Here is a 144,179-nt window from a genome sequence, read left to right as displayed (position 1 = left end):
AGGTCTGTGCGCCATGTGGGGCCCTCGCCCAGCGGCCAGGGATCAAACCAGCGCTGTAGAGGCTGCGGGCAGCTTCGCAACCCAGCGCTCAACCGCTGCGCCACCGGGGAGACCCATCATAATCATTCTTAATGCTCATCAAACTACCCTTTACACGAAAAGTAATAAATGCAGAGTTTAGTAGATTTTGTTTCCTCAGGTAGATTAGTAAATGTTCTGAATATAGAGCTCTTGTCCTCTCCTCTTTCCCCTCTGTGTAAAAGGGCTGGTCAAGGACAGCATCTTACTCTTTGAAATTCCCAGAATAACTTAGTGCTTTTATGTTGCTAAAAGCTTAACAAATATCAAATTAAATGTTATACTTAATCATGTTCCTGCAAAGCTAGAGGTCAACAAATTGTTAACTATCTGGTTATGAATATTGGCTGACCTCTCAGGGTAGATGGCACTGAAGGGAAGCCTCACTCAAACTATTCTTAGAATGTCAGACTTGGAAACATTTTGACAATCATCTACTCCATTTCTTTCATTTTATGGTGGAGGAAATTGACCCAGATTGCTTGAGTGCGGTGTGCACAGTGACAACTGCAGAGTCAAGGCTAGATTGTTAGTCCAATGTTTTATATTTCATGAAATAATTTCTCTTTGAAGCAGTAGTGATTGGGTTAAGTTTCAGGTGTAGGTTTTCTGCTTAAGTGCAAGGAGCTGAATCTCTGCAGAATCAAAATCAGCTTGATTTTTATAATCAAGACATCTGTGTTTACTTCTTGAGCTATATTATTAGGAGATAGAAGATCTTTGCCAACAATATCCTTAACTAAAGATAGGTGGATATGAGATGTAAAACTCACTTGGTATACAGTTTGTTGTTTTTTTTAGTAGAACTTTGCTTCTCTGTCTTGACATTTCCATGATTCTATTTATAGCAGTGATCTCTGTGGAATTTGCCTTCTGATTCTGTTTGTTCTTTTATGTTGCTTCATATTAGCTGATATTCTCAGTTCATTTTTTTAAAAAATGTATTTGAAAGGACAGCGAAAAGAATTAAATATTTTCAAAACATCTGAAATTACTATTTTCTGATGACTTACAGCCGTTGTAACAGGTTATCTAATTGTACCTAATGATCCAAATACTAATTTTCCAAGACAGAATTGAACTTTATGTCTTAAATTTAAAAGCATATGAAACCTACAATAAATTCCTTATATTTGGAATACTTTTAGATTCTTATCAAATTTGCTCTTTGACTCTGTACTTTGTTATAAGTGAAGATGAGAGTTTTTAGTTAAAGCCTTTAAAGGATAAACTGCTTATGGGCAGGAACTATCTTATTTTCCTTTGAGATTAACATAATATCTGATATCTAGTAGATATTTATTAATCTATACCTTTATTCATTAAATTCAGTAAAATTGTGGGACATTGTTCCAAGTGCTGTGCATAGAGTAAATAAAAGACAAATATCCCTTCCCTCAAGGAGCTTATTCTTGTCTGTGAAATGTGGAATGAAACGAATCACTTTGTGAAGATTCCGTATTTTCAGGCTGTTACTTGCATCACTCTGAAAAAGAAGAATCTCAAGTTCATTAGCAATGAAGAGTTAGAATGGGGAGAACTTGATGATCAGATCATTCATTCATTCACTCAACATTTATTTCCTTGTCTGAACTAGTCATATAAAAGCTAGTCATTGCTATTCTGATTGTCATTCCATTTTTGTGTTCTGTTTATAGCCCTGAGTATAGGTCTCAGCTGACAGCCAGGCCACAACCAGGAATTTCATCTCAAGACAGATACCACTGAGTACTTGACTGCTTGTTCAGAACTCCATACACGCCAAAGTTCTAGTTGTTTACTCATTCATTGTCTATTTACACCAGCATCTGTGCTCCACAGGGCACCTTGTCTGTTTTAGTCACTATTCTAACCCAAGTACATAAAATAATATGTCCCACATAATTTCAATAACTCAATCCTTGACCACTCAAAATGCAGTTTTCTGCCTACTTAGTGCCACAGTTTACATCTCATTTTAATCCAGAACACTCAAAATGTTTAATGTTCTTTAAAGAGAGTATTGAACTTAGCGCTTGAACTCATCACTTAAACTTATTTACTGATGTACCCCATTTTTTCTCTTGGTACTTTTTCTCAAGCCTATTTCTCAAGTCTGTTTATCTTTCAGTTGTGTCTACTCTTTAAATTCACAACTCTGATCACTTCAAATAGACTTTGGAGCTTGATGAGGTTCAATTCATTTGCTACCTAAGTGCCAATTTAACCTTGACCAAGTTTAACTTTTTAAAAAAAATTTATGCATATAAGAACTGGGGTACAGGCCACCATGTGGGGGTGAGAAGATTCACTAGAGACAGAATCGGGAACAGAACAGGCAGACTGACTGAAATACACTGCTGAGGGGAGCAGCGGGCGCGACAGGAGAGGTCTGCTTTGCCATGTGGATTTGTCTCTGGCCGGCCGGGAATCGAACTCATGCTTCAGAGGCTGCGGATTGCTTCATGGTGTGGTGCTTAACCCCTTGTGCCACTAGGGAGGCCCTGGTCATAGATATTTGATAAGTGATATACTAAAGATATTGGGGGAAATGTGGGAATGCAAGGTCAGGGGACACTCATCTGAACTGGGAGTCGTATTTACCCAACTGGGGACTATCTCCAAGCAGTAGTAAGCTAAGTGTGGAGTAAGGCAGAGGGGAATACACATATAACATACCACTTGCTTTGTACTAAGAAATACTCCAAGATGATTACTTTGGGTTCCTGCATACTTATTAATGTTACTATTGCTCAAAAATAATTTTAACTGATTATTGATAATTCTGAGATCAGTGCTTTCCCAATTAACTGTAGACGTGCAGAGAGCAGAAAAAAAAATGAGTCCAACTTCCCAGCTAAGGCTCACGGAAGTAGTACTTAGTCTTATTTCAGCTCTATTGTAAACAAATCTACTTATTTACTTATGGTCTGATTAGTGGATTTTTTATTTTTGTACATTTTGTTGGTGATTTCACTTTTTTTTTAAAGATTTATTTATGCATATGAGAACTGGGGTACAGGCCAGAGGTGTGGGAAGTGAGAGGATTTACCGGAGACAGAGTGGGGAGCAGAACAGGTAGACTGACTGAAATACACTACTGAGGGGAGCAGTGGGCGAGTCAGGAGAGGTCTGCTGCACCATGTGGGTAGCTCCCAGGCCAGCTGGGGATTGAACTCGTGCTGCAGAGGCTGCAGATAGCTTCACAGTGCTGTGCTTAACCCTTTGCCCCACCAGGGAGGCCCAGATTTTACTCTTTAAAGATATCTTTTAGCACAGTGCTAACGTGCTCTAGAGTTTCTAATCACAAGAAGGCAATGTTACATCTTACAGAGAAAATACATGTATTTGATAAGCTTCATTCAGGCATGAGTTCTAGTGCTATTGATCATGAGTTCAGTGTCTTTAATGAAAAACATAAAACAAGGTTATGTAGTGATGAGATGATTTAACTGCAGTTCCCTTACTGTCAGTGATTCAGTACTTGCTAATTCAGCATCCGTGGCAACTTCATGGAATGTAACAGTGGCAAATGATGAGAGTCAACTAATTTCAGAGTAAATTGATTTGGGGAAACAGCCAAAGTCATTTATGGCTAAGAGTGCTGAAGATGGTCAAACAAGATGATCTAGAGGTCAATTATTAAAGTCTTTTCTCAATCTTTTAAAACACATGGCAGCCTTTAGTTTATCACCTTAAATTTTCTAATACAGTCCTCTTAGTTATTCCCAGAATGAGAATCAGGATACTAGTTTTATTACTATCAGCTGGATAGATGTTTCATTGTGAAAAAACAGTGTTTTTAGTGAAAACTTTTTTTTAAAGCTTACTGGATATAACAAAACTTTATTATATCTGAAAACATTTTCTGTTACAGGCCAGACTAACTAGGCTTTGTGGGCCTACAGTTTCTTAAGTGGTCTACTGTATGGCAAAAGCAGCATTAGATAATAGGTATTTTTTTTTCTTTTTTTTGTTTTTAAAGATTTATTTATTTATTTATACAAGCACTGGGTACAGTCAGAAGCACGGGAGGGTGAGAGAATTCACCAGAGCCAGAGCCGGGAACAGAACAGGCAGACGGACGAAGTACACTGCTGAGGGGAGCAGTGGGCGGCAGGAGAGGTCCACATACCATGTGGGACCCTCGCCCAGAGGCCAGGGATCGAACCAGCGCTGCAGAGGCTGCAGGCAGCTTCGCAACCCAGTGCTCAACCGCTGCGCCACCAGGGAGGCCCAATAGGTATTTTTTTTTAAGATTTATTTATTTATACAAGCACTGGGTACAGTCAGAAGCACGGGAGGGTGAGAGAATTCACCAGAGCTAGAGTGGGGAACAGAACAGGCAGACTGACGAAATACACTGCTGAGGGGAGCAGCGGGCGTGACAGGAGAGGTCTGTTGCACCATGTGGAACCCTTGCTGGTGGCCGGGGATCGAACCGTCGCTGCAGAGGCTGTGGGCAGCTTCACAGCCCAGCTCTCAACCACTGCACCACCAGGGGAGTTCCAGGTATTCTTTTATATATCTGTATTATAAACTCCTTGAGGGCAGGAATCATGCTTTATATTTTATCCAAAGTAGGGTCTTAATAACTCTTGCCTTGACTTGCTGTTTTATCCTAAATAATTAAAAAAAAACAAACCAGGGCTTGCCCGGTGGCGCAGTGGTTGGGCACTGGGTTGCGAAGCTGCCCACAGCCTCTGCAGCGCTGGTTCGATATCTGGCGGCAAGGGTCCCACATGGTGCGCAGACCTCTCCTGCCACCCACTGCTCCCCTCAGCAGTGTACTTCATCTGCCTGCTCTGCTCCCCGCTCTGGCTCTGGTGAATTCTCTCACCCTCCCACACTTCTGACTGTACCCAGTGCTTGTGTAAATAAATAAATAAATCTTTAATAAAAAAACACCTGTATCTTAAAATACTGAAAACCTAATCATAAACCCATCTAAAATTAAATTATCCTAGAAATGTTTTTTTTTTTTTTTTTTTGAATGTCCTTTAAGAAATTACAGTAGTTTAGGTTCTTTGGATTTGGAATTATAGTCAGTGTCTTAAGTGATAAATACTACCTATATGTTGGCTTATTTTAAATGCAAAAAAATCATTTTAGAATTTAAACAGTTGGAAAGCTAAATACACTTGCTAAATACTTGCTAGATATGGCAGTTTTGGCTAAGAACCCAAGTTTCAGTAAAATAACTTTTCCTATTTCCTGCCTAGCCTCTTAAGCTCAGACATTTTTTTTTTTCCTGTGTACTACTTTGTTTCCTCTGAAGGGATATAAGCCAGAGGTGGGTGAGAGCTTGCGAGGAAGGGGAAGAGAGAGAAGATTCATCATAGAGAGCGGGGAGCACAAAAGGCAGATCTACTGAAATACACTGCTGAGGGGAGCAGCGGGCGAGACAGGAGAGGTCTGCTGTGACATGTGGGTTGCTCCCTGGTTGCCCGACTTATATCGAACTCATGCTGCAGTGGCTGGCAATAGCTTGATAGCAATGTCTTTAAAACCCTATGCCATCAGGGAGGCTCCCATTACTTTATACATGTATCATCACAAAAAATCCTCATAAGTATCTTTTTTGGTAGATAAAACAATAGAATACTGTTTTATTTTTCAAATTGGTTGCGGTATAATTGAAAAGTAAAATTGTAAGGTATTAACAGATTGTAAGATCATAACAGTGTTATGATTTAATTCAAATAAGCATTGTGAAAGATCCTTCCCCTCAATTAACACATTCATCACCTCACATATTTATCTTTTTTAAAAATGTGGAATACTTTATGAATTTGCATGTTATCCTTTCACAGGAGCTATACAAATTTTATTCCACTTGTAGTGTGCTCACTGCTGAAGTGAACACAGGAATACTACTTTATAAGTAAAAATAAGTTTTTTTTTAAATTTTATCTGTTATGATTTATTTCTTCTAGATGTGTAAGTTCATAGGTTGAGGTTTCTGAAAAATTTTAGCACTGATGATTAGAACAAACCTGTAGCTCTATACCGTCTACTGCAATCCCCACTAGCTACATGAAGTTGTCAAGTATCTGAATGTGACTATCTGAATTGAGGTACTGTTTAAGTGTAAAATTCACATTGGATTCTGAAGGCTTAATACAAGAAAAGAAAGTAAAGTATCTTATTGATAATTTTTATATTGATTGCATATTAAGTTGATAATATCTTGGGCTTACTGGGTTAAATAAAGTACATTAGTAAAATTAATTTCATGTGTTTTTCTTTTTTAAAAATTGTAAATTCTAGAAATGTTTAAATTAAATGTTACTGGGCCTCCCCGGTGGTGCAGCTGTTGAGAGCTGGGTTGTGAAGTTGCCCACAGCCTGTGCAGCATTGGTTTGATCCGCGGCCGCCAGGCGAGGGTCCCACATGTCACACAGACCTCTGCTGCCGCCCGCTGCTCCCCTCAGCAGTGTACTTCGTCAGTCTGCCAGCTCTGCTCTCCCCTCTGGCTCTGGTGAATTCTCTCACCCTGCCGCGCTTCTGACTGTACCCAGTGCTTGTATGTATGTATGTATGTATGTATGTATGTATGTATAAATAAATAAATAAATAAATAAATAATTGCATGTTACTTGCATTTGTAGCTCACTTTATATTTCTCTTGAACAATGTTGCTCTAGATTAAGTGATCTTGCAATATGTTTAGTGTTATAATCATACATCAATTTATTTAAAATTGTCAAATTCTGTAGTTTCTTTTGGCTGATCCAGTATTCTTAAAGTAGTGTAGAAAACTGATTCCCAAATGCGAAAATAGAGATTAGCTCACTATACAGTTACTATTCCTCTAGTAAACCTGCAGTGACTTCTTACAAAAGAGGGTAAGGGCAAACTGTTCTGGGCTATTTTATTAGGATATATTTAAATCTCACCACAGAATAAATCAGTTCTATACTCAAAAAAGAAAATGATTTTTTAAAAATCTAAAGTATTTTTGATCCCTGGGTGACCCCTGGTAACTTTAGTAAATATTTTATAAACTGCTTAAAGCTATTTTATTTTTTAAAGGCATGTACTTTAAATTTTTTAAATTTCATTTTAATCTCTTGTGAAGACCACTAAACCAATAAAATTTATATTCTATTATTTTGCTTTGTGCAGAGAAAGTATTATAAAATTAAGCACAGACACAGTATCAAAACTTGAAAACTGTGGGGATTACTAGTATAACTAAGTAATAAAGTACTAGAAAATTTAGATGGTATGAAAATAGTTAAAGGAGAAATGTCCAATGAAATTCTTCCTATCTACCTTTTTAGGTTAGTGTGATATCTTAGTGGTGCTCTGGGAAGTTTAAAAAAAAAAATAAGGGCCTCCCCTGGTGGCGCTGGGGTTGAGCACTGGGTTGCGAAGCTGCCCGCAGCCTCTGCAGCACCAGTTCGATCCCCGGCCACAGGCGAGGGTCCCACATGGCATGTAGACCTCTCCTGCCACGCCTGCTGCTTCCCTCAGCAGTGTATTTTGTCAGTCTGGCTGTTCTGTTCCCTGCTCTGGCTCTGGTGAATTCTCTCACCCTCCTGCGCTTCTGACTGTACCCAGTGCTCGTATAAATAAATAAATTAAAAAAAAAAGATTTATGCATACAAGAACTGGGGTGTAGGCCAGAAATGCGTGGAGTGGGGGCAGTGAGGATTCACCAGAGACAGAATGGGGAGCAGAATAGGCAGATCTACTGAGATACCCTGTTGAGGGGAGCAGCGGTTGTGGCTGGCTGGTGCTCAAACTCAGGCCTCAGTGATGGGGATCAAACTCATGCCACAGTGGCTGGTGATAGCTTGATAGTGCTGAGATGTTAGCCCCTGTGCCACCAGGGAGGTCTGAAGTTTAAAACATTAATGAAACTTTGTTAAGGATGTTTTATCAGGGCCTCCCTGGTGGCTCAGGCAGTTGAGTGCCGCACTGTGGCGCTGTCTGCAGCCTCTGCGGTGCAGGTTCTATCCTGGCCAGCCAAGGAGAAACCCACATGGCATGGCAGACCTCTCCTGTCTCGCCCACTGCTCCCTTCAGCAGTGTTTCGTCAGTCTGTCTGTTCTGTTCCCCGTTCTGTCTCTGGTGAGTCCCTCACCCTCCCGCGCATCTGGCCTGTACCCCGGTTCTTGTATAAATAAATCTTAAAAAAAAAAAAAAAAGCAGTTTGAGGAACTGCCAAAATGTTAAAAGAAAAAATGTTTTACCAGGGAGATGGTGAAGTGAGAACAATAGGGGAAGAGGACCCAATGGTCTATGGTAAAGGGATCAGGGTGCTTTGGTGGTGGATGTGGTATGGCAGTGTACATCTGAGGAGGTGTGAACCTATTCTCCTAAATACACATTCTTGTAAACAAATGTTACCTCAGTTAAAAAATTGCTTTATTGTATAATAGAACCAGAAAAAGTAACTTCACTAGCTTTAAAATAAATCAACATTTCAGAAATGAGGCAAGTTTTATAAAGCTTGTTCCAAAGACAACTATTTAATTAGCACTTTTTAAAGTCCATGAAGGAGCAGTCATTAAGTAAAACAAGACATTCAAATCTTTGAACAATCTGACCATAACTCTTCGTTGTCATCTTCCTCAGGTGAGCCTCCATAAATCCTACACTTTTAGTCTGACCAGTCTTTGCTGTATCAAATACATTTTACATTCTTTTGCTTCTGAACTTTATACTCAGTCCAAATCATAAACATCCCCCTTCCTCTCTAATTTCTGTATTTCATGCCCCCTTCTCACATTTTCCTTTTAAAAAGCCTTTCCCATTCCCATCACTCCAGCCCAAGATGAATATATATATGTCTAAGAACAGATGTATAACATATACATAATTTTATATAGTAGTTTACGTCTTTGGAATGCCCTTTCATATGTCTTTATGTCAATCTATCAAGGTACATGATGTCATCCATTTTATAGAAAAAACAATTGAGTCTTAGAGAAATAGGATTTTTGCAGAATCTATATAGACACTAAGTTGCAAAGGTAAGAATACAGGAAACAAATTCTCTAATTCAAGGTTTTATGTTCTTTCTGTTATACCATGATGATCCCTTAATTTCTAGTCTAGTTGTATAACTCTTATTTGTCCAAAGTTATTTACTGTCTACATCAAACTACTTAATTTCTAACACATTTGTTCATGAGGAAAGAAAATAAATAGAAAAGGTAAAGAGATCTGACTATATTTCTTCTTGACAATAGAATCAAAGAGGTCTTTTTCATACTTTTTAAAAAGCATGATATCTGGGCCTCCCCGGTGGCACAGCGGTTGAGCGCTGGGTTGTGCAGCTGCCCGCAGCCTCTGCAGCACCGGTTCGATCCCCGGATGCTGGCGAAGGGTCCCATATGGAGTGCAGACCTCTCCTGCCGCCCGCTGCTCCCCTGAGCAGTGTATTTCGTCAGTCTGTCTGCTCTGCTCCCTGCTCTGGCTCTGGTGAATTCTCTCACCCTCCGGTGCTTCTGACTGTACCCAGTGCTTGTATAAATAAATAAATCTTAAAAAAGAAAATACAGATGAAACGTGATCAAGAGAATATGAAAAAAAAAAAAAAGCATGATATCTGGACTCTCCCCACTCTCTGATGAATCTTTTTCCTTTAGCCAAATGACTACCTCCTTTAAAAGGTGCCGAATTTAGAGCATTTTTTTTATTATTTTTTAAAGATATATTTATGCATACAAGAGCTGGGGGTACAGGCCAGAGGTGCAGGGGAGTGAGAGGATTCACCAGAGACAGAGTGGGGAACAGAACAGGCAGACTGACTGGAAGACACTGCCGGGGGGAGCAGCGGGACTAGACAGAAGTCTGCTGCGCCATGTGAGTAGCTCCCTATCTGGCCAGGGATTGAAGTCTTGCTGCAGAGGCAGGGGATTGGGTTGTAGTGCTGTGCTTAACCCCTTGCACCACCAGGGAGACCCTTTAGAGCATAATTTTAAAAGCAGAGTTAAACAGAGACATTCCCTTTATCTTCCCTAGCTTCAGTAGCTTCTCTCTATGGATCTCTATCTTACATTTAAAAATGTTCTCTAAAATACTTTAATAAATTTTCTGAAATTATATAATTTATTAATGTGTTTATTGGTTGTTTTCTCACCAGAATTGGATTTGAAGGAGGGTAAGGATAGTATCTATCTAGTTTACAGCATGTTTTAAATATTTGCTGAGTGATTGAGACACTTTTAATAGAGAATGTTCACTATGATAATAGCCATCTTTTAATTCAAGTTTTGTAGTACCATCAAATAATTTATATGGGCACTCAAATGCTGTTGACTGCCTATTCCAAATACAATCCAAATTACTTGTAATTACCTAAAGCTGGACACTTATTGTTAAGAAAAACAGAATTTCTAGAACAATTTAATCTTAAATAGGTGGGGTTTTAGTTTGTTAAGGACACTTGCCTAAAATAGAGTAAGAATCTCTTCATTTTTTTCACCAAGCGATAAAGAGGCATGACAAAATTTTTAAGTGTTGTAACTTATGCTTAAAGTCTAAATCCTTTCCATGGGAATGAGAATTTAGTCTAAGTTCCAGACTTAAAACCAAGCAATTCCTGTAAGGAATATATGAAAAGGATGACTCTTAGTGCTTGAAGGCATTTTAGGGAAGTATAACATGGAGCGCTAAGATTTATCTTATTATTGATGGTCAACAGTTTGATTTTACATTTTACATTTTTAGATGTTATCTAAAAAGCAGGTCAAATATTAGACAGTCTGGTACACCTTTATATTAATGTTGTAACAATGTCTAGTGTTAAGACTATCTTAACTGGGCCTCCCCGGTGGCGCAGCGGTTGAGCGCTGGGTTGCGAAACTGCACGCGGCCTCTGCGGCGCCGGTTCGATCCCCGGCTGCTCCCCGGCCACCAGAGGAGGGTCCCACATGGCGTGCAGACCTCTCCTGCCGCCCGCTGCTCCCCTCAGCAGTGTACTTCGGTCCTTCTGCCTGCTCTGCTCCCCGCTCTGGCTCTGGTGAATTCTCTCACCCTCCCGCGCTTCTGACTGTACCCAGTGCATGTATAAACAAAACAAACAAACAAATAAAGCATGCCTCTATAAAAAAAAAAAAAAAAAGACTATCTTAACTCTTTGATTGCAAGTTATCATAAAGCTCTTTGAAGTCTTATCACTAGTTTCAGTATGTGCATGCCTATACAGGGATTACATAGGGAAAAGCATGTGATGTGTTTGATAAACTGTACAGAACAATGATCTTTTAACACTAAGTCTAAATTCAGAGATAAAGTTCTGAAATGGTAACGAGGCAAGAGACATGATTTTGGAAGACACCTTGAGTTCTTTAAAGTGATTCTGGACTTATTTGAAGTAAAATTCCCCAATTAAAGAGATGACTGACAATAGACCTCCAGCTAGTGGCAAAAGAGTTTGTATAGCTAAGAATGATGAAAATGATTTATATGTACATGTCAGTATATAAATTTTAGCCCTTTCATGTATAATATCTGATTCTTATGATAATCTTTGTGAGTTAGGGGTTCTCAGAAATGATTTACCTAAATGATTTACCTAAATTACTCACCTATTAAGTAAAAATTGAGATTAGAAATCAAGCATTCAAAATCTTAGGTCTTTATTTTTTCTTTAGATATCTGTAGACCCTTTATGCTAGCCCAGTAGTAGGAATTGAATATTCAGGGATTAAATAATAGTTTCCCCTTAGGGGCCTCCCTGGTGGCGCAAGGGATTTATTCGCTACAACCTATGAAGCTGTCTACAGCTTCTGCAGCGCGAGTTTGATCCCCCAGCCGTCCAGGGAGCAACCCACATGGCGCAGCAGACCTCTCCTAACTTGCCCACTGCTCCCCTCAGCGGTGCACTTTGATCAGTCAGCCTGTCATGTTCCCCATTCTGTCTCAGGTGAATCCTCTCACCACCCCACACCTCTGACCTGTACCCCAGCTCTTGTATGCATAAATAAATAAAAATCTTTAAAAAAAAGTAAAGCAAGAGGGTTTAAAAAAAAAGTTTGCCCTAAGCTACTTTAAATTAATTTAGTATGCTTGAGCTATATAAAATAGCAACAGAAATTAAGGCTAAAAGAACTTCTGACTCCAAAATCAAGCATATATTTTAAGAATATAATATTGTGCTTTTTCCATTCATTTTAAATTTTTAAATAGACAATTTTAAGAGAAATTTTAGGTTCACAGCGAAATGAATGGAAGATATTTTCCATATACCTCTTTCTCTCCCACTTGCATAGCTCCCTCCATTATCAATATCTACAACCAGATGAAACATTTTTTTATAATTGATGAACCTATATTAATGTAACATTATCATCCAGAGTCCTTCATTTACATTAGGGTTCACTCAGAGTTGTACATTCTATAGGTTTGGACATGTGTACTGATATATAAAGAGTAGTTGCAGTGGGGGCCTCCCCGGTGGCGCAGCGGTTGAGCGCTGGGTTGCGAAGCTGCCCGCAGCCTCTGCTGCACCAGTTCGATCCCCGGCTGCTCCCCGGCCACCGGAGGAGGGTCCCACATGGCGCGGAGACCTCTCCTGCCGCCCGCTGCTCCCCTCAGCAGTGTACTTCATCAGTCTGCCTGTTCTGCTCCCCGCTCTGGCTCTGGTGAATTCTCTCACCCTCCCGCGCTTCTGACTGTACCCAGTGCATGTATAAACAAAAAGCAAACAAACAAACAAACAAACAAATAAATAAATAAAACATGCCTCTATATAAAAACAAAACAAAAAAAAAAAGAGTAGTTGCAGTGTCTAAAAATCCTCTATATTTCACCTATTTATCCTTTCCTTCCCACTAACCCCTGAAAACAACCGAACATTTTTACTGTTTGCATAGTCTTGCCTTTTCAGAATGTCGTATAATTGTAATCATACATTATGTAGCCTGTCAGACTGGCTTCTTTCACAGTACATTTAAGTTTCCTTACTTTCTTTTTTGTGGTTTGATAGCTCATTTCTTTTTTTGTGTGTGTTAAATAATGTCCTTTTGAATGCACCACAGTTTATCCATTCACCTACCATTTCTTTGAATAATGTCTCTATCATACCTCTATCACACCTCTCTCCCTTCCCCTTCTGGAATACCCATTATCCTTGTTTTGTCTTTCCGTATGGAGTCTGATCATTCCTGAAGTGCCGCTTCAGCTTCATTTCTTTCAGCTCTTATTTCTCTAGTATTTCACCTGGGCCCTTTGTGTATTACTACCTTTGAGGTTGCTTACTCAATCTTTCATTTGGTCTATTCTGCTTCATAGCTTTCTGTGCAATTCTTGATCTCCTTTATTGAGTGCCTTACATCTTGAATCTCTGTTATTTTATTTAAATCTTTAATTTCTACTTTCTGCACTTTTATTTTTGAGCTCATTAGTGTTTTTCTCAATTTTGTTGCTTTTCTTTGATTAACTTTTCTTCATTGCCTTATGTCACCTTGACTTGCCTTTCTGTATTGTCATCCATCTCTTTGAGTTTCTTTATTATAGCAACTTTGACCTCCAATAGGGTTTTACTATCTTCCATGTTTTTGTATTTGTATTCTGGAGAATTTTCTTCTCTTTCTCATTTTTTTTACTTCCTTGAGATGTCATATTCTCTTGAGGTCTCAAGTTGTCATGTGTTACATTTTTTTTTTTGTCTGCCCATTATGCTACTGGAAATTTATGCCAATTTTGTATTTTTAATGTCTATAGCAGTATCATACAGGGCAGTCACTTTTCTCACAGGTTGTGTTATTTTGCTTGAGTAGATATTTTTGACCTTTGCTCGCTCATGCATATACTCAGAACTGGTTTGCAGTATTATGAGTCAGGAGGCATCCATCTATCCTTATGAATACTGGGCGGGGGGGCAAAGGGGGTGGCTCATGTTTGTCACACTACTAATGTCCCTCCTTTCTAGCATTAAGGATCAGAGACTCATTAGTTAGTGTACTCTCAGTGTGCCTTATGAAGTAAGCAGAAGTGCCATGGGATGGGGGAAGGGAAATAAGATCAGAGTGCCTGTTCTGCTCTTATCTTTACTGAGGACCCAGACTGTTTGGAGCACCCCAGTCTTCTGTGTGATTTTCCCAATGTTCTAGAGTATGGACCTCCACATTGCCTTCACGCCCTCTTCCCTAGGGCCCCTTTCTGAGTCAAGAACCCTGTTATTTCTGTCTCTTGCCCCAGACAATAACTTCCAAAAGAGGCTTCTCTCTCCATCCATTTCCTCTTTGATGAAGTGTGAATCTCTTTAGTGTCACCTCTGTTGAAATCTCACCATTCTCTCATGCACAAAGGGTGCTTGAGTCCCAGTGCACTCTTGGTGCAGTGTCCCTATGATTAAGTGTTAGATGTTACTCTTGGCAGTGAATTCAGGAATCTCCTATTGCCATCCTGGTGACTTTCAGTTCTCTTTACTGCTCTGAGAACCACTGTCTCTGGCATTACTGCTGCAGCTTGTGACAGCTATCTCTTTAGACTACTCTATAGTTATTTTTTCTTTCCTTTTAGCCTTTATGCAGTAGTTAATAGTTTAATATACTATTCTTTTTTTAAAAAAAATATTTATTTATGCATACAAGAGTTGGGGTACAGGCCAGCGGTGTGTGGGGGGGTGAGAGGATTCACCAGAGACAGAGCGGGAAACAGAACAGGCAGATTGACTAAGTCAGGTCAATGCTGAGGGGAGCAGCAGGTGAGTCAGGAGAGATCTGCTGCACCATGTGGGTAGCTCCCTGGCTGGCTGGGAATCGAACTCGCACTTCAGTGAATGCGGATTGTTTCATAGGTTGTGTCTTAACCCTTTGTGCCACCAGGGAGACCCCTTAACATACCATTCTTAAAAAGATTAGCATTCTAATCCTATCACCTTAAATCAGTGTTTTGTGTACTGTTGACCTCTCATTTCAACTTGAATAACTCCTTTCAACTTCTTAGGTTTGGTGGTAGTGAACTCCCACAGCTTTTACTCATCTGGAGACACTTATTTCTCCTTCCTACATGAAGGATAACTTTGCCAGTTAAAGTATTCAGAACTGGAAGTTTTTGTCTATCAATACTTTGACTGTCATTCTACTCTCTTCTAGCCTGTAAAGCTTATGCTGAGATATCTGCTGATAACCTAATTTTGGGAGGTAAGTAAGTTACCATCCTTTTTTCACCTTGATGCTTGACATTCTAAGAGAAAGTGTCTTAGTGAAGGTCTTTTTTGTATTGCAATAATAAGTTCAATTAGCTCTGTGGACTTGTATATCTAGTTTTTCCCCTGGGTTTGGGAACTTCTCCATTATTTTTTTTCAATGCATTTTCTGCTTTCTCCATTATTCTTATGATGGATTTCCTAATGAGTCAGATAATTTTCCTAAGATTTCTTCCCTTTTTCATAATCTTATTTCTCTGTCCTCTTCTACCTGAATCATTTCTTAAGCTTGCTAATTCTCTGTTCCATATGATCTACCCTATTTCCAATACATTTTTCATCTCATTCGTTCAGTTCTTCATTCCATCATTTTTTTGCTTCTTTTAAGATTTATTTATGCATACAAGAACTGGGGTACGGGCCAGAGGTGTGGGGGGTGAGAGGATTCACCAGAGACAGAGTGGGGAACAAAACAGGCAGACTTGTTACAGGGCAGGGAGAGGGGCACCCCAAACCCCGCAAACCTGCCTATTCTAAATGGGTTTTGCCATCCGCCGCATCAACACAAAACATATGAGACTTTAACTTTAATACAATTAGGAAACAATACAGGAAAGGCAAAGAATATAGTTTCTAAATCAAGCACCCGAAGTTACCCGTCCCCTCGTGGGTAGAACTCCATCCAAATGGGATTGGCCCAGAGCAAGTCCCCAAAGCCTGCCAAAAGTCCAAAGCATCTTCCAGTGGGGACCCACAGAAAAAGGTCAGAAACAACCAGACAAGCCTGGAAGAAAAAGAGCAAAATCAAAATCAAGATAAAAGCTGCTATTGTCACCTCCCCACGGGTCTCACCCACATCTATGTCACCCAGTCCACAACCAAAAGACAAGCACAGTTTCTTCACGTGTCTCTAGGCTCCATGTGCCTCCTCCAGGTCTCCTTCTGGCACCATCCTGCTTCCTTCCTCAGTCTCCTCTGCAGCTTCTTCTCTTCCTGCTCAGCTCCACCCTCCATTTGGGTGGGGCAGGGAACCTGGCCTCTCCTCTCCTCTCCTCTCCCCTCCTCTCCTCTCCTCTCCTCTCCTCTCCTCTCCTCTCCTCTCCTCTCCTCTCCTCTCCTCTCCTCTCCCCTCCCCTCCCCTCCCCTCCCCTCCCCTCCCCTCCCCTCCCCTCCCCTCCCCTCTCCTCTCCTCTCCTCTCCTCCTCCCTGTTACAGACTGACTGAAATACACTGCTGAGGGGAGCAGGGGGCGAGCCAGGAGAGGCCTGCTGCACCATGTAGGTAGCTCCCTGCCCAGGGATTGAACTTGTGGTGCAGTGGCTGCAGATAGCTTCATATGTTGCATCTTAACCCCTTGTGCCACCAGGGAGGCCCTGTGTCTTTATTTAAAAGATTTATTTATGTAGGCATACAAGCACTGGGGTACAGGCCAGAGGTGTGGGGGGTGAGAGGATTCACCAGAGACAGAGTGGGGAGCAGAACAGGCAGGTGTATTGAAATATAAGGCTGAGGGGAACAGTGGGTGAGACAGGAGAGGTCCATTGTGCCATGTGGGTTAGCTCCTTGGCTGGGGATCGAACTCATGTTACAGTGACTGGTGATAGCTTGATAGTGCTGAGACTTAACCCCTGCGCCACCAGGGAGGCCCTGTTTGTTTCTTTTTTAGAATTTCTATCTCTTTGGTAAAGTACTGCTGTAGTTCATTGATTTTATTCTTGAGATCACTGTGATGCTTTTCTGAGTGTTCTTGTAACTCATTGAATTCTTCATATCAGCACGTTTAAGTTCTTTATCAGGTAGATCACAGTATCGTCATGTTTCTAGCTTTGGTTTCTTTTTTTTTTTTTTCAATTTTTCTAGAGGCATGTCTTATTTATTTATTTATTTATTATTTGTTTGTTTGGTTGGTTTATACATGCACTGGGTACAGTCAGAAGCGTGGGAGGGTGAGAGAATTCACCAGAGCCAGAGCGGGGAGCAGAGCAGGCAGAAGGACCGAAGTACACTGCTGAGGGGAGCAGCGGGTGGCAGGAGAGGTCTGCGTGCCATGTGGTACCCTCCTCCGGTGGCCGGGGAGCAGCCGGGGATCGAACCGGCTGCAGAGGCTGCAGGCAGCTTCGCAACCCAGCGCTCAACCGCTGCGCCACCGGGGAGGCCCTTTGGTTTCTTTTTGTGATAGCTTTTTTCATGGTGTTTGTTGAAACGTGCATCTGCTGTTGCATTTGAAGTAGTGAACATCTTTCTTGGCAAGGTTTTGTTTCCTTTGTTGTTTCTAGTGGTTCAACAGGTTTGTGTATTAGGAATCTTCCTTCAGTTTTCCATAAGGTGGCACTATAGGGCAAGTTTTTGTTTCTCTTAACCAGTAAATGCTTTGGGTGTGCCCACTGGGGCATCCTCAAGACGAGGTGCCAGAGGTCCATGGGTGGCCTACTACCTCTGGGACATACAGCAATAGAAACTTTCCTTTAGTTCTCTGTGTCTTTCAACTTCCTTTTCATTCCCTTCTCCAGTCATTGTGGTCTCTCATCTGAGAGAACAGCTGGTCCCTCCAGCAGCAGTACATGTGACTGGGCGGGTCTTCTGCCTTCACCTTCCACATTTTCTGCCAGAAAACTCAGTCCTGACTGACTGCCAAACTGATCACCGTCTTTTCTATGATCACTGCCTCTGCCACATTGGCACCATTTCCTTACTCTTCTGTCTCCTCCTCACTGCAGTTCATCCATTTTGGTGTGCATGGATGAATAGATTGACTGTCCTGGTATGCTGTGCAGAAGTCCTTTTTGTCTTCCAGTGATGGCTGTCCAGTTAGTTGTAAATCAGAGGGTAAAGAAAGAAGTAGATTCATGCCACCATGATGGTGTTGTTACTCCTTTAACGATTTTGAGTAATAGTTTCTCGTTAGGTATGTCTTTTGAAATATTTTCTCCAAATTTGTAGCTTGTCATTTCATTCTTTTGACAGTGTCTTTCCCAGAAGAAAAATTTAATGAAGTCCCAAATTATCAATTCCTTCATAAATTGTATCTTCAATATTGCTTTTAAAATATTGCACTGGGTTTGGAATAAATGAGTGAGTGACTGAATGAATGAATGAGTAAAAAAATAAATGTCATTTCCAAACCCAAGATTATGTAGATTTTTTCCCGTTGCTATCTTGTAGGTTTATGATAGTTTTGCATTGTATATTTTGGTCTGTGATCCACTTTGAGTTAATTGTTATGAAGGGTGTAAGGTTTGTGTCTAGATTCATAGTTTGTATGTGGATGTCCAGTTGTTCAAGCACTATTTGCTGAAAAGACTTTTTTTTCTATGATCTATTATTTTTGCTCATTTCGCAAATAACGGTTGACTATATATGTGGGTCTATTTTTGGGCTCCTAATTTTGTTTCATTGATTTCTCTGACCTTTTAAAATAGTATATTATTATTTTTTTAGATTTATTTATTTACACAAGCACTGCGTACAGTCAGAAGCGTGGGAGGGTGAGAGAATTCACCAGAGCCAGAGCGGGGTGCAGAACAGGCAGACTGGTGAAATACACTGCTGAGGGGAGCAGTGGGCGGGCAGGAGAGGTCTGCGCACCATGTGGGACCCTCGTCCAGTGGCTGGAGATTGAACCGGTGCTGCAGAGGCTGCGGGCATCTTCGCAGCCCAGCGCTCAACCGCTGCGCCACCAGGGGAGGCCCATATATTATCTTGATTGCTATAATTGAATAATATAGTACATTTGAAATTTATTGCATGTAAATGATTTTAAAACGTAGCAGATAGAATAAGTAAGTAGCAAATATTCACTAGAATATTTGGAAAAAGCCATTTATTCTTAGTTAGACAATGTGTGTGTGTGCTTGTATGAAGACATTTTGTCGTATATATGTTATAATTTTTTTCCTGGAAAGAATTTCTTCTAGTTCATATGATGAGATCATTATCATTATAATAGTAGCTAATATTTCCAAAGTCTTCATATTTGAAGTGCATCACTTCTCTATTTCATTTAATCCTTTCATTTAATCCCTATGAAGTTTGTATTACTGTTAATCTTGTTTGACAGATGAGGAAACTGAGGCATAGAGAAGCTCAAGACCACACAGCTAGTAAGTAGTCTTACTTCATTCTGACTCAGGCAGCCTAACTCCAAAATTTGTGAGACACTATCAGTATCCATGTTGCCAGATTAGGAATTTTGAAACTACTGTTACATATATTTGAGATTATATAGCTAACTATCTGAAGCACTGTTAATGTAGTATGAAAGAGCCTCAATTTGCTTATTCTTGGATAAAAAGTATTAGGGAATAAAAGTTATATTTCACAAATATAATTAACTACATGAGAAACTTTAGGACTAAGTGTTTCCATTTAATAAATTAAATATTAGGCCTCCCTGGTGGTGCAAGAGGTTAAGACACAACCTATGAAGCTGTCCGCAGCCTCTGCAGCAGGAGTTTGATCCCCCAGCTGGCCAGGGAGCAACACACATGGTGCAGCAGACCTCTCCTGACTCTACCGCTTCTCCCCTCAGCAGCGTTATTTCAGTCAATCTGCCTGTTCTGTTCCCCACTCTGTCTCTGGTGAATCCTCTCACCCTCCCCCACACCTCTAGCCTGTACCCCAGCTCTTGTATGCATAAATAAATAAATCTTAAAAAAAATAAATAAAATATTGACAAAGTTTTTAATAGGTGCATTGGTAAACTAGAAATCATTTGTCTTCAAAAATTGAAGTGATTTCAATTTTAATAGTAATTTCTAAGGCTCTAGAAGGTAGGCTATCTTTCTCTGCTAACTTATTATAAACTGAGATGATTTATGAACTGGAGAAAGAAAGCTTTTATTGTCTATGAGTAAAGTCAAAGTATAAGGTAAAGATGACATCAGTTGAATGACTAGTTATATATTTTAAGGTTTTTTTGTGGCCAAAATGCTATCTTTAGCTCCCAATTTTAAATGTTTGGAACTGTGATTCTAAAATAAAAAAGAACTCATAATTCTGTAAAATTATTTCTCTATTATTAAAGCATAATATCCTAAATAGAAAAAACTTTATTAACGTTACTGGAAATGAAATGTAATGTCATTAATTTTTACCTAATTCTGATTCTTGATTCCATAAAATAGTGACACATTTCCCTCAAATATATAATTAAGCACAAAAACGTTGTTGCTATTATTTTTTAAAAAGATTTATTTTTTATTTATGCATACAAGAGCTGGGGTACAGGCCAGAGGTGGGGGGTGAGAGGATTCACCAGAGACAGAGTGGGGAGCAGAACACGCAGATCTACTGAAATACACTGCTGAGGGGGGCAGCGGCAGAGACAGGAGAGGTCTGCTGCACCATGTGGGTAGCTCCCTGGCCAGCTGGGAGATGGAACTCTGTGCTGCAGAGGCTAGGAGCAACTCCATGGGTTGTGTCTTAACCAGGGAGGACCTGTTGCTATTATTTTTGACAAAATAATAAACATATTTACAAGTTTTCTGATTTGGTTGAAAAAATTAAAATCATTTCCTTAAAATACATTGACATTTATCTTTATTTAGAGTTGAGCCTCTCCTAGGCTCCTATAGGTTGAGAACTTGATCTTGTAAACTGTACATTTTTTTTTTTTTAAAGATTTATTTATTTATTTATACAAGCGCTGGGTACAGTCAGAAGCTGTACCCAGCTGCCTGAGGGTGAAAGAATTCACCAGAGCCAGAGCGGTAAACAGAACAGGCAGACTGATGATACACGGCTGAGGGGAGCAGGGGGCGGCAGGGGAGGTCTGCGCACCATGTGGGACCCTCTCCTGGCAGCCAGGGATCTAACCGGCGCTGCAGAGGCTAAGGGCAGCTTCGCAACCCAGCGCTCAACCGCTGCGCCACCCGGGAGGCCCGTAAACTGTACATTTTAAGAATAATAACCTGACTCTTTAGAATAATCTCAGCAAGGTTTGAGACGCAAAGTAAAAATTATGGGCCTCCCCTGGTGGCACAGTGGTTGAGTGCTGGGCTGTGAAGCTGCCCGCAGCCTCTGCAGCGCCGGTTCCATCCCGGCAGCCAGGCGAGGGTCCCACATGGCGCACAGACCTCTCCTGCCCCCCTCGGCTCCCCTCAGCAGTGTATTTCCCCAGTCTGCCTGTTCTGCTCCCTGCTCTGGTTCTGGTGAATTCTCTCACCCTCCCCCCCCCCCTTCAGACTGTACCCAGTGCTTAAATAAATAAATAAATCTTAAAAAAAAACCACACATACAAAGTAAAAATTAATAAATATAAACACTAATTTAATATTTTTGTTAAAAATGTAGCAGCAGCCTTAGGAAATTTAAGAAAATGTTACCTAAAGCTAGCTTTTGTTCTCTTCAAAGATTCTTCCACATACACCTACCTATAACATCAGATAAACAGAAATTCATGTTGTTTCTAACAGTGTTTCAAAAGGACTTACATCGTTTTTGTTTTGTTTTTATTTTCACTTTTTTTTTTTCATTTTAAAAGGGCAAGTTTATTAGGAAAAAGGATAAAGGAGGTTAAAAGAGACACCTGTATGGACACATATGCTTCCTGTTTTTGTCATGATATTTATTTACAGGGATGAGAATTGGTAGCCTTCTATTTCCCCCCCTCAAAAAAAAACAAAAAAACAAAAATAAAACACCCACACTCATACAAGCTTGGAAAAAGAAAATTTAATGTAAAATGTTTGGGTAATATATTTTTAATTCCTAAGTGGTAGAGGAGACAGCTCTTCTGAAAAAGTAAATGTAAGAGTAACATTTCTCTAAAATAGTATATAAAATTTAACAATGAGCATATTGATCCAGCACCCAACTGCATGTAATTGCAATGAATACATTCACTTATGTAATTATTTCTTCTTGGAATTATTTTCTAAGGACAAATTTCCGGTATAGTTTTTACAGGGTTTTTAACTATTTTAAATAACTTCCCAAATATTTGAAAAGAATTCTTTACAAAGCCATAATATGAAAGTATCTACTTTACCAAAACCTAGCTAGCTTGTTTTATTATTTAAAGATAAAGTTTTATTTGTTCCCCTATTAACTTGAAATTTCCCAGTTGAGATGAATTTTTGTTTTCAGCTTAACCATTGTGATTCCTTTTTTGGGTGTATATTTGAAGAGATTTGAAAATCCTTTATCATCCTTTTCTATGTGCTCTAGATTTCTTTCCATCTGTTAATATGTAATGCATTTTTCGGAAATGTGAAAGACTTAGTTTTTGGATTCTAAAATAATTTGTCACATCCTGATCATATTTCTAGCGCTCTGAAAATGACTGAATCAGATAACTGTCTATTCTTTACCCTCTTAGCATTATCCACCAGAACAATTCAGATTTTTCATTGATGGTAATGTCAGTCTTCCTTTGGTAATGAATATTTTAAGAACTCATTTGGAAATTAATTCTAGAATAGGTTGATTTTTAATATACTTTTACTCTAGATGCAGTTCCTTTTACTAGAGTCCAAATTACAATGATTCTTTTAAACATAGGAGTCTTAAGGTGAGTTTGGCTATTAGCATCTTTCCCTAAGCTTTTTTTGAATTTGAAAATTTCTCTTTCGACATTAAGTATTCCTTGGTGGAACTGATAAATTTGCTGAATAGCTTGCAATTCTCTGTAACCTACAGTAGACTAGATGTTACAAATAACTAATAGCAAATGTTTTTAAAGAGTTTTGAGAAATAGGAAAGTCTGTCAATAAGCACAAAGATGAACATCTGAAAGAATTGTTGAATCATTAATGTAAAGCTGTTAGTCATATATTATGTGTTCATCACCTTTTCATTATAAGTATATAGACAAGGCCCTCCCCGGTGGCGCAGCGGTTGAGCGCTGGGTTGCGAAGCTGCCCGCAGCCTCCACGGCGCCGGTTCGATCCCCGGCTGCTCCCCGGCCACCGGAGGAGGGTTCCACATGGCGCGCAGACCTCTCCTGCTGCCCGCTGCTCCCCTCAGCAGTGTACTTCGGTCCTTCTGCCTGCTCTGCTCCCCGCTCTGGCTCTGGTGAATTCTCTCACCCTCCCGCGCTTCTGATTGTACCCGATGCTTCTATAAATAATAAATAATTAAATAATTAAAAAAAAAGTATATAGACATTGTAAGTATATAGACAAGTAGATAGATAAGTTTTTTCTTTTAAGGCTACAGATTTAAGATATTTAAAGCATAGGGCTCTGTGCAATTCTTTAACATTTTCTTACTAATCCATCTTTGCAATAAAATAAATTTTTGAAAAGATGAGCAAATTATAATAGGAAATAAAATATGAATTATACATTGAAAATGTCTCATAAATACCTACATGTAAACAGGCATCAAAATGATATGTAAATAATATGATATAAACTTTGTTAATTAAAAAATTCAAAACTATAGCAAATAATTATAAATATAGAAAAAGTATTAGAAAGAAAGTCACTAACATTTAGCAGAGATTGTCTGAAGTGGCATGGTAAGGAGGTTTTTATTCTTTTTCCTTTCTGTATTTTCTATAATCTTTGACATGAGTATTTTATATTTATAATTAGGGAAAATGTAGTTTTAAAGAAAAAAATTTCTCTTATTTACTGATCCTTAAATAGCATATCAAGATGTTAAGCTGATCTACTTAAGGTCTTTTAAGGAATCTGTAACTTGATCCTTTCTCCTCTTTTTTCCCTGCTGCACAAAAATTCTTTAGTAACTCTAAGAATAGGAGGAGGGCTTAGGGGGTGGGTATCTCATCGTGTTTTTGATTGAAGTAACTACAGTCAGATACAAAGTTTTTGCAACTGTTGATATCTTAGAACTATTAACTCCTGTATTCTAAATAAAAACAACAAAACTAGTTAAAATCATTAGTAGAAAATATATGTAAGTCCTTTATTTATTGCTTTTGAAGTTTATGAGACAATGTGTATTTATACAATGTGAAATTGGTATGTTGACTTCCTGGCATTTCTGATTGCTAGGTCACAGGAATTCTGAAACTCACAAATTATTTGAAAATTTTAATTTAGACTATATTTTAGTATTGTGGCTCTCACAATGAATAACTTGAAATTGAAATTAAAACATTCAAAATAAGTTCAAGGGTACTTATTTTTGCATAATAACTAGCATTTTAACACAGGCTTCTTAATGGCTGTAATTATGTTACTTTTTCACCTACATGGAGTAAATAAATATGTAGTCATGGCATTCTGTGCTGAAACATTGGTTTTTTCATACTCTTGACCTCTTAAAAGCAAATGAAAAATGAAAGGGCCAGAAGGAAAATGAATAGTTAATCGTGGAGGAGGAGAAAACCTAGCTCAGTACTTTGACTAGTGGCAGCTGGGGAAGTGACGTCCTGTAGCATTTGCTGTTCTAGAAAGTACAGAGACACGTAGTGAAAATGGGAGGATCTAGAAGGAGGCCGTCTCCTGTGTAGTGTATATTTATCTGTAAGTGAGCTGTTGGGGAAGGAATTAAATACGACAGTGCCTCTACACTGTTTGCTTGCTGCCTTAAGACAGCTGAGCTGCACTGCTGATTTGCTTTAACTTTTAAAATACCCAGCTGGATTTATTTTTCCTCAGAATCGTTGTATTGCTAAGACTGGGGACGCTGTTTTCTTTCACAAAGGGAAATCTAAGTTCATTTCAAGGCATTCGAAATGGGGAAAGACTATTATTACATTTTGGGAATTGAAAAAGGAGCTTCAGATGAAGATATTAAAAAGGCTTACCGAAAACAAGCCCTCAAATTTCATCCGGACAAGAACAAATCTCCTCAGGCAGAGGAAAAATTTAAGGAGGTCGCAGAAGCTTATGAAGTATTGAGTGATCCTAAAAAAAGAGAAATATATGATCAGTTTGGGGAGGAAGGTACGTATTCTGTGTATATCTTTCTGTCTCTCCAGCTCTTTCTCTTTTTTCCCTCAGCTTTTTGGTTACTATTAAATTTAATTCTTAAACATATCAAAAAGTAAAAAGACAAATAGTGAATAAAAACAAGATTTTATCCTTAATCTTATGAATGAATATTACATAGCTGTGAATGAAATGTAATTGTCTTTTTTTTTTTTGGCAATTTGTAATGTATATGTTCTACCATTAGATTTTTAATACTTTGATGTTAATCTGTATTTTAATAGAAACTAAATTCCCATGCCCATTAATGAATTGTGTCAAAAGTCTTATGCAACCTATTTTGTTTCCTAATGAATTTTCTGTGAAAACCAATAAAGATCCTTCAATCATTAAAAATCTTTTGGCAGTTCAAATTCTGGGTGGTTTATATTTTATTCACAAAAGCAAAAGAAGTTTTTTTTTTTTGCCTTACAGCGAAGCTAGTTTAGACTGAACAAGACAGTCATCACTCTGAGAAGCAGAAGGCCTAGGCATTTAGCTCTAGTTGTTTTTGGCATTCTGCCTGGAGAGGAAAGAATTTTCCTGATGTCATAAAATACCAGAACAAGTTTTTAGCTTAATTGTAAACAGTAATTGTATGCCAAGACATGAGATCTCAGAAATACAATTTTTGACCTAAAATGGCCACCTCGTTAGAACAATTATTGATTTACTTTTAGGTGACATTATTTCTTTGGACATTTTACTCTCTAGTATAGAGGAAAGAATGACAACTCTCTCCTCTCCTCACATACTTTTGTTTCTTGCATTGTGAAATCAGAAACTAGTTGAATATAGCAAAGGACATAATTTAAATTATCCTTTTATCATTCTGGATTTTAAATTGCCCATCATATCCATATAAATGTAACTGTAAAGTAGGAGTACTTTAAATTGCTAATTAGCACCAACTAAAACATTTTAATTCCTGAAGGTTCTGTTATTTTAAACTTTATTTTGTCATTGAAACGTTGGTTTGTAACATTTTGTATGTTTCAGATATATAGACTTACATATCAGCATCTATATATGCTACATTATTCTCATCACCAAGTCAAGTTTCCCTTGGTCACCAAAAGGTTGATCCCTTTTACCCAATTTACCCACCCTGTTTTTCCTGTCAACTTTTTTCAGGACGAAGTTATCATTTTCTCCTCCAATATTCTCTGTTAAGTCGTTGCAGTTATTAAAACATCTTTACTGCTTTTTGGCTTTACTGCCTTTAATGCTAAATTTTCTCAGTAGAGATATATCCAAAAATAGAATGAAATGATCACTTATGTTCATATGGAGCTAAAGATTGTATTTTAGAAAAGTGGGGTGATTATAGAGGGCTTTTTCTTGTTTTGTTTGGTTTTGATCTGATTTACCAAAAATTGTAGTTTTTGCTGCTGGTTTTGGTGTGGTGAGGACCTGCAGTGTCAGGTTGTTAACAAAGTAAATACTGAAAAAGGCATATAGTGGGCAATTCAATCCTGCTTGTTTCTGTGATAATGATTTTGTTCATCGCAAAAGCTATGCCGGATTCTGAGATACCACTAATAATATATCATATCTTTCTGAACAAGTTACTTTATGACTTTGTAAAGAATTCCATAAACATGGAGTAACACTCTTAAGTTCCCATGAAAAGGAGGATATCCCCAGCTTTAATTGACAACTTAAGTTTATGACTAAGCCTATGGGATTCAATGCTTATTAACGGTATTTGTCTTCAGAACTTTGTTGGCAAATGATACATTTTTCTTGGTTTAACATTATCTCTTAATGGTATTTTTCTCGAATGATATTTCTCCACTTTGATTTTTATTGGTCATTATAATCTGTGTACCCTGAATCTTTTTCCCATTACTCAGATAATTGATAAATGATGGAGGTAATAATAGGAAGGGGGAGAATAAGTTAGGTAAAGCACTGAAATAACATTATTCTGAAATATTTTCTAGTTACTTAAAAATATAGTTGAATTAGTTATTTGGTTTTGTTAATAAATTTTTCTTCCTTTACAGAAATGTATTGTATTTATTTGCCCTTTATTCAGAACATTTCAATTCCTTATAAAGTCTTCTATAGGTGTCTTGTGAAAATGTGGGAAAACATTTTTTATCTTTAACTTTTCACTGATCTGTTTGTGCTTTCAGGTCTGGTGATGTAGACCTATGGGTTTCTCTAGTAGCAGCAAAACACTGAAATTTTGGACTGTGGAGCCACTACTAATTTACCTAACTTTTTCCCCCTCAATTATTACAGATTCTAGACCTGGGAGAGTGGGAATAATGAATCATGAATTGAGAAGGATATGAGTTAAACATACTAAATTGATATATTTAGAAACTGAGAGAATCAGTGATCTAATTTATTCGTGTTTTGAGTATCTCTAATATCCACAATTTTAAATGCTGAGTTTTTAAAAGTTGGATTAAAAGTAGAGAGGCTTTAAATTCACCTTATGACCCAGCAATCCCACTTCCAGGAATTTATAAAAGAGAAACAGAAACACAAGTCCACACCAAGACATGTCCGTGAATGTTCATAGCAGCATTATTTGTAATGGTTCCAAACTAGAACAATCCAGAGTACCATCATTTGGTGAATGGATAAGCAAAATGTGGTATATATGTTCACAGTACCCACCCCCCCACACACACACATGAATACTACTTAGCAATTAAAAGGATTGATTTAATGAAGCATGCCATAGAACATGTTTGAACCTCAGAAACTATGCTAAATAAGTCGGATGTCAAAGACCACATATTCTATGATCCCATTTATGTGAAATACATGGGAAAAGCAAATTTGTAGAGAAGGATCAGATCAGTTGTTTCCTAGGGTGAGAGGTGGGAGTGGGATTAGCTACAAATAGAAACTAGAGAACTCTTTGGGTTAATGAAATGTTCAATAATTGTGTAGGTGGTGGTTATAGCACTTCACCAAAATTATTTAATTTGGTATATTTATAGTAGGTTAATTTAATGATACATATATTTAAAGTTATTTTAAGAAGTAGAAAAATTTTTTCCATAGTTGAGCAGAAATAAATTTAAAATTGGATTTTGAACTTATCACTTCTAAAAGTTTTAGGTTCTGAATTATTCAGTGGAAGTCATAGTTTATATTAGAAGACTAAACAAAAATTTTAATGACATAACCTTACACTATTATAATTCTCTACTGCTTCTTTTTCCTTATTTTTTTGTTTATTGTTTATAGTTTCTCAATAATTTGCTTTAAGTACTGAAAGGTAGTATTTATGTGAACAAACTTATATTTAGTATATTAATCCTTATCTAGTTCATTATTTCTGTTCTTTATATATTTAATCACTTGGATATCTTTTTTACTATGTATTCCTAAAAATAAGTAAATTGTATTTTTGTGAATTTAAATTGTTTAAAGAATCTCACTATGCTAGTACCTATAAATCTTGCTATAAGTCTAGCTTTTCATATTAGATCTCCTTAAAATAAGTTATTAAAGTTGTAATTTTTTTCTTTGAAACTCTATCTCTTTTTCAATGCTGCTGCTTTTGATGAAGTTTTAGTCAACTCATTAGTGGAAGTTAAATTATAGATAGTATCCTAACCACATGTTTTCAGGTAGCAAATTGGTTGGTTGGTTCATCATTTTTAAATAGCAGCTTTGCTAAAGTGTAGATAAATATTGATTCTAGTGTACACTCCTTGATCACAGGAGGTAATAATAGTGTCAAGAAAACATTTTGGTAGAGAAAATCTAGCTGAATATTAAAAATTTTCATGAGCAGTCAAATAGTTAATAGTGTAGTAGTTCATTAACTGCATAGTTGATGACATGCCTGTTATAATTTAAATGATAGACAATACATAATAATTTTATATTGTGTGCATTTTGGTAGGATTTTCTCACTTATTATAGTATCCTTGTTCTTTGTCTGAGCTTTGTAGTTGACTCTACTATCAAAGAAAACCTCAGATTCCATTGGAGGCTTTTTGCCACCTTGATAAATGTTACTTCAGATAGTGTGTGAATTTTCTCAGGGATTCTGAGTTCCTTATTGAGTTATCATTTTTGGCAGAGGAGGGAAGAGGTTTTAGGGAAAAGCCAAATACATGATGTAATAACTTAAAATGTTGTTCTTTCTTTTCATGAATTCATTATGGATCCAAACCATTTAGATAATGCCTTATAGAGTTGGATTGTGCAAACTAATGTATTCAATTTACTTTATTAACTCTGTTAAATTGCACTCTTATTTCTGGAATGAAAAATGAAATGTTTGAAATAATTTAAGCATTGCTTTAGCCACATTGCTCATGACCTTGAGTAATATACATGTTTTGTCATTAAAAACTATCACTAATTTTTTTTAACATTTGTAGTTATAACTTTACCAATGAAATTTATATAAAAGAAAGTTTTAGATGAGCTATATGTTAAAAGTTTTTGTCCTCTTTATACTTGTCATTCTGTTTCTACAAGGAATATCTCTAACTGCTGTAAGATATATCACTCAATACATATTTTGACAATTTAAATTTCTCTTGGTCTCTCCAGATTCCTATTCATGGATGAAGGTAAACATTTAAACATCAGCTGAGACTGGCTGTTGGATGAAATAGAGTACATTTATACCCTTTTTTGGGAAGAAGCTAAATAGATTAAGACATGCAAAACTAAGTCCCTTTGAAAGCCTGTCGAGCGATTTCAACAGAATTTTTTTATTATTGAAATTTCCTATGTGTGTATGTGAGGTTATACTGTAAATTGCTTTGATTTCTGTCTTCTCTGTGTCCTGATAGTTATGGCATCTTTTAAAGTTTTTATTTAGGAGACTTAAGAATTAAATTCATTCCCTTTATTCAAAACACATAAGTGCCTGTAATTTTTAATCCTGTATGCATGAGCAATGCAAAGATGAATAAAATGTACTTCCAGCCCTCAAGTTAGTCACTGTTTGGTATCTCTTAATTTAATCTCTTGAATTTTTCAGTTTTATAGTTTTTAAATTCCATTCCTGCTCTTTTTTCATTGGTCAGGGATGTCCATAGGATTCACTCAGAAATTCTGCTAATATTGTAATTATGCAAATCCTTGTCAGTATTGATCTCTTAAAAGATCACTTTACTCTGTTTTGTCGATTTTAGTAGGCTCTTTATTTGGTATATAGTGGACTGTGCTGTTTTGAACATGTAATCTCTTGTGAACTACGTATTTTTTAGTTGAGTCTCAGAGCAAAGGGTCGAAGGGGTCACTATCTTGTGTCTGAATAGACAGAAATAACCATTCCAAAGGTTTTGCATGTCAAGGGAGTGTACAACTTTTGATTTCAGTCATCTTTACAAGCAGCTGAAATGAATGCTACCACATGGTATACCTAAGTAAACAATTTCATTATTGAAGATAGGGATGATAGTTTTAGTGTTTAAAAAAACATTTTTTAAAAGGGTGTCCTTATTATTAGAGTTTTTTCTGATAATTTTTTCCAATAATATTTTTTCTAATAATTTTTTCTGCCACAAATTGAGTTAGATTCTTTTTTTTTAATTAATTAATTAATTTATATAAGCACCGGGTACAGTCAGAAGTGTAGGAGAGTGAGAGAATTCACCAGAGCCAGAGGGGAGAACAGAGCAGGCAGACTGAAGAAGTACACTGCTGAGAGGAGCAGCGGGGCGGCAGGACAGGTCTGCGCGCCATGTGGGACCCTCGCCGGGTGGTCAGGGATTGAACCAGCGCTGCAGAGACTGCAGGCAGCTTCGCAACCCAGCGCTCAACCGCTGTGCCACCTGGGGAGGCCCCACAAATTAAGTTAGATTCTTAAACAATACAAGATGATCTAAAGTAAAACTAGTCAGTATAAATGTATTTTATATTATTGTTTATAGCGGTACTTAAAAATATAGATTATGCTTTTGCATTGATTAATGAGGAACTTTCAATAGCCATCTTTTAAAAACTTAAATTTATATACTTCAGAATGTCAAATCAAGAGATTATGCAACAAGAGTATACTGATTTTTATTTATCGTATTTACTTGTAAAACAAAGATTCAGGAATAATTCAAAAGCTAAAAATTTAACTTAGGGTGGAATGATCAGAAATAACATAGCCATTATATATAGTTATTATGGCATTTTAGACCAATATTAATAAAATTGCAACCTAAGTTGGCCAAGGTTTATTAGTAATACAATTTTTGTAATTTTAACTTTCATCAGTTGAAAGCTTTTTTCTAATCATGCTTATCTCTTCATTTAGGGTTGAAAGGAGGAGCAGGAGGTACTGATGGGCAAGGAGGTACTTTCCGGTACACCTTTCATGGAGATCCTCACGCTACCTTTGCAGCATTTTTTGGAGGTTCCAACCCCTTTGAAATTTTCTTTGGAAGAAGGATGGCTGGCGGAAGAGATACTGAAGAAATGGAAGTAGATGGAGACCCTTTCAGTGCCTTTGGATTCAGCATGAATGGATACCCAAGAGACAGGAATTCTGTGGGACCATCCCGTCTCAAGCAAGATCCCCCAGTTATTCATGAACTTAGAGTATCACTTGAAGAAGTATACAATGGTTGTACCAAAAGGATGAAGATTTCTCGAAAAAAGTTAAACCCTGATGGAAGGAGTTACAGATCTGAGGACAAAATTCTCACAATTGACATTAAAAAAGGATGGAAAGAAGGCACCAAAATTACTTTTCCGAGGGAAGGAGATGAAACACCTACCAGTATTCCAGCAGACATTGTTTTTATCATTAAAGATAAAGAGCACCCAAAATTTAAAAGGGATGGATCAAATATAATTTATACTGCTAAAATTAGTTTGCGAGAGGTAAGTTAGTATGACTAGGATTCTGGGACCAGGCAATTGTATAGCTAATGTTAGGGAATTTAAGTAATAGCTAACATTTATTATTTAACATTATTATTTAATGCTTACTACACATTATTTTTTTCAAATTTTCATAAGACCCCTTTGACATGGATAAGATTGTATACTGTAAGTTTAGTTACCTATACAATTTAAAGGCCAATTTTAGTTGCTAACTGGATTATATACAGAGAGTCCTAGTACTGGGTTAACTCTACCTATTTTTACAATTAGGGATTATGAGTTTGGCATTATATAATATTATATAGTCCATATATAAGATTTTCTCCAAAACTGTCAATTTGGAGTAATAATTATATAACGAAAAAGATATTAAACATCAACATTTATAAGGGTACTGCTTTAATATATGAGTTGTTTATTTGTTCTATTTTAGGCACTTTCTCAAATTAGATTGTAATCCTGCAGATGTGACCATGTCAGTTCCCTGATTAAAATTCTTAAATGGCTCCACACAGCATCTACTATAAAGTCCAAACTCTTTAGCTCAAAATGAAAGGTCGTTTTAATCTGATTTCTACCCATGACTATATATGTATTTCCCCAAGTTTGCTCTGTTACTATCTTGTATACTTAAGTGTCATTGTCCGGGCTCTCCTCCATGCAAAATGCTTGTTCCTCATTCTGCTTCATTGCCTGCTTCTGGTCCAAACTTAACTCAAGCATTCTGTACTCTAAAGAGGTACAGAATGTGCCGGTATTATACTGTATTATAATTATTAGTTTGCTCGAGTTCCTTGTGCATTCCCTGAAATTGCATCCATATTTATGGTCCTAGGTACTCAGGACCTAGCAGGAAAGTGAATAAGGAGTAAGGAGGTGCTCAGTAACAAACATTTTTGACTACAGCAATAAATCTGTTTCTTCTTCTAATGTTTTCCCTCCTGAGAACTGGATAGTTGCTCCTATCCTATTCTTTCTAGTCCTGAATTTCTCCCTCTTTTCTGCTCCCTGCCCATCCCTACATCTTGGGTGCTGATGTAGCTGCCTTTCTAGGGCAATGGGAGGGATCTCTTTCCCTTCTCTTTTCTTTTTCCCTTTCCCTTTCCTTCCTCTTCTCCTTTCCTTCTTTTGTAACACATCTGATACATATTCTGAAGGGATTTTCTAATGGCGAAAAGTCTTACAATTATTGATATTCTTTGGCAGTTAAAATTTTACCTTAGTCATACCATCCTTTATACTTGGTAGTCTTTTTGTTTAGAATTTGACGTTATGAAATTTGTTAATTTTATATGGTCCATTTCAGGCGTTGTGTGGCTGCTCAATTAATATACCAACAATGGATGGAAGAACCATACCTATGTCAATAAATGATATTGTGAAACCTGGAATGAGGAGAAGAATTATTGGATATGGGCTGCCATATCCAAAAAATCCTGACCAACGTGGTGACCTTCTAATAGAATTTGAGGTGTCCTTTCCAGATACGATACCCTCATCATCCAAAGAAGTTCTTAGGAAACATCTTCCTGCCTCATAGAATGAAAAACTTTGTTACTCATATTTTGATAAGGCACTGAAAATATACAAGGACTGACAGTTTACTGATGTAGATGTGAATTCTGTATAAAGATGTATAAATTATTTTGAGGGTTCATTAATTTGCATGAAGAGAAACGGGTCAAATAAATAGGCAAAAAGGATTTTTACAGTTAGAGATGAAGAGAAAACCATTCGCTGTATTTTATTTCATTTCTCCCAAGTAAGAAATTTTTAGTATTTTTGCCTATGTGTAAAATTTGTTTTTGTGGAGTTAGTAGATAAATTTCTAACAAGTATTAAACTACCCAAGTACTTTTTCTCCTTATATTTTCACGTTATCAGTATGACTGGTTCTCATTTATAATGGAAATTTAAACTCTCAACTAATATATATGTGATATGTATTTCTAGAAGAGAGTAAAAACCCATGTCATTTGGAAATGTGGTTAACTGTATTTAAATCACCAACTGAAATGCTGCTATCGGGCTGGTACCCATAAAGTAATATCCTAATACATTTGTTTCACTATTTTAATTTTTAAAGTATGCGGTTATGTTTCTTAATAATGTAATTGTAATGTTCTTAAGGCAAATCTTTTCTTCATCAAAAGGAAATTAATGACAGTATATCTCCTGTGGAAATCCAATTGCCTGAATTACTGATATTTTAGAAATAGACTGTTTTTAAAATGCCATGTGTAATTTTATGAAAGTTACTACACATCTTGGACTTAATAAATTAGAGACACATTTTATTGTCCCCTAGTTTAAAATAATTTGTTTAATAATAAATATGTTTTTAGAGGAAATATCATTACTTAGAATTAATTTTCCAGTTACACAGTCTTCTATAACTTACTCATAATATGCTACATGTACCTTATGCAATTTCCCTAAAAAGAATAAACTACCACTGTGGTGTTAAACCAAAATATGGGGAAAATAAACACTAACTGCTACTTACGAATGATGTTGCTACTACTTGTTATGCATATAAATATTTTACTTTTTCATATGTATGGTTTGCATTTCTTAGGTGTTTTAATTTTTTAAATATATTTACATTTAAAAGTTTGTTTTGTTTTCTGTTTTATAACTAGTGAGAATGATGTTTTGAAATGTTCATTCAAAAGTAATTTTCATGGCGTAAGGATCCTGTCACCTTTTAGCGTATGAAAACTTCACTCAGAAACTAATAGGTCATAGTCACCATATACTTTCCACCTTTATTGAGAGATAATTTGCATGCAATGAAGTTTACGCTCTTTAAAGTGTTTCAGTGATTTTAGTATATTCAGATTGTACAACCATCACCACTGTGTAATACCAGAACATTTCATCATCCCCAAAGAAACCCTATATCCATTAGCTGTCACTTCCCGTTTCTCCTGCCAATGCTAATCTTCCTGCATTTATCTGTTCTCTATAATTCATGTGAATGGGATCAAACTATATGTAGCTTTTTTTTTTGTTTTGCTGCTTCTACTTAGCATATAGTTTTCAAGGTTCATCCACATTGCGTCTTGTATTCGTACTTCCTTCCTTTTTTATAATATACCATTGTATGGATACACCACATTTTCTTTATCCATTCATTACTTGATATGGGCATTTAGGTTATTTCCACTTTCTGGCTATTCTGAAAATGTTGCTGTGAATTTTTTTACACTTTTTTTTTTTTTTTTTTTTTTTGTGTATGTAACTCCAATGCTCTTGGATATATACCTATGAATGGAGTTGCTGGGACTAACCACTTCAAAGGAGTAACCATTCCATTTAGTTGGAAAATACTTGCAATGCCAGAGAATTCGACTAGTCACACTTATTATTGCTTATCATTCATAAATGATTTCTTTTTAAACTTTTTTTGTTTCTCCAAGTGACAGTTCAAACTCTTTAGGGAAGTATGAACATTATTATGGAAATTTTCTCAAAGATCTAAAGAGCTGAAAAACATCAGAGTAGTGGGTGTGGTTTCTATTTTAAATCCTCTGTCATTTATTGTAATTTTCTTGATTAAGCATTTTTCCCAGGTTAAGTAAAGGATTTATACATTAGGTAGATGTTTAATCTTTGTATTTGAATTATTTTTGAAAGTATGTAATTCTTCAAGTAGAAAAATTAATTTGCTTTTCTATATAAAAACAGCATACCAATCTTTTTTCTTAAAGGATACTGATTATGCTTTTAGCATGTAGTAAATGCCAGGGGTTATTTTTGGTTAAATATTGAATCAATGTAAAAGTAGAATCTTAAAGTTTTCTTATTTAAATTATGAAAGTACTTTGGATTTAAAATTTTTTTTAATTCAACCAGGTTGTTGAATACCTTGAATAGTATTGAAGTACTACAGATTCCAGTAAATGAACTGATAAAAAGATTATCTTTCCTACAAGAAAAAGTACAAGTTGCTAGGAGGTTTTAAGGCAAGGTGTACCATCTTCTGTTGTCACTGACTTAACCATTCTTGAGTTACATTAAGGCCCTTCATACCTTCATTTGCCTCATTGCTTCTGAAAGTATCTGAGTTTGTGACTCTTTTTTTTTTTAATAAATTTTATTTTTATATTCCCCATATAATTGCAACCCCCTTATTTTGACCCCAATCCCTCCCCTTCCCGCCCCGCACTCCCCTGTGACTCTGTTTTTTTTTAGCCCATCACTCCTGCCTGTTAGCCTTTCCTGGTAGTAAGAAGTTGAAAATTTCTTGTTTAAGGAAAACTTCATTTGCCTAATGATGATAGATAAAATAAAATATGTAGTTAGACTCCATAAATGGCTTAGAAGTGACTATCCTCATCTTTTTAGAACTATTTAACCTCACAGAGTTAGGGCTCTTAGTCTGATCGCAATGATTATCTAATATTGCGTAGTGTCCTACTATATATATGTATGTTTCCCCATTATAAAGTATAGAAAGGAAAAATGTCATTTTTTTACTTTTAAATAATAACTTACTTAAATAGCTATGTTTTGTAGTTTATATATTTTAATTTTTTACACATTTATGTGATATTTTTAGTTCATCCAATTCATAAAACTTCTGGGACTGGAAAGAATTTTTGAGATTACATTTTCAAGATAAGGAAGTAAATTCAGAGAAGACAAGTGACTTACGTGTGGCTAAAAAGCAAGTTTGTAAGGGAATTCTGAGACTGGCTTCTGTTATTCTCTGTAGTATTTTCCAGTATTCTCCTGTTGCTAAATTTCCTTCCCTTATTTTTTTTTATGGAGTCACTGTAATTTAGCAAATTTTAAATATTTTGAGTCATTAATATGTGGAATATAAACTCATAATATGATGGTGTTAATAGAAAAATTTTGAAACAGTTACAAAAACTCTTATTTTTTAAAAGGTGAATTAACAGCTCAGACTTTAGAATGTATCCTTCATTAATAAAAAAAATACTCAATGTTATTCTCAAAGTACTGTAAGGCCAAAATGAGCTTTTATAAATATTTTATTTATATATTCATACAGATTTTTATATATTTGAAGTTATGACTCAGATTTATATATCTTTGTTGATAATCCAACTTATAGACATATATTTTATAATTATAAAATCTATAAATTAAGATATATAGTCTACATAAAGATATATAAATTAAATTAAGATTTTTTTTCCCAAGTAAAAACATTACCATCCAAAATATGTGAAATTAAAACACTGTAAAACAGAAAGAGGGAGATCAAAGGAAGGAGAGAAGGATGAAAGAGGACAGGAAGAAAAACACCCTGCAGCTATTACTGAGGAGAAAAATTTATAATGAGTTAGTTGTAATAACATATGGAAGCTCTGCAATCATTTGCAAATACAGCAACCACTCCTAAACTAAAAATGGAAGGGTCCATCAATGTTTTGGATCCATGATAGATTTGTGATAAGAATTTTAAGTTATTATATAATGGGTTTGATATTGAGAAAAATAGTATTCTCAGTAGGGAAAAGTAAATTTTACCATGACTTTTATAAATTACACTCTCTTACTGATTGAAGTTGAAGTTAGAAGTGCCAACTTCAGAGTAGTAATTACACAGTTGAAATAGTTACACATTTAAGCCTTTTCCCCACAGTATTTGATGCATAAATTTCAGAAGAAATTGTTCAGAAGTTAAAATTGGAAACCTGAACTGATAATGAGATCTTAGTACTAAAAAATTAATTTCTGGGTTACATAAGTTTATTCACAATAAGTTAGAAGAGTATACCTGATAACCAAGGGTGGTGTATTCTAGGTATGCAAAGCTGGTTTAGAATACTTTATTTCTCCAATACAGCATTGTTCCTTCTCATCTCTATGCTGTTACTGACAATACAGTGCTTCTAAATGTATGCAAAAACATTACATGAATACTGTTTTATACAATTGCTTTTTAAATCAGTGAAGAAAGGAGAATAGGCTTCCCCAGTGGTGCAGTGAGTTGAGCGCAGCACTGTGAAGCTGGCCGCAGCCTCTGCAGCACAGGTTCAATTCTCGGTCAGCCCAGGGAGATACCCACATGGTGCTGCAGACCTCTCCTGTCGTGCCTGCTGCTCCCCTCAGCAGTGTCTTTGGTCCATTTGCCTGATCTGCTCCCTGCTCTGTCTCTGATGAATTCTCTCACTCTCCCGTGCATCTGGCCTGTACCCCAGCTATTGTATAAATAAAAAATAAATCTTTGAAAAAAAAAAAAAAGACTGCCATTCAGCCTCCTGCTTGTTGTATTCCTGATTTATCACCTTAAAAAAAATGAGAATAAATATGCATTTATACTGTCCTAATATTACATAATTATCAGTACTCTTTCTTGTGGATTTGAAGTACTTGTAATACTTCTTAGTTGTTCAAATATGTGAAATCATTAAAATGCCTAAGACAGTAAAAATGTTTAAACAAATGTCATTGGAGAAAGAGGATCGATGTATCTTTTTTCCTTTTTTGGCCTTCATTATTTTTTTTGTTGTTGAGGTGCAATCACATAATAAGTTTATCATCAGCCATTTTTTCCCCAAAATTGTTTATTGAGGTAAAGTAAGTTTACATCTTTGTATCTCCTCTAGGGGCTATAAAGCCTCTACAGATGCATTTTTTTTTTAAGATTTTTTTTAATTTTATGCATATAAGAATTGGGGTACAGGCCAGAGAGGAGGGGGGAAGGGGTGAGAGGATTCACCAGAGACAGAGTGGGGAACAGAACAGGCAGATTGAAATACACTGCTGAGGGGAGCAGCGGGTGAAACAGGAGAGGTCTGCTGCGCCATGTGAGTCAGCTCCCTGGCGGGGGATCGAACTCCTGCTGCAGAGGCTGCGGACAGCTTCACAGTGCTGTGCTTTACTCCTTGGACCACCAGGGAGGCCCAACAGATGTATATTTTTAATCCCTGCCCATCACGAATGCCCCCAACAATCCTCTACCATGTTCCATTGGGCCCCTCTGCTCACATTTGAAGTATAAGATAGATGGAATAATTAAAGTATACAATAATCCATGACAAAAGGGTGATATGTTTAAACTATGACCCACTTAAGAAGTAAAGAAAAGTAATAATGGAAAGATTACCACTAAGCATCAGGCTTTACCAATAACTGTATTTATAATCTTGGGTAGGTGGTAAAATTTCTCTGCCTTAGGTTTTTTTTTTTTTTTAAAGATTTATTTATTTATACAAGCACTGGGTACAGTCAGAAGCGCGGGAGGGTGAGAGAATTCACCAGAGCCAGAGCCGGAGCAGAGCAGGCAGAAGGACCAAAGCACACTGCTGAGGGAGAGGTCTGGGGGCCAAGTGGGACCCTCCTACGGTGGCCGGGGAGCAGCCGGGGATCGAACCGGCGCTGCAGAGGCTGCGGGCAGCTTCGCAACCCAGCGCTGAATGGCTGCGCCACCGGGGAGGCCCTGCCTTAGGTTTTCTTCATTGGTAAGATAAAATTATAAGGTGATCCCTAAGTCTTAGATAGCTTGAAAATGTTTTCCTAACAAGGAATATTATAGAATGATGACTTAAATTTTATTTTATTTTTAATTTATTAATATAGTTTATAAAATTAAGATGAAATATTATCCATAATGAATCTAGAGGGAAAAAAAACTGGAAGAAAACAAACCACAACATTTAACAGTGATGATTTCAAGATGGTGGGGTTAATTAAGAGTGACTTGCTTTAATTTATAATTCTGATTATATAAAATTTTTCTCCAAGGAGTACAGGTTGCATTGATAGTCATAAAATTGTTTTATAATCACACCTGCTTAAAGTAATATTGCACTAAGCAAGAGAGGGAAGCAAGATCTACAGAGGTTTATTTGCTTGTTTGAAATCATAAAATCAATATTCATTCCACAGATGTCAGGTGCGGTTGTGCACATGGGGTGGGTGGCCTGGTGGAAGTGGGGAACGCAGTGGAGGACATACACAGTTGGAGTACACTTCCCAGTCTCCTTTGCAGTTAGGTGGCCACAAGAGTGAGTCTTATCCTTGGAAAAAGAGCAGTGTGCTATCTCCAAGGGCACACAGAATCTTGCTAGTTTTTCTTCTCAAGTCAAGGATTAGAACATTGTTAGGACCCAGAAGCACCCTGTGTGTTTGTAATACACAATAATATCTTTTCTAATCTTAAACTCTTTCCTCCCTCCTTTACAGTCACAGATCTCATTTTGCAGTACATTTTTTTCTGGCTTCTTTTCATACTTTCCTCTGCACTCCTAAGCAATGTAACTGATTTGTCTTTTTGGTTTTCTTTTTTTTTTACAGTTACATGATTAGAGTCATACTTTTTTTTGTATTGCTATTGTTCAGTACATCTATGAGGTTTCTCCATATTTTTGTCTGGAATTGGGGATTATTTTTATTGAGGGATCCTTTTCCATTGGATGACACACACAATGTCCATTCTACTGATGATGCATGTTTGGGTTTTCTTATTTACCGTAAACAATTCTGAGAAGATTGTTGTCTACCCGCGCTGCACACATGCACAAATTTCTCTCGGGTAGAAACTGAGAGGAGAATGTCTGTGTCTCAGGATGTGTCCAGGTTTACATGGTAATAATATCTTTTCTCCAAAACAGTTATACTAATATTTTTAGAAATACACTGAGAATAAACAAGATATCTCATTGTGCTCTTATTTTGCATTTCCTTGTGACAAAGGAAAGTGAGCAACTTTTTGCATGCGTATTATTTCTGTTCTCTCTCATGAAATAATTTCCTGTCTTTTACATTTTTTATGGGGTTATTTTTTACTATGCTTCTTTATATATCCTGGACATTAATTCCATGTTGGTTAAGTATGTTGCACCATGTCCTTCAGGTTGTGACTTGTCCTCAATTTCATGGCATTTTTTTGACAATAGAAATGCTTAAATACACATTTTTTAAAAGATTTATTTATTTATGCATACAAGAGCGGGGGTAAAGGCCAGAGATGAGGGGGTGAGAGGATTCACCAGAGACAGAGTGGGGAACAGAACAGACAGACAGACTGAAACACACTGCTGAGGGGAGCAGCAGGCAAGACAGGAGAGGTCTGCTGCACCATGTGGGTAGCTCTCTGGCCGGCCGGGGATCGAACTCGTGCTGCAGAGGCTGCGGATTGCTTTATAGTGCTGCCTTAACCCCTTGCACCACCAGGGAGGCCCCAGAAATGTTTTAATTTTAAATGTAGTCTAGTTTCTTTTTTTTTTTCTTTTTTTTTTTTTAAAGATTTATTTAATTATTTATACAGGAACTGGGGTACAGGCCAGATTCGTGGGAGGGTAAGAGGATTCACCAGAGACAGAGCGGGAAATAGAACAGGCAGACTGACTGAAATACACTGCTGAGAGGAGCAGCAGGAGAGACAGGAGAGGTCTACCACGCCATGTGGGACCCTCACCAGCCAGCCAGGATCGAATAGGCGCTGTAGAGGCTGTGGACAGCTTCACAGCGCTTCGCCCAACCGCCTGCGCCACCAGGGGAGGCCCTGTAGTCTAGTTTCTTAATCTATTCTTTTATGTTTTGGACTTACAGGCCTTCAGAAATCTTTTCCTACCCTCAAAAATTTATTATTTTTGGGCCTCCCCTGGTGGCGCAGCGGTTGAGCGCTGGGCTGCGAAGCTGCCCGCAGCCTCTGCAGCGCCGGTTCAATCCCTGGCCACCGGTGAGGGTCCCATATGGTGCGCAGACCTCTCCTGTCTCACCCGCTGCTCCCCTCAGCAGTGTATTTCGTCGGACTGTCTGTTCTGTTCCCCGCTCTGGCTCTGGTGAATTCTCTCACCCTTTCGTGCTTCTGACTGTGCCCAGTGCTTGTATACATTAAAAAAAAAAAATTATATTTTCTAAAAATTTTCAAGGTTTTAAAAAAAATCACATTTAAATCTTTTATCCATCAAGAAATGCTCTTTCTATGTGGTGAGGAAGGACTTTAGTTGCATTGTTTCCATATGGATAATCTGTTTCAGTACCATTTATTCAACAGCCTGAGCCTATACCTGGTTTGATTGATCAGCAACATCACTCATGTATTTCATTTTCTGGAAATTCAGGAGTCTGGGAGAGAACATTGCAGCCATTCCACCAGATTTCAGCTCCTGGCTCAGACAACTAAACATTTGGAAAAATGGAGACAAGGAAGGTAAAAGATGTGGGGTCCTAGGAACAGCAGGGCAGAGGGAGGTGGCAGGATTTTCCAGTGAGTATTGGTGCCTAGAACCTCAGCCCAGCCTGAGCTGGAAGTCATGGTGACTCTTTTAAGAAATAAAAAAATTAGGAGGTTTCCCTGGTGGCGCAAAGGGTTAAGGCAGCACTATAAAGCTATCCACAGCGGCTGCAGCTTGAGTTCAATATGGCGCAGCTGACTTCTGTCTTTGCCCACTGCTCCTCTCAGCAGTGTATTTCAGTACATCTGCCTGTCCTCTCAACCCTCCCCCCCACACACCTCTGGCCTGTACCCCAGTTATTGCACGAATGCATAAATATTGTTTAAAAAAAGAAATTAAAAAAATTAGAGCCCTTCCTGGTGGCATAGGGGTTAAGTCTCAGCACCATCACCTCCATAACCTGAATTCTGTTCCCAGTCAGGGAGCTAACTCACGTATGGCGCAGCAGACCTCTCCTGTCTTGCCTGCTGCTCCCCTCAGCAGTGTATTTCAGCAGATCTGCCTGTTCTGATCCCCACTCTGTCTCTGGTGAATCCGCAATAACCCCCATCCAACCCAACCTCTAGCCTATATCCCAGTCATCTACGCAAAAAAAAAAAAAAAAAAAAAAAAAGAAAGAAAATTACTATTCATAGTATCTGATGAAGATTAAAATTTTTTTTATTAAAATGAAGTTCTAGAAATCAAAATAAAATTTAATTTATCAAATCACCTTTATTGAGTTACAAAACAAGTATTTACTGAGCATATGCTGTACAACACTATTGTAGGTCCTAAGGATACAGTCCTTATGTTTTAATCATGGAAGACTGTTACCACAATTAAAAGATTAAAATAAATAAATAGCTTAATTCTGATTTGTTGCTTTACTGATTGAAGAGAAGATAACTTTTAAATGAAGCACTTTTTATTTTAAAATTAAAAAATTACTTTAAAATAAAAATAAAAATTTAAATCTTAAAGTAAATTTTAAACTTACTTAAAAAATTCTGTTTTATTTGCCAGCATCACAATCATTTCTCTGAGGGTCAAAATTGAGAAAACAAAATACAATTAAAAGTGCCTGGTTAAATTTTCACATTCTTAATTTTATGGTGATTATCAGTGATCACAAAAATAATGTAGAGAAAAGTATATTCTCCAAGTTGTTATATTCAATGGTTTTCATTTGTAGCATTAAGTGTCATCTTGATGTTTTAGGAGATGGCACAAAGCCTTTATGCATAGCTTGTCAGAATACATAGAATTTGGGGTTAAGTGTTCTCTTTATTACTGCTATTCCTGTCCCAGATGTACCTTGGGATATAAATAAATGTGGTACATACATCTATCTATAAGGTAGGATGCAAGAAATTGCCTAATATTCTTATAAAAAATTAGAAATTATTAGAAAATTAATTTGCATTGTATATGTGTCTTCATAGTCATAAAAATATTTTCAGGAAAATGAAAGCATCTTATTTCCAGAAAGAAACCAGAATTTCTTTCATTTGGTTAACTAAATGTTTTTGGAAGACATTAACTCTATTAGGTAAATCATTATTCATAGTGTATTAGATAAGGGTCCTCAGAGAAACAGAACCAATAGAGTGTGTGTATATATGTATATATACACACACATATACATACATATATATTAATATATGCATATATAAGAAGATTTATTATAGCAATTGCCTCATATGATTTTGGAAGTTGTAAAGTCTCACAATCTGCTTTAAGCACACTGGAGAATCAAGAAAGACAGTGGTATAATTTAGTCCAAGTTTGAAGGCCTGAGAAGTAGTTGGGAAGGGAGGGGGAGATGAGGAAAGGGTGCTGATCTAAATCCCAGAATTTGAAGGCCATAGAACCAAGAGCTCTGATGTCCCAGGGCAAAAAAGATGTCCATCCAGCTTAAGAAGAAAGAGGGTGAATTTTCTCTTCTTGTTTGTTACATTGTTGCCCTCAGTGAATTGGATGATGCCCCGGCACATTGGTGAGGGTTAGATCTCTTTACATCGCCAACTGAATCAATTTCTTCCAGAAACTCCCTCACAAACACACCCAGAATTAATGTGTTAACAGCAACCTAGCATCCCTTAGCTAAGTTAAGTTGACACAAAATTAACCATCACACAGAGTGAACACTTAAATTACATATTACTGTAAAAAGTGTGTTGCATTTTCCCCACTGAGAACACAATAGCAAGTCAAAGCTGATTCATTAATTACATGTATTCCTCACTTAAAAAAATAAGCCCCTATGATAGTGTCTGACTCAATAAATATCAGTTATTATTAGCTTTAGCATTTTTTTTTTTTGAAAGTGGACTTAGAATTCTAGTATCAGGCCTCAGTGCCAGGATTTATTCATTCAAGATTAGTTAAAACATTAAAGAGCAAACTGTATGTCAGGCATTAAAGTCATGAGATTTTGAGAGTTTCTGGTTCCTGGCCAAGATAGGAAAGCACTGGCAAGAACTACAAACTTCCTTTTTAATAATTAGCTTTAGAGAAACTAGAGAGTTAGAGGGAAACCCATAGAGGTTTAGGCTGTCTTGAACTAGTTTGTCAAGGTTGATGGGTGGCAGGCTGGTGAGGTAACAGTGAAGGGACAAGTTGCAAGAAAGCTGCTTAGCCTACTTATCTTTCTCCAGCTTGCCTTCTAAGAGACATTTTCTGAAGTTTCACTTTTGAAATTGCATGCAACAGCCCATGTTGCAGATGCTGATAACTGAAGACTATTATCAAGGCAACGCAAAACTTGGGTGTCAAGAAGTGTTGATAAAAACTAGTGTAAACTTATTTGTAGTCTTTGAAAATTCACGCCTCCTCTTTCCTCTCTTCCTAGCTCTTGTGCTGGTAAGTTACTTCTCCTAATATGTATCTCACTAGGGATTCCTTTTTATTTATTTATTTATTTATTTATTTATTTATTTATTTATTTATTTATGGAAGAACTGGGGTCTAGGCCAGAGGTGGGGTGTGTGTGAGAGGATTCACCAGAGACAGAGTGAGGAGCAGAACAGGCAGATCTACTGCAGTACACTGCTGAGGGGAGCAGCAGATGAGACAGGAGAGGTCTGCTGCTCCATATGTGGGTTACCTCCCTGACCAGGGATCGCACTCAGGCTGCCGCGTTGATATCGTCGTAATAGCATTGAGACTTAACTGCTAGGCTACCACGGAGACCCCTCACTAAGGACTTGAAGGTAAAACTTAGAGAAGAGTTGCCTAATGGATAAGCAGCAAACCAGATAGATCAATTATTTCACCAGTAACTGGTCTTCTGTGTCCTGGGAGTCCTTCCAACACCTTAAACTCAGTGAATAAACAAGAGCCCTGGGTGTAAGCCTATGTCAATTGACATTACCAGCTGGACTATCTAGGGAAATGTGGCAAAAGTAAATTGGTTCCAGACCATCAAGAAGATAACCAAGGGCCTCCCCGGTGGCGCAGCGGTTGAACGCTGGGTTGCAAAGCTGCCCGCGGCCTCTGCGGCGACGGTTCGATCCCCGGCTGCTCCCCGGCCACCGGAGGAGGGTCCCACATGGTGCGCAGACCTCTCCTGCCGCCCGCTGCTCCCCTCAGCAGTGTACTTCGTGGGTCTGCCTGCTCTGCTCACCGCTCTGGCTCTGGTGAATTCTCTCACCCTCCCGCGCTTCTGACTGTACCCAATGATTGTATAAATAAATAAATAAAATAAATAAATCTTTAAAAAAAAAAAAAGAAGATAACCAAGTGAACTGCTTAATGCTTTGCTTGCTGGGGGTTTCCCTTCACGAAATCTTTCAGGGCCACCCATGGTGGAATGAAATGCAGTAGCTTCCCATTTCTGACTGGTGTCAGCATTCTATGCAGATTCAGCCCTGTACTTTTTTCTTCTTTCTTAATTAATCTTTCCTTGGTCCCAGTCTTGCCATATGTTTTCTATTTAGTAACAGAATGCATTGTATTAATTTCAGTTGTAATGGAGTGCCTGTATCAACTTTATGATGTGCCTGACCAAGTAACATTCAATGCACAAGGAGCATTTCAGGTTGCACAATTACTTGGTGTCCCAGCATCGGATCATCAATCTCTAGCCCGTTAGCTAGTTGAGAGCTACTTTTCAAAAGGAAAACAGTTGATAGCATTGGAGGACATGCCCTTACTCCAAAATTCTAGAACCCTGAATTCTGATTCTCCACTGGGACTTGTCAGAGGCGCCCATGTATCTGCTATAATAACTTCAGATATTTTGAAAAGTGAGCTGTGGGCTATCAGGCTACCAGGATGAGAAATTACTTCTCAGGAATATGGTATAAGCAAAGGGCAGTAGTAGTTAGAGAACTGCTAGCACCTTAACATGGCAAAAATAAAGTTTTTTTTAAAAAAGATTTATTTATTTATGCATACAAGAACTGGGGTGTAAGCCAGAGGTGCAGGGGGTAAGAGGATTCACCAGAGAGAGTGGGAAGCAGAACAGGTGGATCTATTGAAATACACAGCTGAGGGGAGCAGTGGGCAAGACAGGAGAGGTCTGCTGCGCCATGTGGGTTGCTCCCTGGCCTGCTGGGTATCAAACTTGTGCTGCAGTGGCTGTCGTCAGCTTGATAGTGCTGTCTTTAACCCCTGCGCCACCAGGGAAGCCCAAAAATAAAGGTTTAGGAAGCTTTCTGCCTGCCTGTGACTATGCAGTTGCGCTTTTCTTCTTTTCCTATTAAAACTATTAAGATATGAAAAACAAATAAAGGTTTGACTTGGGGGAGAGACAGAAGAACAGGTTGGAAAATGAATGTATGCTAGCTATTATACTAAAGTGTTTGTATTTTATCCGATAAGCTAGGGGTTCCCAAACTTATGGTGCATCAATGTATCATGAAGATAAATTCCCTTTTTGTTTAGTCTATAGCTGAAAATACTCTTTTGTTAAGTAAATGTACTTTAGGGTGTGATTTAATGAGCAGACAAAAATGTATTTACCATAATCACATTGTTGAAATTTCTTATTATACTTCAAAACAATTACATTGCAAGTTCTTTTAATATTTCTCTTATTTTATATTACTTAAACAACTTTTCTCAGTCCAAAATTTTTGATATAGAACATTCAGATTTATTATTTTGAAAAATTAAATATGTACTATGCTCAGATAATCTACCTCCAACGTTTAAGAGTATACTGATATAAAAAAAATGTACAAAGAAAATGCCAAATGAAAGCAGAAGGAGTACTTGATTCAGAAGATATTATAAGATCTTACAGGATGTCATTCATTTTCATTATAAACATCTATTCTTTAGTAATAATTAATATTTCTTAATCACTGTATGGTAACATGCTGATACACAAATGGTATCCATGTAATGCTCATATTAACCATAAAAAGTTATATCTTTAAATTTGAAAAATTAGCCAAGAAAGAAAAAAGTTTTACCCCAACTCACAGCAACTATTATGTAATAGAGTGATGACTTGAATTAGGTGTCTTAATCAAAAGCTCATGTACTTAATCGGTATCCAGAACAGCTTCCCTGGGTTGTGGAAAGTACAGAAAATGATTCTATCTCTGCATAATATTCCTTTATTGTTGTGTTTTCCCCATATAAAATCACTATTTCATTTCAGTGTACTTGCCTTTTGAACTGAAAGTAGTAAGCAGTATGCCCATTTAAAAATTCCATTTGGATTTTCAGGTTTTATCCATGTAGTATAGATAAAATAAAACTTTTTTTTAAAGATTTATTTATTTATACAAGCACTGGGTATAGTCAGAAGCATGGGAGGGTGAGAGAATTCACCAGAGCCAGAGCAGGGAGCAGAAGAGACAGACCGACGAAATACACTGCTGAGGGGAGCAGTGGGCAGCAGGAGAGGTCTGCGGCCATGTGGGACCCTTGCCGGTGGCCGGGGATCGAACCAGCGCTGCAGAGGCTGCGGGCAGCTTCGCAGCCCAGCGCTCAACCGCTGCACCACCAGGGAGGCCCCCAAAACTATTTTTTATAGATTAAAAAAACCTACATAGATAAAACCTGATAAAAACTAAATAAACCACATTCTCTGCATTCTGCTTGGTGGATAAAAATGTAGAGGGCCTCCCTAGTGGTCTCTCTCCAGGCGTTATCACCTCTCCAGACCAGGGAGCTGACCCACATGGCACAGCAGACCTCTCCTGTCTAGCCCGCTGCTTCCCTTCAGCAGTGTATTTCAATCAGTCTGCCTGTTCCATTCCCCAGTCTGTCTCTGGTGAACCCTCTCACCCCCCGCACCTGGGGCCTACACCCTAGTTATTCTATACATAAACAAATAAATCAATCTTTAAAAATCTGTAAAACTCTGTCTCTATTGAAATTACAACAAAACCTGAATTATGCTATTTCAATTACAGAGGCTATATTTTAGTGGTTAGTTTTCAGGTCAAAGTCTTAATTTAAAAAAAAAAACTTACTGGGGAAGCAGTGTTCTAATTAATCACCAAATATGACGAAATATTGTTGGATAACACTGCTAGCATAATTTTCCCAATAAGACAAAGAAACAAATGAAAACTATCTGGCCATGTTTAAGATCCCAACTTTTGCAGGTATTTCAAGTTTAAAATGAAACAATTGGAGACAATTATTTCCTTAATAGCTAATGATTCTCAGGTGCTATCATTCACCTTCCTTCCCTATCTCTCCTCCCCAAGCAAATGGAAGTAGATTTTGTATTTTTGTATTTTTGATCTCTATTACAGATACTCCAGAATCCTCTCTCATGAAAGGTACTTTTCCTTGGGAAATTTTATTTCTTCTTGTCATTGACATATCTTGATTTTAAATGATGATACATGATGATGTATCCTCAAAGTTATTTAGGTTAATTAAATTTTCATTGAAAATATTTGTTTTACTCTACTACTTAGGATTGCATAGAAAGGAACATTTTTACCCATCTCTGAAAGATTGACAATCTGGAGAGAATATGAAACATGGTTTCAGGCAGACAATCTACCATATGTGAGAACAATAAGAATATATGCAAACAAAAAACTTTGTTGTAATGAACCAATTTTAGTACAATAGGTGTTGTAGTGTCAGGAAGGGCTCGCTGGCATTCTCCGCTGCTCTCCACTGCACTCTGCTGTACCATCCTCTGCCGCACCCAGATATGCTCAGTCTCTTGGCTCAGGTGTGCCCACTTACGCATGCCCACACCAACTCCAGGTGTCCACCATCAGGCACATATGCCAAGCGCCCATGCTCCCAAGCGCCTCCTGCATTCAAGGCTGCAGGTGATAGCCACGGAGGCCAACAGTGCAAAGACTAAGCAATTTTCATTTACCCTACAGGTATGCATTAAGAAAATGGGGGATAGGGCCTCCCCGGTGGCGCAGCGGTTGAGCGCTGGGTGCGGCGCCGGTTAGATTCCCGGCTGCTCCCGGGCCACCAGAGGAGGGTCCCACATGGCGCACAGACCTCTCCTGCCGCCCGCTGCTCCCCTCAGCAGTGTACTTAGGTCCTTCTGCCTGCTCTGCTCCCCGCTCTGGCTCTGGTGAATTCTCTCACCCTCCCGTGCTTCTGACTGTACCCAGTGCATGTATAAAACAAGCAAACAAACAAACAAACAAATAAATAAATAAAACATGCCTTAATAAAAAAAAAATTAAAAAAAAAGGAAAATGGGGGATAATGGGGGGTGTGTGCCTGCTAGCTTACGTTTACTGCTTTAGAGCTAAACTTCACCTTTGCCAGTTTTCTTTTCTGCTTGGGACATATCAACAGTCTCTCTTCCTTCTGGATCTAGTTTAGTTCAATGTAGATGGGTAGGTGACCTGAGGGAGGGAGGGAGGGAGGGAGGAAAATGAGGTCAGGGTTGCACTTTTGTGGGAATCCGGGAGGAGGAAAGGGCACACATGAAGGTCCAAATGCCATATCCTATGGGAAACTAATTGCTTAAAATCAAACTCAAATAATATACTTTATATTCTCCTATTTTGGCCAATATTTCTTCATAATGATCTGAAAGGCCAAGTTCAAAATTAGAATTTCCCAGTCATTAGAATTCCACACTGGAGTGTAGGAACATGTGGAGAGATAGGTGTGTGTCTGCAGCCCAACCCATGCTTTTTACTCAGATTTGTTCAACACCCTAACACCCACTCTCCTCACAGAGTCATTCCTTGGTAACTCTGTTGGCACAGGGATGTGCACACCAGTGCTGCTGGCTGCCTGGAGCTTGGAAAGGCCTGTGAACCTTCTGGAAGCAGAAGTAGGGCTACTTGGGCAGGGAATTCCAGGATGCTGGTTATCCAGAGCATGGTCTACAGGACAGAGTTTTAGTTCTGGGTGACCTCCCTTAACCCAGTGGACTCCATACTTGCAGCTGAAAGGGAGTCAGAGCAGGGGGTTCTTTTGCCTGAGTCTAAGAGTAATGTTGGGTCAGGCTATTCATTTTCCCAACTGCTTTCCTTCTAGATTGACTCTAGGTGACAATGCTTCAAGCAAGTGTCACAGGGCCTTTTAAGGTGATTCTTTCTACAGAAACTTCTAATTTCTTTTTCTTTTCTTTTTTTAAAGATTTATTTATGCTTACAAGAGCTGGGGTACAGGCCAGAGATGAGGGGGGCTGAGAGGATTCACCAGATACAGAGTGGGGAGCAGAACAGGCAGACTGACTGAAACACACTGCTGAGGGGAGCAGCGGGCGGGACAGGAGAGGTCTGCTTCGCCGTGTGGGTTTCTCCCTCGCAGCCGGGGATTGAACTCATGCTGCAGTGGCTGCGGATTCCTTCATAGTGTGGTGCTTAACCCCTTGTGCCACCAGGGAGGCCCAGAAACTTCTAATTTCTTATCTCTTTGGACTTTAGGAAAGAAATAACCCTGGGGTACTACATTATATGTTATGAGTATAACCTCACCACAAATTGCTGAGTCTCTATTAAACCATCACCAAATAGTCTTAATTTGAGTGTACCACATGTTTCTTGCTATGACTATGACTGATACAACTGGTTTATTCAGTGAGCTTTTATAGCAAAGGTGAATTTGATGTATGTAGGTCTTGAGGGAAATTCACACTTATTAGGCAAAAAATAGAGCACTTAGAAATTAAAGGGAGGGCCTTCCCTGGTGGCGCAGCGGTTAAGCGCCGGGCTGTGAAGCTGCCTGCAGCCTCTGCAGCGCCAGTTCTATCCCCGGCCACAGGCGAGGGTCCAACATAGTGCTACAGACCTCTCCTGCGGTGCCTGCTGCTCCCCTCAGCAGTGTATTTCGTCAGTCTGCCTGTTCTGTTCCCTGCTCTGGCTATGGTGAATTCTCCCGCACTTCTGACTGTACCCAGTGCTTGTATCAAATAGATAAATAATTCTAAAAAAAAAAGATGGTTAAAAAAAAAATTAAAGGGATTTGAATGGATATGAATCCAACGTTACCATCCTGTGCTAATATTTTTGTCCTGTTTGACATTTTGACACAATCAGATGATATTTGAAGTTTTTCTTAATTTTACTTCCTCTAGTATTCCCTCCTGTTGTTTAGATATTGATAATGTTATATGTATTTGCCATATAGCCTGTAATGACTCACATCCTTCTTTAAACAAATTTCAGTGAGCTTATTATTCATATAATGCATTGTGAAGTCATTTGGCATTCCCCCAATGGGAATATATCATTTACTTTAACTAGAGTTAAAGATTTAATGTAGTTTTAGACAAAGAGTTTATTAGAAAATCAGAGTGAGGATTTGAAGGCCCAGAGTCTGGCAGATTTTACTCTATAAGAACCATTCCAGCAATCACAATTTTGAATGTTATTTATATAGATAGGAACAGTGTGTCATTGACATTAAAATTATAGTTATTCTCGACAGGGTGGGCTTCTCCTTTTAAGTTGTCTTGACCTAAAGGTATGTTGAGGGGCCTCCCCGGTGGAGCAGCGGTTGAGCGCTGGGTTGCGAAGCTGCCCGCGGCCTCTGCAGCGCCGGTTCGATCCCCGGCTACTCCCCAGCCACCGGAGGAGGGTCCCACATGGCATGCAGACCTCTCCTGCCTCCCGCTGCTCTCCTCAGCAGTGTACTTCGGTCCTTCTTCCTGCTCTGCTCCCTGCTCTGGCTCTGGTGAATTCTCTCACCCTCCCGTGCTTCTGACTGTACCCAGTGCATGTATAAACAAAACAAACAAATAAATTAAAAAAAAACATGCCTCTATAAAAAAAAAATAAAGGTATGTTGATGATATCTGTATGTAGAGAGAGGAAATGTTGGGGTTTAATCTCATTGTTTAAATCTTCTTGGGGTTGAAAAGACGGGCTTTACCTGCAGGCAGCAGATTTTGCACAGGCGGCTTTGTTCTTGGGTCTGTTAGATTAAGGAGGGATTGTTCCCAGAATATTTTACAGTATATTCACAACTTATTAGGTTTACCTACTCTTTTCTCATCAGCTCAAAATAATTAAAGTGATACTGTTTTGTACTACAGCAATTATAAACACAAAGGTAAATTTGAGCTCTGAGATCTTGCAGTATTCCATTTTCAGGGATTCATCTATATGAATCATACCCATATAAATATATATATATATTAATTTTATAAGTGACAGAAACATAAAACAAAAATTAAAAAGTTATCCTAAAGAATTATTAGACTACCCATCCCTCTTCTACCCCAGTACATCTGCTTAATTTGAGAAACTTGAATTTTCATGACTGCATTGATGTGAAGTAAGGGAAAAAGAAAACAGGATAAACACTCCACGATGTCTGGGTCAATGAGCACATGATCCTATTTACTGAAACTAGAAAAAAAAAAGATGCTTTCGGGAGAAATGATGAGTTCAGTTTGTACAACCTTACTTTGGGTTTCTGTCAGTACATTCCTTTTTCGGTAGACTGACCTGAAGATGTTAATTTGGAGGTGGACAACATCTACTGAAAACAAAAATAGATGTGATCAATCAGGTAGAACGTACAGAATAAGAACAGAAGGTAGCCAAGGAAAAGTAGCCTTGAAGAATGCAGTTCCTGCACAGAGGCAGTTTAGTGAAGACTGGGGAGAGCTAAGGAAATCAAAAGAAGGGGGTGATCTTGTTACAGGGCAGGGTGAGGGGCACACCAGAACCCCCAAACCTACCTGCTCTAGATAGGTTCTGCCATCTGTCCCATCAAGACAAAATATACTCTAGTGCATAAGACCTTTAATGGAAAGGAACTTTAATATAATTAGTATGCAACAAAGACAAAGAGTGTTGTCCCAAAGCGGGGCCACTGAGACCTGAAAACCTGCCACAGGTCTAAGGTACCTCTTGGCGGGGATTCATAGGAAAGGGACAGAAGGGGCCCAGCATGTCTGAGACAGAAGCAAAATGAAAATCAAGATAATAGCTCCCTGTGGGTCTCTCATCCACATCTGTTTCAACCAGTACAAGACAAGAAGCAAGCACAATTTCTTCACATATCTCTCTGTCCCAGTGACTCCTCCAGGTTTCCTTCTTGTTCCCCATCTTTCTTACTTCCTGCACGTCTCCACTCTACCTCTTCTCTTTCTGCTCAGCTGCACCCTCCCTTGGGTGGGGCAGGGAACCTGCTATCTCCCCTTTTCCTGGGGACCACCCTGTTACAATCTAGGAATCAAAGTCAACACAGCCAGGTGTTCTCAAGACTGAAAAGAGTTAATCATATCTGGTGATTACGAAGTGCTGACTATGGTAAGCAATTTCAGTGGAGTGTGGGGGCAAAGTCTAATCACAGCCTCTAAGAGCAAAGAGGAACATGAGGAAATGTAGGTAGTAACTCAAGATGTTTTACTTTGTTGTGAAAATGTAACTAGAGACAACTGCAGGGATACAGGCCTTGAAAGCAATGGAAGAGATCTGTGAGCAGCAGCACCAGGAGACGAGGACAGAATCAACACCAGCTTATAAATAAAGATCCTAGAGGAGTGGATATCATCAGATTAAGCAAATGAGAAGATTTCTTGGAGTTTGGAGAAGAAACACAGGTGGAGTTGTAAAGGGGGAGGGAATTGAGAGGCACTTTGCATTGTACCAAAAAGCCTCAGTTTTCTCTCTAGAATAAGAGGCAGGTTCTTCTGCCTGATCAAGAAGCGAAAAGATGGGGCAAATGATCTGGTAGTGGGGGGTTGGGGTGGTGCTGAATGTTTGGTAGAGAAAATTGCCCAGGAAGAAGTAAATAGGTTTAATGAGAAGTGCTGAGGCTAATTCGCTATGGATTTAAGGAGGCACTAGTCTCAAAACTTTCTCTTCTAACTCTGACCTGCAAGGATGTATTGATAGATCAGACACTTAGAAGACAAATGAAGGTTGACCTCTACTTAAATCTCTGTCCCCAGTGGCCCAAATGCATGGACACCACGGCATGTGTGAGTGCCACTTGCGCCACTCATTTGCGTACAAAGCAGCCAGAGGGTCCGTGTCATTCTCACTGGTGTGAGATGGTATCTCATCGTAGTTTTGATTTGCATTTTCCTGATTACAAGTGATGAACATTTTTTATATGCCTGTTGGCCATTTGCATTCCTCTTTGGAGAAGTTTCTTTTTAGCTCTTCTGCCCATTTTTTGACTGGGTTGTTTACTTTGTTTTTATTGATTCTGGTCAGATCTTTGTAGACTTTTGTAAACTCATGCAATTTGCAGCAACGTGGATGGAGCTGGACGGGATCATGCTCAGCGAAATAAGCCAGAAAGAAAAAGAAAAACACCGGATGGTCTCACTCATAGTAGGAATTTAGAAAAACTAAATAAGGCACGGGGCCTCCCCAGTGGCGCAGCGTGAGCGCTGGGTTGCGAAGCTGCCCGCAGCCTCTGCAGCGCCGGTTCAATCCCCGGCTGCTCCCCGGCCACCAGAGGACGGTCCCACATGGCGCGCAGACCTCTCCTGCCGCCCGCTGCTCCCCTCAGCAGTGTACTTCGGTCCTTCTGCCTGCTCTGCTCCCCGCTCTGGCTCTGGTGAATTCTCTCACCCTCCCGCGCTTCGGACTGTACCCAGTGCATGTATAAATAAATAATCTTAAAAAAACCCCACAAATAAGGCACGGGGGGAAAAGACTAATTATAATAAAGAAAAAATAAAAATCAACAAGCAACTATAAACCAGAGACAAGGGGGGGAGGAGAGGAGGGAATAGGATCAAAACAAGGGGGGAGGGTGGGAATTGTATGGGGATTATAACCAAGATGAAAATGCAAACATTGTGCAAAAATGAAAAAAGATGTAAAAAATATAGGGCCTCCCCGGTGGCGCAGCAGTTGGCGCAGCAGTTGAGCATTGGGTTTCGAAGCCGACTGCAGCCTCTGCAGCGCCGGTTCAAACCCCAGCTGCTCCCCGGCCACGGGAGGAGGGTCCCACATGGCGCGCAGACCTCTCCTGCCGCCCGCTGCTCCCCTCAGCAGTGTACTTTGGTCCTTCTACCTGCTCTGCTCCCCGCTCTGGCTCTGGTGAATTCTCTCACCCTCCTGCGCTTCTGACTGTACCCAGTGCTTGTATAAATAAATAAATAAACAAACAAATAAATCTTAAAAAAAAAAAGATGTAAAAAATATATAAATAAAAAAATTAAAATGAGGAAAAAAAGGGCGGGTGTCATTGTATTCTAAAATCTGCTGTAATGTAGTTTCAACTACATTTCAAGGACCTTACAGAAGTCGAGTCATTTTTAAAAGGAGCGGGTAAGAGAAGCATGCATAACAGACACTATGTGATGGAAGGGGTAGAAATGAGAACAGGACAGGGGAGAGAAGAGCACAAGGGATTATGGTGATGGTTCACAGGGGAACTGGTGGTGGGGATTTTACGGGGAATACACAATAATGCAAAAGATATAAATAAAAAAATAAGTGTATTTTAAAAAAAGGAGGCGGTAAGAAGCCGGGAGCTGAGATGAAGCAAGTTGCCCAACCTTTCTTCAGATTCATCAGGAGGAAAAGGCGGGTGGCAGCTCAGGGTCCAGGGCCTGCTTCCAGCGCTGGAGGAGGCCGGACCGCTGCGGCCAGGCGGAAGCGCCTCTGCCATTGGCCCGGCGGCGTCTTTACCTGCGCGGGGCCCCCCGGAGCGCAAAGTCCGCTACGACTCGGCGCGGCGGAGCAAGCGGCGGTCCTCCGCGCAGGTGGGCCACCGCCCCGGGCCAGGCAAGATGCCCCTGGGGCTGCGGGGAAAGAAGAAAGCCTCGTCCAAGGAGACTGCCCGTCTGGTGCAGGACGAGCCGGCGGGCGCGGGCAGCGATGGCGGCGGCGCTGGCACCAACAGCCTCCGGTACCCCCCGATCCCTCCACGGCGGCTGGTTTTCCACACGCAGCTGGCGCACGGCAGCGCGACGGGGAGAGTGGAGGATTTCTCCAGCAACAGGGAGCTTTACGACAAGATCGCGGACGTGTTTGCGATTGCGCCGTCCGAGGTAACACAGGTGCCCAGCCTCCCTGCCGCTCGCCCCGGCTGCCTGAAGCTGGCTGCAGGCTGGTGGATCCGCGCTCCCCGGAGCCCCGTGCGCGCGGCGGAGTGGGGTGCGCCCGCGGTGGGGAGGGGTCCGCCCCAGGGGAAGTGAGCGGGCGCTATTTGGAGGAGAACAGGTAAGTACCGGGTTCGGACGGTCACTTTCCCTGTACTAGGAGATCCAGTTTCTAGGAAACTGGGGGCGACCTTTCTTCTTCATGCAAATCAGCGGATATGCTGTTCCAGGCGTGAGCGCCTTCCCAGGGTGGAGAACTGACTAGGCATGTTACTATCCTCTCTACCCCACTTCGTTTGGACTTGAGTCTACTTTATCCTCCGCAGGGCTGGGGGTCACGCTGAGCATCTCCCAGATTAAGAAAAAAATTAAGCGGGGTTGGAGGGGCGAGGGGGATGGGGGATGGCGGAATGCCTATTGGGTGATAAACTGAGGCCTGAACTTTGCCCTGAGTTTATCCTGTGTCACAATCAGCAACTCCTTTTGTGGTGTTTCCGAGAAATTTATTCCCAGGGAATTTTACTTAACGCCTGAAACTAGTTAATAAAGGTTTCAGAGAGGGGAATGAACTCTACGTTTTACACCTCCTCCTTGAAAAGGGGTTGAATTTTGCTTCAATTAGGCTGACTGCTTGCGTTTAGGGAACTGGAGTTCCATATAGGCATCATCTCGAGAGCACTAGTTTGGACCGATGTTTATGTGGCTAATTTCTGCTTAGCCAAACGAATTGCAAATGGAGGTGTGTGTTTAAGAAAATCTTTCCTATCCGTGCTAAACAAAGACACAACATTTTGTTGCCCTGGACTCCTGGGAGTGCCTTGAATTGCCTTTGAATAGCACAGAGAGACATTTATGTATTTGTTCTTTAATGTTTACCAGGTTTGCTCAAGCGCAAGTGAGGTCAAGGCAGAGTTCCAAGAAGAGTTGATAGAGCTTGAAGTATAACCTGTTCTTTTAGGGTACTCAGGTGCTGAGGGGCAATCATAAACTCATTTGTGAATTATTTATATTGATAGGGAGTAGTAGCAATAATAATACTCGTATGTATAGGACTTTTCCATTTAAAAAGCACTTTCACAGGACCAAGTGATGTTTTCTAGGAGAGTCAGGTGGCAGGTGGTTCATTAGGTAGCTAAGGACATGGGTTGGAGACAGGTAAACCTAGATGTGGAAGCAGGTTCTACAGCTTCTAGCTGTTTGGCCTAAAATAAGTTCATACAATTTCAGCCATCTCTATAAAACTGAGATAAAAATATCTCCTTTCAAAGGTTGTTGTAAGGACTGGTGTTCATCTATAATCATAACTCATATGTGCTCAGTGCTTAACATACTCAACTTATATAATAAATACCTAATAGTTTATTGAGAGCGCTGAGATGTCAAGTGTTTGGACTTTGCCTAAAGTCACAGAACAAGCAAGAAAAAAAGCTGGGCTATTAAAACTTGGATCTCTTGGGGCCTCCCCGGTTGCACAGCGGTTGAGCGCTGGGTTGCAAAGCTGCCCGCAGCCTCTGCAGCGCCGGTTCAATCCCCGGCTGCTCCCCAGCCACCAGCAAGGTTCCCACATGGCACGCAGACCTCTCCTGCCCCCCACTGCTCTCCTCAGCAGTGTACTTCGGTCCTTCTGCCTGCTGTGCTCCCCGCTCTGGCTCTGGTGAATTCTCTCACCCTCCCGCACTTCTGACTGTACCCAGTTCTTGTATAAATAAATAAATAAATAAAAATAAATCTTAAAAAAAAATAAAAAAAACTTGGATCTTTTGGCTTTTAAGCTAGTGAGCTTTGTTAGCACAATAAATTAACAATGTTAAATGTCTCTCTATAACTAGGGACTCTAGATTTCATTTCTTTGCATCTTCCTCATAATAGTGCATTCTAAACTCAAGATGCATGATTACATTCAATCTGCTTCATCCCTGAGAAGAAGTGTTAATATATCTGCTTCATAGAGAGGAAACAAAGGGTTTGAAGTTCAGTACTTTCTCAAAACTATACTCAGGAAGTGGCAGAGCCTGGGTTTAATCCCAAAGTTTTGTTTTGTTTTTTTTAAATCCAGATTCAATGAAATCATATTACTGTATTGCTTCCCATGTTTTCCAGGCTGTCTCAGCAATAGCTTGGCAGTCATGTTCAACATTTTCAGTTTCTAATGCACTGACTTGCAAGATAAAATTCCAATATAAAAAGGTGTTTTAATGTGTTATATCAAAGTTCATAAAGAATGCCAAAGATAGGCCTCCCTGGTTTAGCACAGCGCTGTGAAGTTGTCCGCAGCCTCTGCAGCGCGTGTTCGATTCCCGGCCAGCCAGGGAGATACCCACATGGCGCAGCAGACCTCTCCTGTCTTGCCTGCTGCTCCCCTCAGCAGTGCTTTCAGTCTGTCTGCCTGTTCTGCTCCCTGCTCTATCTCTGGTGAATCCTTTCACCCTCCCACGCATCTGGCCTGTACCCCAGTTCTTGTATAAATAAATCTTTAAAAAAAAAGAATGCCAAATATATGTATATTAGTGTGTTTATGTATATAACCAACATTAATGCCAGTTTTCCGTTTGGATTAAAAAGGGTAAGTATATTTAAGATAAAAGCATTTGTCATCATAGTATAGTATATCATGAGTATCTTAGTAGTTAATTTTGAAAAGAAATAGCTTATTAAAATAAAATATGCACAGTGAGATACCATTTCCCATCCTATGCCCTCAGCAATAGGGATAGTGGTATAAATTTTTGAGATGTCAGTGGGGACAAAACAAAGAATTTCCCACTTTGCTAGGTTGAATAGATGTTTCACTTGGAAGTCATGCCTTTTTTTCTAAAGAGATGGTTATGAGGATATAAATAGCACTATATAAAGTGCTTTACCTTCTTTACTGAGTGGGTTGGGAGGAGGGAAGAACTTAATTTGACCTGATAATCAAATGGAGCATATTTAGCTAAACGTACTGGGAGTTCATAATGGGCCCAGGACTGTGGTATCATGTAAGTCTATAATGCATCCTTACCATAGCACAGGATTCAGTTGAAATAAGTAAGGATTTGAGAAGTTCAGCAGCTTGCTCAGAGTCTCTGGGCTGGTATGTGTTGGAGCCAGGATTTGAATTCAGGTTTTCTGGTTCCAAATTCATTACTAAGCAGTATGTCATTCTTGGTAACTGTATTCAGATATGGAAAAACTTCTTTTAAACAGTTATCTTTTAAATTAAAGTTGTAGATTCAACACAAAAATATTTAGTTGCCTCAAAAAAGATGCTGTTTTGTAACTGTTGTGGATTTCATCTATTTCATGGTGCCTGAAGTATGCCATGTATGAATCACTTAAAATTTGTTAGCAATTCTGGGCTCAGTCTGTGATCATTACCTTGAACAGATGGCCAATTATGCAAAATCCCTCATAGCTGATAACAACTAAATGAGCAATTCAGTAAAAAAAGCAAGCAAATTAATCTTGTCTAGAAGAACAGTTAACTCATAATAAATGCAGGGATAAATTTATAAAATGTTTATTGCCATTTTTAAAAATATCCAGGTTATATAAATGAGTTGTTCATTAAACTCCTGAACTGTAGTCATGAACTTTGTTGAAGGATATTTTGAATATTTGACCACTGTAATTGTTTGGAAAGTAGTTTGTGCCATGACATGTTTTAATTCTCTTACTATGTGAAAAGATTTTAGAAGAGAAAATGAATTTGAAAAAACTTTTAGAGAAATCAGCTTTGTAGTTAGCTGATTTACATGTCTAGTATGGAAAACTCAGTTTCTTTATAGAATTGAAAAATTATTTCTTTGGTTATTAGTTGGAAAATGATAAAATAGTAAATAGTTCATTAAAGGAAGGGATCAAGCTAATACACCACTCACCCCTTGATAAATAAAACAGTGTACTTAGGAAGCAGAAAGGCAAGAATGGTGACTTTTAAACATTTGAAACCATAAACACTTTCTTGTAATAAAACCTGGTATTTCTCATCGCTAAAAAAAAATAAAAAATAAGAAAATTGAAACCATGCAAACTCATAATATTTAACATGTAAACATGAGGTTACTTAAAACAAACCTTCTCTTGAAACCTGCCCTTATCCCTATGCTATTACCTTGTTTCTCCTTTTTAGCAGAAGTCAAAGTTGCTGTCTTCAGTGAGATCTATTTTGTATCTCAACTCTCTGCTCAAAACTTTCCAATAGCTCACCATCTCAGAGCGTAATCCAGATGCTATCATGGGGTCTAGGCGCTGTTGTCTTTCTAACTTTCCTTTCTTTTCTAGCCTCTTGGTCTCCTGGCTGTTCCTTGAACACAGGAGTCTTAGGGCTTTTGCACAGGCCGTTGATTCTACCAGAACATAATCTTCCTGCAGTCTCTTCCTTTTTTAAGTCTGCTCACATGTTATCTTCTCAGTGAAGCTGCCACTGATTCATCTCATTAAAATTACAACATGCCTTTTCCTTCCTTCCTTAATTTTCCTTGGTGGCATACTAATATTCTATGTATATTTAATTTGTGTTGATTGTGTCTATTTTCTTCTTCCATCTACTCAGCTCTCAGTTCCACAAAGGCAAGGATTTCATCTATTGTTTACTGATGATAGCCCAAGGACTGAAACATACCTGGAATGTAAAGTATTTGTTACAAATAAAAAAAGACCCTTACAAATACAGTATTTTACATACTGCATCTTTGACATAAAATTTTATTATCAGGTACAATACTGATATCCATTGGTAAATGTTAATTTTTCTGTTCAGTGAGGGGAAAGAGACTGTCTCTGAAGGGGGTAGGAGTGAGAGGTATCACTGATCTTGAAAAGGGACAAGTGAAATACTAGACTGGGAAGTTAAATCAAAGCTACTTTTATCAAATGTTTGCATCTCCTACAAAATCCAGTAATTACAAAGCTGGGGACAGTTAGCAAGCAAAATTGTTTCCTAGAGGAATAGGGTATAGGGAGTTGCTGTGTGAAGCTGCCTAGAAACTGCTTCCTTTTCTCAACCAGCTGGCACCAGTACTCTGCTCTTGTGAAAGTCAGTATTCTGGATTTATGTCGCACTCCTGATAACATCAAGTGTGCTGTCGACTTTTTCATTTTCCAGCCGTGCAGATAACTGGCAAGTGAAATTGTCTTTTTTTAGAGTAAAATGGGGTTCATCACTAACTTACATATAGTGCCCCCGACAGCACCCATACCGAGGGAAAACAAAGGAATGGGAATTCGGTATGAATTGTACCATTAAGGTCTGAGGACTATGAACCAAGTCTAATAAAATTGGGTTGAAAAAGAAAAGCAGGCTCCCACTTTTGGAACTCCTGGCATGCACAGGTAGGCCTTAGCACTGTTTTATTGGACATAAATGATGTCATAGAACATAAGCTTCAGATAAACCACTCTGTGACTGTGATGGATTAAGACAAAAATAAAACTGTTTTTGTGATGATGTCTGACTAGGCAAAAAAACATGAGCATTGTCCAAACCATGAACATGGACCAGGCACCCCCTGCCTTGACTGATAGAGGTGATTGCTGCTTCTCTCCCAGTCACAGCATTAGCTTTCATCATTTCTCCCACGTGATAGATGGCTTGCTAAAATAGTCATAGTTGCCTCCACTTCTGACAGCATCCTCTCCAGAACAAGCACATGCTTCCTTTAATCTGCCCCCAAATCTAACCTAACACTCTGTTAGTGAGCAGCCCACAGTTCCCTGTGTTTCAAGGAGGAAGACACTAGATGTGAAAATTCCTGGTGGTCTTTGGTGGTTGTTACTGCTGGATTATTGTGATGTGGATACTAAAGTGGCATCTGGCATCCTGAATATGGTTTCTTTTTTCTTTTTTTTTTTTAAAGATTTATTTATTTTAATACAAGAACTGGGATACAGGCCAGGTGTGCGGGAGGGTAAGAGGATTCACCGGGGACAGAGCGAGGAACAGAACAGGCAGACTGATGAAGCACACTGCTGAGGGGAGCAGTGGGCAAGACAGGAGAGGTCTGCTGCTCCATGTGGGACCCTCGCCGGCTGGCGGGGATCAAACCCGTGCTGCAGAGGTTGTGGACAGCTTCACAGTGTGGCGCTCAACCACCTGTGCCACCAGGGAGGCCCTCTTATCTATTTGCTTCTGTTGTACCAATCTTAAAAACCAAAAGCCTGAAGTTACTTGCTGATTTAATCCTTTTGGGTTCTTATAATAAAATGCCACCAACTGAGTGGCTACAAGTAGCATTAATTTATTGCTGCCCGTCTCGGAGGCTGGTAATCTAAGATTATGGTACAAGCATGGCCCGCTTTGGTGAGGGCCCACTTCCTGGAACTTTCTTGCTATATTCTCAAATATAGCAAGGGTTAGTAGCAAGTGAAGTCTCTGGAGCCTCCTTGATAAGGGACAAATCCTGTTCATGATTTAAGTACTTCCCAAATGCTCCTCCAATTAATTCCATCACCTTTGGGTTATGATTTCAACATTTGAATTTTTGGTGGGGGACACGTTCATTTCATAGCACTTACAAGTGACCCCTACCGGCCATGCAGTGCCTCCTGTTCCTGCCTACCTCTTTTGTCATGTCCTGTGCCTGCTGCTCTAATCTCATCTCCTAACAAAAACATTTACATCTCTTCCTGAGCACTGGAACTTTTAAAAATTATGTTAGATGGTTTAGTTCCTCCACATATTTGATAAGTAAATAACATGAATACATCAGATAAAACTGAAAATGTAGACAGAAATGAGACTACAAACGTTCTTGAAGCTGTACAGATTTTATTCTTTGTACGACGAGTATAATACAAATGTTTTTTGGTAGTGGATTGATTGCTGCTTCGTGATTTATAAAGTAGAAAGAGAGCTAACCATTCATTTGCTATGTTTTCTTTATAAATATTTGGTTTAAGTTGAATATAATGGTATTTTCTAGAATTATACAGTACCACCTGAGAAGTTCTAAATATATTACTGTCATTATGTAAGCTTACTATCCTCATCAGCACGAACCTCACTTTTATAGGAAACACTTAAGCAAAAAAAAAAAAAAAAAAAAAAAAAAAATCCATGACTCATGTTGAGAAGTGGGAGGATAATCTAACTAGCTGCCCTACAGCCTTATTGCTATCATGGAGATAAGAAACAGATAACATTATTTTCTGTGTTGAAAATCCCTTGAAGTCAGTGTGTGAACAATTCTAGAATAATATCCAGACCTCTGGGAAGAGGCTGACTCCCCCAAGCCTCAAAGGCTGATGACTGGTGCCTTTGCCCTCCCTCACCTGTCTCTGCTGCTCCAGCCATCCTGAATGGATGTGGAAGGCTCTTGCTGGTTGTAAGAGATGGAGATCCTCAGATTTATTTATGCATGTGAGACTGGGATATAAGCCAGAGGTGCAGGGGCAGGGGTAGGGGTGTATGTGAGAGGATTCACCAGAGACAGAGTGGGGAGCAGAATGGGCCACTCTACTAAAATACACTGCTGAGGGGAGCAGTGGGAGAAACAGGAGAGGTCTGCTGAGCCATGTGGGTAGCTCCCTGGCTGGGGATCAAACTCATGTTGCAGTGGCTGGCGATAGCTTGATAGTGCTGAGACTTAACCCCTGCACCACCAGGGAGGCCCATGTTTTTATAATTTTTATTGTAAGAATATAAAAGGAGGCAAAAAAGCGCAGAGCAACTTCTGCAGCTGCTCAGTCAGGTTCCATGGACAACTGGAACATCTTTCATGATGTCCAGGTGACAGCAATATTTCTGGATTCTGGGGAACCAAGAGCAAGAGTAGTTGTCTTTCACCTTCCATCTCAATCCATCTCTCTCCCACTTCTTATTCTGCTTGCTCTTTTTTTTTTTTTTAAAGATTTATTTATTTATACAAACACTGGGTACAGTCAGAAGTGAGGGAGGGTGAGAAAATTCACCAGAGCCAGAGCGGGGAACAGAACAGGCAGCATGATGAAATACACTGCTGGGGAGAGCAGCGGGCGCGGCCGGAGAGGTCTGCACACCATGTGGGACCCTCACCCGGCGGCCGGGGATCGAACCGGCTCTGCAGAGGCTGTGGGCAGCTTCACAGGCCCAGCGCTCATCCGCTGCGCCACCAGGGGAGGCCCTTATTCTGGGCTTTTGGCCCTTACCCTTCTGGTTTTGCTTTTTTTTGACCCTTATTGCCTCATCACTTTGTCTTTATCCCTGCCTCTATTCTTTCTGTGTCCTCTCTGTCTCAAATTTGAACTCCCTGAGAATCTGTTGTGTTGGTGAGTCAGGATGTAGTACAGATGGGACAGGGTCCTGGGCCCATGCGGCTAATCTCTGGTCCAGCCTACAGGGTTACATGGTACAAAGGCAGGTGATCAGTGATAAGGAGTCTTACTGGAGAAGACAGTAGGTGTGACAGGTATTCTGAGTCTTCTTAAATTAGGGGTGTGGCAGCTATCTTCCATGGCCTGTCCAGAACTTGAAACTACTTTCAGTTGTCTGACTTTTAGGTATTGATCCTCCCTACCTGGAAATCTTATTTTTTCCCTGTTAATTCTGCTAAAAGTTATAAACTTATTAAAAATTAAGGGTTTATTTGAGCAAAAATCAATTTGAATTCGGCAGTGTCTAACAGGAAGTGGTTAGGGGTATTCCACAGACAGGAGCTAGGGGCAGGTTTTTACAGAGATGGCATGGAGGCAAAGCCAGGAAATAACCTAACTGACTATTGCGGAAGGGGTTGACTATTTGGGAGAGCTTAGTTGCCTGTTTGTGATTGGTTGTCTGTAAATTTGTTTTTTTAAATTTTGAGGCATTTTCAGCTGTACATTGTTATTTGCTTAGGTTAAAGGATGCCTCATTGATTTACATTAACTCTTATGCTGCAAGCCTCAGAAGTCATTACTTACAGCCTTGCCTCTCGCCTCAGGACTAGATTCCATGCCTCTCTGCTGAGCTTCCAATTGTGTCTCAGTTCCATAAGGGAGGGAGAGGGAGAGGTGTGAGCATACCTGTGTATACCTAGGTGAGCTTAAACACCTCCCCCAATCCCACCCCTTCTAATCCAGTTAGGAGCACACTACACATCTGTTTTATATAATCACTTGTAGCAGAAATGAAGGAATGAAACCAAGAGAGATGTTACGGTCTGGGAATGGCGGTCACTGGGGTCCTTGTGGTGCCCCAGAGAGCCACCAGTTTGTCCTTAATGCTAGGAGAGCTGATAAGTGTATTTAATGCCAATAAGCCATTTTAGTAATTTGTCAGTCCCCATGTCTTCTGAAAAGGTTTCCTGTGCCCCCTTTGATTTCCTCTGTCTCTTTAAGATAAACTTCCACACCTAGGGTTAATCAGGTGTGTTCCTGAAAACTACTTATTCAGGTAAAAGTAATTAACAGATATCTTTGGGCTGGATCCTTGCTGAGGTTGACAAAGAGGGAGTCAACTGAGGCTGAATGACTGTCACTTTCTCTGCGTTGGAATGTAAGAAACGGGCCTTTCTCACTCATCTTAGAAACTATCACTCTACTGTTGGATTTATTGAGTATTCTAGATTTTAGTGTTAAAAAAATGTGGAGTATGAAATTGAAGTTGGGGCATGACTAGCCCCAGGGAAATCCTGGGCTTCTATGGATAAATGAAAGGAAAGAAGTGAGCTTAGATCTTGTCAGTGATAGAACATTTGCCTTTTGGAAACCTATGTGACATTTTGTAAGCAGTGACTAAGAAGCTCAAGAACTTGAGCCTTTAGAAAAAGTATTTGCTATCGTATAAAAAATTCTCCCTGGAGGTGATCAGAGCACGTGTAGTGGAACAATTCCAGCTTAAAAAAAATATCCAGGATCTATCTCAGTCTGAAAAAGTGAGTTTCTTAAGTTGTTTTTAACTTTAAGTAGGTTTAAATGGGATACACATAACAAGTTTGACAACATGGTAGTTTTGTGAAATTTACATATCTGTATGTTGCATTAATGAAGTAGTGGTTATGTGATTGACATAACACATATTTCACGATCCAGCCCAGAACCTTAACCTCAAATGTGCATCTTCTCATAGTTGATGGTTGCCGTGTATTCTGTGTGTGGTTTGGTTGCTCCCTTTCGCCTTCCGTTGTTTACTTGTTTACTTCCCCCTTCCTGTCTTAATATTCCCTCCTTTGTGTAAAGGTGAGTGAGGGCAGGCAGGCATATTTTGAGAATTAAGGAGAACATAATTACTGTTGAATCTGCACGATTACTACTTTACTTGTGTTATCTTTTCTGAAATGGTAACTTTCCAGAAACCCCCAAGTAACTACAATCTATAGATGAGGTAATGAGCTCGCGGCAAAAGTAAATCATTCAAGTCACATAGTCCAAAGGGATATCTCTGATCTTTGGTTTGTGTGCCAAAGCTCATGCTCTTTTCTTACTAGTTTCTAGCCTTGTTGTACCTAATGGTTCCTTCTATATCAAATATTGTGTGAGACCATTTTTTACCATCCTGAAATAAAAATGTAAACAATATTATCTATCAGTTTACATAATTTTAAGCTAATATATTCCTTAATTCTAATATTAGTAACAAATATGAATTTCAACATGCATAAATGCTTGGGAAAACTACCTTAGCTATGAAGAAGCAATCAGGTGCTTGTACCTACTTATTGTATGGATTTTAAAAGAGTAAGAATAAGACAACAGTCAACTGAATATTGTGGATTCTTTATGCTCCATTTTGAAACAGGGATAAATATTTGTAGATTTTAGAATCACCATAATGTAACATTGGAGCAGACTGCATTGGAGCAGACTGAGGTACATGTTTTAGGCTGAAGATTCAAGTAACATGAAGAGCATTGCTGTCAGTGACTTGATTTCTGAAATGATGAACAACTCTTGGTAAGATTCTGCACAACAAGTCTTTCTTTGACTTTAGAGGTCATTTCAGTCCAGGAAAATTTATAACAAAAAATGCTTTATCAGTTAAAGAATTAGGGTCCGGGCTTAAATAGTTTTTCTTCCCAACAGGAAATGTCTAGAAGGACATTTTAAAATAATGTGGAATGTCAACAGCTCTTCACTGAGCTGGACTTCTCTGAGCTCGAGAGTTCATAGAATTTCTTTCTCATCCTCTCTCTCCCAAATGCCAGTAGTGTCACATACACTATTGCAATGACCAAAAAAGTCCCCACAAAATTTCAAATTGTTTCATTAGAGGCCAATTGTCACTTTACTCCTGTAGCAACATTATAGCTAGTTGCCTGGGGTCCAATAATTTCTCTGCACTCTGAAGTAAAAGATAAGGAGGGAGGCTAGAAAAGCAGCAAGAGGAAGAATCAATAGAAAGACATCCTATAGGTTTTACACTTTTAGCTTTAGGATCAGTCTGAAAGGATTGAATGATACAGAGTTGGAACATGTACTTGGTGTGTTAAATTTGTGATATTCCATGCTCTGGTAATATTTGAAAGCAACACATGTTGCCATGGTTATTTAGTTGGTTTCACAGGGCCCTCTGCTTTGAGGGCAGTCTAATGGGGAGGTGGGATTCAGGGTAGAGTGGCATGCCCAGGCTTCACTCATGGAGATGCTACTCTCTGAGTCTCAGTTTTTTCATGGGCAAAATGCACAATTAATACCTATCTTATAGGATTGATGTGACAATTGAGTGAAATAGCATGTTAGGTGTCTGGAATAGTGGTTCAGTCAATGTTAATTTTCTTTTCAAAAAGTTGCTTTTTGGGGCATATTTGACACTTTTTTTGACTTTTAACTTTTCTATGCTAAGACTTGTGCTATTTTCATTCTGAGCAAGATTACCTCAGTGCTAAAGGATAGAGGAAGAATTCTACTACTGCTTTTCCTTAACATCCTAATCATGTTTCCCCTTTTGCCCCACGCTGTCTTGATGTTAGCATTCTGAACTGGGAACATGCTTATCGGACCAGCTTAAGAGAAGATGCATTATAAATAGGTGACCCTGTAATTTATGTTACAAGCCTGGGTACTTTGCAGAGTGGCTGGAACAACAGCAGTCAGCTGGTGCCTGGAATCATCCTATCAGAACCAAATTGCTTACTGGAAACAGGGGAGAAAAATGTGATGTGAGAACGTTTATCATACATTTGCTAATAAAGCACCAACAATATATAAGCCAGTTCCCTTGGGCAGTAAGGAAAAGTTTTCATTATAGGCAACTAGGGAAGGCTGGGGGTGGGGAGAGGAGTGTGTGGTGATATAAATAGAAACAGGTAGTGAGGGCGCAGTGTCAGCGCCCAGCCAGGAGCCTCTGGTACTCCTCGTCCTGGCCCCAGCTCTGGCTCAGAGATACATTCCTGGGAGTTGAGGATGGAGTCTCTGGTAGCCTGCCAGCTGCTTCGGGAAGTCTGCTGACCCTGCTGGGTCGTCTTCCCCTCTCCTTTAAATGCCCTGCCTGCCTCAGTCCCAGGAGTCTTTAGGCAGGAATGACAATTATGTTGGCAAGCAGAGGGTGGGAAGAAGCTGCTGAGAGTGGGAAGTTGACACTGGTAATAAACACTGGGCAAAGTCAAAGTCCTTCCACAGGGGCTGTGACTAGTATCTCCAAGTCCTGTTGATTTTATACTTTCAGGTTTAAGTTCAGAACTCGATTCTTGGCAGCTGCTGTTCATCTTTTTCATCTCTGTTCTTACAGATCTCTATCCCTGGGTGGGAGATGGTTCAAAATACAGCAACTCTGAGCCTAGAAGAATGTTCACACAGTCAGATTCAGGACTATCCTCACTTGTGTAATTAGCCACATTGACCCTATTCTGTGGTGAATTTTTTAACGTGTAATTTAATGAATTTTGATAAATTTAAGTGTTGGAGGTGGTGAGTTTGCTTCCTCCCCTCCTCCTAACCCTTTGTCACCTCTCCTGTGTAGGACATTTTTATCACTTCTTAACATCCTTTAATACATTTTCCAAATGTCTTTCAGGTGTCCTACTTTACAATGAAAATAAATTTCAGTCTCTCTCAAAATGTTTATAGATTTGCAAATGGCCTACATTTCCCCCCAGAAAGTGCTTATCCCTTTCTGTCAGAAATTCTGTTCTGGGTGATGGTAAGACCACCCTTCCCAGTTACTCCATTTGGACACCTGGGTGGCTCACCATGCTCATCTTCCAATCTTCCATGATTCATTTGGGTAGTTTTAAAACATCACATGCTTTGTAGATATTTTGAGGCTTGTAAGCCTGCTTCTGGGCTAATATGAGCATGACATTCCATGAGCATTCTGCTGCACAAATTAAAAAAAAATGATTCAGAATCTTTTGCAATCTAACGGCAATTTTTATGAGTTATTTTTGAATGTTTATTTGATAAATTGGAAAGCTTAATTACAGATCTCTTTAGTAATAATTATAATATACAATAATGTTTTAGAAACCACCCTACTACATTGTCTCAGATGTAAAGTGTCTCCTTGTCAGAGTCTCTCCTTTCCCTTCTAAGTTTTTCTCTGTCTTACATGTCAAATAAGAGGAGACTTTAAAGAAGATAAGTAGTTTAGAAAGCTGGAAAATTTGAGACAGCACCTCTCACAAGGGGAATAGCAGTGATTTATGATGCCTTTAAAATTGGCATGCACTGTTAGACTTGCAGCACTGTTAGACTAGGATAAAGCTCAGATAGCTCCTGACTGGAAGAATATTGTAGAAAAGGATGATATATAGAGAGAGCTATACACATTTGATTTATCATACTGATTGGTTTAGTGCCTGTGTGACATCCACAAAGGAAAGACTAAAACCTATCCTTATAACTTTCCCTTGTGTTTTAGGAATTGCTTTTGGGATTTTGACATTCTTTGCTATGTAGTTGCTTTGATTAACTACTTCTTTTGATTAGCACAAGAAAATGTTCTTTGGCTACTGTGGGAAGTGATTTGATAGATTAAAAGTATGCATTTAATTTTTCCTTTTTGGGATAAAATTACTTTTGTCATATTTTGTTCCTTTAAAAACACTGGAAAAAAGTAGTTCCAGAGAAGAAGGAGTACAAAGGATGATTCACCTTTTATTTAAGACTTGCCAGTGTTGACCCAGAGCAGCTAATTTAGAAGTGAATCATTTATAGAAAGTTCTACACAGTTCGAGGCAGGGTTTTGTACAATATCCTCATGAACAACTAAATAAAGCATACCATATCAGGTTTCTAACTATGTCTTGTTGCCAATTTTATATCTTTTCCAAATTGAAACTTGTTTCTAGATGACTTAGCTATTGACAAGGTGGAAGCAAAGGTACTATATATATAAGATAATGTATGTTTTAAAACAAATCTTAGAAATTTAGTCTATATGTTATACTGGAAAAACTATAGGCTTTGGATTTTAAATGACTATAATACAAAGAAAGTAATAAATCAGTTTGAAATAACTGGAAGAAATAATTTTAAAATTATATTAAATAAAATTCAGTGTGTTAATATTTTGATATTTATTAACCATTGACTGCATTTGATTTTTAAAGCCCATTTACGCATAACTCTTTTCTGCAAGGCATCTTAACTCCTATAAACACAGTCTGTTTGGCTCCGTAAAGAGCGCAAACTGTGTAGTCTCTGTCTTCTCATTTTCAGCTCAAAGTTGAGTTTATAGTTACATCATGGTTATGGTATTATGAGTTAGAAAAAGTCCAGAAGTCTGAATTCTGGTTTTGACTGCCACTTACTAGCCCTGTGACCTTAATGGGTCTGAGCTGGTTTTCTTCTCCACACAGGGTATAGTGGTGCCCTATCCTCATGACCGGACTCTAAGAGATAAGGTGAATTAGTGCTTTAGGAAGTGACCTGTAACTTACATGTTTCTCTGTAGATATTACGTGTCAGAGAAGCAGCACACAGGGGAAAGAGCTTGGAGTTGGACAGCCAGGTTTTTGCTCCATATACTACCCTATGATCTTACACAAGCATTTTATCTTGGTTTTATTTTCTTAAAAAAAATAAATGGAAAGATTGGTGACAGAAATTGTATCAGTTTCTGGTGTAAAATATTAATGATTCTCTGTGTATGTGTGTGTATATGTGTGTGTGTGTTTCTTATGATAGAACTTTTTGATTGTATTTTTATTGAGGTAACAATGATTTATAACAATGTATATGAGAACTTTTCAGTTCCGTTCTCTTAGTGACTTTTAAATACTCAGTACAGTATTAACTATAGTCACCATGCTGTACATTATGCCCCTGGGACATACTTATTTTATAACTGAAAGTTTGTACCTTTTTTTTTTTTTAAAGATTTATTTATTTATGCATACAAGAGCTGGGGTATAGGCCAGAGATGCGGGGGTTGAGAGGATTCACCAGAGACAGAGTGGGGAACAGAACAGGCAAACTGACTGAAATACACTGCTGAGGGGAGCAGTGGGCGAGACAGGAGAGGTTTGCTTCGCCATGTGGTTTTCCCTCTGGCCGGCTGGAGATCAAACTCGTGCTGCAGAGGCTGTGGATTGCTTCATAGTGTGGTATTTAACCCCTTGCGCCACAGGGAGGCCCAGTTTGTACCTTTTTTGACCTTTATCCATTTTGTCCCTAGCCTCTGGCAACCACCAATCTCTTTTCTGTGTTTATGAGGTCAGGGTTTTGTTGCTTCTAGTAATCAATTCGTGTTTCTTGGACCTTAATTTTGATTAAAAATTTTCTTCTAGACCTTTCACTTCCTAGTTCATTCACTTGCACAATACCTTACGAAAGTGGGAGCCACTATCCAAACTGTACAGCTAAGAGGGATGAGCAGGTATCCCAGTATATGAATATAATCGAAGCATTAGGGTTTTAGAAATTCCTTGATAGAACACATTTAACACATATATTTTTTTAAACCATGTTGCACAAGATACTCAGAGCTTTGTGGAGGAAATATTAACACAATTCTGTCACTGTGGCTTGGCTAGAGCTATTCCCTTCTGTTCAAGCATTCAGGGTAAGTGAGTAATTTTTCCCTCTAATAATTATTTTGCTCTTAGTTTCAAGTTAGTTTTAATTCCTGCTATTTTAAGGGCAGTTAACTAGATAGAGGTAAAATAATCTGTGTCCTGTTTTAGAGAAAGTCTTTGAATGTTAGATAAGAATAAATCCGCTGAAACCTTAGTCATTGACAAAGGAAACATAATCTAAGTGGTTTTCTTGTGTATACAAAAAAAGTGCAGTGTTAACCCCTGATGGAAGTATGGTTTAGTTACTAGATTTGTTATTATGTACCATCTCTTTGTTTTCTGTAATGGCATTAACTGATATTTCTATAATGCTTATTTTAGAAAACATGTAAAATGTTAGCAAGGTTAGTGGGGAAGATTGAAATGTAGGAAAGCAGCTGTATTAAAATATTTAGTAATACTGCTACTTCAAGTAACCACAAGAGGTAACTGCTCCACTTATAATTAATGTCACATGCACAAATAATACAGTGCCAACTGCACAAGTCTGTGATTTCTCCCAGGGATCTTTGGAACATGTAGAATTTTGGCCAACTCAGTTCCTGTTTAAGGAAAGAATTAAACAAAAGAGAGTTGTAAGTGAACTTCCTGGAGTTTTCAAAATGAATATGATATGTTTTGGAGAGATTTGTAACTTGGTGTGGGACAGAATATCTTTTGAAGTACTCATGACAAATGATTTATTTAATTCTATTCACAAATTGCATCTGTGGCAGAGAAAAAGCAGTAATAATTTATATTAATGGCTTTATACAGTAGCTCAAGCTTTTTCTAGCCACATTGAGTTTCAAAGGTTAATAATGATAACCATGTGATAAGAACTGGAAAATAACAATTGAAATTTAGATGCACAGTAGGAATATTGTTCAAGAGTGATCCTTCAATCACAAAATGTTAATGGATAATGTAATTTGTGGAGAAAGATTAAGTCATCCTGGTTATGATGTTTAAAAGGAACAAAATCTGTTATTTTCTGGAAAAGTCATGCAATTTAAGAAGCTGTCAAGCACAAGTAAAATAATGTTCAAAAAGTACCTGTATTCCAGGATAATAATAACCTTTACATACAGCTTTTTAGTTTAAAAAGTACTTACATATGGTCTCTTACTGTGTTTTTTTGTGACCTCTGTGTGATATAGACAATCTTTACTAAAGCCCTGCAGACCAAGGAAGTCAAATGACTAAGCTCACTGAGAATACACAGTGGAAACTAGATCCAAGTCCTTTACCTTTTAATCCATTGTATTTTTCTCTTCACTTCCTTTTCTTTTTTAACAGTCATTGCAAGGATGCAGTAGCTCCTCTTGGAGATCTATTAATTTTGTTGATTTTGTAAGTAAGGGGGAGGTACTCTTTTGTACTGAAATTTTTGATAGAGTAGGTAGAATATGAAATTAGGATAAGGGTGCATAATATGTCAACACATAAAAAGAAACACAGTTCATCATGCACTTCCCTGAGTTTTTAAAGGGTAAAATGAGAGAGTAGGAAGGAAGAACTTTTAAAACAGAAGAATTATGAATACAAAATACAATGCTTCTATCAGTAGGTATCTTTTACTTGAAAGTAACAGAAAATCCAACCCAGAATAGATTGATTAAATTATTTGCTCTTGTAACTAAACTTTCTGAGATAGAGCTGTGGATCAGATAGGACATCTTCAGCTGTAAGAACACATAGCTACTTACTCAAACCAACCGGCACAAGAGAACTTATTTTACATAAAAAAGTAGAGTGGATTCCAGAGTTGATTAATAGAGTAACTTACATTGTCAAGCATCTGGGTTTACCTTTCCTGGCATTAGTCTCTTCCTTAGTTGGTAGTAAGTTGGTGGTGGCAATTCCTAGACCACATATAGATAAGGCAGCATTCAGTAAGAGAAGGGTTTTGTCTCTTAACTATGTTTGTTTCTTGGGACTGAAAACTGTTTCTCAGAAACATCTTGGACATCTTCCTCTCTGTCTCGTTGGCCAGGATTAGGCCATATGTATACTCCTAAATCATTATCACTTAGACTAATTTAAATTTTATGCCTGAAGCAGGAAGTGTGAATTACCTTCCTCCAAAGCACACAGGAGGTGGTGTTATATCTGATACCTGAAGGCTAGTGAGGATGGAAAAAGAATGGACAACTTCATTGTCCACTACTATCTTTAGTTAAAAGACTGAAGCCGGAGGCTCTGGCCTATATGTGTCAGCTTTGTCCCAGGCTCACTTCTCTAATGTTTGTAGTATGGTCTAGTTTTAGACTTCATATCTTGAGAGAGAGCAAGCCACTGAGCCTGTGTGTGAGTGCACAAGATATAGGAGGGTGTGGGATTGATCCAGCAATATAATAATAGTTCAGGGAATCTTCCATGATCTGGCCCAGAAGGGCAATATCTTTCTCCTCCAATTAATCTATCTCTCTATAAATAATGGCACAATAAAAAGTGTACAAGACAATAAGAGAAATATCTAGCTACTAAAAGTTTACAAAGTAGCATGTGGTCTCAAAACATGTATGAAAGTTAATAGGTATATAGAAAAAGAAGAAATAATGTTAGCTATCAGGTTTCTAGGTGGTGATAATAGAAAACATACTAGTTCAATGAAACTTTACTGGACTGGGATGATATTGACAGACATAAGCTAGGTTTAGAAGTTGGACTTTAGCTATGATATTTTTGGCCAAAAGAATTTCATGTGCCAATAAATGGAAAATATAAAATTGATGAAGACATGGTATTCTAGAACTGAGCTGTCTAATATGGTAGCTACTAGCCAAATAAGGCTACTGAATACTTTAAATATGACTGGATCTTAATAAAAAACTGTCTCAATTTTTCTATGTTGAACTATTTTTAGATATGTGGGATTATATCATTGATTACCTTCACTTATTTTTTATTTTTGTTAATGTGACTGTTACAAAATTTAAGATTATGTGTTTTATATTACATTCCATTTGGCAGTGCTGCTCTGGAAGACAGAATAATCTTCAGTTTTCCATGTATGTTAGGAAAATGGGCAATGATGGTGGTAAAGCACCAACTATTAGATAGCCTCCCTCCCTGACCCCCCCACCCGAGTAATAAATGTTAGGATTTCATTTTGCAATGAAAAAAAATCAGAAAGGTTATAGCTAGAGGATGAATCATTTTCTTTATATGATACCTTTCCTTGAGTTTAATTGCCTTTGATTTAGTTTAGTTTGCTCACCAAAGAATATAAGAAACAGTCAGCTACTATATTTGACCAACCTTTATCTAGTATACCTACATTGTGGAAGCAAGTATATTACCAGTTGATAGTATGACCACTTCACTGTTTCTTTATTTTTCTTTTAACTTTATACATTAGTTATGTTAATTAGATAAAGTAATAACTTTTTCAAATGAGATACTAAATTTAAGCAGTACTGCAAAAAGGAAAGAGTGATTGATTTCACCTGAGTAATTTTATATGCATAGCATCCTAATAGAAAGGGCATAGGAATTAGGTGGGCATGCAGGCATTTAAATTTCACATTGAAGGAAATGTATGAATGAGGGCAGCAAAGTTTACCTCTCGTATTTGAGGTTTCTTTGGATTTAAATATCCATGACTTTTACATTAATTCAAAATGTCACTTGCACCCCTATGTTTATTGCAGCACTATTTACAATAGGTAAGCTATGGAAACAACCCAAATGCCCAAAAATAGATGGCTGGATCAAGAAGATGTGGTTCATATACACAATGGAATATTACTCAGCAATCAAAAAAGATAAACTCATGCCATTTGCAGCAACATGGATGGAGCTGGAAGGAATCATGCTCAGTGAAATAAGCCAGAAAGAAAAAGAAAAATACCAGATGGTCTTACTCATAGCAGGAATTTAGAAAACCTAAATAAGGGATCAGGAAAAAGACTAATTATAATAAAGTAAAAATCAAAATCAACAGGCAACTATAAACCAGAGACACACAAGGGGGAAGTGGGGGAACGGAGTAGGATAGAAACAAGGCGGGGTAGGAATTTTATGGGGACTATAACCAAGATGAAATTGTATGCATTGTACAAAAATGAAAAATGATGTAAAAATATATAAAAGAAACTTAAAAAAATAAATATACATGACTTTCAATATGGTACAGTTGCATCGCTGTACCTCAGTGGAACATCTACCTGCAAGGGAATTCCTCTTGTATGGGGTCTGTCACACTCACCTTTGCCCATGAGTATTATGCAGCACAGAACCTGGCAAAAAGCAGGCTTCCAGTAGATGATTGGTGAGTAGATGAGTGAGCAAGAACTTTGCAGCATTTAGAGAGTGTGTATCTTATTTTTCAGCTCAAAATAGAATATTGATGAGGATGTGGTTGAATATCTAGCCCTTTATCACTATTGGCAGATATATTTGCTGATGGTTGTACACTGAGATTGTATGTTAGGTTTTTAGTCTGTGAGACTGACTTGAAATCACTGAACTTTACCTACCTGCTTGCTGCTGGAGGGGCTCTTACCCCTGCTCCCAGGCACCATTCTATTCTGTGGATTTGTTATGCAATTTCCCCTGGTGCTACATTCAGAGAAGGATGTAGCTGGTGGGTCCTCCTCTAAAGAGATACCTACCTACCCGGCCAAGTTTAGACTGCCTGGAATTGAATATTATTCTGTAGCAAAGGGAAGCAAGCTGGAAAAGGGTCATACCTTGAGGAAACCTAATATTTACTCTGCTGTGAAGCATGTGAAAAATGAAAGGGAAAAGCTTCATCATTGCAAGTTTACTTTGTGTGGATTTTCTTTTTTAGGGCTTTCCTCATACCCTTATATCATCTTTTAATGTTTTATTGCCTGTCTAACTGTAACTTGCTTTTTATTTTAGTGGTGCTTGGGATCCACTCTGAATGCCATTAACAGCTTAACTAGGGAAGCTAGCTTCACTAGCTTCTATCATTTTGAGAAAGGAAATCAGAAGAGTTTTCTACGTATACTCTGTTCCCTCTCTACTCATTGTGGACTTCTGTCAGTGGACTAATTATTCCATCGATTGCACAGTTAGAATAAGCCATTCTTGGGTAAAATAACTCCCCCCTTTCCCCCCGTGAATAATACAATTTTTACACTAGAAAATATGTGCAATAACTTAATAACAGATATATTATGCCCTTGCCAGGAACACCAAGGGTGCCCACCAGACCTGCATGAAAAGAGGAAAGGGTGGGGCAGTGGTTTTTCCTTGTAGGCATTTGTTCTTTTGTACCCTGGAAATTCTTGTCCTTGTTACTAACTTTTTACATGCACCTCTGGGATTGGGTGAGAGCCTTGCTGACTTCAATGCCTTTTGATTGTATATCAGAGAATGCTCTTCTAGTGACATGGCTTAAAAAGCCATTAAATAATAACTGCACCCTGTTTCTAAGTTTCATGAGGCTTGTGGATATTAAGTAAGCCTCAGGTTACACTAGAAATCAGGAATGGTGTAAAACTTGGGAAATAGGGAGAGGATAGAAAGTGAGGGCTGAAGAAAGACTTGGGAATAAAAAAATTAAAACAATTTCATTTTGTTGTAAAACAGTTGTATTCAGATGTCCTTCTTTGTTATGTAGAAGGTATTCAATAAATGTTTGTTTAACTTAATTTTTAAACCAGTGACATGTTCTCAACCCTCTTTCTCCTCTTGCCTAATTTTACATTTGGGCCCTACAAATTACCCAAGTTATAATTAATGAATAGCACTAAAGGGCCTCCCCTGGTGGCGCAGTGGTTGAGCGCTGGGCTGCGAAGCTGCCCGCAGCCTCTGCAGTGCCAGTTTGATCCCTGGCCACCGGCAAGGGTCCCACAAGGCGCGCAGACCTCTCCTGTCTTGCCCGCTGCTCCCCTTAGCAGTGTACTTTGTCAGTCTGCATGCTCTGTTCTCCCCTCTGGCTCTGGTGAATTCTCTCACCCTCCTGCGCTTCTGACTGTACCCAGTGCTTGTATAAATAAGTAAATAAATCTTAAAAAATAAATAGCACTAAAGATTTTAGAAAAATCGTATTTTTGAAAATGAGGTCAAATAGACTTGCTAAGATAGGAATTTCCTTTAAAAATCTCCATAACTTTTTCTCCATTCCTGTTTTTTTCATGTTGTTCCTACCATTATGTGAATTTTGACCAAATTGTTAGACCTCTTATTTCTTCATGTTAAAAATTACAGAATTGAATTGATCTTTAAGGTTCATTTTAGACATGTATTAGATATATTCATTTTAGCACCTCTTTCACTAAATGACTTTCTGAATCACTATAATGCAAGATAAATAGAATTTTCCTCACTTAAAAAAAAAAACACCTCCTCGATGGCGCAGGTTTTGAAGTCTCAGCACTATCAAGCTCTATAGTCAGCCACTGCAGCAGGAGTTTGATCTCTGACCCAGGAAGCTAATCCACATGGCACAGCAGACCTCTCCTGCTGTCTTGCCTGCTGCTCCCCTCAGCAGTGTATTTCAGCAAATCTGCCTGTTCTGCTCCCTACTCTGTCTCTGGTGAATTCTCTCACCCTCCCGTGCTTCTGGCCTGTACCCCAGTTCTTGTATGCATAAATAAATTAAAAAAATCTTTTTAAAAAAGCATCAGTTTTCAAAATTAGTATTGTCTGTGTTTTGACTGAGGTATACGTATACAAACTTACCTTTAGGAACCGAGCATGTTTGCGTAGTATACATATCATGACCTTACCTTTCAAAATAAATGGGAGGTTTCATAGGAGTTTTAAGAACTTTGAAGTTGCTGAGACCTGAATTCAAATCCTGACTCTTGTACTGGCAAATTAATCTTGTGAAGCTTTAATTTCCTCATTTCTAATATGGAGATGGTAATGTATTTCATAAGGTTATTTTGAAGTTTAGATGAGCTAATTGATATAAATTACTGAGCCTAGAGCTTGACCTTTAGGAAACACTCACTGTTACCTAATGTTACTGTATGAAAATGTGTCCCATATTCTCTTCAACTAACATAAGCATTTTGTGATGTAACCTTTTCTGTCATAAATTAAGAGCTACCGGGCATCCCAGGTGGTGCAGGTGGTTGAGTGCCGCACTGTGAAGCTGTCTGCAGCCTCTGCAGTGCGGGTTCGATCCCGGCGGGCCAGCGAGAATCCCACGTGGTGAAGCAGACCTCTCTTGTCGAGCCTGCTGCTCCCCTCAGCAGTGTATTTCGTCAGTCTGCCTGTTCAGTTCCCCTTTCTGTCTCTGGTGAATCCTCTCACCCTCCTGCGCATCTGGCCTGTACCATGGTACTTGTATAAAAAAATCTTAAAAAAAAATTAAAAAATTTAAAATTAAGGGCTACCTCTCAATAGGTATTTATTTTAATTAATTAATTTTTTACATCATTGTTCATTTTTAAACAATATTTGCTTCCCGCACTCCCTCAGGTGGGGGTGTCCCTATAGAGTTTCCTTCACCAATGCACCCGTGCATTATCACCTCAATCCCCTGTGCTCCTCCCTCCCTCCTTCTGATCCCTCTCCCTCCTCCTCCCCTGCAGTATATCTCTGATTTATAATTGTCTGTTTTTGCTTTGTTGTGTTTTGTACTGTTATTATTTTTTACACTGATGTCTTATTCCCCTACATTCCTGCTATAAGTGAAACCATCCAATATTTTTCTTTTCCCTTCTGGCTTATTTCACAGAGCATATTTCCTTCTAGCTCCATCCATGTTGCTGCGAATGGCATGAGTTTATCTTTTTTGATTGCTGAATAATATTCCATTGTGTATATATACCGTATCTTCTTGATCCAGTCATCTATTTTTGTGCATTTGGGTTTCCAGTTTTTACCTTCAATAGGTATTTAATAAGTAAACTAATGACCACAAGGTTTTTCTGTAGAAACTGACTTAAAAATTCCTTTTTCTTTCCAGATCTTATATTGCACTTTAAACACACCTAGAATTGACATGGAAAAACTATTAGGAGCACAAATAGGTCTTGAAGATTTCATATTTGCCCATGTGAAAGGGATCGAAAAAGAAGTGAATGTGTATAAATCTGAGGATTCACTTGGTCTCACCATTACAGATAATGGTCTTGGCTATGCTTTTATAAAGGTGAGTTTTAAATAACTGTGTGACCTAACTGAGTGGTAATATATAAGAAAATCTAGCAGGTCAAAGAAACTTGGAGATGATCTTTGAAGCCAGCCCAGTAAAAATAGATGGATTGATTAATGTTTCATTAAAAAAATCTTTCAGACATAAGTTTTTGTTTACTCTTTCCTTGAATTTCTTCCCCTTCATTTAAAATTCCCTGAGAATTTAAAACAAAGGGGAAGCTTGGCCCTGGTGCCTACTCATCATCCACATGAGCTCCTGTCGGTCTGTAGCTCATTAATATCTAATGACTTCCATGCTTCCGTTGATTTTTGTATTTCCAAGGGCATGCATTTCTGATCACCTTATTTCTTCTTTAAAAATGCTCTTCAAAATTTTCTAAACTATACAGAAGTATTCTAAACTATACAATTACTTTTTTTAAATACAAAGAGCAATATGGAGCTGCAAAGGTAAGAGAAAGAAGTTTGAGATGATGTAAAAATGATTAAGAACTTAGAGTGGTAAAAAATAGATTCATCTCAATTCTTTATTGTAAAAGTAACAGCTGACTTTTATTGAATACTTATTATATACTTGGTAATTTGCATATACTTTCTCATTAAATCCTTGCAACAATTCCATTTGGTTGTTTTTTTTAATTTGTTTGTGGAGGTATAATGAATTTTTAATGTACAACTTAATGAATCTTTATAAACTTACACCTGTATAACCAGTACTCAGATCAAGAGAAGTTGCTTCCTTGTGCCTCTTTACAGCCAATACTCTTCCCCTAAAAGGTAGCCATTATTTTGACTTCTATCACTATGGTTTTGATTGTAAGTGGAATCATATTATGTACTGTCTTTCTGCTTTCTTTTGATTAACGTGATGTGAGATTCATTAGGCACTGTTGTCAACCTCTGTTTTAGAGGATCAGGAAGGCTAAGTAGCATTCCCAAAACTTTGTGACTGGACAAATTCAGGATCTGAATCCAAGAGACCTGACTTCAGAACTGGCATTCCTACCCGCTGTGTTAAGGATTAGGGATAGATCTGCTAGTCCTTTGGTTTGGTCCCAGGACTGTCTGTTCCCATGGCCTGCATAGAACAGCTACTGAAGCTGTATGTGCATTGGTGGGGGACAAGCAGGCTTCAGTGAGCCTGAGGGGACCCAGATCTGTCCAGGCCCTATAGGTCTGCATGTCTGTTTCTAGCACTTTGCAACACTAGAAAAGGACTAGCAAGCTGGCCAGTATCCCTGCGGGAGAGTAAAAAGGAAGGAAATGTCAACTTGGAAAAAACTCTACAATGGATATTTAGGAAGGCTGGAAAGTAAGGGAAAACTAGATGAAGTGGAGCCTGAAGATGAAGGAAAGTCAGGGGAGGATGAAATGCCACACATAAAGAGGAATCCAGAACACAGAATGTCAGGATGAGGGGCAGGTAGATGAGGGAAAACCGGAAGATGAGGGAAAGCTAGAAAAACATGGACAGTCTGAGGATGAGAGAAAACCCCACAGTAAGGGGGATCCAGCCTCAGGCTGTTGAAAACTAGAGAGCCAGCCTCAGGCTGTTGAAAGTACCTGGCTGAAGATTATGTGCTTAGGGGATCAAAGACAAAAATGGATGAGGAAGGAGGATTCCCCCAAACACTGTCAGGAGAACTTACAGGAAGGGCATTTGGACAGTGAGGAGATAATGTGGAGATATGCAAAAGGACATAGAAAGAGCCAAGGAAAAACCAGAACATGAATGATTTTCATGGGCTACAAAGAGATGTACAGAATCCATTCACTCTAAGGAACTAATGGAGTGTCAGGAATGAGGGATGAAGGGTAGTATCCAAAGGGGTTTCCATGAGAACCTGTATCTTTAATGCTTTTGGCCTTGAATTCGGATTTCTCTGAGAATATTGCTGCTTTTCCTGGCAGGCATTTGCCAGGCCATGTGCTTTAACCTCATGTTGATACTTTGCTTTATTTTATTTATTTATTTTAAAAGATTTATTATTTATTTATACAGAACTGGGGTACAGTCAGAGGCACGGGAGGGTGAGAGAATTCATCAGAGACAGAGCGGGCAGCAGAACAGGCAGATGGACTGAAGACACTGCTGAAGGGAGCAGCAGGTGAGGCAGGAGAGGTCTGCCGCTCTATGTGGATTTCTCCCTGGCCGGGAATTGAACCCGCGTTGCAGAGGCTGCGGACAGCTTCACAGCGCTGTGCTCAACCCACTGCGCCACTGGGGAGGCCTGATATTTTGCTTTAGGTGTCACCCTTGTTGACCCAGCTAGAGTGCTCTATCAGAAGGGAATTTTCACCTTCATGTATGGTAGAGATGTTCATGGCACATTGTAGAAAATAAAATGTTTTCAGAACTAAAATAATTAGGGATAAACCTCATGCAACAGCAAATGTTTCATGCCTTTATTCTGTCCATATCCTTCATTTATAATGCATTGTCATCTTTAAAAAATAGTTCTCAGAGAAGTTATTCTCTTCACTGTAAATTGTACTTTATTTAACTTCCCACTGGCTAGAATGGCTATTTTTAGCTTTGCAAAAGATATGACTGTGCTGAAGGTTGAGTGGGTGACCAAATGGAAAATCTGTGAGTGGGGAAAGTCATGTGGGATTATCCAGGGGAAGCTCAGGACATGAAGCACATGTAGCGATGCCTTTCTAATGTCAGTGGGGAAGGGCTTGGAAGTTTTGCAAATGTGTGGCTATTTTAGATCTTAGTAGCTGATGTTCAGAGCTTGTGTTCCTATTTTTTAAAATGCTTCTTGGAACATGTGCCTGCCTCAGAGTACTAGTCACTAGCCCTGTGGAGACAGAGGACATGGTGACAAAGAAGGAGAAGCATAAGTCAAACTGCCGACCTATAGCTCAGTTTAGAAGAGAAACGTCCTACTGTGGGCACAGTTAATGACTTAAAAATGGGGAAGGGGGTTTCAAACTTATTGGAATGTTGTAATAACAATATGAAAGAAATTCCAAAGTACCCTTTACCCAGATCTCCAATTTTTTGACCACTTGCCACATTTGCTTTGTTTTTTTACACACTTGTATTTATATATACATACATGTACATATAAGCAAATCCAGTTTCCAGTTTTCATGACCCACTTGAAAAGGAAATTTGCATATATTATGTCCCTTTACCCCTTAAAGATTAGATTATAATTGTTAAAAACAAGGTTATCTGCTTATATATAACTACAGTATAGCTAGGAAATTCAGAAAATCTAGCTGATACAATCCTTTTAAGTTAATCAAATATCCTTGTTGCAATTTTTTTTAAACATTTATTTATTTATGCACACAAGAACTGGGTCATAGGCTAGAGGTGTGGGGGTGGGGGGTGAGAGAATCCACCAGAGACAGAGTGGGGAGCAGAACAGGCAGATCAACTGAAATACACTGCTGAGGGGAGCAGCGGGCAAATCAGGAGAGGTCTGTTGTGCTATGTGGGTATCTCCCTGGCTGGGGATTGAACTTGCACTGCAGTGGCTGCGGAAATCTTCGTAGATTGGAAAGCTTCATAGGTTGCTTCTTAACTCCTTGCGCCACCAGGGAGGCCCTCCTTGTTGCAGTTTTATCAATTATCCTAATGTTTTCTCCTCCTCCTCCCCCTACTCCCCCCTCACCCGCCCCCCCGCCGCACCATAGGTCCTGTCTAAGATAATGCATTTAGTTGTTATTTTTTAAGAATTGTTTTGGGCCTCCCTGGTGGCGCAGTGGGTTAAGACGCAGCACTATGAAGCTATCCCCAGCCACTGCTGCACGAGTTCGATTCTCAGGCTGGCCAGGGAACTAACCCACATGGTGCAGCAGACCTCTCCTGACTCACCCGCTGCTCCCCTCAGCAGTGTATTTCAGTAGATCTGCCTGTTCTGTTCCCTACTCTGCCTCTGGTGAATCCTCTCACTTCCACACCTCTAGCCTGTACCCCAGTTCTTATATGCATGAATAAATCTTTAAAAAAATTGTCTTTATTTTAGAACAATTCCTCAGCCTTTTATGGGATGTGCCTCAATTTGGGTTTTTCTGTTGCTTCATGTTGACAAGTGATATATTTTTGGCAGTAAAATTCTTTAAGTGATGAAAATTATAAACATATCAGAAGGTGCATTATGTTAATATTTGTCATTATTTATAATTTTCATCAGTTGTCTAAGGTCATATCTGCCAATATAACTATGTTATAACTACAAAGTTCTGTTTTCCTTTGTAATTAATAATTTGTGGGGAGATACCTTGAGATTATGAAAATACCCTTTTCTCTTGTGAGCCACAGATTTAGCATTTGTTGATGAGTCTTGCTTGAAATCAGTTGCAAAATGGTTATTCTTCTAATTCTGTCATTCCTCATATGTTTCTTTAAAACATGTTCTTATAAAACATTCCACTTTTTAATTTATCTATTATCTGCATGGACACATGATTTATTTTATTCTGTGTGTTATAATCCACTGCCATTGTTTATTTTGATGCTCATTTTTTTTCCTGAGATTAGGCCTGCAGGAGTCCTTTATTTTTTATTTTTTTAAAGATTTATTTATTTATGCATACAAGAACTGGACTACAGGCCAGAGGTGCCGGGGGCGGGGGGTGGGGTGGTGGGGGAGGTGAGAGGATTCACCAGAGACAGAGTGGGGAACAGAACAGGCAGACTGACGAAATACATTGCTGAGGGGAACAGCAGGGCAAGATAGGAGAGGTCTGCTGCAGCAAGTGGATAGCTCCCCTAGCCAGCTGGGGATCGAACTCATGCTGCAGTGACTGCGGATTGCTTCATAGGTTGCGTCTTAACCCCTTGCAGCACCAGGGAGGCCCTGCAGGAGTCCTTTTAGGTGGCTCCTGTATTCTTTTGACATGGCTGCCATCATTTTGATCAGTTCTTTTTTTCCGGTACAACCAGATGTTCTAGAGACATCTGTTATCTTTTCTTCAGGCATTCTATCAACCGTTTTTCCAAAAAGCTCTGGTTTGTTTGGTGAGGACTGGTGTTTCAAAAGCAACATCTGAATGAGTTGTACTCCTTCTTTGTGCTTTTAGGTCCTTTCAGTGATATGGTTAGAAATCATATTTTAGAAATTTTGAATTTTGACAACTCCATTTTAATCCAGCCAAGGGTTCTTCCTTGGCTTCCCCATTTTAAAATATTTACTTTCAATATCATTTTTTTTACTCTCTTGCTTAGCCCTACCATATATTCACAAAATAGTTTCAGAATTACTATACCACTCTACCCTGAAAATAAACCTAAGAGCTGAAGATATGTATGTGCTTTTAGTCCTTAAGCTAAATACATGTAGATAATCAAAGTATTCAGAAGTTATCTGGAATAGGTTCTTTGCTTTCTCCCCACCCCCCACTGGTGGTTATTCATTTAAAATACTGTTGAATCCTGTTGTTTCTCTTTGAATTAATTGAGTTTGAGTCTCCCTTCTTTGTTGATCTAAATTTATTTTCTGAAGACATAAAATATTAACATGACTCAAAGTCAAAGTTATATCAAAAGATATATTCAGGGCTCCCTGCTGGCCTAGGGGTTAAGTCTCAGTGCTATTACCATTATGGCCTGAATTTGATCTCTGGCAAGGGAGCTAACCCATATGGTGCAACAGACCTCTCCTGTCTCGCCCACTGCTCCCCTCAGCAGTGTATTTCAGTAGTTCTCTCTGTTCTGCTCCCCACTCTGTCTCTGGTGAACCTTCTCACTCCATTGTTTCCTTTTGCCAAGAAAACCAGAAGAAAATTGAATGTTCAGTAATTTGCATGTCAATCTTGTGTGCAGGGGCCATAACCTTTCTCTTTGAGTCCAAACAGTTTAAGACTGGAGTTGGCAAACATTTTCTATAAATATTTTCATCTTCATCATAATTTAGGGTCAGAGAGGTTCTGTTGGCAATACCTCAGTTTGAAACCGAGTTCTTTTGCTTAATTAGCTGTCACTTGGCATAAATCTTGTAATTACTGTACCTAGATTTACTTATTTATTAATGGGATGAGGCTGCTTGTGAGGATTAAATGAAATAACTATTTATAATTGTTATATGAATATTAGTTTATTATCAGGAACAAGTTTTGGAGACAATGTTGGGAGGGTCAGCAAAACAGATCTCAGAGCTGCTGAGCAGAGATCTCGACATAGGCTCAAATACCTGGAATGTAGTGCTTAAGACTTTTGAGAGGGTGGGATGCCAACCTAGAGTTCTGCTGATGTCTGTGATGAGAATTGGAGTTCTATAAATATATGGGATGATATAATGGAAGATACTATAGTATTTGAAATGTTGTTCCTGTCTTCCAAAAAAATACTCAATACATTTTGCCTTTTGCAGCTTCAAAGCCAGATGAAATTGCTAAGTGTGACATTTTCTTCCAATTGGATATACAGTTAAGCATACTTTTTTATAAATCCATTAGGGGCCCTCCTTAGTGGCGCAAGAGGTTAAGACACAGCATTATGAAGCTATCTGCAGCCACTGCAGCAGCATGAGTTCAATCCCCGGCCAGGGAGGTGACCCACATGGTGCAGCAGACCTCTCTTGTCTCGCCCACTGCTCCCTTCAGCAGCGTATTTCAGTTAATCTGCCTGTTCTGTTCTGTACTCTGTCTCTGGTGAATCCTCTCACCCTGCCCCCCTATTAGTTCCCCCACTCTTTTGTAGTTGTGCCCATCTATTACAATGTCAAATCTTCATAACTATACTAAGTCTTGATATTCAGTACAACAATCATTAAACCAAGCTTTCACCATATAAATAAACACAAATTTGCTGGGATCTGTTATCCTTTAAAAAAGTTGTAAGTGTTATAGAATGTGGTATTGAGTGACTCAGTAAATATTAGTGTAGGATTATGTCTTTTGTTTTTTCTTCTTAGTCCTTTGTACCCGAGTAACCCTTTTAGCTATATTATTAATCTCCATCATGTAATGGTATTATCAAAGTATGCTAGATTTTAGAAACTGTTCAATTGTTCCCTCATTCTTTATCCTACCTACATGGGAGATTAAGGCTTAGGTAACCCACAAAATATATAATTGGTGCCTCCCACTTTGCTTCTATGGTGGTGGTCTTCAAATTTCCTGCGTTGATTTTCATGTCTCTTTATCCCAGGTCCTTGTCTGGTGCCCTTGATAACTACATCTCCTTCAACTACTACTCCTTGATAACTACATTTCCTCTTGCTCACCTGAATGCTCATTTTACTGCCTGCTCTGACTTGTGGTAATTGTTTTGCTTTCCTTTGGACACTCTTCTGGTGACCTCTGAGGCTATTTAGGAGATCCTAGATTTCTGTTACTCTGACCTTTGATTTACTGCCAAGATGTACACATGTCTTAAAGTTTTGATTCATTAACTTTATGGAATGCTTATTTTAAATCATAGTGTAATTCTTAAAACTAAAAGGGGTGGGACACTGAAATTTGTATGGTGTAGTTTATCAAAAAAGAAAAAAGGTTCAGAATATCAATAAATTTGAATAAACTTAAGAAAAGTCAAAGTTTGGGATTTTTACATTCTCTAATGGCTTAGGAATGGTTAGATGACAGAATTAAATTTTTGTTTCTTCAGACTCTAGTATTTTGTTTAATCTTGCTTATTTTGCTATGACAGTTTATAAACACAAGTGTACTGAGAAAATGTTGTGTTTACCATTATTTGTTTCTGTTAGCTTATAAGAGGGACTTAAAATGTCATTCATATCATTAAATTTCTGGATTTTTTTGCTTTATAATTCATTATTTGTAATGATAAAAAGCTTTGTTTGAATTGGCACCTTAATGGTTGCTATTACTGTGAACATAGCACTGTTCTTAAAATTTTGGGATAAAAAAGAAACCTCTTAGAGTTTGGTATATAGTAATAAAATTTGAAAATTAAAAATGTCTAACCATGCCAGATTTGCCTTTTAAACTTATTTTTGTTGGCTTTTTTCCTGATAATGTCATGGACATGGTGTGAGGTACATGAAACTAGTTTTCTCTCAACTCTTGGACAAAATGATCAATCATCCTGCTGATGCAGAGGTTTCTCCTTCATTTGGCAAAAGTGGAGAATGCACATGCTTTTATTACACAATCGTAGCAGCCTCTAACATTTCTATTCTATCATTCCTCCAAAGGATTTGTGACTGCTGAGGCCAATTGTGACATAATTTTGCTCAATTTTTCACCACTGTAGAAGAACTATACGGCGTCTGCAGGGCTGTAATCCATGCTGAGTTTAAGCTCCTTTTCTTAAAATCTTTTCAGAACTGCTAGTGCTGTCATAGTGAATCTTAGGCCTCATCTGAGACTCTGCACTATAGTTGTATAGAAGTAAGATAGTTGTAACAAAGATCAATTTAAAGTTTCTCTGTAGGCCCTAAGTTCTCAATCTAAAATAATATAAATGAAAAATAATAATATAAAATCACTCTTACTGGCTACCAAAGTGGTAACCATACCTGTCTCTTAGTAGATATCAATTTTCTTAGCTCAGGTTGTGCCAAAGTTTAAAACATGTAGCCAGTTGAAAAAAATTCAAGCTCTGTCTTATGTTAGGGGCTTCATGTTGAAATGATTCAGCAATTATTTATGGAGGCACTTTTTGGGTGTAGGAATTGTGCTAGGCACAGGGTGTTCAGGGGTGAATAAGACCATCTCTGTCCCCAAGGATATTATTGTTCAGTAAAGAGGACTGAATGGTAAATGGACAATTGCATTGTGGTGTGTTGAATTTGTCAGCTGTCTTCCCTGACCTTAATTATATCAATTTATGACATGGAATATCATAAATGTTGTTAGAATTAAATAAGAGGGCAAATGTAGAGGGTTTGATTAAAGATGAGCATATGTAGTAACAAATATTGTAGAAACCTGTCTGGGGGAATGGACTTGAGAACATCAGGACCAGATTCTCAGAGGAGGTGGTGACTAAAGTAGCTGAATTCTGAATGAGATAAGATTGTTGTCCTGTGATGCTTGGTCTTTAAACATTCAATTGCATTGTCACTATGTCAATGTATTGTGTATATTGTCTCAAGAGCATGAAAGTAATGGCTCACCATTCTATTTTTTAATATGTCTTATCCTTAATTTTCTTTCAGAGAATTAAAGATGGCAGCGTAATTGACTCAGTTAAAACAATCTGTGTAGGGGATCATATTGAATGCATAAATGGAGAAAATATTGTTGGGTGGCGTCACTATGATGTTGCTAGGAAGTTAAAATCATTAAAAAAAGATGAATTCTTCACCCTGAAGTTAATAGAACCTAAGAAGGCATTTGGTAAGTTGGCTTTGTGTGTGTGTGTGTGAAATGTTTTTTCTCTCTACTTTATCTTTCTAAGGGGAATGAGTACGGCCATGTGCTTTTAGTATATCTGTTAATAACACAGAACAGTAGACAGCACTACTTATAAGGAAAAAAAAAAAAAACTATTGAAGGAGAAAAAAGTTGTCTAGAAGGACATTTTCTAAAAAAGACATTTGAAACGACAACATCGACTGTCTAGTGACTTTGATGTGGCTGTTCTAAACTCTTAAGAATAGCACATTGCACTGTGCTTATCTTCCTGAGCAGTATGATTTTTGATGGAATTTTTAAAATCATAGTAACTGTCATTCATGGACCTCAATAGAAAAACTTCAGTTATACATGTATTTGGAATTTTGAGTAGCTATCTAGCCTGTTTTAAAGACTTTCTTCAATACTTTTCTTCCATTGGCATTTGAATTTGGCAGTGTGGCATGGTATGAAATTCCACTTTGGTGTGACATCTGTACTTGCTTGGTTTTAGCCATGACAGCTGTGTTCCAACTGTTTTTGCAAACCTTCAGGGCCATCTCATCTACAGGAAAAGGTGCCAGCTTCTCTGTACCACCCAGCACTATTTTAATAAGCCAGATGATGGTCTAGTGTTCATCAGTGTTAAAATGTCTTCAGTACATCATTTCTATGCCTCCTCTGACTCATCCAAGACCCTCACCTACCTCTGATCTTTTCCTCTGTCCAACATAAAGTGACCCTTACTTTGTCTCTGTTAGCTGTTTTCCCGGAACAGTTAATGAAAATAGTGGTTGAAAGCAGTGGGTCTAGGGAACTAACATTTTTTTCTCCCTTAGCCAGTAAGTAGCAGACCTTAGCCATATGGAATTGCAATCTTTTTTCTGCATACAAGTGATTTGGTGTCATTTAATGGAAATACAGTGTAGGTTCTGTTACTTGTGGAAGACAAAGTTCCAAGAAGGTGTAAGATGGACCTTAACTTGGATGTTTGGTTGACAATAGTCTTGAATGTTTACCAGGGTCAATGTATTTAGTTGTTATTATTCCATGATTAGATTTTTCTTTCAATACCAGAGACACAAGTTTAGATGGTTAGTGTACTTCCCTGCCTTATTGTGCCTGGCTACTAATGAACCTGTCTATTACTGCATATGCATTCCATGGAGACTGGGTAGGGTTTTTCTAGTAGGAGTATATTTTTTCAGCATCCTAAATTATAATAGTAGTGGATGTGCAGGTTAGAATATGTGGAGTACACATTAGAAGGTAATTGGGTACAAACTTCCTCCAATTCTCTTGGTTCCAGTCTTTTCTGTGGCTAGTTTGTTTTTTTCTAGCATTATCAATAATGCATTGATTCACATTTTATAGCTCTTCTTGATTATCAAAATTCTGCTATTTTGGATACCTATTAGAAAGAGCCAGTTGAGATGAGGCAAAAACTTCTCTTCTTTGTATTCATGTAGTCTGTTTTGGCTGAAGCTAAGTCATCTTTAGGATTTTTAAAAGAAGCTTTCAGAAATGACCAAACCACCTTTGCCAAAGATTTAGCTAGATGGGGAAGATATATGAACTGTGTCTCCAAATGCATTAGGGAGAATTTTGAAAGAGGCTTGATTCATGGATGAAACTAGAGGGATTTGTGCAAAGTTTAATAAATCAGAAAGAGAAAGACAGTTACTAGATGATTTCACACATGTGGAATATAAAAAAAAAAAACAAAGGAACAGATAAAACTAAACCAAAACAAACCCTAGAAATATTACTGCAGAATTGAGGCCACTGGGGGGGGGGCAGGGAGTGGAGATCAAAGTGGCAAAGGAGCCCCTTGTTGTATGTTGGAGGATTATGGATGCTTTGGTGGTGAGTGTGGTGTAATTCATATCTAAGGAGGTGTGAAGCCAGCCTCCCTGGTGGCGCAGGGGTTAAATCACAGCACTGTCAAGCTATTGCCAGCTACTGCGACATGAATTCTATCCCTGGTGAGGGAGCTACCCACATGGCACAGCAGACCTCTCCTGTCTCATCTGCTGCTCCCCTCAGCAGTGTATTTCAGTAGATTCGCCTGTTCTGTTCCCCACTCTGTCTCTGGTGAATCTTCTCACTGCCCCCGCACCTCTGGTCTACAACTCAGTTCTTCTATGCATAAATAAAAATAAACCTTTAAAAAAATAAAAATAAATAAGGACATGTGAAGCTATAACTCCTAAATCATATATAGTGTTGTAAACCAGTTATATCAATATTAAAAAAAACCACACACATTAGGTATTTAGCTGTTTGGTGCCATACATTAAAAATAAAAACAATTTAATTTGAAAAATACTTTTTTTAGTGAACATAAGGGGGAGATTGCCCTAGGGAGTAGGAATAAACAAAGATGCCAGAGCTATGGAGCAATATCTCGTATCTGGGAATACCTATATGCCTGTTTGATTGGAATAGAGATTGTAGATGATGGTGTAGTAAACACCGAAGATTAGGACTCAGCAGGGACTGATTATCAAGGGTTTATATATGAAGTTAAAGTGTAGGCAGTGGAGAACCAACAAAGAGGTTTTGACAGGGGAGTAACACGATGAGAGTTGAATTTTAGAAAGATATCCTGGAGAGTGTGTCAAATAGAGTTGTGGATTATGTGCTAGGGGTCTGATTATCATAAGGATTCTATTGTGTTAGTTGAGGAAAGAGAAGATGAAATCCTGCATTGAGGCAGTACCAGTAGGCATGGAAATAAGAAATGGTTCTGGGGAATAGACAGAGGTGTTTTGGCCCCATTTATGCACAACTCTATCCAACTCCATGTTGATTGCTTTAATGTGGTGGGGAAATTTTTTTTTAAGATTTATTTATTTTATGCATACAAGAACTAGGGTACAGGCCAGTGGTGTAGGGGGTGAGAGGATTCACCAGAGACAGAGTGGGGAACAGAACAGGCAAATCTACTGAAATACACTGCTGAAGGGAGCAGTGGGTGGGTGAGACAGGAGAGGTCTGCTGTACCATGTGGGTCACCTCTCTGGCCAAGGATAGAACTCATGCTGCAGTGTGTGGATAGCTTCATAGTGCTGAGATTTAACCTTTTGCGCCACCAGGGAGGCCCCTGGTAGAGTAATTTCTTTATAGAAATAGGCAAGTGCTGCAAGTCAGGATTTTGTTTTAGACTGGAGCCTGGTGGTTAAACATTTACCTGTATATGACTGAAGATAGCATTGGTAACCCATTGGACACAAAGGTAAAGGAAAAAAGATTGCAAATGATGACCCATAGAATTATGGCTGGAGTAACAGATTGAGTTTGGTGCCATTCTGTAAGATGAAGAAAACTAGAAAAGAAATAGATTTAGGTGAAGAGGTAGGGAAGAGAGATTGTATTCAGGGTACAATTTTGCAGCTGATAGGTTTGAAATTTGTATAGCAATCAGTTTTGGAAATGTATAAGAGTGTTGAAAATTAGAGGTTAGTGAATGGGTTGTATGAGTAATTTTGTCCTAGGTTGTTAGAGGAGGCCATGAAGATAGATCTGATCCCTCAGAATAATAAGAGAGAAAGACCAAGATAGAAGTGCAGGGGAACCCCAGAATTTAAGATGGAGGAGGCAGCATATGAGGAATGACCGTACATGAGGAGACAGGCTTCTGGGTGGCCTTTTCCCAAACTCCCAAGAACATGTCACTTGTCCCAAGAGCAGACACTCCACTGCAGCTTCCCTGAGTTGGTGTGGACTATGATGGAGGGATAAAAGCTATTATAAGACACGTAACCTCAGAATCACCTGTGCTCTCAGAGTTGAAATCACTGTTTTTTAACCCTTGGATCTCAAACAGTGTGTTTAGAACACAAGATAGAATAAAATAGAAATTTTCATTGTGCTTTTGTGCCCACTAAGTGTTAAGTATTGTTTTCGTTACATTGTTTTCATATGTGTGTGCTTCAGTTTTGCATATTTTTGTGTATATTTATTGGTCATGATTTAAGGTATCTCACAGAGAGTCATAAAAAAAAAATGGAAAAACACTAGTTTATTATTTATTTATTTATTTTTTAAATAATAAATTTTATTTTTATATTCCCCATACAATTGCAGCCCCCCCATTCTGACCCCAATCCCTCCCCTCCTGCCCCCGCCCCCCTAAAAGTGTCTCTGATTCATAGTTTTTTGTTGATTTTGATTTTCACTTTCTTATAGTTATTCATTTTCCTGGTCCCTTATTTAAGTTTTCTAGATTCCTGCTATGAGTGAGACCATCCGGTATTTTTCTTTTTCTTTCTGGCTTATTTTGCTGAGCATGATCCCTTCCAGCGCCATCCATGTTGCTGCAAATTGCATGTGTTTATCTTTTTTGAATGCTGAGTAATATTCCATGGTGTATATGTACCACATCTTCTTGATCCAGTCATCTATTTTTGGGCATTTGGGCTGTTTCCAAAGCTTAGCTATTGTAAACAGTGCTGCTATAAACATAGGGGTGCAGGTGCTCTTTGGAATTGATGTTTCTGTGTCCTTTGGGTAAATACCTAGGAGTGGAATTGCTGGATCATATGGAAGCTCTATGTTTAGTAGGTCCAGAAATCTCCACACAGCTCTCCACAGTGGTTGGACCAGTTTGCACTCCCACCAACAGTGCAGAAGAGTTCCTTTTTCTCCACATCCTAGCCAACATTTGTTGTTGCTAGTTTTTTTAATATGTGCCATTCTCACTGGTGTAAGATGGTATCTCATGGTAGTTTTGATTTGCAGGAAAAACACTAGTTTAAATGACTTTTTTGTTGAAAATTTGTAGTTTAATGAGAAATGTTTTCCATACCTAACATGGTTTCTTTTGGTCAGCTGCTTTTGGATCCAAATTTTCCTTCTTCTAGCCATGGGTTGATGGCAGCCTTCCCAGTCCTTATCAAGTATCGGCTGGAATGTCTCTGCTGGTATTTTTTTTAGGGCATGGCTCACTTCCTTTCCTCTTTTGCCAATGAAAAGGAGCACATGTCTCCACAATGAGCTCAACCCTGCAACATTTGCTCTGTAAACCTAGATTTTCCCCCAGGCTATGAAAATCCATTTTTTTTCATTTAAATACTTCTAGGACTAGATGAGTTCATTTGGTTTGTATTCTAATGAGCCTTTTTAACTGCAGAAAAATAACTATTAAATCTATGAGGTTTTGATTCACTTTTACTTAGATGAGCCTCTACTTTGTTTATGCTGGAGAATTTAATTTTTAATGGTTACCCTTTGTGGAAAGAGATTTGTTGAAGGAGGCCCAAAATGTCCCTGTAAGTGTCCCTTAAATTAGAAAGGGGGTTGAAAATTTACCTCCTATATCATTGATAGTTTTGGCTTTGGCTTAGATTTTTTAACAGATTGCTCAGCCATGTCTTTTTGAGGCTTCATTTCTGTGCTATGTGTCCATCAGAATGGGATGTTCAGTATGTGAAGTGTGTCCAAATTCTTTGAGTCATTCACAGCTGGAAAACTCGGACCTCATCTTCGTGATTCAGCTTAACTGATGTATTCATTCTCAAAGACTCAGTCTCTTTGATATTAAAAGATAAACTTTGACTTTCACATTTTATGACTTTTCAGATAGACATTTAGAAAGTTGTTCCTATTCATGTGGTTTCTAGTAAAAAAATTTTCAACCAACAAATGTTTTACTATCTTTTCATGTATACTGAGCTACAAAATATCCTGGGGATTGTGAAAAAAAGTTAGAGATATGTAAGTGGTTAAGCAGTAGATTCTGTTTACTACATATATCCTGTGTGATGATGTGATATTACTTAACTTTGAATTACTTAACTTTGCTTTGGTGGCCTCAAGCAAAAAGTGAAGGTGATAATAGTATTCCCACATTGGGCTGTTCTGAGGTTTAAATGGTCAACCTTATAAAAGAAATCATAGAGCCATACCTACTGCTTAGTAAGTATTTAATAAAAGTTAGCTATTAAGCTGTAGTGTAGCCTTTCATTAAGAAGTAATTTTAGGGGCCTCCCTGGTGGTGCAAGGGGTTAAGCACTGCACAATGAAGCGATCTTCAGTCTCTGCAGCACAGGGATCCCCTGCAGGTCAGAGAGAAACCACATGGCGAAGCAGACCTCTCCTGTTTCACCCACTACTCCCCTCAGCAGTGTATTTAGGTCAGTCTGCCTGTTCTGTTCCCCACTCTGTCTCTGGTGAATCCTCTCACCCCCTGCATCTCTGGCCTGTACCCCAGCTCTTGTATTCATAAATAATTTTAGGTAACTGTCCTCCCAAGAAGCCCGCCTGTGTTCATTTGGTGCCTCTTTTTCCCCTTTTCTCCTTTTCCTAATAAACCTGTCCTTTTAAAATGTTAAAAAAGGAGTAACTTTAAAAACAAGATGAGGGGCCTCGCAGGTGGTACAAGGGCTTAAGTGTCAGCACTCTGAAGCTGTCCTCAGCCACTGCAGCACAAGTGAGTTCGATCCCCAGCCAGAGAGGTGACCCACATGGCACAGCAGACCTCTCCTGTCTCATCTGCTGCTTTCTGTGTTTTTCTGTCAATCCTCCTCTTCTGCTCCCCACTCGTCTTTGGTGAATCCTCTCTGGCCTGTACCCCAGTCTTTGTATGCATAAATAAACCTTAAAAAAAAAAAGATGAATTCACATGGAACAGGAAAAACAATGCAGTTGAGCTGGTGATTACCAGGTATTTGTTGAGCATTGACACTCTTCCAGATCTTGGAAAGGCAGATGATACTATCATGTCTTATATCAAATAATGAAATCTATCGGTATATTGTACTAGCTGCCATTTATGTCTTTAAACGCTTTCCTAGTAAGAAATCTGACAACCATCCTAAGAGGATAAGCAGTTTGTTGAAAGTGTTAGTGTTCACTAGTGGGTGGCAGAGGCAGGCTTATAACCCACCCAGTGACTATCCAGAGCCAGCTCTCTGACAATTGCATGATGAGTCTTTATGTCCTGTATTCCCAAGGAGCTCACAATTTACCTAAAGAGTCAGATACATTAAGAATCAGGTAATTCTGCTAATAGCAATAATAGCTGCCATTTATTGAGGGCTTATTGGAAGCAATGTAGTATAGTGATTAAGAGCATAGATTTTGAGGCAAGCTACTTAGGTTTAATTCCAGTCTCTGCTGCTTACAAACACTGTGACCACCCTCTCTGTTCATTTATCTGTACAGTGTCATCAGGGTTACACGAGTCAATATATGTAAAGTGCTTGGCACATAGTGCTGCGTCAATGAAAGTCTTGCTGGTAAGACAACTATTATGTCCTGATTTACCCTTGTACCCTTCCTATGAGGGTTTTCCAGATAAATAAAAGGAGGCGTGGACACATAAATAACTGTTAGGTCACTCAGTAGTTGGTAGAAAGTATAAGAGTAGTACTTCAGTCCAGTTTTCTCCTGAGGCTTGTGCTTTTAATATTGTGTATTTCTTCCTCTACAGAATATAATGCAAACTGCGACACATGCTTTAATGCAGATTTAAACAAAGTGTAGTTTAGCTGAGAGCTGAGTTGTCTGATATTGGGCAAGTGTTAAGTTCTAAGGCTGAGAGAGTGAAGGGACAAGGAGAAGTGGTAAGATTGGGAAGAGTTCAGGACAGTGAAGAATCTAGTCTTGGGGAGACTGCAGCAAATCAGCCACAGTCTGCAAAAGCAGCTCAATGCCATATTAAGAAAAGCTCTTAAAACTCGGTGGGAAACCTGACGGTTATTTTTAGAGGATAATTGGGAATCATTTAGCTATTTGAACTGAGGAATATTATGAAATATTTTTTGAATTAGTCTAGAGGAACAACGTGGCTATATTTAATTAGAGGAGTAACCACGAAGGAGGCAGCTGCAACAGTTCAGGAGCATTGTAAGGGGTGGGATTTGGGCAGCAGGGGGATTTCAATGGAAAGAAGAAAACGATGAAAATTGCAAAGGCAAAAGGTATCTTGAAGATGCTTAGCTATAAGGGTAAGGAGAGAAGGTTTAGAAGAAACAAATGCCACTCCCTAAATTTCTTTTTTTTTTTTAAAGATTTATTTATTTATGCATGGAAGAGCTGGGGTACAGGCCAGAGATGCACGTGTGAAAGGATTCACCAGAGACAGAGTGGGGAACAGAACAGGCAGACTGACTGACAAAATACACTGCTGAGGGGAGCAGTGGGTGAGACAGGAGAGGTCTGCCTCACCATGTGAATAGCTCCCTGGCCAACCGGGGATCGAACTCCTCCTGCAGAGGCTGCAGATTGCTTCATAGTGTGGTGCTTAACCCCTTATGCCACTAGGGAAGCCCCACTCCCTAAATTTCTATCCTTGGAGCCTGTGATCAATGTAATCTTTGGAAGTAAGGCAGTTGGGATGAAGAAATGGCTTGGGGGAAATTCAGAAAGAGAAGTTCAGTTTTAGATGTATTGTGTTTTATCTTACAGTGGCGATCTCTTTCATATATTTTTTGGCAAAGGTTGAAAGTACTCACAATGGCAAATTTTGTGTAGTAGAACATGCCAATTAATCATCTTTTCATGTTCCAGACTTTGTTCTACCCTTCTTATATCTAGCTAGACATTGGTTTGGCACTTACCACAAAGTTACTATGGGGGAAGATAAATGAAAAGCCAAATCCCCTTTTGTGGGGTGTGGCAGATAGATAGTGAAAATAACTGATAAATGTGTTTTCAATGTAAAGACCCAGCTGGATGAAGACCAGGCTAAATAAGTTCTCTTTCTACTCTAGTTGTAAACTCTCATTAAAAAAAATTAAATGCTTTTTTTTTTTAAACTGTGAAAGGTGAAATTATTGTACTCTCTAATACAGAAAACATTGTTATCTGTATTTCTCAAGACATTTACCTTAAACAGTGATTGATTTCTTAGAACCTCAGTGGTTTTTTTTTTTAAAGGAGCATTTGAAATTAATAAAAACCATGAACAGAGAGTTGATAAAAATTTTCTGTTGTTTTTAAGCTTAGTGAGTAAGCTAGCTCTGTAGAATGAAGGGGTAAAAAATGATGCTAATATGTAAGTGGCTTTCTAAAATGGCTGAATAGTATGAATATAATGTAACTTATTAGAAAAACAACAATTACACTAATAATATAACCTACCAGAGAGTGTTTGTATAATGGGAGTTGTCATATGATTATAGAAAGGTGGATCTAACCAGTTAGATTAAAAATTATGGTCAGAGTATGTTTTTGGAAAAACTTAAGCAGATAATTTCCTTTATGTATGGAAAAATGTTTATGATATATTAAATAGAAAGGCAGATTACAAAATACATCAGTGGGCCTCCCCGGTGGCGCAGCAGTTGAGCGCTGGGTTGCGAAGCTGCCCGCGGCCTCTGCGGCGACGGTTCGATCCCCGGCTGCTCCCCGGTCACCGGAGGAGGGTCCAACATGGCGCGCAGACCTCTCCTGCCGCCCGCTGCTCCCCTCAGCAGTGTACTTCGGTCCTTCTGCCTGCTCTGCTCCCCGTTCTGGCTCTGGTGAATTCTCTCACCCTCCCGCGCTTCTGACTGTACCCAGTGCATGTGTAAACAAAACAAACAAATAAATAAAATAAACATGCCTCTATTTAAAAAAAAAAAAACAAAAAAAACAAAATACATCAGTACTCCATTTTTATAAAAACTATCTTTAAGTGTAGAAGAAAAGTGAGTTAGGTTTGTGTACATTGAAATATTAACAATCTTTAGGTAATGAGTTAACAAGTGACTTGTGCAAGGGGTTAAGATGCAACCAATGAAGCTGTCTGCAGCCGCTGCAGCATGAGTTCGATCCCTGGCCAGGGAGCAACCCACATGGTGTAGCAGACCTCTCCTGTCTCGCCTGCTGCTCCCCTCAGCGGTGTATTTCTGCCTGTTCTGTTACCCTTTGTCTCTGGTGAATCCTCTCAACCTCCAACACCTCTGGCCTGTATCCCAGTTCTTGTATGCATAAATAAATAAATCTTAAAAAAAAAAACAAAACAAAAAAACCCCAAGTAACTTCCCTTTTTTTGACTTTTTATGTTCTTCACATTTTAAATATAGAACAATCACATCACCTTACATGACCAGAAAGCAATTATTTATCTTAAAAAATGCTGGCATTTCTAGGAAGTAGAGAAATTAAATCATTCTACTTTTAGTGGCTTTATAATTTTTAACTATGTGATTCTCATTTTAAGCAGTTTTTAAAAAAGTAATACTTAAATGGCCCCATGTTAGAAATGTGGTAGAATGTTACATTGTATTTACTTTTCAAATCCACTCTTTTAATTGACAGTATTGTTTTAACTTTCTAAAGGTTTGGGGGAAATACAGTAATAGAGCAGTAATAAAATTGAATAATGATTTTTTGAATTCCCATGGTAAAATCATACCGTAGAATAAAAGTAGTAAGAGGGTGAAAATCACCATCACTCTAGGTGGAATCTAGAGGTTTGTCAACTTTTTTGTAACACATGTTTATTCTAGACTAAAGCTATGAACCTTCTCCACACAGATATACTTAACTCTTTGCCTGTAATTTTCGGGCTTAAAAAGAAGGGCTGAGTTTTTCCTCAAATGACACGTACCGTAAAGAATAAGATTTAGGTACAGTTGCTCCACTTCTGAATCTCGTCAGGCACTGTGCCATCTCATCAAAGCAACAGTTAAGAATGACTTTGTGTTTTTGTGGAGTTAGGTTCACATTTGTGCATTTGATCCAGTAGACAACAGCTAACACCTTGTGTACATGGCATCAGACTTGTCTCTTTTTCCTTTTTTTTTTTTAATCTGCCCCAATACCTTACCAGCTGACTTAAAAAAAAGCCCCCATCTCTCTCCCTCCCTCCACAAGTATTCTAAAGTTTGAGGAAATATTGGAGAAGAATGACATTTGCAATACATAAACTTTTAAGTTCTGGGACACAGCTGTTCTGAGAGAGAGAGAGAGAGAGAGAATGTGTGTGTGTGTGTGTGTGTGTGTATGTATGTATGTGTGTTAGGGGTGGAATTGGGGCTGGGGGGCCACATGAGCTGTTTATGGACAGTGTCATTGTGCAGGTCCAGGCATCAAAACACTTTTCTAGAAGGTTTGCTTCACTGCTTAGACAGACTTGATATTGATATCTGTGGCATATCTTTTAACTGGAGACAGTGTAGAACCCAACCAAACTGACTTATGCAGATAAGGGAGGATTAGAAAAAAAATAGGTGATCCTGACATTGGCACAGCTCTGTGTAGGGCCTTAGGACCGGATTAGGACCTGATTAGGCCTGATTAGGACCCAGTGTCTTGCCCTCTCTCTCTGTTCTGCTGCCTGAGGCCTCTGCTTCATCATTCAAGTATATGCTTAAAGTTAGCATGCCTGCTGGGGCCCTCTGCTTCCTTATTCAGTTAGAACAAAAAGAATGTCTTTGTCTCAGAAATTCTAGCAAAAGTTCTTGGAATCATTTGATCAATGACTTTGGTCACATGCCCTTCCGTGAAACAATCACTGATGAAGGGTCTCAGCTTGGGCCATTCATGTTTCTTATCCCTAAAGCTGGGCATTGCCAGCCTTCCCTGAACCAAAGTTATCCCCCAATGATGAATGGTTCTGAGGAGACAGCGGACAACCAACTGATGTCTGTTACTAAGGATAACACGTAATCTTTCATGCATTGTAAAGTCAAATAGTGATTCTGGGGTAGATCTGCCTGGACTTTTATTTTTATTTTTACTTTTTAAAACTAGAACATTATTATGAGACTAATTCTTGAAATCCTTAAGATGAACTGGGTGTTGCAACAGCTCCCCTCTTGGGTTTGTTTAAGTGTTACTTTATGGAGTCTGTGCGTGAATCTACAGTTTACAATTTTTAGGTGCCTTGTCCAACCAGTCCTGGTGGTATTTCGTCTGTTAGCCTTGGCGTGCCAGTTCTGTTTCTCTCCCACTTGACAGGGAGCCACATTTATCCAAGGACTGCTTTTGAAGGTGGGAGGCTTAGGGGTTCAGCAATGGTACAAAGTGTGTGTCTTACTGCAACACTTTCTACCTGATGACATTTCCTTGAGATGTCAAGGCCCAAGACCCTAGTACGTGGCCTTTTATTTTCCAGCTCTAGCACTTACCAGTTGTCTATAATTCTGGAGAAACCATTTTACTTCTTAAGCTTCATTTTCCCCAGTATAAAGTTAGAATAATAATTATCTCATGTTAGTGTTTTGAAGGTTAAATAAGAGAGCATTTAAAGAATTTGTCACCTGCAATGTAGTAAAAGAAGACATTGACTTTAAATTGACATTCCTCTGATGATTTATATTGATCCTCAATGAATTGTAGTTCATTTTCAAGCATATAATGCTTGAAAACCATGTGTGGGGGAAAAGTACACCTGGAGAGTTTGTCTGAAAATGTGGGTGAAAATCATAGACCTCAAGTAAAGCTGTTAACCATAACTACTGTTGCTTTGTAGGAATGTGTTAGTCTCAAAAGAAAACTTAAAATTTTAGTTTATGTTTCCCTCTAAATGAGGCAAGCATGCCTCAAAAATCACTGATTCCAGGTCTCATGCAGAAAATGGACTAGGTGTGCCAAAAAGTCTTACTCATTCCAGAACTATTAGCGCCATCTAGGGCTCTGAAGCACCATGAAGAGGTTCCAATTGGCCAAAAATTGAAACAATTTGAATTAAAAAAAAAAAAAAGTATTTGCGGTGGACTGACGCATAACAAGCATGTTAAAAATCCATGTGATACCAAAACAAACAAATTTAACTGGTCATCTTTTGAGGAAAGTGAAAGAATTAAGGATTTACTTTGCCTTTTTTTGTGTGAGTATCTTTGAGTACACGAATAGCTGTAAGGGAAAGATACTTTTAGAAGAATCCCAGTTAATGAAAAAAATTGGTGTTTTGTGAAGTCTTTCTTATACAAGTGCAACCTTAATGCATTTCTGTGGGTTCTATTTCATTTTTATCAAATATGTGAAATAACTGGGCACATAAAGATATTTTTCCTAATCTTTTTTTTTAATCTTTTTTTTTTTTTTATAGAGGCATGTTTATTTATTTATTTTATTTGTTTGTTTTGTTTTTACATGCACTGGGTACAGTCAGAAGCGCGGGAGGGTGAGAGAATTCACCAGAGCCAGAGCAGGGAGCAGAGCAGGCAGAAGGACCGAAGTACACTGCTGAGGGGAGCAGCGGACGGCAGGAGAGGTCTGGGTACCATGTGGGACCCTCCTCTGGTGGCCGGGGAGCAGCCGGGGATCGAACCGGCGCCGCAGAGGTCGCGGGCAGCTTCCCAACCCAGCGCTCAACCGCTGCGCTGCCGGGGAGGCCCTATTTTTCCTAATCTATTGTCATTTTGCCCACATATAATTTTTTTTTTTTTTTTTGGCATCTCGCCTGAAGCAGTTAACCTAGTTCTTACAGCAATAATCACTCCTTATTTCCTGGTTATTTCATCAGCTCATGTGCTTTTAAATTAAATTACATAATTAGAGTAACAGATAAATTGCCACAAAAGGGTTTGGGAGCAAACATGACAGCTTCTTGGTGATGTCCCATTTAACCACGGGAGCAGCTGTGCACTACAAGCTGTAGTGTCCTATGCCCTAAGTGACCTCCAAAAGGCAGGGGGTCAGCATGCTTCAGGGGCGGGGGCCTGAATCTAGCTCACTGCAGTTTTATCACTCGTGTCTACGGTATGAACTGCCTGTCTCTTATCACTCAACCCCACTCAGCCCCAAGAGGGGTGCAAATCCACATTGGGAATTGAAGTGATTGGTTTAGGCTCTGTCTAGTAATTAGATGTGTTTAGATGGGTCAGCATTCCAAAAGTAGGCCAGATTAAAATCATTCACTATCTAGAATATTCAAAAACATGGAACTTGTTGCTTTTTCCACTGTGAGTGAACAGGACTGTCCTACCTATTTTTGCATATAAACTGGTTGATTTATGTCCCCTGAATTACAGGGTCATAGAGGAACATGGCTTCTGTTTCCTTAATCATAAGAACTGCCTTTCTGGAGGTTGGTCCAAGACAGAACTTAAATTTTAACTTTTGCTTTGGCGCCACCAGGTGGTTTGTTTGAATATATTATTCTCAAGGAAAAGATAGCTTAACAAACAATGATCAATAAAAATATGGTGTGAGCAGGCAGAGCACAGAAGATTTTTAGGGCAGTGAAACTACTCTGTATGATACATGTCATTCTATGTTTGTCCAAGCACATAGAATATGCAATACCGTGAGAGAGCCCTAATGTAAACTGTGGACTTCAAGTAATAATGATGTGTCAATGTAAGTTTGTTGATTGCACCAGTCAGCTAGGTGACTCTTGGTGCATTAGAGAAAAAGTCTCTATCTGTCTCTCACACAACACACACACACACGCATGCACACACACACATGCACACATGCACGCACACACACACACACCCCCAAGCATAAGGGAAGGAGGAAGATGCTGTTCTCTTGCTGCTTTCCCTCTGCTCTTCTATTCAAACCTGACATCTACCTTCTTTTTCCTGACCTTGATAATGTCCAGGGAACTTCTACCTCTGCTTTCCGGCCACTTAAACCTTTTCACTTTTATAATAAAGCCTATTTTGTATTTCTTATTACGCCTAATCTTTCCATCTGTACATCACTCTTCCTATTTTCTTTTTGTAGTCAGCCCTCTTCTAGAGACTTCCATGTGAGAGTAACAGACAGCAGGTGAATTCATTTTGTTTTGAGAAATTGTCTAAGCGGCGTATTTGATCCAATCTCTACAATAATTGTTATGGAAACTACATTAGCTTTTACAGCAATGTCTTGGATTCTTTCTGAATATAAGTCTCTTTCCCCATTCATTGATTGACTACAGAAATAGAGCCAAGATCAAATGCTGGAAAGTCCTCAGCAGGAAAATTGCGTACTGGAAGGGAAACACTTCGCCTGAGATCAAAAGGTGCTGCCACCGTGGAACAAGTGGTAAGTCATGTTTATTTAATCCCCATTATATTTGGAAATGCATGGGCATTCATGCTTATTGGAGTCAGAAATAAAGACAAAATCACAAGTTAAAGAAATGCCATACATTCTAATGAAAGCATAGACTTTTTATTCATGCCTACTTGTACAATCTGTAAATTATTGAACTACGAGAAAATATAGAAACTAAGTACATGAGAAGAGACTGTGATGTATCGTGATCCTTGTCTTCCTGCAGAGAGTCTTTTCTAGAGTTTGCAGACATGGAGAATGACTCAGCAAATGTAAAAGAAATCAACCACAGCTCTCCCAGAGCCAAGGAGAGCCTCAGAGCCACCTGTAGGAGTGAACATATTTAAGATTTTGATGATGATGGATTATATTCATGAGCTCCAGTCTCCTCAGGCAAAACATTCTGTAGTCCTCTGACTCCTCACTTTCCTGTCCCACATCCTTTTTTTTTTTAAAGCAATCTTTTTATTTATTTGTTTGTTTGTTTATTTATTTATTTATACAAGCAGTGGGTACAGTCAGAAGCGTGGGAGGGCAAAAGAATTCACCAGAGCCAGAGCGGGGAGCAGAACAGGCAGAAGGACTGAAGCATACTGCGGAGGGGAGCAGCAGGCAGCAGGAGAGGTCTGTGCGCCATGTGGGACCCTCCTGGCGCTGCAGAGACTGCAGGCAGCTTCACAGCTCAGCGCTCAACCGCTGTGCCTCCAGGGGAGGCCCTGTCCCACATCCTTTTGTCAGCCAGTTCTGGTGGGATATACAACATCCCAGAATCCAACAACCTCTCACTGTCTCTACTCCTGCCCCTTTGGCCCTAGACATCACCATCTTGTCCTGAATCTCCCAGTCACCCGCCAGTCAGTCTTCCACATTCACCTTTGTCCTCTTTGTACCTGTGCTCAACATAGTAGCCATCTTTAATGGCACAAGTGATAATTGTTCCTGTTCGGTGTCAGTGGCTTCTCAGGTCTGGCAGAATAGTGTGACCAGCAGGACCTGACTCTGTGTTTCTTCTCTGATCTCATCTCCCTCCACTCTCCCCTGGAGCCTTTTGTTTCAGCCATACAAGCTGCCTTGCTGTCCCCACACACTCCAGATGTAGCCTACCTCAGGGTCTCTGTACTGCCATTACTGCTGCCTGACACTTGCCCACTGGCACACTCCCTTGCCACCTTCAGCTTTCCGCCTACGTATCACCTTTCTGTAAAGCCCTTTTCTGAGTATCTTGTATAAATAGCCGTTCCCATTACCACTCTGACTGACCAGTCTTCTTGTCCTTAATTTTCTTCAAAGTACCAGACATAATAGTATTTACTCTTTCTTTGTTTCCCTTTGATGTCTGTTGTTTGGCTCCTTTACTCACCTGTCTTTTTTGACACTGCACCCCCAATACCTAGAATACTACCTATCACATCAGAAGAACTCAAATCTTTGCTGAGTTAATGAATTAATAAATGAGATTTTAAATGTGAGAAGAGGAAGGGATTTGTAGATTGCATCAGGGTTTGAATGAAAAACACTAGAAGGACATGAGACAAGTGGAAGGGAGAAGGGTGGTAGAACACAATAGGAGGGTTAGGAATGGCTGTGGCTGTCAAGTGACAAGTGGCAGGGGCCTCCCCAGTGGCGCAAGGGTTAAACACTGCACTATGAAGTAATTGCAGCCTCTGTAGCACAAGTTCAATCCCCAGCCGGCCAGGGAGCAACCCACATGGCACAGCAGACCTCTCTTGTCTTGCCCGCTGCTCCCCTCAGTGGTGTATTTGGGTCAATTTGCCTGTTCTGTTCCCCACTCTGTCTCTGGTGAATCCTCTCACCCCCCCACATCTCTGGCCTTAACCCAACTCTTAAATAAAAAAAATATTAAAAAAAAAAAGGCAAGTTTGCTTACAATAGTAGGTGGTGGAAAGGGCCTCTGGAAGGGGAAGTGGTTCTATAGGCGGAGGGGAGGTCAGGTGGGCTTCTGAGACTCAGGACCTCCTGCAGACAGGGGCAGAGACAGCACACTGTCTAGTTCCTCTGTGTGTGTTGTCCTAGGCATCCGCAGGTGTCTCACGAGAAGAGTGAGATAGGGGAGCAGTTAGGAGACTGTTCACAGAACAGGATCCCAGAATAGGTAGGGTGACTATATACAAACTCAGTTACTGAGATGAATTCTCTAGAAGCAGATGTTGAAGGAACCACGAGACCAAGATTGTTAGTCACCCAGGATGTCATCTGTTTTGGGGAATCCTGAGGCAGGTGCTGAGTTGGATGCCGCCCGGTCTTGAGCAAGCCATCTGGAGGCAGATGATAGTGAAGAGACCTGGGCAAGCCAAAAGCATTTTAAAAATGAGATGTGTGCCTCTCTGGTGGCACAGGGGTTAAGTCTCAGCACTATGAAGCTGTCACCAGCCACTGTGACCTGAGTTTGATCCCCCGCCAGGGAGCTAACCCACATGGCACAGCAGACCTCTTCTGTTTCTCCCACTACTCCCCTCATCAGTGTATTTCAGTAGATCTGCCTGTTCTGTTCCCAACTGTCTCTGGTGAATTCTCTCACTGCTCCCCCTCCACCTCTGGCCTACACCCCAGCTCTTGTGTACATAAATAAATAAATCTTCAAAAAAAAAAATGAGATGTGATAGGGTATGTGAAAAAACCCTGGTCGGTGACTTCTGAGTATTCCAAGTCTACTTTTCCCATGCCCAGCACATGGCCTTGACTATTGCTACATGCTAGTAAATGTTTGTTAAGAGGATAAAGAAAGGGATGAGAATAGTAGCAAGGAGCTGGCTCTGGGAATCTTGAGGATGGCAGCTGCGAGGAGGTAAGGACAGAACTTAAAACTGTTTTGCAAAGAAAGCAGGGTTGTCAGGAAAAATTCCATACACTACTTCAGGAGGATGGTTATCTTCTTAATAGTTAACATGGTTAATAAATCTTGATTGAGCTCCTGTTAATGTGTAAGGTCTGGAATGAGAGTAGCTGAAGATCTGTCTGGGGAGGTAAGAAAGATTCATTCAAAGACGTACATCTAGACACCATTCCTATTTACTTAGTCTACTTTATTAAATAGAGCAGTTAAAAATAGCTCATAATGAAAGGGAAACCTAGTTTGGTGCTAATATTAAATTTGATACAAATGACTTACAATCTAATTTCAAACATTACAGGATTTATAGATTTGAAGCAGATCACCTGCTCATAGCCTAGCACAATTCTGAAAACTGGAAGCTACTCTACCTTATAATTTACTCAGAATATATTGATGATACAAAGCTGTATCCAGGTGCTAGTGATACAAAAATGCATGAAGACTATTTTTCCTCTAAAGGAAGAGAGTCATGAATAGAAGCTATTCATGGGGATAGAGGCTGAACATCTTTCTCTCTCAGAGATAAGGAAAGCAGGGAGAAATGATTGAGCTGGTCAAAGATGGGGAGAAAATGTCCCAGGCATGAGATGATGATGGGCTTGGGGACCTTGTAAATATCCTTGAGATTGGAGTGTGGGATGCTGGAGATAGCTGGTGGGGACCTATGAGGTTGGAGGTGCTGGACTGGGTCAGGATGTGAAGGGCCTGTGGCTCATGGGGGACTCTTTTTTTGCAACAGAATGCTATTTTTAATAAATTTGGAGATTACAAAGCAACCTGCATTTATAACAATAGTGAAGGTATTATGAATTTCTTATAGTCTTGAATTCCACATTTATGACTGGTTGACTATTTAACATCTTTGGGCCATTTTTTTTTTTCCAGTTGTGAAGTAATTTAAAACCAAGTATTGTAGGCCTCCCTGGTGGTGCAGGCGGTTGAGCACAGCCTATGAAGCTGTTCGCAGCCTCTGCAGTGACATTTTGTAGCCTCTGCAGTGCTGCAGAGCAAACCACATGGTGCAGCAGACCTCTTCTGTCTTGCCCGCTGCTCTCCTCAGCAGTGTGTTTCAGTCAGTCTGCCTGTTCTGTTCCCCACTCTGTCTCTGGTGAATCCTCTCACCTTCCTGTGCATCTGGTCTGTACCCCGGTTCTTGTATAAATAAGTAAATCTTAAAAAAAAAAAAACCAAAAAAACCAAAACCAAAGAACCCCCAAGTATTGAATAAACTGAACATAGAACCAACTTTACTTTAATTCTTTGCTTACTATTTAGTAAGCAAAGAATTAAAAGAATGCTAAAAATATATCCAATCATGTTTCTTGCTGAAATTCTTTTTTATTTTTATTTATTTATACATGCACTGGGGTGCAGTCAGAGGCGCAGGAGGGTGAGAGAATTCACCAGAGCCAGAGTGGGAAGCAGAGCAGGCAGAAGGACCAAAGTACACTGCTGAGGGAAGCAGCAGGCGGCAGGAGAGGTCTGGGGGCCAAGTGGGACCCTCCTACGGTGGCCGGGGAGCAGCCTGGGATTGAACCAGCGCTGCAGAGGCTGTGGGCAGCTTCTCAACCCAGCATTCAACCGCTGCGCCACCGGGGAGGCCCTCTTGCTGAAATTCTTAATACTAGTTTCAGAAAGAAGAAACATGTTATGGTACCATTAATACATAGGACAAAGATCATTTAAAAGCTATTTCATTATGAAATCATCCTTGTAAAATTTCTATTTTTTTTTAATATATCAATATATATTTTATATATGCAGTAGATACACAAAAAATGGCATAGTCTTTATACCTGGCTATCAGAAACTATATCAGGAAGTCATGTTTTCTTGAATTTTCATTACAATGACATGTTTTTTTTTTTAATAAATTTTATTGTTATATTCCCCATACAATTGCAGCCCCCCCATTCTGACCCCAATCCCTCCCCTCCCACCCCCGCCCCCCTAAAAGTGTCTCTGGTTCATAGTTTTTTGTTGATTTTGATTTTCACTTTCTTATAGTTATTCATTTTCCTGGTCCCTTATTTAAGTTTTCTAGATTCCTGCTATGAGTGAGACCATCCGGTATTTTTCTTTTTCTTTTTGGCTTATTTCGCTGAGCATGATCCCTTCCAGCGCCATCCATGTTGCTGCAAATTGCATGTGTTTATCTTTTTTGAATGCTGAGTAATATTCCATGGTATATATGTACCACATCTTCTTGATCCAGTCATCTATTTTTGGGCATTTGGGTTGTTTCCAAAGCTTAGCTATTATAAACAGTGCTGCTATAAACATAGGGGTGCAGGTGTTCTTTGGAATTGATGTTTCTGTGTCCTTTGGGTAAATACCTAGGAGTGGAATTGCTGGATCATATGGAAGCTCTATGTTTAGTAGGTCCAGAAATCTCCATACAGCTTTCCACAGTGGTTGGACCAGTTTGCACTCCCACCAACAGTGCAGAAGAGTTCCTTTTTCTCCACACCCTCGCCAACATTTGTTGTTGCTAGTTTTTTTAATATGTGCCATTCTCACTGGTGTAAGATGGTATCTCATGGTAGTTTTGATTTGCATTTCCCTGATGACAAGTGATGTTGAACATAAAGATTTATTTATTTATGCATATGAGAACTGGGGTACAGGCCAGAGGTGTAAGGAGTGAGAGGATTCACCAGAGACAGAGTCGGGAGCAGAACAGTCAGACTGACTGAAATACACTGCTGAGGGGAGCAGTGGGTGAGACAGGAGAGGTTTGCCATGCCATTTGGGTATCTCCCTGGCCAGCTGGGCTCAAACCTATGCTGCAGAGTCTGTAGACAGCTTCACAATGCTGCGCTCAATCCCCTTTGCCACCAGGGAGGCCCTAAAATTTCTATTTTATGGGTATTTTATAATGTAGGCAGTATATCAATATAGTGCTACATGTGTGTCATTTATTAAAAATAAAACAATAAAATTAAATACAAAATGAAAAGGGTATGTGTTTAGAAGTGTTTTACTATTGGTTTGCACCATTAAAACATTTGGAGACACTGGCCTGAAGTCTAAAGACCAAAGTTCTTTTTATGGTACACAGGAGCCCTGAAGATTTAATTGTGTCTGGCACTGTGTCCTCCAGTCACAGGAAACAGCCGAGAGCATGCTACAATCTTTTATCTTATTCTGTAACCTCTCTTTGTGCATTTATTGCCTTATTCTTAGTGCTCTCTCCTTACTTCATACCAGTAGCCTTTGCAAACACAGTTGTTAGGTCATCTTTCTGAAATCTTAGGGATTAAAATTTACTTCCACCCCTCCCTTTCCATGCTTCTGTGCCTTTTATTTCCTTTTAGAATTGCCCTTGGAGACTATGTTCCTGGCTTTTTTTCTTTGGATCCATAGCACTTAACATTGACACTAAAAATAAATATTTACTGTATTGATTTGTATAGAGTTACAGAGCATATTCTAGATGTATTTCCATTCAAATTTGCTGAAGTATACAACCATGGAAATATGGCTCCATATCAGATTTTCCCCTACTGTGTGCCTTGACATTCAAGAGGTTTCATATTAGAATTTTCTTAGGCTTAAACTTATCTCTCTTTTCTTTGATGAAGCCTTGTGAAGCCACAAGAAAGGCGATTGAAAAGATTGATGATCTTCTTGAATCATACATGGGAATTCGAGATACTGACTTAGGTAAGGTTATTCGATTTTCAAAAGCCTTGCATTTTTAATTTGATAGAACTTAGTTCTTATTTATGTCTTGCTTGCAATTTACTTTTCAAGATAAAAATTTATGGAGTGATGAAAAGCATGATGAAAATAAAAATAATAAGAAAAGAAGACATGGTTCTTACCACCTACCAGCTTTGAGGTCAAAGGGCCATGTTAACTTTTCTAATTTTTATATAAACTGAGTAATGATATCTCCTTCATAGATTTTTTTTATGGATTAAAAAACATGAAAAGAATTTAGTAAATGTCACATTTGAAAGATATTATCTGATACCAGATCTACATTGATTGAATTGTGTATTTATGTATTGAAGATGTGCCCTATTTAATGAAGTTATTAAAACCCTGTGAGCAATGACTCAGAACATTGAAGTAAAGGGCACACTTGGTGTCTCACTGATAAGAAAGGCAGTTGAGCAGCTGCATTTCTGTGTATTTTTATGTTATTACGCTGTTAAGGTCTTGATTTGTCAATTGAGCTTTTATCAATTAAGACTTTATCAGTGGCAACTGACATCAAAAGCAACATGCCTAACTGTAGCTGGCTGAGGCAAACAATTGTGTGAGTATCTGTGTGTGTGTGTGAGATGTACTGGTGCATATGACCCAAGAGTCCAGAGGTAGATACTGGCTTCAAGAATGGCTACTTCAGGGTTTCCCTGGTGGCCCAGGAATTAAGTCTCAGTGCTATCCCCACAATAGCCTTGTTTGATCCCCAGCCAGAGAGCTAATCCACATGGCACAGCAGACCTCTTTTGTCTCACCCCCTTTGCAGTGTATTTCAATAGATCTGCCTGTTTTGCTCCCCACTCTTGTCTCTGGTGAATCCTCTCACTCCCTGTACCTCTGACCTATATTCCAGCTCTATGCAAAATAAATAAATAAATAAATAAATAAAGGAGCTACAACCTCTGACCTATACCCCAGTTCTATGCAAAGAAAAAGAAATATATATGTAGATATAAATGCTACATAGGAGTTCTCATCAGCAGGATGCGGGCTTTTATTCTGGTTTCATTTCAGACCCCCATGGTATCTCCTGTAAGCTCTAGGCCCTCCCTCTTGGAGCCAGAATGACTGCCAGGGCTCTGCTCTTTACCCCTTCTTGGTGGCCAGTGCAGTGGGAAAGAGGGAGGGCCTTTTCCCTGTGAGTCAAACAAAGTGTTTAGGAGAGACTGAACCACAAGGTTGAGACTGATAAAAAGCTGGCCTCTCCCATGCAGAAGCAAGGTAAACATTCCCTTCAATAGGGCAGAGGATGCTCTGTGGGGAGAGTAAATATGCACAGTAATGCTGGGGTTTGTCCTGCATACTCTGTGTGTGTGTGTGTGTACGTGGGTATGTATTTGTATTAAGAATTTAATATATTTTTAAATTTATTTTGAGTATAAAAGATATTCAAAGTTCAGCCAAAGAACAAGGTAGGTTCTGTTGTGCCCAAGGTCAGCAGACTCGGCGAGCATAGCCTCCAAGAACCCAAAGACAGCTGATGCAAACACAAAAGGGAGTTTATTTCAGACTCGAGTCCGGGTTCAAGGCACCTACCAACGCAGTGGCAGATACCGAGAGCCCCGAACAAAGGAAGCAGGGGTCTTTTAATAAGGTTAAATTATGCTGGCAGTTACTCATTGGCTACAAGGATGAGTTCTCCAACTTTGCCCGGCTATCATTCTAAGCTGACTGGCCAGGCCAAGATGCAGCTCCAACCTGCAGCTCCAATTACAGCAAGTTCACCCTCATTGGTGACCAGAGAGTAAGGGTGGAGTGAGGGTCCAAACTATCTCTGGAATGCAGTCTTTTCCCTGGACAGCAAGACCTGCAAGACCTGAAATTCTAAAATGGCAGTTACACACAAAATGACAAAGCAATGGCTAAGAATACTTATGCTTGGTTCCACAGGTTCGATTGGTAGCTCTTTCTGCTAATTTGTGTCTGTGCGTTGTTCTTTCCTTTTCTGAATAGACCTGTCCTTTCAAAATGTGAAAACAACAAAACAAATTGTAGACATGCGGTCCAAAGGATTCTTGAGAATCCATATGGCATCAAATTCTAACCCCAGAAGCAATCATCTTAGACAAATTGCTAAGAATTAATTACAGAAAACTATAGATAATATATTTCTATATACACATGAACTGGCCATGTGAATTTCTTTAGCATATTTCATATGTAGGATAAAGCAACCATGAAAACAAAATTAGATTCAACAGTATTTCTGATATAACAACCAAAATAAAAAAAATTAAAGCCATTACTTATTCATTGATTCAATGTGTACATTTCATTTAGTTTGTAGATAAACATTTAGTTTAAGATAAACATTAAATTTGAATATTGCAATAATTAATAATAGGAAATTTAAGATAACAAAGCACCTGGGTTATCAAAGCTGTGTGGTAGAGGAATTGGCATAGTTAGGGAAGATCCAAGAAAAAAAAGAAAGACTGCTGGAGATTGACTTGTTAATAGTTGTCTTAGGTAGCAAAGGGGAAAAGATTGGTTTATGAAGAAAAAACTTTAAAGGCTCAGAAGCAAGAGAGCATGGAACGTTCAAGTAACTAAAGGAAGGGAAGCATAGCTGGATTTAATATGTTTTGTGAAATCAAAGACTTGGACTATTTTGTTTTTCTGCTACCAAGAAAAGTATTTTAATCTATCTTAGAGTATTTGAAGCTCATTCTTTTCTACTTCTATTCATTTTCCTTTTAGTTATTTTATTTTATTATTTTTTAAAGATTTATTTACTTATACAAGCACTGGGTACAGTCAGAAGCGTGGGAGGGTGAGAGAATTCACCAGAGCGGGGAGCAGAGCATGCAGATGAAGTACACTGCTGAGGGGAGCAGTGGGTGGCAGGAGAGGTCTGTGCGCCATGTGGGACCCTCGCTGGCAGCCGGGAATCGAACCAGTGCTGCAGAGGCTGTGGGTAGCTTCACAGCCCAGCGCTCAACTGCTGCGCCACCAGGGGAGGCCCTATTCATTTTCCTTTTAAAAAACAGTTTAATTATTTTCTTGCTTCTCTGAACTTTCATTTTTTAAAATTTTTTTTAAAAGATTTATTTATGCATACAAGAGCTGGGGTACAGGCCAGAGATGTGGGGGGTGAGAGGATTCACCAGAGACAGAGTGGGGAGCAGAACAGGCAGACTGACTGAAATACACTGCTGAGGGGAGCAGTGGAATAGACAGGAGAGGTCTGCTGTGCCATGTGGGTTGCTCCCTGGCCCGCTGGGGATCAAACTCATGCTGCAGAGGCTGCAGATTGCTTCACAGTGGGGTGCTTAACCCCTTTTGCCACCAGGGAGGCCCCGCTTCTCTGAACTTTTAAAACAAAATTTCTGTGTTCGAAGTACAGATGACATCTGTAGCTGAAAAAAATTGGGATTTTGTTTCCAGCAAGTATAAAATTTGTGTGTAACAGGCCCTTGATCCACACAGACAAGAAGATAAAGCTGAGATCCTATAACATGTCAGGTCTTAAAGCTTTTCTCTACAACTCCTCTGAACTTGGAAAAATGGAGATTTGAATAAATTATGTCATCCTGTGCCAGTTATTCAAATATATGTGTAAATGAGGCTAAAGAGTTTTTAGAAATGTCACTATTATTTATATTTTCTTACATTGTTCATTTTTGTACAATATTTGATCTCATAATTCTCCCATCTCCACAGCACCCGTGAACATAGACTCTTGTGCTCTTACCTCTCCTGTTTTGACCCCTCTCCCTTCCTCTTTCTTCCCTGCTGTATTCCTCAGATCTGTGGTTTGCCTGCAGGTTTTGAAATGGCAGTATTTATTCTTAAACTTAGATTAGGTAGTATTTGTTGGAAAAATAGTACTATATGTATCCAGTTGAAAAGTTTTCAAATGAAACTATGAATAATAATAAGATTCAGGAACTAACATGAATTGCTGGATCTTGATCTCAAATTTAGGAGAGGCATATTTTCAAAGGTAAGAATGTAAAACAGTACTTAATTTTAGGATTTAATTTTGGGTGTAGCCTTCTAGTTAAGTATAAGTTGAGAATAGCTCAATGAATTAGTTTTGTTCATTTGTTAGTAAAAATACACAAATATACAGGCAAGAGCACTGAACAATGGTACAAATAATTAGAAACAAATTAAGAAACAGTTCTTTAAAAATCAATTTTCTTTCATTCTAACAGATTCAGGGCACTAAACATTCTTCACAAATTCCTCATAAATTAACTAGTAATCCCTTCGTAAAGTTAATTAATCTTCTGTAGCAAATTCCTCCAATGACATGAAAAGTCATTATCATTATACATGATTAGCAATGTGATCAGTCACCTAGGGAGGTGAAGTTTAAGGAAAGTAATTATTTGAAGAAAGTCAACCATTGTTAAATTAGGAATTTCTCTCATTATTCAGATCTGATTAACATGAAATATAAATCACAAATGTGACACTGATTCAACAGACCAATGACTATATTCACTTACTGTATTCCTAATGTTTCTTAGCTTTCAGAAATTTTAATTCCCAATGTGAATTATACTGAGATAATATTATTCTGCAGTTGTTAAGTTTGTTAAAAATGGTAAAAAGTAATAGCAATAAAGTGACTAAAACCAAAGCACTACCCTGGGAAAAAAGTTAAGATCTGTTTACCATTTCAAAATAGAAAATCATTCAAACGAGTTTATGTAAGATATAACCCTGAGGATGATGGTGCTTCATTTGGTTGTAAAGTGACATTTAACTTTTCAACAGACTCAGTGCCAACTTGGGTTGTCTTGGGATGTTATCTATTCACAGGGGAAAAACTGGTTCTGGAAAATGAGTTCTATAAGACTTTCTGTAAGATTGATTTAATTTACTGGAAAATCATAGTGATGGGGTTGTCGGAGTTTGGAGTGCGGGGTCCTTGGGTTTACTCTGGGAAAGGTTTCACCAGATCTCCCATTTCAGCAGCATGTGACAATTTTCCCAGGCGAGTTTCTCCACGAGACAAAGATGGTAATTATAATTTAAAGAGCAGGTTTATTAGAGAAGGGATAGGACAGTTAAAGACACTTGCATAGACACCAGCAGGCAGGAAGAGCTGCCTGGAAAGTGACAGTCTTTGCTGAGAAAGGCCTGCATGGTTGCAGACGGCGGCCTTGAGGATCGTGGCCTCCACTGAGGGAGGTCAGTGAAGAGAAGTCCCGGCATGGTACAGGGCAGCCAGAAAGCTGCTGCCCTCCAGAGGAAGAGAGTTGTTGAAAAGAGGCACCTGAATAGTCACAGGTGGGCAGATGGACTGCTGCTCCAGCCTGTGCAGAGACTGCACTGATAGTCTTTCTTCCCTTTGGGAGGGGTCAGTTCTTGTGAGCCTTTGGGTTAGTTGCTGATTTTGGGTAACTATGCAGAATCTGAAAGGAAGGAGATTCCACAATGGACTCAATCTCCATTTCCTTACCCTTGGGCCTGTGTTTTAGATGCTCTCTATAGCAGCCTGATAGTTTCTGGGAGTTGTGCCTCCTGATTTGGGCATTGATGCCTAAGGGTCTTGGTTTCTATAAGTGGGTTAATGGATTATGCTAATCCGTCTGCCACTACCTCCTAGTGTGAGTTAGGTTTTCTTGATCTTGTGTCTCCTTTCCAGTTTTTCTATTCTTTTCCTTCATCCATAGCATAGTCTCTTCACGAATATTTTAGGTAACTACAATATTGTTGTATACAAAATTTGTTGTACAATTTTTTATACTAATATAAGAATTTGGAGATCATCCTAGTAACTTCAGAATTTTAGGATTTCTCATTAAGAGATCCAGCAATGTGTGGAAAATTGAGAGTTTCTAATTTTTTCCTATTAAATCTTATATAGCTTTTAAAATTATTATTATTTTTTGTGGGACCCTCACCAGTGGCCGGGGATCGAACCGGCGCTGCAACCCAGCGCTCAACCGCTGCGCCACCAGGGGAGGCCCTAAAATTAATATTTTAGTAGAGATAATTATTGAAAGGTTCGGTGGGGTAAAGAAAAGGAGAGCCAGGCTAAATTTCTCAAAGGAAGGGAAAATTTATTGCGCCCCAGGCGGACCTCACGGACCCAAGGTGGGGGTCCGTGAAGTGGCACCTGTTGTGAGGAGAGATGTCCCTTTTATAGGATGAGGAGAGGTCAGGCAGGAAAACTGGGTTGGCAGGAGGGAAACAGGTTTAGGCGGAACAAAGTTGTTTTGGGTGGAGCCGAGTTGTTTTCCCTTGTTTATGGCTTTAGTTTAGGCTTGGTGGTATCAGTGGTCCTGTTACAGGGCAGGGAGAGGGGCACCCCAAACCCTGTAAACCTGCCTATTCTAAATGGGTTCTGCCATCTGCCACAGCAACACAAAACATATGAGACTTTAATGGGAAGGAACTTTAATACAACTAGGAAACAATACAGGAAAGGCAAAGAATCTAGTTTCTAAATCAAGCACCCAAAGTTACCCATACCCTCGTGGGTAAAAGTCCATCCAAATGGAATTGGCCCAGAACAAGGCCCCAAAGCCTGCCATAGGTCTAAAGCATCTTCCAGTGGGGACCCAGAGAAAAGGGTCAGAAACAACCAGACAAGCCCGGAAGAAAAAGAACAAAATCAAAATCAAGATAAAAGCTGCCATTGACACCTCCCCACAGGTCTCACCCACATCTGTGTCACCCAGTCCACTACCAAAAGGCAAGCACAGTTTCTTCACATATCTCTCCATTTCATGTGCCTCCTCTAGGTCTCCTTCTGGCTCTCCATCCTGCTTCCTTCCTTCCTCAGTCTCCTCTGCAGCTTCTTTTCTCCCTGCTCAGCTCCACTCTCCATTTGGGTGGGGCAGGGAACCTGGAACCTCCCCCTTTCCTGGGGACCACCCTGTTACAGTCTTGGTGTCAGGGTCATCTTGTCTTTTTCTATGTGGGCTTCCTCATTCCTGGCCCCTCTATGACCTTTCAATTATGTTGGGGCATAAAGGAAAATTCCCCCTCCCTGTGGGTTCTTTTGAGACTGGATGAACAAACAAATTAACATCAGACAGTTTAGTAGAAGAAAAAGCCATAACTTAAGAACAGACATTGGAGAATTTACGGGACTATAAATCCTAAACAAAAGTGGAACAGGTTAGGGGTTTCTATCCTGTGCTAAGGTGTGCAGAAAAATTGAGCAAAGAGAAGTGTGTCTACACATTAATGAGGGGATGACTTCATCTGTAAGGCTGGAAAGATGAGTTTCTTAGAGAGGCCATGTTGTTAAACCTAAACCTGTATGAAACCCACCAAACTACATTCTTTTAGGTCATTTGAAGAACATCATTTGATCAGTATCATTGATCACTGCAGTTAGGATTAGAGCAGAGAGGTTAAGGGAGCAGCAGAAGCTTCTCATTAGCCTCCAGGGCCTCGATTGCCTTTAGCTCCACATACCAAGGTGACACTTACCTGGGAAAAAGGTTTATATCTTGAAAATAGCTTATCTGATCCCCTTTGAAGAAACTGACTCTACAATTACATTTCTTCTTAGGTGATTTTATTTTTTTCAATGAATTAAAAACACTACAGAAAATCATTCTCAGATAAAGCCAATGAGGTTTCCAAAATAGGTTTCCAGGAAATATTCTGCAGTGCTGTGTTTTTGGTGCTTGACTTATGTGAGTTGCTTGATATGGGCTGATACTTTTGAAAAATCTTGGTAAAAGTACTGAAGACCTTTCATAGAAAGAGGTTAATGGTTAACAATGGTGATGATCACTCTATCTAAATCCTGCTATGCACCATTTGAAAACAGATTCAGAGACATAACTTGCTCAAAGGCAGCTTGCAATTCAAGAGCTATGAGTCAATTCTTGAATTTCATACCAAGATTTTCCACATAAAGTAATATTTTGTCTAAAAATACTGTTTAAGTGTTAAAAACTTAGTGGAAAGTGTAGATTGACTTATGTTAACAAAATTTGTAATGAAGACATTTAGTGGAAATGATATATTCTTAAAATAACCACTAGAGGTCAGCACTTAGCTGTTATATGTGGTGTAACAATTTTCTAGTGGAATATTTTTTGTCAGATTGTATTCAGGTTAACTACTGTGCAGTATTTTCCAGGTCTATGATAGTTAATAGATAAAAAACATTTTCCTAGCTGTCATTGTGTTAATGTGATAACACTTTCTAAAATGTAGTCATTTTGCTTTTCTTTAAAATTTTTTAAAATTTAAAATTTTTTCAAATTAAAAAATTTTCTTTTTTAAAATATATATTTTACGCCATTCTTCCTTTTTGTACAATGTATGCTTTTTCCTCTCAGGTGTAGTCTTATATAATTCCCACCACCAGTTCACCCGTGCACCATCATGGTGCTCTTCCCTCTCCTCATTTTGCTTTTTTAAAGAAAATCCAATACACGCTTTTACCAAAAAGGATAAAATTATATCACTTTATTTCTCCTATAAAGATGTTTAAAACTGTACTTTGTACATTAGCACAAATACATGTTTAGTGTGTGCGCCATTCTTACTTCCTTTTAAAATTCATGTAGCAAATTACTGGTTTTGAAAAGATGTATGGGGCACTGTATTATATATAATATTTCTGAATCAATTATGAAACTACCCAAGTGGTATATTGTTGCTTCTATAAGACCAGGAGTTCCTTTAAGACATTTACCTTACTCAGTTTTTAATCCCAGCTCCCAGAGCAAATGCTTGGTAATGTTTGCTGACCAGCCCATAATAGTGACTTCACAGGGAGAAGTCCTAACTTCATTAGTCTGAAGCTTCAGTCTTTGGGAAAATTATTAAAGTTGCAGTCTTAATTGCCACATAATGTAAAAGGGGTACAGAATAATGGGGTTACCTAGGCATCCGATTAAATATGTAGAAAGCTCTGGTTACATGATCAAAAATATATAACTGTTATCATCCTTAGCAATGACCACTAATAATTACTAGTAGTAATGGTAGAACATGTAGGACTGGATAATTGGAGGTCTGGCCAACTCTGGAACTGTATTTAGTGTTGGCTGTCCTTTCACCTTCCTCCCCCACCCCCCTTTGCTGCTGTTCCAGCTTTGGTGAAATTACACAGTTTGGAATGCAAGGTTATAACAGAGGAACTTTAGGCTGTTATTTACATTTTGGGACTAAGGAATTCAAACCAGAGTTTGCAAGTCAGAGCAGGCAGGGCTTGGGACATGCTGTTCCTGGGTTCACACACTAAATAATACTGTCAAGGTACCAAAACCCCAGGGATCTAGTTGTTTCTTATAGTAGAGAGAGACAAGGAGGGAGAGAGAGAGATTGGTTAATTCAGTGTTCAACTGTGACCATCTGGGTCCCTTACATTGTTTTTCCTAGCACTGGAGAGCAGCAATCATTTGCACTATCTCTGCTTCTGAATGGTGGGTAGATTATATTGGTGTACATTTTTTTTTTTAACTAGATTGTATTTCACTCATGTCAGTATAATTTCTACATAGCTGTCTCAATTAATGCTATCTGTAGGGCCTGTGAGAAATATTTAAAATGATAGACTAAGCAAACTGAGTCTTATTTTTGTAATGATTTTAAGTTTTGACTACTCTTTTCTGTCTTGGCTATAGGACTGGAATTCTGGGCTTTGTTTTCCCCAATGCATGTTAAGTAGGCCAGTGAAAAAATTATTGAATTGTAATCACAAAGTCACCCCCTATGCCTCCCCATCTACTAGCATGTATATACATAAGACACAGAACTATTTTCTATAGACATAAAGGACTAAGTAAACTACTCAGGATGCTTTGGGCATTTATCCTGTAATAGAAGAGACATATATAGATGAAAGAAATGTCAATATAGAAAGAAGATTAAAGATATACTATAAGACTTTATTACTCAAAGTGTAGTCCAAGGATTGGCATTACCTGGGCGTTGTCGGAAATGCAGAATCTGTCTTTGCTGCAGAGCTACTGAACCAAAATCTGCATTTTGCCAAGATTCTAGGCATTTTATCTGTATATTTATTTTTATTGAGTATAGGCAGAAGGGTTAGAAGAGTGTAGGTAATCTCTTTTAGTTGTTATCGCAGGATTTCGTGAAGGAGCCTTAAAGGAGAGATTTTGTGGCTAGGAGATTACCCTGGGAAAAGGAAGGAAGGAAGAAGGATGGCATTTTGAGTGATCACATATATGAGGACATAGGATTCTTGTAGATCTGTACAGCCATTGGGGAGCCAAGAGTGCTTTGGATCAGAATGTCAGATTAGCACTTAGAGTTTTCAAGCTAGGCATTAGCGATCCAAGAAATATATTTATATATGAGACTGCATGTCTCAGAGGTGAAAAAGAGCTTCCTGGTCCTTTGCTTCATTGCCTAGTATGAGCAGCGCTGTGCTTTAGGAAGAGAAATCTTTCTAATGTCTTTGGGGGATGCTTTGGTGATTTGATTTAGAAGGTAAGGAATGAATAGCATTGTGGCAGTGAGGATGGCATGAAAGGGAACAGATTAGAGAGATTGCAAAGGGAATCAAGGGAAGGCAAGGTTTGGTACACAGGCGAAAAGAGACAGGTAGCAGGGAGGATGATGACACCATTCATGATAGAGCCAGGAGAAAGAGTACCAGTGTCTTCAGAAGGGAAGATGATGTTTGGTTTCTGGACATGTTTGATATGCTAACAGAACACCTAGGGAGACCTGCCCACCAGTTATTCAGAAATGGGTATTGGAACTCATAAGAGAAATTGGAGATGGATGCAAACATTGGAACATCTCTGCACTAAGGTTATGGTTAAGTTGGGGTTGTAGAGAAGATCTCCAAGGCAAGATGACCTCAAGAGAGGAGGAACACAGCATGGCAGGTTTATGGAGAATAGAGTGATAAAGTCCTATTTTCTAAGCACTTGTTTTCTTACCTCATTGCGTGAAAAGGCACGCAGAGGGCATCTTTCTTCTTTTGTTGACTGTCATGCTCTATTGAAAGACAGTAAGCATTCCTTGTAGACATTAAGGTGTTCCTTAATGACTTAGCAAACAGTTTCGGAACTACAGCTAGTCCCCACAAGTATACCCATGAGTAAATATTATAAGTCAGCCATAGTTTTTTGTGTTCAATAAGCTCTTTACAAATTTTTTCCCCCTCTAGTTTGCAAGTATTATGTTTTCTTCCATTGTCTGTGTGGAAGTTTCTCACCTTAATATTCTGCTATGGCAATTAGACGCACAATATGGTTGAAAGACTTTTTATTGAGTACCTCTATACCTATCATCTAGATTCTGACATTAATATATTACTCTAACCTCTCTGTCACATACTTCTCCACATATCCATCCTATGTAGAGATTTTTGTAAAAACATAATTGTGATTGTATGTAAAATTTATTCACTGATTTTCAGTGAATATCAAAGCAAAAAGATTCCCACAGTTTTCAAAAATTTTCATAAATGTTGTTTAAAATGATTTAAAATGTCATCAAATATTTCATCTGATATATTTTATTATTCCAGAGGTAACTTAACATCCTGCATCTTAGGGTTTTTCAGTTACTAATCTTTATGCTAAATTCTTTTCAGTTTTAAAGATTTCCTAAAGAGTGATAACTTCATAGACATGAAAGTGTTAGTAGATCAAAGGATAAGAATATTTTTAAGAATTTAGATACTTGTTACCAAGTTGTTTTATAGCAACCAAGCCTACAAAAGTCAAACCAGTGTGTCTGAGTGTTTGCTTGAAAATATCCCAGTCAAGTTGGTATATCATTGAAAAATATATAAAAATTCATTAATATTAACTTGAGGGCTTTGGAAGAGTCTGGTGACTGCCTTCCTCCTTTCAGAAGTGTTTGCTTCTAGGTTGATGGTAAATAGAGAAGCTTTTGAATTGGACTGAGGTCTAGCTCATGTTGGTTGAGGAGACCATGGTGAAGAGATTCAGTTCTTCCTCTTTACTGGCTAAAATTATTTTGAAGCAATCTCAAACATATGGAAAAGTTAAAAATACAGTACAAAGACTTTTTTTCCTCAAACCATTTGAGAGAAAATGAACGATTGATGTCTGTTAATATAAACAAAGATATTTCCCTATTGAACTACAATACAACCATCCAAACTGTGAAATTAACATAGGTGCATCAGTGCCATCTAACATATATTTATTCCTCCTTATATTTCACTAAACATTTTACATTATAGCAAAAGGACATGTTCAAAATCATGTGTCACTCTTATTTGTATCAATTGGAACAGTTTCCCACTGATTTTCATGTCCCTGACTGATGTTTCAGAGGATATAGCCAGTTATTTTGTAGAATGTTCCTCAATTTTGTTTTGTTTTTTGTTTTTAAATTTTTTTTCATAACTACATTCATATCACACCTCTTTGACAAATGTGACGCTGTGTTCATTCATTACATCTTATCAGGAAGCATAGAATTTTGATTTTCTGTTACTGATACTATTCACTTTGATGACTTATTTAAGGTGGTATTTCCTAGGCTTCTCCACTATAAAGTTACTCATTTGTAACTAGTTAATATTTGGGGAGATATTTTGAAACTATATAAATATCCTATTTCTTATGAATCAATATCTTGTCTACCCATCTTTTATTTACATACCAATCACCTGTTTCACTATGGATTTATGGTTTCCTATTTCGTTTATACTTGGGGTAAGGGTGTGAAGGAGGGGGCAAAGAGAACTAGTGACTCTAGCTGGGGAGGTGTGGGGAGGTGTGGGAAGGAGTGTGCCCTTCTGCCAGGGTTAGCCACAAGATTTTCTTTCCGGAGCGCTTGTTCTGGAAACCATAGGAATGACAGAGGTTTCCAATTGGCTTCCAGGTGGAGAAGAGGTAGGGCAGGCAACAGCAAACCTGGGTATAATGGACAGTTTGTTCAAAATAATCTTTGCTCCCTCGATAAGTTCTACAAAGTATCTTGTTTTATTTTGTACTAAAAATATATGACATGTGGGCCTCCCTGCTGGTGCAAGGGTTTAAAATGCAACCTATGAAGCTATCTGCAGCCACTGAAGCACGAGTTCGATCCTCCGTCAGGGAGCTGACCCACATGGCTCAGCAGACCTTTCCTGAATCACCTGCTGCTTAGCAGTGTATTTCAGTCATTCTACCTGTTTTGCTCCCCGCTCTGTCTCTGGTGAATCCTCTCACCCCCCACACCTCTGGCCTATACCCCAATTCTTGTATGCATAAATAAATCTTTAAAAAATATATACAACATGTATACCTGTTAGTTTTAGAAAGAAATTTGGTGTCAGTTTTCCTAGCTCTCTGTTATTGTCTCATGTACCATTAATTTTTAAATTTTATCTTTGATAGCTACCACAATATTTGAAGCTGGAAAGGACAAAGGTAATCCAGATGAATTTGCAGAAGCACTTGATGAAACTCTTGGAGACTTTGCTTTCCCGGATGAATTTGTCTTTGATGTTTGGGGAACTATCAGTGATGCCAAACAAGGACGATTATGATGTGGATGATTCGTCTCTGGAGAAATGAACCATTTTTCCTTAAAAACAAAACAAAGTAGTAAAATCTGCTTTTAGGAACCATTGTGGACTCTAGTTTGGTTATATGTGTTTGAAATATATTCTTTGAGATACAATTTCTAGGTAGTTTTTAATGTAGTTGCATATGTACTATGCTTAAGATAAATTACTTAAAATATGGTCAATTTTAATACTCATTCAAAAGTCTTTGTTAAAGTAAGTTTCATGGGAGCCTTTCTAGATTTATGATTTTGTCACTCTCCATTGACGCTCATGCTCTGTTTTCCACATATTAAGGAGTAGATTTTTGTAGCTTTGTAGATTTCCTTTTAGAAAATCTTAGTGCAATGAAAATTAGGATTAGAGTATGATTTGCATTGCATCTGCATTTTGTTATATTTGTTTGAATAAATGTTCAGGAAGTGAAATGTGAATTATGTCTACTGTATATCTACAAGTGTCATTAATTCACTAAGAGGATGATTCCTCGAGCCTGATGGTGTCAACGGCCCACATTCTCTTTATAAATCAAAGATTGCTTGATGTGATATTTCTTTGTGTCTTAAAAACTGTTCAAATTTGTTGTGTATGTGTTTACGTGTGTGGAAGGGGTGAAATAGGGGCAGATGGGGTAGTAAGCACTTATATTTGTTTTTTTTTAGTGGTTCATTTCTTAAAACATTATTTCTTTTCCACCCATACCTACTTTTCTGTTACCATTTATAAGCACTGCAGGGAGGTTTTATAGCCTTTGTAGTATTTTTCTTTTGAAAGATATTCACTCAGAAAATAACTATGTTTGAGAACATTTTCCAGGTTAAAGAGCAATGCTTTTAAGCCTCCGAAAATTTGGAGGAGACACTATCAGAAATAGATTTCCCCCCCAGTGGACACAAAGGAAGGAGAATTGAGAACATTTTTAGCCTATTATTTTAGAGTTTTAACACACACTCTCTAAAACCTTACATTATTGAGAAAATTGAAGGTAAACGACTGTCTTATCACTCTTATTTGACATTTTACAGATATAAGGGAAATGGAAATGAATGGTTTCAACATAGATCATTTAATAAGGCAGACCATGGTGTGACCAAGCATTCTTCTAAAGTGTTAGGTGAAAAGTGTACTATGCTGCCATGATGATCAAAAATAATAACCTGTGAGCACCGTATTCTAGGAAATCAGAAGTAGTCTCTTTTCATGCTGGGTTAATGCTTGGATAACTCCTGTTTTCTGGCACAACTTTACCCTCCCCTCTCACATGAGTTTGATGCTATGAAACTGATATTATTTGCCTCATTAGTCTAAAAATCTGCTCAGAAACGGTTTAGTCATTAATGTATGATGAAAGTTTATAGAATGTGGATTATCTTACTGTTTTTGTCCATCATTGGAAAATAGAATCTAGCTCATGCAGTAATTTGTTGCTACTTGTTTTGTGAATGTCTTTCCATGTCCCCAAATACCTAATTCTTAATACCACCTCTCCTGGCAGGACACACACACACACACACACACACACACACACAAACACACACAGCTTGTATATGTAGAGTGGAAATGTTATTGGATAACTTGGAAAGCCCCCAGAAACAGTTTAAACAAAAAACCAAATTTCCTTGCACAAAATGTTAGATTTGAGACGATCATTGTTTATTGTTGGTGGATGTCTATTTCTCTTTCCTTTTTGGGCAAGCTGGACCCTTGGTGCAGACCCTTGTTTGTGGACCCTCATTCACAAAGTGGGTGTGCTCACCATGGTCTTTGTAGAATTCTGATGTGCAGGTTCTAATATCTACATCCAGCTCTCACTATATTTGTCTGTTAGCATTAAATAGCATTATTAAGGGTTTCAGTGGGGTCCTAGTGCTTTAATACTATTAGGTTTTTCCTGTGAAATTGGTATACTAGTGATAAACTAATAACAAGGTCAGTTTCTTTATGTGATTTTGTCCCCATACCCGAAAGTATGTCTATTCACAAATGCTGTGTCTTTTTGTACTTTCAGTGCACAAAAAGAAGCAGGGACTGCTTTTCATTGTCACAGTCTGCAAGTGTGGGCTCCCCTTCTGCTGCTCTAATGAGATAAATCATATTTTAAACATTCCATTTCATTGACACCACTGAATATTTTCAGAAGTACTCGTGTTTTCTCTTGTTCTGTAGTTTTTCTTTTCCCTCAGTGGAGGATGATTATTTTACTCTTGATTTCTTTCTGTGCAAAATAGCATCTTTGAGTGGCTGCTAAAAGCACATTATATGTTCAGTTTGATTGCAGCAGAGCCTGTAGGTGATGACTGAACACTGGCTTTAGTAGATAGAACAAGCTCAGTCCTGATCATATGTACACATTCTGATGATTATGAATTTTGAGTTTTCTGCAATGTTTCAAGAATATAATTATATGATGTCATAGAATTTTTGAATGGTTCAATTATAAAAAATATAATACAATTTAAAAATAGAAAAATAAAAAAATGAAACTGTCCCAAAAAAGTAAGTTAGAAACAAAAAGGGAGTTAAATGATAAAACCAATAATCAGTTAACCTCTATGTGGGGCACTATATACAATATTATAATGTGGTGGATAACTAATAGAAAAAACTATTTTTCCAAATGATGCGTAACTTGCAATATTTCCCCCCCACCCTGTACCTTTAACAAATACATATTTTCCAAATGAAGAACACTTTTATTTAGCTCCATGTTCTTGTTAGACCTTATCAAGTCTAGAGAGAGCCTTCCAGGTATCCTATCATCATTGTCTACCTAGCATGGTAACAAAATGAATTTCATTTGCAGATGTAGTTTTCAAAGTAATGGTTTTTCCGAATAGAGCATAGTTACCCACCAAAGATATCAAAGATCATATAATGTTCTTTTCCTCTCTGCTATCTCTAAAAATATATGGATATTATTAGCATTGATATTATTCTGATGGAGGTACTAGGTTAGAAGGACTGTTAAGTATTTTTCCCAAGCTATGAGTAAGTCAAAAGATAGGAGGTGCTATTCAATCACAGCCATGAGTATTAGTGTTCTGTGTATAATGCACATTTATTATCATTTTTTTTTTAAAGATTTATTTACCTATGCATACAAGAGCTGGAGTACAGGCCAGAGATGCGGGGGCGTGAGGGGATCCACCAGAGACAGTGGGGAACAGTACAGGCAGGTCGACTGAAGCACACTACTGAGGGGCGCAGCGGGTGAGTCAGGAGAGGTCTGCTGCACCATGTGGGTTGCTCCCTGGCTGGCCGGGGATCAAACTCGTGTTGCAAGAGGCTGCGGATTGCTTCATAGTGTGGTGCTTAACCCCTTGCGCCACCAGGGAGGCCCTTATTATCTTCCTGACGCAGATTGAAAGAGACATCAGAGTATTTATAGGTCACCTATCATGGTAATGTTTCTCAGATTGTGAAGTGCACAAGTGGCACAGTCTGTCCCTTACCTGTTACTGAAAATCTAATTCTGAGAAATAACTGATGGTTATTATCTGCTAGGAGGGTGAAGGTTGAATATGACATCTTTATTTCAGTTGGAGACAGTAAGTCTTTTAAGGATAGCCATTGCTATTCAAATTGTAACGAAAAAGGGGACATTTAAAAACCTGATTAAGTATTTTGTTTTGAGCAGTTTGTGTCATGTAATATAGTATTGACTATAGACAAAAATTCACATTTTTTGAAATAGTTTTTCTCTTTTATAAAAATCATAGCATAGGCTTGAAATGTTTTTGAATATTGCATTTTGGAAATCTGTAAATCAATGTATGAAATTGTAAATTATATTTTAATATGTTTAAAATGTATGTAATTCTATTCAGATATGCAAATTGTGTTGATTAAAAATGAATATTTATAAAGCTATAGTAATTTTATGTTTCTTAATATTAAAAATATAACAAAATATTTTCATGAAAATGATGTTTTTATCATGACAAAATAAATATTTAGTGTCTTAAGTGTTAGACTTTTTAGTTTTGTTTAAATGATGGGAGTAGTGTGATTGTTCAGACTTTTTTTTTTAATAGATTTATTTATTTATACAAGAACCGGGGTACAGGCCAGATGCACGGGAGGGTGAAAGGATTCACCAGAGACAGAGTGAGGAACAGAACAGGCAGACTGAGGAAATACACTGCTGGGGGGAGCAGTGGGTGAGACAGGAGAGGTCTGCCACGCCATGTGGGATTCTCGCCGGTTGGCCGGGATTGAACCCATGCTGCAGAGGCTGCGGGCAGCTTCACAGCTCGATGCTCAACTGCCTGCACCACCAGGAGAGGCCCTGTTCAGACTTATTTTTTAACATGTCTTTGGTATTTTATTTTTTGAAATATAATTTATATATATCATTAGTTTCAGGTGTACAGCATATTTAAGTTTGTATATATTGCAAAATGATGACCACAATAAATCTAGTTAGCATCCATCACCACACAGTTACATGTTTTTTTTCTTGTAATCAAATATGCAATGCAGTATATTAACTATGGTCACCATTCTATTACATATCTAGTACTTATTTATATTATATAACTGGAAAATTATACCTTTTACTCCCTTCGCCCATTTTACCCACCTTCCAACCCCTACCTCTGGTAATCACCAATCTGTTCTTCGTATCTATGAGTTTAGGTTTGTTTTTTAAGAAAAACACTTTTTTAAATTGAACTTAAAAATTTTTTTCTTACATTGTTCATTTTTTGTACAAGATTTGATTTCTCCCCTCAGCTGCAGTTCATAAATCTCCCACCACCACATCACCTGTGAACCATCACCACAGTCCCTTGTGCTCTTCCCACCCCTGTTTTAACGTCTCTCCCTCCCACTCCCCTGCTGTATGCCTGAGATCTTTAGTTTGCCTGCAAGGTTTTCTTTTATCCTTTTTTTGGACTCTTTGTTAGGTTTTCCTGTATTCCTCCTATAAGTGAAACCATCAATATTTTTTTTTCCCTTTTGACTTATTTCACTGAGCATGATCTCTTCTAGCTCCATCCATGTTACTTCGGGTGGCATGAGTTTATCTTTTTGGATGCTGAATAGCATTCCATTGTGTATATACACCACATCTTCTTAATCTATTTTTCTGTTTTGGGGCACTAAGTTTGTTTCCTTGTTTTAGCTATTATAAATAGTGCTACAATAAACATACGTTTCCTTTCAAATTAATGTTTTTGTGTCCTTTGGGTAGATTCCTAGCAGTGAAATTGCTGGGTCATATGGTAGATCCATTTTTAGTAGTTTGAGAAAACTCCACATAGCTTGGAAAAACACTTTTGGGGCCTCCCTGGCGGTGCAGGCATTTTAGCGCAGTGCTGTGAAGCTGTCCGCAGCTTCTGTAATGAGGGTTCGATCCCCGCCAGCCGGGGAGATACATGGCGCATCAGACCTCTCCTGTCTCGCCCACTGCTCCCCTCAGCAATGTATTTCAGTCAGTCTGCCTGTTCTGTTCCCTGCTCTGTCTCTGGTGAATCCTCTCACCCTCCTGCTCATCAGGCCTGTACCTGGGTTCTTGTATGTATGAATAAATAAATCCTAAAAAAAAAAAAAAGCACTTTTGGCATTTAATGAATCTTCCTCCATGTGATGTCAAACTGATAGGACTTACACCCGCTTCCCCTGACATCCTTTATCTCCTCAGCTCTTCTGCTGAAGAATTTGACCTTCACAAGCACAGGCTGCTTTGGGCGCTTTCTGACCCCCAGAACTTTGCCTGGTCACCCTACATCAATGATAGGAGCAGCTCAGGTTTTGTTTTTGGCAACATTTACCTGCATCTGCTCACTGACCAAAGTCCATGGTTTATCAAGGCTGACAGTTGGACAGGAGCTCTGATTCCTCTTTAAGTGGTAATGCCTCATACCAACTTTCCCAGAGCAGCCTGTGTGATATTTGCCTATGTTGATGCTTTGCACCAGCTTTGCCACAGATCCTGGGTGCTTCTGATGCTTGCAGATGTGACAGTGGCTCATGTGCCTTAAGTTTCTAGGTCTTCCTCAGTCTGGATGTCTTAACCTTTGAGTTACGTAACGATCATCCTTATTTCAAAGATTAAAAAAAAAAAGGGCTGGGCCCGCAGGGGATTGAGCACAGTGCTGTGAGGCTGTCTATGGCCTTTGTGGCGTGAGTTTGATCCCTGGACGGCTGGGGAGCAACCCACATGGTTCAGCAGACCTCTCTTGTCTCGCCAGCTACTCCCCTCAGCACTGTTGTAAAGGCAGGAACTGGCCACAGTGCAGGTCTTCTGATCCCATGCAGACCGGGTAAAGGAGGAGTCAGAGTCCTCAGTAGTTTTGCAGGTTTTTTATTGGGGTTCACCAGGCATATGGCAGGCAGGGGTGCTGGCTGGGGGGCTGGGATGCTGGCAGGCCTCCCAGCCCCCAGCAAGTCTTCACTCTATCTGAGCTCTCTGGAGTTTGTTCTGCTGCTTCTCAGATTCTCTTTTGGCTTCGGCTTCGTCTTCTACTGCTGCTGCTTCGGCTTCTACTGCTCTGCTTGCGTCCCCCCGTGACGCCGCCCTTAAAAAGCACAGTCTTAGCTCAGCTGAATCCCATCTACCTATGCCCACACCCTATTCCAGGTGCCCGCCATCAGGCATGCATTCAGGACAAGGATCCATCATCTATCCTGATGGCGGAAGGGCAGAAAAGCCTGACATTTTCTTTACCCTACAACTGTATTTTGGTACATCTGCCTGTTCTGCTCCCCGCTCTCTCTGGTGAATCTTCTCACCCCCCGTGACTCTGGCCTGTACCCCACTTCTTTAAAAAAAAGGGCCTTTCTGGTGGTGTAGGGATTATGTTGCAGTGCTATCACTGGGAAGGCCTGAGTTTGATCTCCTGCCAGAGAGCTAATCCACATGGCACAGCGGACCTCTTCTGTTTCTCCCGCTGCTCCCCTCAGCAGTGTATTTCAGTGGATCTGCTTATTCTGCTTCCCACTCCGTCTCTGGTGAATCCTCTCACCCCCCTACACATCTGGCCTACACCCCAGTTCTACAAAAAAAAAAATACCCAGGGCAATGTTCTGAGGTTCTCATCAAAAGAGGTTCTCATCTGAAGAAAATTGTGGAAGGAATTGAAGCCCAGGAGAACAAAGTTACAGACTCAGTAAACAGCTCTAGTTTGGCTTGAGTAAGAGAAAAATTACCTAAAGGTTGGGCAAAGAAGCAGCTGAATAATACATTTTAGGTTAACTGAGGGCTTTAGTGGTTCTGTGAAAGAATTTTAATTTATAATAAAGTTGATGAAAAAGTAAAACAACAGAAATATATTTCTCATGGTTCTCATGGCAGTCTAATCATGTGGTAGAAGGGGCCCAGTATGGATTTAAAAACATTAAAAAAAAATTGCAGTCACTGGCACAATAAGTTCTTGATAATTTGACTTAAGATGAACAGAGGTCCTGACCCTTCCTTGGAGAATGAGGATAAGTCTTGGGAATCAAAGCTTTTTCTAGTCTTTTTCTAGTTAATGTGATTTCATGGTTTAATTGTTTTCATTTGGGCTTGTGACTATTTTGCTTCTGGAGCCATTCTTGTTTATGTTTCAGAAAACCATTAAGGGGTAGTTGCTGTGTTCTTTACACTTCATGAAATTGTCTGAAACAAATTTTTAATGAGTAGTAAGTTCCTTATCAAATGCTCAATGTGCCACTTACTGTTTGAGTGTCATTAACATTTGAGGTTTCATGGAACAAGGAATTTCATCATTTACCATTTTTAAGACTCAAAGATACCTGAGTTCTGAGAAATGAATTGGGAAGTTATATTACTTTGGAAGGCTCATTTCTGAACTAAAAGTCTAATTTATATGCTGAAGGAGTGAATTTATAGAGATGATTATAAATTCCCTGAATATATTCCCTACTCAGTTCTTTTCTATACATTAGAGTGGTCAATTTCAACACATTAACTTCGGAATTGAAGGATAGGGAATATTTGTGAGACTTCTCTCAATATTAAACCCAAAATAAGACTATTTGTAAGTATGGTGATTTAAAAATTGAAATCAATCATGTTACTTTCCGGAGGGTCAAGTAGTCATTTGTAATCAGGACATGTTTATTGAAGTTATATTTAAATGAGGTCCTAGTGGAAGATGTACTGATTGAAGTAGATAGAGACAGATGGCATTTTCAAGAGTGATCATTTAAAAATTCTATGGTGTGTGTTTGTGGCTCTCCTTTTTGACTTTCTTTATAAGACATTGTCAATCAGCTTGGCTTAATCTTTTAAAATGAATTAATTAGTTTCCCAAAAGATTCCCCCAGGTGATCTCATACTTATTTCATTGATTCGACGATCTCCGGATTCATTACCACCCCAAGTCATCCAACCTGGCAGAAGTAGAATCACTAGGCAATTTTTATCTACTTCAGTTGACCAGTAGGTGGCATTGTCTGCCCTGTCTGCTATCTCAAATCCATTTTCCTCTTTCTGTGAACCTGAATAGCAAGTCAGGTATTTGTTACATTCTTTTTGTATCCATTCTGGCTTGTCCAATCTGATTTTTGAGCTCATCTGTGATCCCAGTAAGGATAACACCTTGGCAGTTCAAGTGTTTTTGATACCAAGATAGCTTTTCCTTGAAACCTTGGGGATTATATCAGGTGATCTCCAAGAGTATTCAGAGGGAATGCTTAATTCTACAAAACCAAGCAAAGTCCTCCAAGACCTGAAAGGCAGAGAAATGACTGAGCACTAAAGTGCTGCAGAGGTGATTATGGTTAATATTCTGTGAAAGTTATAGGTGACTTCATGCCAAGCATAAAATTAAATAGCTACGTTAAAAACTTTAAAACCTCATTCGTGACTTCAAAACTTTTAAGTTTCAAGCAACAGTTAATTGTGAATTCATTCTTTGCCTGAATAAATAAAACAAATTTAGCTTATTTGCATTTAGTAATGAATATTATGTGGGTGATTCATAGGCACTCATGCCTTGATTGAGACAAAATTCTGGCCAGACATTGATGCATATAATTACTATTTCAACAGCTGTCACTTGAACTTGTTCTTTCTGAAGAAATTTCAGTAATTTATCAAGATTTTTGAAATAAAATGCTTTGTACTAATATAGGATGTCTTTCCCTCATTTATTTTATATTAGTTTTATTATCACTTGATTTTACTTAGGAGACTTGTTAATGTTAAATGACATTTGTTAGAAATGAGAATTTTTCAAGTTGGAATTGTAATAGTTTCCTATAATTACAATTCTGTAGAACTGATTCCTTATAGACCATTTTTTTTGTTAATTCAGTTTCAGGCCCTCTATGAATGATTTCCTGCTGCTATTTGAGTAGAGTTAACCTATAAGAGAAACACCTGAATTGCAAATTAACACCCTCAGTTCATGTTTTCCCTGGCTTTTAAAAAAGTGGTCGTGATATTATATAGACTCACCAGGATAACAGAGATGAGAAGGTGAAGAGGAAACTGAAAGGTATCAGTGACTTCTACAGAATTTCCCTTTGCTAGATTTTTTGAAAAGCCCTGTTGGAACCATTGATTTTATTTTAAATATTCAAATTCTTTCTGGTTACTTTGATAATAAGGTTTTCATAATCTCTGGAGCTTAGTTCCACGAATAGCGTGGACAAGTAAGTGTTGAATATCAGATATTAGATTATTGTTAGGGTCCTTAACATTTTATTTGTGACTAATCTTTGCCCCACTGGTAGATGTGGAGTGTTCTTCCTGTTTGGCACTAAATATCACAATCCAATGTTGGACTTGGATTTCACTAGACTGAAAGGCTTGAACCATATTTTCCTGATTGGCAGGAGTCCAAGTGCCTCATTTTCTGTGATCTAGAGGATTATGACTTATCTCTTTGAGGGCACAAGTAATTTCCACTATGAGCATCAGTTTCAAATGCCCTGGGACAGTGTGCCTCTCCCTGATTGTAAATAGGAATATATATATTGTTGCTGAATATTGTAATTTTATGTTTTCTTCAATATTAGTTAAATAGGAAGGTAGGAGGAGAAGATAAATCATATTATATATATACACATGTACATACATATACATACTATTACATATATGTGGAAGCAATTTTCACTTTATGTGATCATACTTCTTTAAATAAAATCAATAGTTCAATGAATTAGAAATAGCTAACATTCTTGTCGAGACTTAACATGAAAGGGGGTAAAATATCGGACTATTTTACTACTCAAGTAGTCCCTTTTGCCTTAAGACAGAATCATTTACATTGGGGCATTTTATTCTTGAAGACAGGAAGTAAAAGTGATCTTCATAGATTAATAGTTGAATTGTGTGATCTAAGTCAACTTGTTGGCACACTGCTTTCTCTGCATTTTTCTTTGATAATATATATGTATTATCAAAGATAATATATTAACATACCATTAATATATTGATGGTATATATCAGGGCTGCCTTGATTTTGGGTCTCAGTGAGTGGGCAACCATCCACTGTGTTTTGTTTCTTTTATGTTTTACTTTTCTTACTGGGTGATTGAAAATTTAAAAAATGATTTATTAAAGTGATATCAGTTTTTAAATAATTAAAAATAATTTTTCATTAAGGTAATACTGGCTGACAACACTGTGTGATTCAGAAATATAGGACCCCACATCATACCCACCACCAGATTATATGAAGGAACTAGTAGGCTGTTAATTGGTATGAATGAGCAAATGGTTTTCTTGTGTCCTTCTTGTCCATGTTAAAGTATCTTCACAATGAATTACATGTTTACTTTCCAAATTGGATTTCACAAGCACTGCTAAATGATAGTATTGTTTCCTTTAATTTTGGCTAAGAACTGACCTAAATGAATGGTTATTCCCCTTTAATTAGATTAACCACTGACCTACTTCGTAGAATTTCATTTCTGATTGTTCAGTCATTCTCATAATAGATTTTTCACTTTTGTTTTAAAAATTATAGATAATTAATATTTTAAAAGTTCTGTATACTGAAAAATTCATGCTGCTACAAAATCTCTTGGCTCTAAGATGTAAAGGCAGTAATAGGAGTGAAAGTATTATTGCTATGTCATTTAATGTGCTATAGAACAAGCTTTGCACTTTGAATTTCAGTTTGGCTAGCCTGTTCCTCTGGCAACATGGTGGTAAAGTCTTTTGTATCTAATAGCATCTGTTTTCTTTTCCTTCTTTTGCAGTTCAGATTCTCATGATGGAAGACAATGTTGCATAGTGGTTAAGGGAATGGGTTGGAGTCATATAGTGATTCATAGGTTGAATTAGTTACTTAGCTCCCCAAATTTCATTTCCTCATCATTAAGTGGGAATAATAATACTTGTTAGGTTGTTGTAAGGATCACTTTAGATAATATAACTAAGGCACTTAGCATAGTATCTAGAACATAGTAAATATTTAATAAATTTTTTCATTATATTGTTGATATTCTTCCAGGAAGACATCAAATTTTCAAAAGCTGGTAGAGAGGTTTCTGATAGGGGTCCTTCACTTGTCTTTCCCACCTTCCTATTTAACTAGTATTGAAGAATACAGAAAACCAGAATATTCATCAGCAATTTGTTCTACTAAGGAATTTGCCCCATAGATAAAATATTTACTTATGGAAAAAACTACTTAAATTGATTCATTGTGAAAGGAAGCTTGACTAGTCAATAACCAAGGAGAAATTTTCCTTAACTCTCAAATGACTCTACATGCAGTTAGAAAGAAAAGGTGAGTTTTTCAATTGTATGTGCCTTTATTGTGTTGAAGATGTTCCTTCTAGATGCATTTTCTTGAGGGTTTTTACCATAAAAGGATGTTGAATCTTGTCAAATGCTGTGTCTATTGAAATGAACATATAAGTTTTGCTCTTCCTTTTTTGTTTTGAAAGGCTGAGTATGGTGCCTAGCACTTCCTAAGTGTGGATATTGGCTGTCCTTGTGTAGCTATTAACATTTCTTTCTTTCTCTTCTTTTTTTTTTTAAGATTTTATTTATTTATTTTTGCATAGAAGAATTGGGGTGCAGGTCAGTGGTGTGGGGGCCTGGATGTGTGTGTGAGAGGATTCACCAGAGACCGTGGGGAACAGAACAAGCAGATCTACTGAAATAAACTGCTAGGGGTAGCAGTGGGCAAAACAGGAAAGGTCTGCTGCGCCATATGTGGGTTAGCTCCCTGGCTGAGAATTGAACTCAGGCCATGAGGTTGGGTCTTCATGGGGGTAGTGCTGAGACTTAACCCCTATGCCACCAGGGAGGACTTTACTTTTCTTTCTGTTGATGTGTGATCTTCATTTGTAGCCCATGCTGAATAGTCCTTCCATCTTTGGAATAAACCCCACTTGATCATGGTGCGTGATTCTCAATGTATTATTGCATTTCATTTGCCAAGATTTTGACATTTTACAGCCTCTTCTGGCTTTAAAAATTTAGTTATAATTGACATATGTTAGTTTCAGGTATACAACATAATGATTCAATATTTGTGTATATTGTGAAGTGATGACCACGTTAAGTCTAATTAACATCCATCACTACACAGAGCTTTTTTCTTGTGATGAAAACGTTTAACACTTACTGTCTTAGCAATTTTCAAATATACAATACAGTATTATTAACTGTGGTCCTATGCTGTACATTACATCTCCAAAGATTATTTGGTAGCTGGGAGTTTATACTGTTTAACTTTTTTCTCCCATTGTTTCTGTTCTCCTTCCTACCTAAGATAATCACCATTCTGTTTTCTGTATACATGAGTTCTGTTTTTGCTTGCTTTTTTTTATATTTCACATATAGTGAGGTCTGATGATATTTGTCTCTTTCTCTATGACTTATTTAACTTAGCATAATAAATTCTGATTCTTAATTTTGTCTTTCTTCTTGTTGTATAAAATCAATACCCAAACAGGTGTTGAAACATTTAAAAAACACTTAACAAAAATTTCCAGACAACAATCTTCCTAAATGTTTTATACAGCACCTCATTGGTTTTTTTGAAAACTTTATTTTATTTTATTCAATTATAAAGTTGTCAGTAACTTAAATGCGCTGAATTCAGGTTCCAACCCCCCATTTGTTCCCAAATACATTACATTAAACATAAGAATTAAATAAAAATATGGATAGTTATATTTGATACAGTATTTTGCTCTAGAATCTAGATATGTTATTACCTCCTCCAATTCTAAGATTCTATAATTTTATGATTTTATTGCTAAAAGTGGTAAGAAATATTACGGTGTGACTTCTAATTCCAGGGTTAATGGTTTTTGTTCTTCTATGGCTACATCTCAATTTTAATGAAATCTCTCCTTCTACATCTGCTTACTAATGAGCCGACTTTGTGTTCCCACAATTGGCCATACTGATTATTTCAGAAGGAATATTGGAGTTTGAAGAATCTCAAAGCATTTTTCTCAGATGTGAAGTATAGACCCTGTGACCTAGGTCAGAAGTTCTTCTTTTGCTCTGAAAGTTTTGAGATGACAGCTTTATTTAATCGGTGCTCTCTGTGTATTGATTATGATGTTTTGGCTTTCATCCTAGGAAGTGTACCATATGAAGAGAAAGGTTTTTGGACTGCCATGTATCTATAACTATGTGAGAATTCTTGTGGCTTTGAAGGAGTGGCTGAATCTGATTGCATCAAAATCCCCACAATGCTACAGATAAAGTGAAGTTGCCTGTGCATTTCTGTATTTTTTTTGGCTTTGTGTTTCTAATCAGAACTGAGATTGACATATATCTGTGTGTGTGTGTTTCAAAAAAGATTTTTCAAGTTGAAAAACTAAGCTCAAATATCTGAGGGTGGGAGATAGAAAGATTAGAAAAGGACACTTAGAAATGAATGTTCTTTCTTCCTAATTAAACTAGAAAACTTACCAGCTTTTTGGAAAAAAATAACTAGGTGGGTGGAAGATGCAGTGGGGGTTCTTAAACCCTGGAGTTTTGATACTTTAAAAAAAATTTATTTATTTATGCATACAAGAACCAGGGTACAGGCCGGATGTGTGGGAGGGTGAGAGGATTCACCAGAGACAGAGCGGATAACAGAACAGGCAGACTTACGGAAATACACTGCTGAGGGGAGCAGCGGGTGAGATAGGAGAGGTCTGCTGTGCCATGTGGATAGCTCCCTGGCCAGCCGAGGATGGAACTCATGTTGCAGAGGCTGCTGACAGCTTTGGAGTGCTGTGCTCAACCACCTGCGCCACCACGGAAGCCCCGTTTTGATATGTACTATGCCAGAGGGAAGAATGTAAATAATTCCCAAACTAAGCAAAAATGTCATATCAGGCCTTGAGAACTTGTCTTTCTATAAATCTGCTCCTTTCATAATCCAAAGACTTCCCGGAGTCTCAAACTTTGCACCGAATAAGCATGCAACCAAGTAACATCAAGTGCCTAGAAATCACATGCCTTTCTTTTTCTTTCTTCTTCCTTCTGCTAAATGACTTTCCCACAAATATCCATTCTTCTTTAACTTCAAAAAATTTTATCGAGCACCTTTATTATTATACTATATATATTATTATACTATATATACTATATCGAGCATCTTTATTATTATACTATATGCGGGAAATGGAAAGATGTGATTCTTGCCCCCAAGGAACCTTAACTCTAATTGTAACCTAGGAACCTCGTTGTTTGTTCTAGACATCATTCTCATATCTCTGAAATTTGGTTTCTTTTTTATAAGACATTTCATTAATTACTATTTATATTTTTGTTAATAGTTATTACTTCTTTTTTTTAAACATTTTTGAGTGTGTTTTATTTTATTTTATTTTTAAGATTTATTTATTTATTTATACAAGCACTGGGTACAGTCAGAATCGCGGGAGGGTGAGAGAATTCACCAGAGCCAGAGCGGGGAGCAGAGCAGGCAGAAGGGCCGAAGTACACTGCTGAGGGGAGCAGCGGCAGGAGGGGTCTACGCGCCATGTGGGACCCTCCTCCAGTGGCCAGGGAGCAGCGGGGATCGAACTGGCGCTGCAGAAGCTGCGGGCAGCTTTGCAACCCAGCGCTCAACCACTGCGCCACCGGGGAGGCCCCAGTTATTACTTCCTGATTGAAGTTGTTCTTTTTGTCTTCTGAGTACTCATTTCCCTGATTCAGACATTTTTTCTTGTCTTTATATGTATGGTAAATGTGAAAAATAGTAAATTTTACTTAAATAAGATTTTTACCAAAAAAAAGAGCTGAATTCTTGAATTCTGAAAGCATTCATTTCAAATTTATGTCCTAGTAAGTTAAGCACTTCCCTGAGGACATATAATTGAAAGCCTACTTTTAAAATCTAATTTAAAGTTAAAAAATAAGAGATACAAATGTAAATGATATTCCTAATTGCTATGAAGGGAATTGTGGTTTCTTAAGTACTTGATACTAAAAAGTACTATTAAATTTCAGACTAGTAAAGTAATAAATTATAAAGTAACTGTAAGATAAGAAAGAGTTGCAAGCAAGGCTCACTTTAAATGTAATTATGATGATTAATTTAATGTGCCAATGTGAGTGGATCATAGGGTACCCAGTACTAAAAAGAAGTATTCTGGGTGTTTCTGCAAGAATGTTTTGGAAATGTTATTAACATTTCAGTGGAGTAAAGCCAATTGCCCTCTACAATGTGGGCCTCATCTAATCAGTTGAAGACCCCCAGAGAACAAAAAGAGGGCCTCTCTCCCTTATAAGAGAAAAATTCCCTACCAGACTACCTTCAGACTTGACCTGTAACTTTAGCTTTCCTGGGCCTGTGCTTGCCAGTATTTGGACTGGAAATGCACCATTGGCTGTCCTGGGTCTCCAGCCTGCCAGTTCATGCTACAGTTTGGATTTCATTTTCTATGATCACATATGCTAATTTCTATAATAAAACTCCTTCTATATATTTATACACATCCTATTGGTTTTGTTTTCCTGGAAAACTCTAGCACAGTAATCTATATAACATTTGTTAATAATAAACTTATCTTAGTGCTTTGCGTAGTGTAGATGCTCAATAAATAGTCGATGAATTGAAAATTGTATGCATCAGCTTCATAGCCAAAAAACGGTTTTGGATTCTGGCTCTGTCAGTTACAGTTGGTGTGACCTAGGGTCAATTCTGTGCCTTGGTTTCTTCATTTTTAATACTGGGATAATAAAATAAACCTTCATATAGGGTGGATATGAGTATTAAAGGAGACAGAACAAGTAAAGCAGAACTTCTGATGAAAGCTCTGATCATTTACACTTCCATTCTGGGCCTTCCTCATGCCGCATTCCTATTTGTCCTGGCACATGGGGCCAGGATGTGGTCTGTAGATATTTCTAGAAAAAACAATAGTCTACATGGTATTTCACAGTTCTGCAGTTGACTCAGCTCAGCCTTACTTCTCACATGAAGCTAACAACTTCATGTTCCTCTTGACATAATCATAACTGGCCAGTTCTTGAAAATAGTGGTTTTAACTCTTATAGTAAAGCACTGGGTACAGTCAGAAGCACGGCAGGGTGAGAGAATTCACCAGAGCCAGAGCCGGGAGCAGAACAGGCAGAAGGACCGAAGTACACTGCTGAGGGGAGCAGTGGGTGCGGCAGGAGAGGTCTGCACACCATGTGGGACGCTCGCTGGTGGCTGGGGATTGCTGCAGAGGCTGTGGGCCGCTTTGCAGCCCAGAGCTCAACCACTGCGCCACCAGGGAGACCCTGTCCTGTGTTTTAGCTTCCAGGTCTCTGATGGCACCAATATGGGAACATTGTAGACAGTATTTCCACTCCTTCCTCCTGCCTTTATGCCAATACTATTTGCTAATGGTCTTGCTATTAAAAATGGTGGCAACTGTCCATTTTCTCCTCACCGGATTGTTTAAGAGAAAGTGCTGACATGATATTTTATTTTATTTTTTTAAAGATTTATTTATTTATGCACACAAGAGCTGGGGTACAGGCCAGAGATGCTGGGGGTGAGAAGATTCACCAGAGACAGGTTGGGGAACAGAACAGGCAGACTGACTGAAATACACTGCTGAGGGGAGCAGCGGGTGAGACAGGAGAGGTCTGCTGCGCCATGTGGGTTTCTCCCTGGTTGGCTGGGCATTGAACTCATGCTGCAGAGGCTGTGGATTGCTTCATAGTGCGGGTGCTTAACCCCTTGCACCACCAGGGAGGCCCGACATGATATTTTAAAAGTCAGTAGAGATTTTTTTTATAGAAAATTGTTTTGCAGATAAAAAGTTGAGATTTCAATCTCTTCTAATCAGAAAATTAATATATTGGTCTATTGGACTGTTTCATTTTTGTGACCAATTAGGCACTATTTGGAATTGGGTATAGCACTATTTTTACTTTCTTGTTAATTATAAATTAGCAAAATTATAAATTGCTCTTCTCCCACGAGAAAACATCATATATTGTTCAACAGTTTGTCCTGGACCAAAGAGTGACTACTGGTGTGTGCAAAGTCTGCATCCCCAAGGAGTGTGTTTGAAATGGTGATGCTCAGAAATACTTACTAGGGCCTCCCTGGATGCGCAGGTGAGTTGAGCACTGTGCTGTGAAGCTGTCCACAGCCTCTGCAGTGCCGGTTCAATCCCCGAGGCCATGGAGATACCCACATGGCTGGGCAGACCTCTCCTGTCTCGCCCGCTGCTCCCCTCAGCAGTGTATTTCAGTCACTCTGCCTGTTCTGTTCCCCACTCTGTCTCTGGTGAATCCTCTCACCCTCCTGCACATCAGGACTATACCCCGGTTCTTGAATAAAAATAAGAATAAATCTTAAAAAAATACTTATTAAACATCCACTATGTATATACACAGTGCCATGCCTGGTATTGAGGATATAAAAAAGCAGCAGTAATACTCCCAGTCCTCAGGGAACTTACAGTTTATGGTTGATTTCAGAAAAGGCCAGCAAGTCAGAAAATAGCAATGATGCGAAACAGGGAATGGGACTTTCCCAAGAGACAGAGAGAGGGACTTCAAAGAAGGGGAGAGAAGTTGCTGTACTGGAACCAGGGAAGATATCACAGGTGGAAAAGTTTAGTAGCACCGTACAGATTAGGCAGCAATGGGTCAACGAGAGAATCTGAATCAGAGATCAAGGCATGAAGATGATATAGTAAGGGTAGTTTTGAGAAGAAGAAAGTGAGCAAGAAAAGTAATGAAATTTTAGCATGAAAAAGTAGGTTGGATCTGATTAAGAAAGATCTTTATTATTAAACTAATGAAGTTCAGTTATTTCTGACTGCCCCCAACTCCCATAGTTCCAGTGGGTCCTATTTTTATAACATGTGACCCAAGACATCCAGGTTAATCAGTCTAGGTAGCTACTAGTTGTATAAATTTGTGAGCAAGCCGAAGTCTTCGTATGTCATTTATTTATTTTTCTATCGTAGACATCCAACAGGACCCCTGTTTCATGAAAGGAGTTTGGTCAATGTAGTGTTAATTGAAGCTCATGTTAAGTTTTGTTTTACTGATGACTGTCATGCATTACCTGAAAATAGACCACAACACACACACACACACACACACACACACACACTGTCATAAAGATTTTGAGAGTTGATATTTTATCTGGAGAATTGATTCTCAATTCTCTTACTGAATTTGGCAAGCTCTATTTTTTTTTATAAAGTGTGTTTTGTGTGTTATATTTGTCCTTTTTTAAAAAAGATTTATTTATTTATGCATACAAGCTGGGGTACAGACCAGAGGTGTGGGGGGTGAGGGGATTCACCAGAGACAGAGTGGGGAACAGAACAGGCAGCCTGACTAAAATACACTGCTGAGGGTACCAGCAGGCGAGACTGGAGAGGTCTGCCTCGACATGTGGGAATCTCCCTGGCTGCCCGGGGATCGAACTTGTGCCTCAGAGGCTGCAGATTGCTTCATAGTGTGGTGCTTAACCCCTTGTACCACCAGGGAGGCCCAGGCAAGCTCTATTTTGACAAGAGTTGCACCTTTAAAACACTGCAAAAGTTTTCAGCTTGGTGACTACATTTTTTATTCTTAATTTTGGGGGGAGCAACAGCATGTAAAGGATTTGGATTCTCAACTGCCTCAGAAAAGGCAGGTTGCCGACAGCATTTACTACAGCAGTTTTAAATTAAAGATATATATATATATATATTTTATTTTCTATGAAGTCTACAATTTTTCATGGCATACAGGACTCTAGACAGTTTGCCCAAAGGAAACTTTTTAGTTTATCTTCTGCCACCTTCCCCCTCATGCTGCATTTTAGCCAAAGAGAGAGTACTTTACGCTCTTTAGGCTATGCCATCCATTTCAAGCCGCCTGTCTTTGTCTTTACTGTTCCCTTTGCTAGTAACCTAGTGATTATAGCAAACAAATTTCCAAATATCAGCAGGCTTAAAGTATACTTATTTGCAATATCAGTTAATATAGATAATAGTGAAATACATCACTTTGGAAAGTGGCCCTTCCCCACATGTTTTCAGGGATCCAAAAAATATTTATTATAAAATAATGTCAGAAAAGAGTAGCCAATTTCCTTGAAAACTGCTAGTTTTAGTTAGTTATCCAGTTGCTGTTTTTGGTAACATTACAAAGAAACACATTTTATATTATAATCATCGGTTGAATAATTGGGACAGAATAATTTTGAAATATACATTAGGTTTATCATTACAC

General features: G+C 38.8%; 2 protein-coding genes across 2 annotated transcripts; both read left to right on the top strand.

The window, feature by feature from the left end:
* Positions 1-24,815: 24,815 nt before the first annotated feature.
* On the top strand, positions 24,816-33,403 carry DNAJB4 (DnaJ heat shock protein family (Hsp40) member B4; the record flags this gene model as incomplete). Its single annotated transcript, XM_084242923.1, has 3 exons — positions 24,816-25,026; positions 31,292-31,860; positions 33,170-33,403. The coding sequence occupies 3 exons, from the start codon at positions 24,816-24,818 to the stop codon at positions 33,401-33,403; spliced, it is 1,014 nt and encodes a 337-aa protein (XP_084099049.1).
* Positions 33,404-56,025: 22,622 nt separating this feature from the next.
* On the top strand, positions 56,026-124,558 carry GIPC2 (GIPC PDZ domain containing family member 2; the record flags this gene model as incomplete). Its single annotated transcript, XM_084242065.1, has 6 exons — positions 56,026-56,379; positions 80,197-80,382; positions 89,471-89,651; positions 104,455-104,561; positions 111,012-111,093; positions 124,407-124,558. The coding sequence occupies exons 1-6, from the start codon at positions 56,119-56,121 to the stop codon at positions 124,556-124,558; spliced, it is 969 nt and encodes a 322-aa protein (XP_084098191.1). The 5' UTR covers positions 56,026-56,118.
* Between the last annotated feature and the right edge of the window lie 19,621 nt (positions 124,559-144,179).

The sequence above is a fragment of the Talpa europaea genome (genome assembly GCF_964194135.1).
Source record: "Talpa europaea genome assembly, chromosome: 9".
Classification (NCBI taxonomy): Eukaryota; Metazoa; Chordata; class Mammalia; order Eulipotyphla; family Talpidae; genus Talpa; species Talpa europaea.
The sequence above is the reverse complement of the archived record's forward strand: the minus strand, read 5'-3'. Positions and strand labels throughout refer to the sequence as shown.